Source organism: Salvelinus fontinalis, chromosome 9 (assembly GCF_029448725.1).
Source record: "Salvelinus fontinalis isolate EN_2023a chromosome 9, ASM2944872v1, whole genome shotgun sequence".
In the NCBI taxonomy this organism is placed as follows: Eukaryota; Metazoa; Chordata; class Actinopteri; order Salmoniformes; family Salmonidae; genus Salvelinus; species Salvelinus fontinalis.
Window position 1 is genome coordinate 887,130 of NC_074673.1, and position 144,179 is coordinate 1,031,308.

Consider the following 144,179-nt stretch of genomic DNA (forward strand, 5'->3'; position numbering starts at 1 on the left):
GTCTCTGTCATGGAAAGAGCAGGTGTTCTTAATGTTTTGTCCAGTGTGTTTATATCTACATCAGTCAGTACATCACGTGGTACTGCACTATAAATGAACTAGCCCTTCCCATGCCGGCCAACTCATTTTAAAATAGATTATTCATTTGAACTCGCAGGGGAATGGTTTGCTAAGAACTGGATAGACTCGACCCCTGTATACAGATTAACAGTCAACCCCTGTATACAGATTAACAGTCAACCCCTGGATACAGACTAACAGTCGACCCCTGGATACAGACAGACAGTTGACCCCTGGATACAGACAGACAGTCGACCCCTGGATACAGATTAACAGTCAACCCCTGGATACAGATTAACAGTCAACCCCTGTATACAGATTAACAGTCAACCCCTGGATACAGATTAACAGTCGACCCCTGGATACAGATTAACAGTCGACCCCTGGATACAGACAGAGTCAACCCCTGGATACAGACAGACAGTCGACCCCTGGATACAGACAGACAGTCGACCCCTGGATACAGATTAACAGTCGACCCCTGGATACAGACTAACAGTCGACCCCTGGATACAGATTAACAGTCGACCCCTGGATACAGACAGACAGTCGACCCCTGGATACAGATTAACAGTCAACCCCTGGATACAGATTAACAGTCAACCCCTGGATACAGACTAACAGTCAACCCCTGGATACAGACTAACAGTCAACCCCTGGATACAGACAGAGTCAACCCCTGGATACAGATGAACAGTCAACCCCTGGATACAGACTAACAGTCAACCCCTGGATACAGACTAACAGTCAACCCCTGGATACAGATTAACAGTCGACCCCTGGATACAGATGAACAGTCAACCCCTGGATACAGACAGTCAACCCCTGGATACAGACAGTCAACCCCTGGATACAGACAGTCAACCCCTGGATACAGACAGTCAACCCCTGGATACAGACACACAGTCAACCCCTGGATACAGATTAACAGTCAACCCCTGGATACAGACAGTCAACCCCTGGATACAGACAGTCAACCCCTGGATACAGACAGACAGTCAACCCCTGGATACAGACAGAGAATGAAGTCAACCCCTGGAGACAGACTAACAGTCAACCCCTGGATACAGACAGACAGTCAACCCCTGGATACAGACAGACAGTCAACCCCTAGATACAGACAGACAGTCAACCCCTAGATACAGACAGACAGTCAACCCCTGGATACAGACAGACAGTCAACCCCTGGATACAGACAGACAGTCAACCCCTGGATACAGACAGACAGTCAACCCCTGGATACAGACAGACAGTCAACCCCTGGATACAGACACAGTCAACCCCTGGATACAGACAGACAGTCAACCCCTGGATACAGACAGAGTCAACCCCTGGATACAGACAGACAGTCAACCCCTGGATACAGACAGACAGTCAACCCCTGGATACAGATTAACAGTCAACCCCTGGATACAGATTAACAGTCAACCCCTGGATACAGATTAACAGTCAACCCCTGGATACAGATTAACAGTCAACCCCTGGATACAGATTAACAGTCAACCCCTGGATACAGACAGACAGACAACCCCTGGATACAGACAGACAGTCAACCCCTGGATACAGATTAACAGTCAACCCCTGGATACAGACAGACAGTCAACCCCTGGATACAGACTAACAGTCAACCCCTGGATACAGACAGACAGTCAACCCCTGGATACAGACACAGTCAACCCTTGGATACAGACAGTCAACCCCTGGATACAGACAGACAGTCAACCCCTGGATACAGACAGACAGTCAACCCCTGGATACAGACTAACAGTCAACCCCTGGATACAGACTAACAGTCAACCCCTGGATACAGACTAACAGTCAACCCCTGGATACAGACAGACAGTCAACCCCTGGATACAGACAGACAGTCAACCCCTGGATACAGACAGTCAACCCCTGGATACAGACAGACAGTCAACCCCTGGATACAGACAGACAGTCAACCCCTGGATACAGACTAACAGTCAACCCCTGGATACAGATTAAGAGTCAACCCCTGGTTACAGACACAGTCAACCCCTGGATACAGATTAAGAGTCAACCCCTGGTTACAGACACAGTCAACCCCTGGATACAGATTAAGAGTCAACCCCTGGTTACAGACACAGTCAACCCCTGGATACAGACTAACAGTCAACCCCTGGATACAGATTAAGAGTCAACCCCTGGTTACAGACACAGTCAACCCCTGGTTACAGACACAGTCAACCCCTGGATACAGACTAACAGTCAACCCCTGGATACAGATTAACAGTCAACCCCTGGTTACAGACACAGTCAACCCCTGGATACAGACTAACAGTCAACCCCTGGATACATACTAACAGTCAACCCCCTGGATACAGACACACAGTCAACCCCTGGATACAGATTAACAGTCAACCCCCTGGATACAGATTAACAGTCAACCCCTGGATACAGATTAACAGTCAACCCCTGGATACAGATTAACAGTCAACCCCCTGGATACAGACACACAGTCAACCCCTGGAGACAGACAGACAGTCAACCCCTGGAGACAGACAGACAGTCAACCCCTGGAGACAGACAGACAGTCAACCCCTGGATACAGACAGACAGTCAACCCCTGGAGACAGATTAACAGTCAACCCCTGGATACAGACAGACAGTCAACCCCTGGAGACAGACCTACAGTCAACCCCTGGATACAGATTAACAGTCAACCCCTGGAGACAGACAGACAGTCAACCCCTGGAGACAGACAGACAGTCAACCCCTGGAGACAGACAGACAGTCAACCCCTGGAGACAGACAGACAGTCAACCCCTGGAGACAGACTAACAGTCAACCCCTGTATACAGATTAACAGTCAACCCCTGGATACAGACAGACAGTCAACCCCTGGATACAGACAGACAGTCAACCCCTGGATACAGACAGGCAGTCAACCCCTGGATACAGACTAACAGTCAACCCCTGGATACAGACTAACAGTCAACCCCTGGATACAGACTAACAGTCAACCCCTGGATACAGACAGACAGTCAACCCCTGGATACAGACAGACGGTCAACCCCTGGATACAGACAGACAGTCAACCCCTGGATACAGACACAGTCAACCCCTGGATACAGACAGACAGTCAACCCCTGGATACAGACTAACAGTCAACCCCTGGATACAGACTAACAGTCAACCCCTGGATACAGATTAACAGTCAACCCCTGGATACAGACTAACAGTCAACCCCTGGACACAGACACAGAATGAAGTCAACCCCTGGATACAGACACACATCCTTTATTAGGTTTCGTCATCATTTAATATATTAGACCAACATGGTGGTGGGGAGAACACATGGAATTCACTTCTGAAGGTTATTATTATTCATTCACGACTAATATTATTTATACATGTGTAATATAATATAGATAACCAACAATTTGCCTCCCTTTCAAAGCGGGAGAGATTGACATCAGATAAATGTAAAAAATAATATTTTATCATGATAATAATAATAATAATGAAGAACAATGCATAGCATATAGGCTTTTCCAGAACAACACATCTCTATCATCAGGTCTGAGGTGGTAAACTAGCTATCTCCCTCCCCCCCTCCTTCCTAGCCAATAGAAACCTGAGGATCCCGGTACAGAGAACACGGTGAAGCCCACGCCTGCACCTATCCAATATTTGTACATTTGTGACGGAGTGCACGCGCCAGGAGAAAGGAGAGATTATCGGGACGCAGATTCCTATAGGAGAGGAGCGGTTTTGTATAGTATGACTCAGGATGGCGGAGAAGACTCACTGATCTGTGATCGCTTAGCTTTGCCTGGTGCTGCACTGATCTGTGATCGCTTAGCTTTGCCTGCCTGATTGTAAAGTAAAGTGCAGTGGTCAACAGACTGCTCTGTCAGTGGTCATTTAAAGGAGCATGGAGTGTGTCTGTGGTCTGGAAACATCCTCAAAAGGCACCCTATTCCCTATTTAGTGCACTACTTTTGACCAGAGCCCTAAAGTAATCCACTACATATAGGATATGATGGTCTTTGGGATGTAGTTTTAGTAGTGTGTGAGGAAGAGGAGTGGGTTCAAAACACATAGATGTGGAAACACACTACCAGATTAAGAGGTATGGTATAGATCCAGGGTATAGATCCAGGGTATGGTCTATGGATCCAGGGTATAGATCCAGGGTATGGTCTATGGTATGGATCCAGGGTATGGTCTATGGTATGGTCTACGGAATGGATCCAGGGTATAGATCCAGGGTATAGATCCAGGGTATGGTCTATGGTATGGATCCAGGGTATAGATCCAGGGTATGGTCTATGGTATGGATCCAGGGTATGGATCCAGGGTATGGTCTATGGTATGGTCTACGGAATGGATCCAGGGTATAGATCCAGGGTATAGATCCAGGGTATGGTCTATGGTATAGATCCAGGGTATAGATCCAGGGTATGGTCTATGGTATAGATCCAGGGTATAGATCCAGGGTATGGATCCAGGGTATAGATCCAGGGTATGGTCTATGGTATGGATCCAGGGTATAGATCCAGGGTATGGATCCAGGGTATAGATCTAGGGTATGGTCTATGGTATGGATCCAGGGTATAGATCCAGGGTATAGATCCAGGGTATAGATCCAGGGTATGGATCCAGGGTATGGATCCAGGGTATGGTCTATGGGTCCAGGGTATGGTCTATGGTATGGATCCAGGGTATAGATCCAGGGTATGGTCTATGGATCCAGGGTATAGATCCAGGGTATGGTCTATGGTATAGATCCAGGGTATGGATCCAGGGTATGGTCTATGGAATGGATCAAGAGTATGGTCTATGGTATAGATCCAGGGTATAGATCCAGGGTATGGATCCAGGGGTATGGTCTATGGTATAGATCCAGGGTATGGTCTATGGTATGGATCCAGGGTATAGATCCAGGGTATGGTCTATGGTATAGATCCAGGGTATGGATCCAGGGTATAGATCAAGGGTATGGATCCAGGGTATAGATCCAGGGTATAGATCCAGGGTATGGTCTATGGTATAGATCCAGGGTATGGTCTATGGTATAGATCCAGGGTATGGTCTATGGGTCCAGGGTATGGATCCAGGGTATGGTCTATGGAATGTATCCAGGGTATAGATCCAGGGTATGGTCTATGGAATGGATCCAGGGTATAGATCCAGGGTATGGTCTATGGTATAGATCCAGGGTATGGTCTATGGGTCCAGGGTATAGATCCAGGGTATAGATCCAGGGTATGGTCTATGGTATGGTCTACGGAATGGATCCAGGGTATGGTCTATGGTATGGTCTACGGAATGGATCCAGGGTATAGATCCAGGGTATGGATCCAGGGTATGGTCTATGGTATGGTCTATGGAATGGATCCAGGGTATGGATCCAGGGTATGGATCCAGGGTATGGTCTACGGAATGGATCCAGGGTATGGTCTATGGTATGGTCTACGGAATGGATCCAGGGTATGGTCTATGGTATGGTCTATGGTATGGTCTACGGAATGGATCCAGGGTATGGTCTATGGTATGGTCTACGGAATGGATCCAGGGTATAGATCCAGGGTATGGATCCAGGGTATGGTCTATGGTATGGTCTATGGTATGGATCCAGGGTATAGATCCAGGGTATGGATCCAGGGTATGGTCTATGGTATGGTCTATGGTATGGATCCAGGGTATAGATCCAGGGTATGGATCCAGGGTATGGTCTATGGTATGGTCTATGGTATGGATCCAGGGTATAGATCCAGGGTATAGATCCAGGGAATGGTCTATGGTATGGATCCAGGGTATAGATCCAGGGTATAGATCCAGGGTATGGATCCAGGGTATAGATCCAGGGTATGGATCCAGGGTATGGTCCAGGGTATGGTCTATGGTATGGATCCAGGGTATGGTCTATGGTATGGATCCAGGGTATAGATCCAGGGTATAGATCCAGGGTATGGATCCAGGGTATAGATCCAGGGTATAGATCCAGGGTATAGATCCAGGGTATGGATCCAGGGTATGGATCCAGGGTATAGATCCAGGGTATGGTCTACGGAATGGATCCAGGGTATGGGTCCAGGGTATTGGTCCAGGGTATGGATCCAGGGTATGGATCCAGGGTATGGATCCAGGGTATAGATCCAGGGTATGGTCTATGGATCCAGGGTATGGATCCAGGGTATGGATCCAGGGTATGGATCCAGGGTATGGATCCAGGGTATGGATCCAGGGTATAGATCCAGGGTATGGATCCAGGGTATGGATCCAGGGTATAGATCCAGGGTATGGATCCAGGGTATAGATCCAGGGTATAGATCCAGGGTATGGATCCAGGGTATAGATCCAGGGTATGGATCCAGGGTATGGATCCAGGGTATAGATCCAGGGTATGGATCCAGGGTATGGATCCAGGGCATGGTCTATGGTATGGATCCAGGGTATAGATCCAGGGTATGGATCCAGGGTATAGATCCAGGGTATAGATCCAGGGTATGGTCTATGGATCCAGGGTATAGATCCAGGGTATGGATCCAGGGTATAGATCCAGGGTATGGATCCAGGGTATGGTCTATGGATCCAGGGTATAGATCCAGGGTATGGATCCAGGGTATAGATCCAGGGTATAGATCCAGGGTATGGTCTATGGATCCAGGGAATGGATGGCGTTGATGTTAAAGAGTGTATTTGTGGGTAGCATAGTTTGAGTGGGAGGGACTGAGATCAGTAGTTAACAGTGGAGTAGGTCGGTGAAAAAGGTTGTGTGAATGTGGTCACAAAACAAATAAATACTAAGTGTGAGAGCTAAATAAAGGGAACAAGATGCATTGGACCGGTCCAATGTGCATGGAGGGGTGTGTGTGTGTGTGTGGGGGGGGGGGGGGGGGGACGCAAAGATATACATGTCTGTGTGCATATTGGTGTTTTTCCCCTAGTGCACATCGTCATGGGCATTTGGCTGTTGTCACGTCTCGTTGCTACTATGCGAGCTGTTGTCATGACCACAGTTGTCATGGCTGTCCTCAAAGCGGGCATAAGACACACACAACAAGCCACGGCGACCGGTCAGGAGGACGAAGGAAGAAGAGACGTCACAATCAAGTTGTTTAGATTGTCACATTCTCCTGCTGCTCTTCATCTGTTTCTCGTCTTCTCCCCCCCCACCTCTCTCTCTCTGTTCTTTGGCACTGGGAGGAGGGGATGGACAGGAGGGAGGAGTGGATGGACAGGAGGGAGGAGTGGATGGACAGGAGGGAGGGATGATGGACAGGAGGGAGGAGTGATGGACAGGAGGGAGGGATGATGGACAGGAGGGAGGAGTGGATGGACAGGAGGGAGGGATGATGGACAGGAGGGAGGGATGATGGACAGGAGGGAGGGATGATGGACAGGAGGGAGGAGTGGATGGACAGGAGGGAGGGATGATGGACAGGAGGGAGGAGTGGATGGACAGGAGGGAGGAGTGGATGGACAGGAGGGAGGGATGATGGACAGGAGGGAGGGATGATGGGAGGAGGGAGGGATGATGGACAGGAGGGAGGGGTGATGGACAGGAGGGAGGGATGATGACAGGAGGGAGGGATGATGACAGGAGGGAGGGATGATGGACAGGAGGGAGGAGTGGATGGACAGGAGGGAGGGGTGATGGACAGGAGGGAGGGATGATGGACAGGAGGGAGGGATGATGGACAGGAGGGAGGGATGATGGGAGGAGGGAGGGATGATGGACAGGAGGGAGGGGTGATGGACAGGAGGGAGGGATGATGACAGGAGGGAGGGATGATGACAGGAGGGAGGGATGATGGACAGGAGGGAGGAGTGGATGGACAGGAGGGAGGGATGATGGACAGGAGGGAGGAGTGATGGACAGGAGGGAGGAGTGATGGACAGGAGGGAGGAGTGGATGGACAGGAGGGAGGGATGATGGACAGGAGGGAGGAGTGGATGGACAGGAGGGAGGAGTGGATGGACAGGAGGGAGGGATGATGGACAGGAGGGAGGAGTGATGGACAGGAGGGAGGGATGATGGACAGGAGGGAGGAGTGGATGGACAGGAGGGAGGGATGATGGACAGGAGGGAGGAGTGGATGGACAGGAGGGAGGAGTGGATGGACAGGAGGGAGGGATGATGGACAGGAGGGAGGGATGATGGACAGGAGGGAGGGATGATGGGAGGAGGGAGGGATGATGGACAGGAGGGAGGGGTGATGGACAGGAGGGAGGGATGATGACAGGAGGGAGGGATGATGACAGGAGGGAGGGATGATGGACAGGAGGGAGGAGTGGATGGACAGGAGGGAGGGATGATGGACAGGAGGGAGGAGTGATGGACAGGAGGGAGGGATGATGGACAGGAGGGAGGGATGATGGACAGGAGGGAGGAGTGGATGGACAGGAGGGAGGGATGATGGACAGGAGGGAGGAGTGGATGGACAGGAGGGAGGAGTGGATGGACAGGAGGGAGGGATGATGGACAGGAGGGAGGAGTGATGGACAGGAGGGAGGGATGATGGACAGGAGGGAGGAGTGGATGGACAGGAGGGAGGGATGATGGACAGGAGGGAGGAGTGGATGGACAGGAGGGAGGAGTGGATGGACAGGAGGGAGGGATGATGGACAGGAGGGAGGGATGATGGACAGGAGGGAGGGATGATGGACAGGAGGGAGGGATGATGGGAGGAGGGAGGGATGATGGACAGGAGGGAGGGGTGATGGACAGGAGGGAGGGATGATGACAGGAGGGAGGGATGATGACAGGAGGGAGGGATGATGGACAGGAGGGAGGAGTGGATGGACAGGAGGGAGGGATGATGGACAGGAGGGAGGGATGATGGACAGGAGGGAGGAGTGGATGGACAGGAGGGAGGGATGATGGACAGGAGGGAGGAGTGGATGGACAGGAGGGAGGGATGATGGACAGGAGGGAGGAGTGGATGGACAGGAGGGAGGAGTGGATGGACAGGAGGGAGGGATGATGGACAGGAGGGAGGGATGATGGACAGGAGGGAGGAGTGGATGGACAGGAGGGAGGAGTGGATGGACAGGAGGGAGGAGTGGATGGACAGGAGGGAGGGATGATGGGAGGAGGGAGGGATGATGGGAGGAGGCGAGGGATGATGGGAGGAGGCGAGGGATGATGGGAGGAGGCGAGCGATGATGGACAGGAGGGAGGGATGATGGACAGGAGGGAGGGATGATGGCAGGAGGGAGGCATGATGGGAGGAGGGAGGAGTGGATGGACAGGAGGGAGGAGTGGATGGACAGGAGGGAGGGATGATGGACAGGAGGGAGGGATGATGGACAGGAGGGAGGGATGATGGACAGGAGGGAGGGATGATGGGAGGAGGGAGGGATGATGGGAGGAGGCGAGGGGGCATCCCTGTTGTCTCTCGTTCTCTCCGTCTATTTGGAGAGCTTACTGATGACTCTGATCAGCGCTCCGTTCTCGTCTTTCAGACGCTGGTTGTCAGCTCTCAGGTCACCGAGCACCTAGAGGAACAAAGATGTTTATTGGCTGAAAAACGAACAATACACGCGTCCTACACACTGAGTGGACAAAACATTAAGAACACCTGCTCTTTCCATGACACAGACTGACCAGGTGAATCCAGGTGAAAGCTATGATCCCTTATTGATTGATGTCACTTGTTAAATCCACTTCAATCGGTGTAGATGAAGGGGAGGAGACGGGTTAACACGAATTAACATGGACTTCCGCTGTTTGTTGGGCTGAAATTAATTTGAGAGGAAGGAGGAACGTTGGATAGCAGTACCAGTGATCTACACACCCTGGATTCCCAAAGTGTCTAAGTAGCAGGAGTACTGATCTAGGAATATTATATTTATATTATATATTATATATAAATATTAGTCACCTTTGTCCAGAGAGAGATTTACACGATTATCAAAACGTCACGGAACACAGCCCTTATTTTAAGTGTTTCTAAGATCCCTTATTGGGGGAAAATAAATGGTGGAAAAACAACTGGAACCATTTCCCTGTTTGACTGCTAGGTTTTATGGGTATTATGACTCATACTGTGGTACTCTATAGGGCCCTGGACAAAAGTAGTGCACTATATTAAGGAATAGGGTTCTATAGGGCCCTGGACAAAAGTAGTGCACTATATAGGGAATATGGTTCAATAGGGTTCTGGTCTAAAGTAGTGCACTATATAGGGAATAGGGTTCTATAGGGTTCTGGTCTAAAGTAGTGCACTATATTAGGGAATAGGGTTCTATAGGGCCCTGGACAAAAGTAGTGCACAATATTAGGGAATAGGGTTCTATAGGGCTCTGGTCTAAAGTAGTGCACTATAATAGGGAATAGAGTTCTATAGGGATCTGGTCTAAAGTAGTGCACTACAAAGGGAATAGGGTTCTATAGGGCTCTGGTCTAAAGTAGTGCACTACAAAGGGAATAGGGTGCCATTTCTGACATCAACGTACTGCTGCAACACTGGTGGTTTTCAGCTGTGGAAGAAGCAGCGAGCTGTAACCAGTGCATGCAGTGGTCTGTGTGGAATAAACCCTGGGTTCAAATACTATTTGTCATCTTTCAAATACTTTGAGCGTTTAGCAAACGGCTTCTCTATTGGTTCCATTGCAACAGGCAATCTCAATCAAGCCCAGATAATGGATTTGAAAGATTTCGGATACTATTTGAACCCAGGTGAGATGATTTGACCCAATTTACCTACCTCACCCCCCATACTGTTTTTATTTATTTACTTTTCTGCTCTTTTGCACACCAGTATCTCTACTTGCACATAATCATCTGATGATTTATCACTCCAGTGTTAATCTGCTAAATTGTAATTATTCGATTTATTGCCTACCTCATGCCTTTTGCACACATTGTATATAGATTCTCTTTTTTTCTACCATGTGATTGACTTGTTTATTTTTTACTCCATGTGTAACTCTGTGTTGTTGTCTGTTCACACTGCTATGCTTTATCTTGGCCAGGTCGCAGTTGCAAATGAGAACTTGTTCTCAACTGGCCTACCTGGTTAAATAAAGGTGAAATAAAACAATAAAATAAAAATATTTTCACCTTCAACTCTGCCTCCAGCTCAGCCACACGCCGCTCCAACATCCGACGCTCCTGATGAGAGACAGAGACAGATTGAGCGTGAGAGACACAGAGACAGACAGACAAGAGACAGACACCGGGAAAGAGAGACACAGAGAGCATGAGAGAGAGAGAGATACAGACAGAGAGAGAGAGAGAGAGAGACAGAGAGCATGAGAGAGAGAGAGATACAGACAGAGAGAGAGAGAGAGAGAGACAGAGAGCATGAGAGAGAGAGAGATACAGACAGAGAGAGAGAGAGAGAGACACCCGAGAGAGAGAGACACAGAGAGCATGAGAGAGAGAGATACAGACAGAGAGAGAGAGAGAGAAAGACAGAGAGCATGAGAGAGAGAGATACAGACAGAGAGAGAGAGAGAGAGAGAGAGAGAGAGAGAGAGAGAGAGAGAGAGAGAGAGAGAGAGAGATACAGACAGAGAGAGAGACAGAGAGCATGAGAGAGAGAGACACCGAGAGCATGAGAGAGAGAGCATGAGAGAGAGAGAGCATGAGAGAGAGACACAGAGACAGACAGACACAGACAGACAAGAGACAGACACCGAGAGAGAGACAGACACCGAGAGAGAGACACACCGAGAGAGAGACAGACACAGAGAGAGAGACAGACACAGAGAGAGACGCATAGAGAGAGACAGACACAGAGAGAGAGAGAGACACAGAGAGAGAGAGACACCGAGAGAGACAGACACCGAGAGAGAGACACACCGAGAGAGAGACAGACACAGAGAGAGATGCATAGAGAGAGACAGACACCGAGAGAGAGACACACCGAGAGAGAGACAGACACAGAGAGAGAGACACACCGAGAGAGAGACAGACACAGAGAGAGACGCATAGAGAGAGACAGACACAGAGAGAGAGAGAGACACAGAGAAAGAGACAGACACAGAGAGAGAGACACACCGAGAGAGAGACAGACAGAGAGAGACGCATAGAGAGAGACAGACACAGAGAGAGAGAGACACACCGAGAGAGAGACAGACACAGAGAGAGAGACACACCGAGAGAGAGACAGACACAGAGAGAGACGCATAGAGAGAGACAGACACAGAGAGAGAGAGAGACACCGAGAGAGAGACAGACACAGAGAGAGACACAGGGCGACAGCGACAGAGACAGAGGAACGTAGAGAGAGGTTCAGGCAGCAGCAGACGGTCGTGAGGCCAGGCTCAGCGTCAGGTGTTTGACACTAGTTACTGTACATATAACACAAAACACACGCGGCAGGAAGGAGAGACTTACCTTCTTCTCCATCTCTAGCATTGCTGAACAATCACTAAAGCGCTCCTGTCTCTGTAGGATACAACACACAGACCAGCAGAAACATTGTTCATGTCCATACATGTCATACAGTTCAATTGAAAGGCTGTAGAAGACTTTATCAGGGTCATTATGACATGTATAATGTTGTTAGTGTATGTTAGGTTTGAGCCACATTGTCACACCGGGATATTCTGTAATACCGCCACTGAACACAAGGGGCACTATTTTCTAACCTCACAGCTTTAGTACAGTCGTGGCCAAAAGTTTTGAGAATGACACAAATATTAATTTTCACGAAGTTTGCTGCCTCAGTGTCTTTAGATATTTTTGTCAGATGTTATTATGGAAAACTGAAGTATAATTACAAGCATTTCATAAGTGTCAAAGGCTTTTATTGACAATTACATGAAGTTGATGCAAAGAGTCAATATTTGCAGTGTTGACCCTTCTTCAAGACCTCTGCAATCCACCCTGGCATGCTGTCAATTAACTTCTGGGCCACATCCTGACTGATGGCAGCCCATTCTTGCATAATCAATGCTTGGTGTTTGTCAGAATTTGTGGGTTTTTGTTTGTCCACCTGCCTCTTGAGGATTGACCTCAAGTTCTCACTGGGATTAAGGTCTGGGGAGTTTCCTGGCCATGGACCCAAAATATCGATGTTTTGTTCTCCGAGCCACTTAGTTATCACTTTTGCCTTATGTCAAGGTGCTCCATCATGCTGGAAAAGGCATTGTTCATCACCAAACTGTTCCTGGATGGTTGGGAGAAGTTGCTCTCGGAGGATGTGTTGGTACCATTCTTTATTCATGGCTGTGTTCTTAGGCAAAATTGTGAGTGAGCCCACTCCCTTGGCTGAGAAGCAACCCCACACATGACTGGTCTCAGGATGCTTTACTGTTGGCATGACACAGGACTGATGGTGGCGCTTATCTTGTCTTCTAAGGACAAGATTTTTTCCGGATGCCCCAAACAATCGGAAAGGGGATTCATCAGAAAAAATGACTTTACCCCAGTCCTCAGCAGTCCAATCCCTGTAACCCTTTGCAGAATATCAATCTGTCCCTGATGTTTTTCCTGGAGAGAAGTGGCTTCTTTCCTGCCCTTCTTGACACCAGGACATCCTCCAAAAGCTCTGTACTGGTGGTGCCCCAATCCCGCAGCTGGATCACCTTTAGGAGACGGTCCTGGCGCTTGCTGGACTTTCTTGGGCGCCCTGAAGCCTTCTTCACAACAATTGAACCACTCTCCTTGAAGTTCTTGATGATCCGATAAATGGTTGATTTAGGTGCAATCTTACTGGCAGCAATATCCTTGCCTGTGAAGCCCTTTTTGTGCAAACCAATGATGACGACACGTGTTTCCTTGCAGGTAACCATGGTTGACAGAGGAAGAACAATGATTCCAAGCACCACCCTCCTTTGAATGCTTCCAGTCTGTTTTTCAAACTCAATCAGCATCTCCAGCCTTGTCCTCGTCAACACTCACACCTGTGTTAACGAGAGAATCACTGACATGATGTCAGCTGGTCCTTTTGTGGCAGGGCTGAAATGCAGTGGATTTTTTCTTCTTTCTGGATTCAGTTCATTTGCATGGCAAAGAGGGACTTTGCAATTAATTGCAATTCATCTGATCACTCTTCATAAGATTCTGGAGTATATGCAAATTGCCATCATACAAACTGAGGCAGCAGACTTATATTTGTGTCATTCTCAAAACTTTCGGCCACGACTGTACACCAAAAGATTAGCAATGCCAACAAGTACATGTAAAATCCCATAGGGAATGTGAACCAAATGCTAACGAGCACATTGCGAAGATTTTATACAGTCTCTGACCTAAACTACTTATCCGTACACCCTTCCTGTACTCAGTTCGCCCCAGGTCGACTCGAAGGTGACGTTGAGTCCAAATGCGACCAAACTTCTTTCAGCAACTAAACTACCTATCAGTTATTTTCAATAGAAGACACACAGCAATGTAACCTTAATGTATGACCTGGTTAGGCTTGTCCACTCTGGTGTGTGTGTGTGTGTGTGTATGACCTGGGTAGGCTTGTCCACTCTGGTGTGTGTGTGTGTGTGTGTGACCTGGGTAGGCTTGTCCACTCTGGTGTGTGTGTGTGACCTGGGTAGTCTTGTCCAGGTCCAGTCTGGTCTGAGAGATGGTCCTCTGGGTGTCCTGCAGCTGGGACTGGAGCTGACCATTCTCCCTGGACACTACCTCAAACAGCTGGGGACAGAAAGACTTTTCATTTATACAAATGTATATTTTTTTATCCACTCTACTATAACAAGCAATGTTTGTATTGGAATTCCATCCACTATATATAGCAAAAACAATGCCAATTCATTTTTGAGCGAGAGAGAGCGTGAAATGGAAACAGAGTGAGAGGGAGTTATAGAGAGCAGGAAACAGAGAGGGAAACAGAAACAGAGAGAGGGAGAGAGTTATAGAGAGCAGGAAACAGAGAGGGAAACAGAAACAGAGAGAGGGAGAGGGTTATAGAGAGCAGGAAACAGAGAGGGAAACAGAAACAGAGAGGGAGAGAGTTATAGAGAGCAGGAAACAGAAACAGAGAGAGGGAGAGGGTTATAGAGAGCAGGAAACAGAGAGGGAAACAGAAACAGAGAGAGGGAGAGAGTTATAGAGAGCAGGAAACAGAGACAGAGAGAGGGAGAGAGTTATAGAGAGCAGGAAACAGAAACAGAGAGAGGGAGAGAGTTATAGAGAGCAGGAAACAGAAACAGAGAGAGGGAGAGAGTTATAGAGAGCAGGAAACAGAAACAGAGAGAGGGAGAGAGTTATAGAGAGCAGGAAACAGAAACAGAGAGAGGGAGAGAGTTATAGAGAGCAGGAAACAGAGAGGGAAACAGAAACAGAGAGAGAGAGAGAGTTATAGAGAGCAGGAAACAGAGAGGGAAACAGAAACAGAGAGAGGGAGAGAGTTATAGAGAGCAGGAAACAGAAACAGAGAGAGGGAGAGGGTTATAGAGAGCAGGAAACAGAGAGGGAAACAGAAACAGAGAGAGGGAGAGAGTTATAGAGAGCAGGAAACAGAAACAGAGAGAGGGAGTTATAGAGAGCAGGAAACAGAGAGGGAAACAGAAACAGAGAGAGGGAGAGAGTTATAGAGAGCAGGAAACAGAAACAGAGAGAGGGAGAGGGTTATAGAGAGCAGGAAACAGAAACAGCGAGAGGGAGAGGGTTATAGAGAGCAGGAAACAGAGAGGGAAACAGAAACAGAGGGAGAGAGAGGATTATAGAGAGCAGGAAACAGAAACAGAGAGAGGGAGAGGGTTATAGAGAGCAGGAAACAGAGAGGGAAACAGAAACATAGAGAGGGAGAGGGTTATAGAGAGCAGGAAACAGAAACAGAGAGAGGGAAACAGAAATAGAGAGAGGGAGAGGGTTATAGAGAGCAGGAAACAGAGAGGGAAACAGAAACAGAGAGAGGGAGAGAGTTATAGAGAGCAGGAAACAGAGAGGGAAACAGAAACAGAGAGAGGGAGAGGGTTATAGAGAGCAGGAAACAGAAACAGAGAGAGGGAGAGGGTTATAGAGAGCAGGAAACAGAGAGAGGGAAACAGAAACAGAGAGAGGGAGAGAGTTATAGAGAGCAGGAAACAGAGAGGGAAACAGTTACAGAGAGTGAGAGTTATAGAGAGCAGGAAACAGAGAGGGAAACAGAAACAGAGAGAGGGAGAGAGTTATAGAGAGCAGGAAACAGAAACAGAGCGAGGGAGAGGGTTATAGAGAGCAGGAAACAGAGAGGGAAACAGTTACAGAGAGTGAGAGTTATAGAGAGCAGGAAACAGAAACAGAGCGAGGGAGAGAGTTATAGAGAGCAGGAAACAGAGAGGGAAACAGTTACAGAGAGTGAGAGTTATAGAGAGCAGGAAACAGAGAGGGAAACAGAAACAGAGAGAGGGAGAGAGTTATAGAGAGCAGGAAACAGAAACAGAGCGAGGGAGAGGGTTATAGAGAGCAGGAAACAGAAACAGAGAGAGGAAGAGAGTTATAGAGAGCAGGAAACAGAAACAGAGAGAGGGAGAGGGTTATAGAGAGCAGGAAACAGAGAGGGAAACAGTTACAGAGAGAGGAAGAGAGTTATAGAGAGCAGGAAACAGAGGGAGAGAGTTATAGAGAGCAGGAAACAGAGAGGGAAACAGAAACAGAGAGAGGGAGAGAGTTATAGAGAGCAGGAAACAGAAACAGAGAGAGGGAGAGGGTTATAGAGAGCAGGAAACAGAGAGAGGGAAACAGAAACAGAGAGAGGGAAACAGAAACAGAGAGAGGGAGAGGGTTATAGAGAGCAGGAAACAGAAACAGAGAGAGGGAGAGGGTTATAGAGAGCAGGAAACAGAAACAGAGAGAGGGAGAGGGTTATAGAGAGCAGGAAACAGAGAGAGGGAAACAGAAAGAGAGGGAGAGAGTTATAGAGAGCAGGAAACAGAAACAGAGAGAAGGAGAGAGTTATAGAGAGCAGGAAACAGAGAGCAGGAAACAGAAACAGAGAGAGGGAGAGGGTTATAGAGAGCAGGAAACAGAGAGAGGGAAACAGAAACAGAGAGGGAGAGAGTTATAGAGAGCAGGAAACAGAAACAGAGAGAAGGAGAGAGTTATAGAGAGCAGGAAACAGAGAGGGAAACAGAAACAGAGAGGGAGAGAGTTATAGAGAGCAGGAAACAGAAACAGAGAGAGGGAGAGGGTTATAGAGAGCAGGAAACAGAGAGGGAAACAGAAACAGAGAGAGGGAGAGAGTTATAGAGAGCAGGAAACAGAGAGGGAAACAGAAACAGAGAGAGGGAGAGAGTTATAGAGAGCAGGAAACAGAGAGGGAAACAGAAACAGAGAGGGAAAGAGTTATAGAGAGCAGGAAACAGAAACAGAGAGAGGGAGAGGGTTATAGAGAGCAGGAAACAGAGAGGGAAACAGGAACAGAGAGAGGGAGAGAGTTATAGAGAGCAGGAAACAGAGAGGGAAACAGAAACAGAGAGAGGGAGAGAGTTATAGAGAGCAGGAAACAGAGAGGGAAACAGAAACAGAGAGAGGGAGAGCGGGAGACATGGAGAGAGAAAGAGTCTGAAAACAGACAGGATGGGACTCCCAATATTGACTAGACCCTTCCAACCATTCAAACTTTATTCCATGTCCCTACCTTCTTGTAATCGTTGGTCTCAGAGCCTCCTCTGTCGATACAGTCATTACATGACACGTCAGACCTGGGTAAAGGACAGGTCAGAGATATTATAACGACAGTCAGGAAACAGGTCAGAGATATTATAACGGCAGTCAGGAAACAGGACAGAGATATTATTACGACAGTCAGGAAACAGGACAGAGATATTATTACGACAGTCAGGAAACAGGACAGAGATATTATTACGACAGTCAGGAAACAGGACAGAGATATTATTACGACAGTCAGGAAACAGGACAGAGATATTATAATGACAGTCAGGAAACAGGACAGAGATATTATTACGACAGTCAGGAAACAGGACAGAGATATTATTACGACAGTCAGGAAACAGGACAGAGATATTATTACGACAGTCAGGAAACAGGACAGAGATATTATTACGACAGTCAGGAAACAGGACAGAGATATTATTACGACAGTCAAGAAACAGGACAGAGATATTATTACGAGAGTCAGGAAACAGGACAGAGATATTATTACGACAGTCAGGAAACAGGACAGAGATATTATTACGACAGTCAAGAAACAGGTCAGAGATATTATAATTACTCACTACTATGACAGTCAGGAAACAGGTCAGCGATATTATAATTACTCACTACTATGACAGTCAGGAAACAGGTCAGAGATTATAATGGCAGTCTGGAAACAGGTCAGAGATATTATAATGACAGTCAGGAAACAGGACAGAGATATTATAATTACTCACTACTATGACAGTCATGAAACAGGTCAGAGATATTATAATGACTCACTACTATGACAGTCAGGAAACAGGTCAGAGATATTATAATGACAGTCAGGAAACAGGACAGAGACATTATAATGACTCACTACTATAACAGTCAGGAAACAGGTCAGAGATATTATAATGACAGTCAGGAAACAGGACAGAGATATTATAATTACTCACTACTATGACAGTCAGGAAACAGGACAAAGACATTATAATGACTCACTACTATGACAGTCAGGAAACAGGACAGAGATATTATAATTACTCACTACTATGACAGTCAGGAAACAGGTCAGAGATATTATAATGACAGTCAGGAAACAGGACAGAGATATTATAAGTACTCACTACTATGACAGTCAGGAAACAGGTCAGAGATATTATAAAGACAGTCAGGAAACAGGACAGAGACATTATAATGACTCACTACTATGACAGTCAGGAAACAGGTCAGAGATATTATAATGACAGTCAGGAAAAAGGTCAGAGATATTATAATGACAGTCAGGAAACAGGACAGTTATTATTACGACAGTCAGGAAACAGGACAGAGATATTATAATGACAGCCAGGAAACAGGTCAGAGATATTATTACGACAGTCAGGAAACAGGACAGAGATATTATTACGACAGTCAGGAAACAGGACAGAGATATTATTACGACAGTCAGGAAACAGATCAGAGATATTATTACGACAGACAGGAAACAGGACAGAGATATTATAACGACAGTCAGGAAACAGGTCAGAGATATTATTACGACAGTCAGGAAACAGGTCAGAGATATTATAATGACAGTCAGGAAACAGGACAGAGATATTATTACGACAGTCAGGAAACAGGTCAGAGATATTATTACGACAGTCAGGAAACAGAAGAGTTCAAAGTGTAAAGGTCAGATCCATACCTGCTGCTGGAGTGCCCACTGCCTCCAAACCCCTCCTCTCCTCTGGGCTCGTTGTCATCACTCTACAGGACCACAGAGATCACTAGGTCAATACATTATGGATGTCAATGTCCTCATTACGACAGGTTATTACCAGGATAAAAACCTAGTAACCTTATAACCACTCATTATGGATGTCAATGTCATCATTACGACAGGTTATTACCAGGATATAAACCTAGTAACCTTATAACCACTCATTATGGATGTCAATGTCATCCTTACGACAGGTTATTACCAGGATATAAACCTAGTAACCTTATAACCACTCATTATGGATGTCAATGTCATCTTAACGACAGGTTATTACCAGGATATAAACCTAGTGACCTTATAACCACTCATTATGGATGTCAATGTCATCATTACGACAGGTTATACCTTGTTCCTTTTTCAACCTGAAATCAACAGTTGTTTACATTTAGCTCATTAAATCACTTCACCAATCAGTGCAGATGGAAAAGGCCAGTTAGTTGTTTAGACCAATCAGTGCAGATGGAACCGGCCAGCTAGTTGTTTAGACCAATCAGTGCAGATGGAACCGGCCAGCTAGTTGTTTAGACCAATCAGTGCAGATGGAACCGGCAAGCTAGTTGTTTAGACCAATCAGTGCAGATGGAGCAGGCCAGCTAGTTGTTTAGACCAATCAGTGCAGATGGAGAAGGCCAGCTAGTTGTTTAGACCAATCAGTGCAGATGGAACCGGACAGCTAGTTGTTTAGACCAATCAGTGCAGATGGAGCCGGCCAGCTAGTTGTTTAGACCAATCAGTGCGGATGGAACAGGCCAGCTAGTTGTTTAGACCAATCAGTGCAGATGGAGCAGGCCAGCTAGTTGTTTAGACCAATCAGTGCAGATGGAGCAGGCCAGCTAGTTGTTTAGACCAATCAGTGCAGATGGAACAGGCCAGCTAGTTGTTTAGACCAATCAGTGCAGATGGAACCGGCCAGCTAGTTGTTTAGACCAATCAGTGCAGATGGAGAAGGCCAGCTAGTTGTTTAGACCAATCAGTGCAGATGGAACAGGCCAGCTAGTTGTTTAGACCAATCAGTGCAGATGGAGCAGGCCAGCTAGTTGTTTAGACCAATCAGTACAGATGGAACAGGCCAGCTAGTTGTTTAGACCAATCAGTGCAGATGGAGCAGGCCAGCTAGTTGTTTACACCAATCAGTGCAGATGGAGAAGGCCAGCTAGTTGTTTAGACCAATCAGTGCAGATGGAACCGGCCAGCTAGTTGTTTACACCAATCAGTGCAGATGGAGAAGGCCAGCTAGTTGTTTACACCAATCAGTGCAGATGGAGCTGGCCAGCTAGTTGTTTAGACCAATCAGTGCAGATGGAACCGGCCAGCTAGTTGTTTAGACCAATCAGTGCAGATGGAGAAGGCCAGCTAGTTGTTTACACCAATCAGTGCAGATGGAGAAGGCCAGCTAGTTGTTTAGACCAATCAGTGCAGATGGAACCGGACAGCTAGTTGTTTAGACCAATCAGTGCAGATGGAACCGGCCAGCTAGTTGTTTAGTCCAATCAGTGCAGATGGAGAAGGCCAGCTAGTTGTTTAGACCAATCAGTGCAGATTGAGCAGGCCAGCTAGTTGTTTAGACCAATCAGTGCAGATGGAGAAGGCCAGCTAGTTGTTTAGACCAATCAGTGCAGATGGAACAGGCCAGCTAGTTGTTTAGACCAATCAGTGCAGATGGAGAAGGCCAGCTAGTTGTTTAGACCAATCAGTGCAGATGGAACCGGCCAGCTAGTTGTTTAGACCAATCAGTGCAGATGGAACCGGCCAGCTAGTTGTTTAGACCAATCAGTGCAGATGGAACCGGCAAGCTAGTTGTTTAGACCAATCAGTGCAGATGGAGCAGGCCAGCTAGTTGTTTAGACCAATCAGTGCAGATGGAGAAGGCCAGCTAGTTGTTTAGACCAATCAGTGCAGATGGAACCGGACAGCTAGTTGTTTAGACCAATCAGTGCAGATGGAGCAGGCCAGCTAGTTGTTTAGACCAATCAGTGCAGATGGAAAAGGCCAGCTAGTTGTTTAGACCAATCAGTGCAGATGGAGAAGGCCAGCTACTTGTTTAGACCAATCAGTGCAGATGGAGAAGGCCAGCTAGTTGTTTAGACCAATCAGTGCAGATGGAGAAGGCCAGCTAGTTGTTTAGACCAATCAGTGCAGATGGAGAAGGCCAGCTAGTTGTTTAGACCAATCAGTGCAGATGGAACAGGCCAGCTAGTTGTTTAGACCAATCAGTGCAGATGGAACCGGCAAGCTAGTTGTTTAGACCAATCAGTGCGGATGGAACAGGCCAGCTAGTTGTTTAGACCAATCAGTGCAGATGGAGCAGGCCAGCTAGTTGTTTACACCAATCAGTGCAGATGGAACCGGCCAGCTAGTTTTTTAGACCAATCAGTGCAGATGGAGCAGGCCAGCTAGTTGTTTAGACCAATCAGTGCAGATGGAGCAGGCCAGCTAGTTGTTTACACCAATCAGTGCAGATGGAACAGGCCAGCTAGTTGTTTAGACCAATCAGTGCAGATGGAACAGGCCAGCTAGTTGTTTAGACCAATCAGTGCAGATGGAACAGGCCAGCTAGTTGTTTAGACCAATCAGTGCAGATGGAACAGGCCAGCTAGTTGTTTAGACCAATCAGTGCAGATGGAACCGGCCAGCTAGTTGTTTAGACCAATCAGTGCAGATGGAGGGGCCAGCTGGTTGTTTAGACCAATCAGTGCAGATGGAACAGGCCAGCTAGTTTGTTTAGATGCATGATGGACACACAAGTGTAGTCTATGGAGCAAGATGCAGCTGAACTTTTGTAGGTGAGGAGAGAGCAAGAAAGGGTTGAGGAGGAGGCTTGAAGCACGGGGCATCTTGTTTTGACATCATTATCTGAATTAAATCCACAGAATTATACCTAAGATGGAGCCTGTTTCAGAGAGGGGAGGGGCTACAGTAGCCTGTGCTTCAGAGAGGGGAGGGGCTACAGTAGCCTGTGCTTCAGAGGGGGGAGGGGCTACAGTAGCCTGTTTCAGAGGGGGGAGGGGCTACAGTAGCCTAGGATTTAGAGGGGGGAGGGGCTACAGTAGCCTGTTCTTCAGAGGGGGGAGGGGCTACAGTAGCCTGTTCTTCAGAGGGGGGAGGGGCTATAGTAGCCTGGACTCAGAGGGGGGAGCAGCAGGTAGCCTAAACAAGCACAGACACTGGAACAAGTTTCTGAGTGACAGAGGGGGTGTTTTGCATAGACACGTTGTTGCAATTTTTGTGGCACAATGCTTTTAAAATAACAGTTCTGTTCTGGAACAGTATAGATCACTTTCGTTCCTGGTTCCGTTTCTGTTCCCTGAACATTTGAGTTTTTTCCCTCCTGTTTTTGGTTCTGTTCCCTGAACCAGTTCTAACCCCTGGTTATAAAGCATGGCTATGACAGATTACAATGCACTCACCTCTCCAGCCCTCTGAGCTCTCCTCCTGGTCCTCCGTCTCTCCCTGGCGATACGGTCACTCTCACTTTCCCCTACACTAGTCTCCTGGCTGGAGGTTGGGGGGCGAGAGGTACCAGCCGGTTGAGTCAGCCCCAACAGGTCAGACTTCTGCAGGTTGGCGATACGGGATCTCCAGCTTACCTCCTGAAGACAATAATAAAACAATCATAACATAATACATAAACACAGATACTATCACAACCAACACAACTCAACACCGTCTAAACCCCTGACCAAGAAAACCCCAGGGTGGGCAACTATATTCAGCCGCGGGACGATATTTATCTGAGTGGATGACCACAAATAAGCCCCACGAAGAGATTGTATTTGAAAATAACAATAATTTCATACCTGGATTACATTGAGACCCGAGCACAACTCTTTTGTTCCTGGGAATACTTAGGAACAGATTTCCTAAATTAAACTCAAGTTATTTTTGTATATATTTTTGTAAACAACCTTGGGAGGCCAAGAAAAGCCATCCTCGGGACGGTTTTGGCCCCGGGGGCCGCCTGTTGCCTGCCCCTGGCCGAGGGCGACAGTAGGGTCCCGTGGTTGGTGACGTCACTTGCATGATGTTGTACACGCCTTCATAAGCCTTTGACATTACAATATATCAACACTGCTCTCACCCCCTCTTCTGCTCTCTTCTTATTGGCCGCCTCTTCCTCCTCCTCTTTCCTCGTCTTCTCTCTCCCTTCGTCCGTCTGGGCCGTCTTCATTGTCTTGTCAGCTTCCTGCAGGTCTGTGAGCGTCACGCCCTGATTGGACAACAGATAGAAGGTGCCGGTCATGTTACTTTCAAAATGTTAAATCAGTAACTTTTTGATTATTTAAAAATGTTTAAATGTAACCTTTATTTAACTAGGCAAGTCAGTTAAAAGAACAAATTCTTATTTTCAATGACGGCCTACCGGAGAACAGTGGGGTTAACTGCCTTGTTCAGCGGCAGAAGACAGATTTTTTTACCTTGTCATCTCGGGGATTCGATCCAACGATCTAACCACTAGGTTTCCTCCAGCATCTTCACAAGGTCCTTTACTGTTGTTCTGGGATTGATTTGCACTTTTCGCACCAAAATACGTTAATCTCTAGGAGACAGAACGCGTTTCCTTCCTGAGCGGTATGACGGCTGCGTGGTCCCATGGTGTTTATACTTGCGTACTATTGTTTGTACAGATGAACGTGGTACCTTCAGGCGTTTGGAAATTGCTCCCAAGGATGAACCAGAATTGTGGAGGTCTACAGTTTTTTCCTGAGGTCTTGGCTGATTTCTTTTGATTTTCCCATGATGTCAAGCAAAGAGGCACTGAGTTTGAAGGTAGGCCTTGAAATACATCCACAGGTACACCTCTAATTGACTCAAATGATATCAATTAGCCTATCAGAAGCTTCTAAAGCCATGACACCATTTTCTGGAATTTTCCAAGCTGTTTAAAGGCAATTTAGTGTATGTGAACTTCTGACCCACTGGAATTGTGATACAGTGAATTATAAGTGAAATAATCTGTCAGTAAATAATTGTTGGAAAAATTATGTGTCAAGCACAAAGTAGATGTCCTAACCAACTTGCCAAAACTATAGTTTGTTAACAAGACATTTGTGGAGTGGTTGAAAAACGAGTTTTAATGACTCCAACCTAAGTGTATGTAAACTTCCGACTTCAACTGTATATCTCCCTCTCTAACTTTAAGCATCAGCTGTCAGAGCAGCTTACCGATCACTGTACCTGTACACAGCCCATCTGTAAATAGCCCACCCAACTACCTCATCCCCATCTTGTTATTTATCTTCTTGCACCCCAGTATCTCTACTTGCACATCATCATCTGCCCATCTATCACTCCAGTGTAAATTGTAATTATTTTATCATTATTATTTTCGCACTGCTTTGCTTTATCTTGGCCAGGTCACTGTTGTAAATGAGAACTTGTTCTCAACTGGCCTACCTGGTTAAATAAAGGGGAAATAAACAAAATAAAACTGTCTGGCGAGCCTTAAATGTAGTTAAATGTATATGTCGAGGCAGGTGGGCCTACCTGAGTGGATCGTCGTGACTGTCTGGCATGTCTGGAGCGAGCCTTCCTCTGAGCCTCCGCCTCCTCATCACGAACCGGGGTCAAGTAGGATCTGGACCGGGGAACACAGACATTACCCACACCTTTCAGAAATCACACATCAGGATCAGAGCTGAGGGGTACACACAGAACACACATTCATCTACATTTATTAAGAACAAATTCTTATTTTCAATGACGCCCTTCCGGGGAACAGTGGGTTAACTGCCTTGTTCAGGGGCAGAACAACAGATTTGTACCTTGTCAGCTCGGGGATTCGAACTTGCAACCTTTCGGTTACTAGTCCAACGCTCTAACCACTAGGCTACCTGACACCTCATTTATACATCTATATTTATTTAGACAGTTAGACAGCTAAGAGGGTTTTATTTAGACAGAAAGGTGTTTTATTTAGACAGAAAGGTGTTTTATTCAGACAGAAAGGTGTTTTATTTAGACAGAAAGGTGTTTTATTTAGACAGAAAGGTATTTTATTTAGACAGAAAGGTGTTTTATTCAGACAGAAAGGTGTTTTATTCAGACAGAAAGGTGTTTTATTTAGACAGAAAGGTGTTTTATTTAGACAGAAAGGTGTTTTATTCAGACAGAAAGGTATTTTATTTAGACAGAAAGGTGTTTTATTTAGACAGAAAGGTGTTTTATTCAGACAGAAAGGTGTTTTATTCAGACAGAAAGGTGTTTTATTTAGACAGAAAGGTGTTTTATTTAGACAGAAAGGTGTTTTATTCAGACAGAAAGGTGTTTTATTCAGACAGAAAGGTGTTTTATTCAGACAGAAAGGTGTTTTATTTAGACAGAAAGGTGTTTTATTCAGACAGAAAGGTGTTTTATTTAGACAGAAAGGTGTTTTATTTAGACAGAAAGGTGTTTTATTTAGACAGAAAGGTGTTTTATTCAGACAGAAAGGTGTTTTATTTAGACAGAAAGGTGTTTTATTCAGACAGAAAGGTGTTTTATTTAGACAGAAAGGTGTTTTATTCAGACAGAAAGGTGTTTTATTTAGACAGAAAGGTAGGTGGGTTTTATTTAGACAGAAAGGTGTTTTATTTAGACAGAAAGGTATTTTATTTAGACAGAAAGGTATTTTATTTAGACAGAAAGGTATTTTATTTAGACAGAAAGGTATTTTATTTAGACAGAAAGGTATTTTATTTAGACAGAAAGGTAAGTGGGTTTTATTTAGACAGAAAGGTATTTTATTTAGACAGAAAGGTAAGTGGGAAACAGAAATGGACAGAATTGAAAACTTGCAGATCAGCGATTTGAACCCCATCACAGGTGACCGTGCATGGTCCAGAGTTGTCAGTCTACACTACTACACCAGACATTGGCAGATCACCTCAACTATATACCAATCAGCAACACCCAACTACAACTGCAGCCAAACACTCCCGGCACGGCAGCGGTTAAAAGTGACCGTTCAAACATCCATTAAACAGACGGTCTCCCTGTAAACGCTGGAACATCGCTGTCGTCAGGGCAAACAAACTCACTTGCGCCTCTGCTTTGTCTCCAAGTCACTGCCACCGCCGGTCGTCGTGGTGACGGAGTTGGAGGTGACAGAACCCTGCTCCTTCTTCTTCTCTGCCTGCTCCTGAGCCAGTCTGAGGGAGATAAAGGGTGTAGGGTTGCATAGCAGATCAATTGTTTTGGTACCTTTTTAACAGACACTACAAAAATCTGGCCTCTCCCCGTCTCCACCCCTCTGCGTCTCCTTCCCTGTCCTCCACTCCTACTCTCCTGTCCTCGCCTCCCCTGTCCTCGCCGCCCCCCCCTCCTCCCCTGTCCTCACCACCCCCTCCTCTCCTCCCCTCCCGTCCTCTTCCCCTCCTCTCCTGTCCTCGCCTCCCCTGTCCTCGCCGCCCCCCCCTCCTCTTCCCCTCCTCCCCTGTCCTCACCGCCCCCCCCCTCCTCCTCCTCTCCTCCCCTGTCCTCTTCCCCTCCTCCCCTGTCCTCGCCTCCCCTGTCCTTGCCTGTCCTCTCCTCCGCCCCATCTCCTCCATGGCCTCTCCTCGTCTCCTTCCCTTCATCAGCACCAATTGGAAAAGGCTTGAGGTGTAATATACAGTTCCTTCAGGAAGTACATTACATTTACATTTAAGTCATTTAGCAGACGCTCTTATCCAGAGCGACTTACACTCCTAGACTTAACACATTTTGTTATGTTACAGCTTGAATTTAAAATAAATTCAATTGTCATTGTCTTCATAAGTAGAAGAAAAATGTAAAAAAATAAATATATATAACTCAGCAAAAAAATTAAAGTCCTCTCACTGTCAACTGCGTTTATATTCAGCAAAGTTAACGTGTGTAAATATTTCAACAACTGAGACAAACTGAACAAGTTCCACAGACATTGAAAAATGTGCTAACAAACCTGCAGACAAGCTTCAATGCCATACAACTCTCAGAAAGAGGAGGAAGGGAACCGTTACTAAGGTAAACAATAGTACATGTTGGTAGATAGAAGGTGCTCTTTGGTAAAAGGGGTAAATTGATCATCAACAAGAAAGGAGGACCAAGGCACTCCTCATATAATTAATTAAAATGTCTTTATTAGTATGGCATGTTCAATAGAAACAAAGTTTGGCAAGTCGGTTAGGACATCTACTTTGTGCATGACCACAAGTCATTTTTCCAACAATTGTTTACAGCCAGATTATTTCACTGTATTACAATTCCAGTGGGTCAGAAGTTCACATACACTAAGTTGACTGTTCCTTTAAACAGCTTAGAAAATTCCAGAAAATGATGTCATGGCTTTAGAAGCTTCTGATAGGCTAATTGACATAAATTGAGTCAATTGGAGGTATACCTATAGATGTATTTCAAGGCCTACCTTCAAACTCAGTGCCTCTTTGTTGACATCATGGGAAAATCAAAAGAAATCAGCCAAGACCTCAGGAAAAAAATGTAGACCTCCACAGGTCTGATTCATCTTTGGGAGCAATTTCCAAATGCCTGAAGGTACAACATTCATCTGTACAAACAATAGTACGCAAGTATAAACATCATGGGACCACACAGCCATCATACCGCTCAGGAAGGAGATGCGTACTGTCTCCTAGAGATGAACGTACTTTGGTGCGAAAAGTGCAAATCAGTCCCAGAACAACAGCAAAGGACCCTGTGAAGATGCTGGAGGAAACAGGTACAAAAGTATCTATATCCACAGTAAAACAAGTCCTATATCGACATAACCTGAAAGGCCGCTCAGCAAGGAAGAAGCCACTGCTCCAAAACCGCCATAAAAAAGCCAGACTACGGTTTGCAACTGCACATGGGGACAAAGATCGTACTTTTTGGAGAAATGTTCTCTGGTCTGATGAAACAAAAATAGAACTGTTTGGCCATAATGACCATCGTTATGTTTGGAGGAAAAAGGGGGAGGCTTGCAAGCCGAAGAACACCATCCCAACCGTGAAGCACGGGGGTGGCAGGATCATGTTGTGGGTGTGCTTTGCTGCAGGAGGGTCTGGTGCACTTCACAAAATAGATGGCTTCATGAGGGAGGAAAATTATGTGGATATATTGAAGCAACATCTCAAGACATCAGTCAGGAAGTTTAAGCTTGGTCGCAAATGGGTCTTCCAAATGGACAATGACCTCAACCATACTTCCAAAGTTGTGGCAAAATGGCTTAAGGACAACAAAGTCAAGGTATTGGAGTGGCCTTCACAAAGCCCTGAACTCAATCCAATAGAAAATGTGTGGGCAAAACTGAAAAAGCGTGTGCGAGCAAGGAGGCCTACAAACCTGACTCAGTTACACCAGCTCTGTCAGGAGGAATGGGCCAAAATTCACCCAACTTATTGTGGGAGGCTTGTGGAAGGCTACCTGAAACATTTGACCCAAGTTAAAGGCAATGCTACCAAATACTAATTGAGTTTATGTAAACTTCTGACCCACTGGGAATGTGATGAAAGAAATAAAACCTGAAATAAATCATTCTCTCTACTATTATTCTGACATTTCACATTCTTAAAATAAAGTGGTGATCCTAACTGACCTAAGACAGGGAATTTTTACAAGGATTAAATGTCAGGAATTGTGAAAAACTGAGTTTTTGAATTTTTGATTGATTCATTTCTGAAGTTGGAGACTTATATCTCCCTCTCTAACTTTAAGCATCAGCTGTCAGAGCAGCTTACCGATCGCTGCAGCTGTACACAGCCCATCTGTAAATAGCCCCGCCAATCTACCTACCTCATCCCCATATTGTTTGTATTTACTTTTTTGCACACCAGTATTTCTAGTTGAACATCTATGACTCCAGTGTTCATTTGCTAAATTGTAATTATTTCGCTACTATGGCCTATTTATTGCCTTACCTCCCATATCTTACCTCATTTGTACACTCTGTATATAGACTTTTATTTTGTGTTGTTGACTGTATGTTTGTTTATGTGTAACTCTGTTGTTTGTGTCGAACTGCTTTGCTTTATCTTGACCAGGTCGCAGTTGTAAATGAGAACTTGTTCTCAACTGGCCTACCTGGTTAAATAAAGTAAAAAATAAAAAATGAAAGGTGAATTTTCTACCAGTGTCTGTTGGAAAGCAGACTGAACCAGGTTTTCCCGTAGGATTTTGCCTGCGCTTAGCTCTATTCCGTGTATTTTTATCCTGAAAAACTCCCTAGTCCTTGCCGATGACAAGCATACTCATAACATGATGCAGCCACCACTATGCTTGAAAATATGAAGAGTGGTACTCAGTAATGTGTTGTATTGGATTTGCCTCAAACATAACGCTTTGTATTGAGGACAACAAATGCATGTATTTGCATATTTTTTGTTGCAGTATTACTTTAGTGACTTATTGCAAACAGGATGCATGTTTTGGAATAGTTTTATTCTGTACAAGCTTCCTTCTTTTCACACTGTCATTTATATTCGTATTGTTTATGTTCAGGCTGTAACAACAAAATGTGGAAAAAGTAAAGGGGTCTGAATACTTTCTGTACATGATAGGAGCTGATCATCAGGCTTAGCGTTCACCTGGTCAGTTCTCTCAGATCAACGAAAGACGTGACAAAAGAGCCAATCACCCACCTCTGGGCCACTAGGATGTTGAGACGACTGAGTCCAGCAGAGAAGCTACTTCCAGTTCCTGTTGTAGAGGTCACTGTGGGGTCATCCAGCCTGCGTCCATAGGATGAGCTGGGAATACAACCAAACTTATTGACAGTAATAAATATAGCATCTTCCCTATAGCAGTGGTTCCCAAACCAGGGGTCGCTGCTATGAAAATGGGGTCACGGGAGAATTTGCAACCCCCTCCCCAAATATATATAAACACTAAAAAACATATTATAATATCTTCTTTGTATCTCAAAATAATGTTTATGTGGTTTACTTAAAACATCTAAAATGATTCAAATCTAAAAGATTAAATTTAACGGCCGTACTTGACTGTTGTACTTGAATCATCCCCCTGGTGAATCACTAGCTACACTATTGAATCATCCCCCTGGTGAATCACTAGCTACACTATTGAATCATTCCCCTGGTGAATCACTAGCTACACTATTGAATCATTCCCCTGGTGAATCACTAGCTACACTATTGAATCATCCCCCTGGTGAATCACTAGCTACACTATTGAATCATTCCCCTGGTGAATCACTAGCTACACTATTGAATCATTCCCCTGGTGAATCACTAGCTACACTTTTGAATCATCCCCCTGGTGAATCACTAGCTACACTATTGAATCATTCCCCTGGTGAATCACTAGCTACACTATTGAATCATTCCCCTGGTGAATCACTAGCTACACTATTGAATCATCCCCCTGGTGAATCACTAGCTACACTATTGAATCATTCCCCTGGTGAATCACTAGCTACACTATTGAATCATTCCCCTGGTGAATCACTAGCTACACTATTGAATCATTCCCCTGGTGAATCACTAGCTACGCTATTGAATCATCCCCCTGGTGAATCACTAGCTACACTATTGAATCATCCCCCTGGTGAATCACTAGCTACACTATTGAATCATTCCCCTGGTGAATCACTAGCTACACTATTGAATCATTCCCCTGGTGAATCACTAGCTACACTATTGAATCATTCCCCTGGTGAATCACTAGCTACACTATGAAACCACACACTATTGAATCATCCCCCTGGTGAATCACTAGCTACACTATTGAATCATTCCCCTGGTGAATCACTAGCTACACTATGAAACCACACACTATTGAATCATTCCCTGGTGAATCACTAGCTACACTATTGAATCATTCCCCTGTTGAATCACTAGCTACACTATGAAACCACACACTATTGAATCATTCCCCTGGTGAATCACTAGCTACACTATGAAACTACACACTATTGAATCATTCCCCAGGTGAATCACTAGCTACACTATGAAACAACACACTATTGAATCATTCCCCAGGTGAATCACTAGCTACACTATTGAATCATTCCCCTGGTGAATCACTAGCTACACTATGAAACCACACACTATTGAATCATTCCCCTGGTGAATCACTAGCTACACTATGAAACCATACACTATTGAATCATTCCCCAGGTGAATCACTAGCTACACTATTGAATCATTCCCCTGGTGAATCACTAGCTACACGATGAAACCACACACTATTGAATCATTCCCCTGGTGAATCACTAGCTACACTATGAAACCATACACTATTGAATCATTCCCCAGGTGAATCACTAGCTACACTATTGAATCATTCCCATGGTGAATCACTAGCTACACTATTGAATCATTCCCATGGTGAATCACTAGCTACACTATGAAACCTCACACTATTGCAGAGACTTTGATATTACCGGCTGCAACTGATATGGTGAAAACAATGAGTGGAGAGGCAGAGGAACAGAAACTAACAGCAATATCTTTGTCAGATAACACTGTTAAACAAATAATTTATACAATGTCTAGCAATCAAGAGGAAACTGACTCAAAAAACTCCCCAGCCTTTGCTCTCCAAATGGACGTTAGCTGTGATACTCAAGGTTAACGTCCGTTTGTAGAGAAGTAGTTAACGTTTTTCAATGACAGACAAAATCAACATCGGCTGTTAATGACATCATTTTTGTTCACATGGGGGGGGTGGGGTCACCAGAATTTACAAATGGGGTCGTGGGCCAAAAATGTTTGGGAACCCCTGATCTACGGCATATTCCCTGGCTATGTCCTGGTGTGTCCTGGCTATGTCCTGGTTATGTCCTGGTTATGTCCTGGCTATGTCCTGGTGTATCGTGGCTATGTCCTGGTGTGTCCTGGCTATGTCCTGGTGTCCTGGCTATGTCCTGGTTATGTCCTGGCTATGTCCTGGTGTATCGTGGCTATGTCCTGGTGTGTCCTGGCTATGTCCTGGTGTGTCCTGGCTATGTCCTGGTGTCCTGGCTATGTCCTGGCTATGTCCTGGTGTATCCTGGCTATGTCCTGGCTATGTCCTGGCTATGTCCTGGCTATGTCCTGGTGTATCCTGGTTATATCCTGGCATGTCCTGGCTATGTCCTGGTGTATCCTGGCTATGTCCTGGCTATGTCCAGGTGTATCGTGGCTATGTCCTGGTTATGTCCTGGCTATGTCCTGGCTATGTCCTGGCTATGTCCTGGCTATGTCCTGGTGTGTCCTGGCTATGTCCTGGTGTGTCCTGGTGTGTCCTGGCTATGTCCTGGTTATGTCCTGGCTATGTCCTGGCTATGTCCTGGTGTGTCCTGGCTATGTCCTGGTGTGTCCTGGCTATCCCCTGGTGTGTCCTGGCTATGTCCTGGCTATCCCCTGGCTATGTCCTGGTGTATCCTGGCTATGTCCTGGTGTGTCCTGGCTATGTCCTGGTGTGTCCTGGCTATGTCCTGGTGTGTCCTGGCTATGTCCTGGTGTATCCTGGCTATGTCCTGGTGTCCTGGCTATGTCCTGGTGTGTCCTGGCTATGTCCTGGTGTCCTGGCTATGTCCTGGTGTGTCCTGGCTATGTCCTGGTGTGTCCTGGCTATGTCCTGGCTATGTCCTGGTGACCTGGCTATGTCCTGGCTATGCCCTGGTGTATCCTGGCTATGTCCTGGTGTGTCCTGGCTATGTCCTGGCTATCCCCTGGTGTGTCCTGGCAATGTCCTGGTGTATCCTGGCTATGTCCTGGTGTATCCTGGCTATGTCCTGGTGTGTCCTGGCTATGTCCTGGTGTCCTGGCTATGTCCTGGCTATGCCCTGGTGTATCCTGGCTATGTCCTGGTGTGTCCTGGCTATGTCCTGGCTATCCCCTGGTGTGTCCTGGCTATGTCCTGGTGTGTCCTGGCTATGTCCTGGTGTATCCTGGCTATGTCCTGGTGTGTCCTGGCTATGTCCTGGTGTGTCCTGGCTATGTCCTGGTGTATCCTGGCTATGTCCTGGTGTATCCTGGCTATGTCCTGGTGTGTCCTGGCTATGTCCTGGTGTGTCCTGGCTATGTCCTGGTGTATCCTGGCTATGTCCTGGTGTGTCCTGGCTATGTCCTGGTGTATCCTGGCTATGTCCTGGCTATGTCCTGGTGTATCCTGGCTATGTCCTGGTGTATCCTGGCTATGTCCTGGTGTATCCTGGCTATGTCCTGGTGTATCCTGGCTATGTCCTGGTGTGTCCTGGCTATGTCCTGGCTATGTCCTGGTGTGTCCTGGCTATGTCCTGGCTATGTCCTGGTGTGTCCTGGCTATGTCCTGGTGTGTCCTGGCTATGTCCTGGTGTGTCCTGGCTATGTCCTGGTGTGTCCTGGCTATGTCCTGGTGTGTCCTGGCTATGTCCTGGTGTATCCTGACTATGTCCTGGTGTATCCTGACTATGTCCTGGTGTGTCTGGCTATGTCCTGGTGTGTCCTGGTGTCCTTGGTGACCTGCTATTGCTGTAACATACATGTCTGTTTCCTGCTTTGCCACCGTCCTGGAGGTTGGTACAGCACACCTTGGTCTCTGTCTGGATTTACTATCTTCATAACACACGATGCATGTTCTGGTAGTGAGAGAGCAGAGTCTACCGGCCAAGACTAACGTACTGCATCTATTTAAATATTTTCTAATAAATGGTTGAACCAACCAAGTGACGTTTCGTGTCTGAACCTGGTTAAAGAAAGGCTGAATGAACATAAAATAATATTCATGGGGACATCCAGCAATAATAGTGAACATACAAACACCACAGAACGGGAAAATCCCACTTCAACATGAAGCCCCAAGAGTGGGCAGACACACCAACGGATGGAGCCAAAGCTGTAGGACATACCTGAGAGGCAAGGAGGGGGTGGAGCTACTGAGATCACATCCTGTGCTATTGAGGCGGCGGGTGTAAGAGGAGCTACGACTCAGCCAGCTGAGAGAGAGGGGGAGAGAGGAGGGGTGGGGTGGTGTAAGAGAGCTACGACTCAGAGAGAGGGTGGGGATGTGAAAGAGATGGAGATAGAGGGGGGAGAAAGAAAAAGCGAAAGAGAGAGAGAGAGGTAGAGAGAGAGAAAGAGGGCGAGACAGAGAGAGATATAAGGAGGGGGGAGAGAGAGATAGTGAAAGAGAAAGATGGAGAGGGGGGAGGAAGAAAGAGGGAGGGGGTGATGCAGTGAAGCTCAAAACCTGTTTAGCTATTCACACGCACGCACGCACGCACGCACGCACGCACGCACACACACACACTGAAGCTGATGAGTAGCCTTTCACTGCCATTCCATACTGTGGTACGTGACAGCATCATGTGAGGCAAGCTGAGCCCACCTGCTAGTGCTGTCTGGGATGCTGTCTGGGATGCTGAAGAGACGTCTGGTTGGACTGGGGTTCACTAACCTGCTAGTGCTGTCTGGGATACTGTCTGGGATACTGAAGAGACGCCTGGTTGGACTGGGGTTCACAAACCTGCTAGTGCTGTCTGGGATGCTGTCTGGGATGCTGTCTGGGATGCTGTCTGGGATGCTGTCTGGGATGCTGTCTGGTATACTGAAGAGACGTCTGGTTGGACTGGGGTTCACTAACCTGCTAGTGCTGTCTGGGATGCTGTCTGGGATACTGTCTGGGATACTGAAGAGACGCCTGGTTGGACTGGGGTTCACAAACCTGCTAGTGCTGTCTGGGATGCTGTCTGGGATGCTGTCTGGGATGCTGTCTGGGATGCTGTCTGGGATACTGAAGAGACGTCTGGTTGGACTGGGGTTCACTAACCTGCTAGTGCTGTCTGGGATGCTGTCTGGGATGCTGTCTGGTATATTGAAGAGACGTCTGGTTGGACTGGGGTTCACTAACCTGCTAGTGCTGTCTGGGATGCTGTCTGGGATGCTGTCTGGTATACTGAAGAGACGTCTGGTTGGACTGGGGTTCACTAACCTGCTAGTGCTGTCTGGGATGCTGTCTGGGATGCTGTCTGGGATGCTGTCTGGGATACTGAAGAGACGTCTGGTTGGACTGGGGTTCACTAACCTGCTAGTGCTGTCTGGGATGCTGTCTGGGATACTGAAGAGACGTCTGGTTGGACTGGGGTTCACTAACCTGCTAGTGCTGTCTGGGATGCTGTCTGGGATGCTGTCTGGTATAGTGAAGAGACGTCTGGTTGGTCTGGGGTTCACTAACCTGCTAGTGCTGTCTGGGATGCTGTCTGGGATGCTGTCTGGGATGCTGTCTGGGATACTGAAGAGACGTCTGGTTGGACTGGGGTTCACTAACCTGCTAGTGCTGTCTGGGATGCTGTCTGGGATGCTGTCTGGTATATTGAAGAGACGTCTGGTTGGACTGGGGTTCACTAACCTGCTGGTGCTGTCTGGGATGCTGTCTGGGATGCTGAAGAGACGTCTGGTTGGACTGGGGTTCACAAACCTGCTAGTGCTGTCTGGGATGCTGTCTGGTATATTGAAGAGACGTCTGGTTGGACTGGGGTTCACTAACCTGCTAGTGCTGTCTGGGATGCTGTCTGGTATATTGAAGAGACGTCTGGTTGGACTGGGGTTCACTAACCTGCTAGTGCTGTCTGGGATGCTGTCTGGTATATTGAAGAGACGTCTGGTTGGACTGGGGTTCACTAACCTGCTAGTGCTGTCTGGGATGCTGTCTGGTATATTGAAGAGACGTCTGGTTGGACTGGGGTTCACTCTGGCAGTTCTGGGTTCCTGAAAGTACAAGGTCGTTTGATGATGTATCAATATCTAGCTTTGAATAGTTTCAAACATATCACTGCTAACTAGATGGTCCAGTCTAAGAGGACAGTAGTGATGTAGATGGTCCGGTCTAAGAGGACAGTAGTGATGTAGTTGGTCCAGTCTAAGAGGACAGTAGTGATGTAGATGGTCCGGTCTAAGAGGACAGTAGTGATGTAGATGGTCCAGTCTAAGAGGACAGTAGTGATGTAGATGGTCCAGTCTAAGAGGACAGTAGTGATGTAGATGGTCCAGTCTAAGAGGACAGTAGTGATGTAGATGGTCCGGTCTGAGAGGACAGTAGTGATGTAGATGGTCCAGTCTAAGAGGACAGTAGTGATGTAGATGGTCCAGTCTAAGAGGACAGTAGTGATGTAGATGGTCCAGTCTAAGAGGACAGTAGTGATCCGGTCCAGTCTAAGAGGACAGTAGTGATGTAGATGGTCCAGTCTAAGAGGACAGTAGTGATGTAGATGGTCCGGTCTGAGAGGACAGTAGTGATGTAGATGGTCCAGTCTAAGAGGACAGTAGTGATGTAGATGGTCCGGTCTAAGAGGACAGTAGTGATGTAGATGGTCCAGTCTAAGAGGACAGTAGTGATGTAGATGGTCCAGTCTAAGAGGACAGTAGTGATCCGGTCCAGTCTAAGAGGACAGTAGTGATGTAGATGGTCCAGTCTAAGAGGACAGTAGTGATGTAGATGGTCCAGTCTAAGAGGACAGTAGTGATGTAGATGGTCCGGTCTAAGAGGACAGTAGTGATCCGGTCCAGTCTAAGAGGACAGTAGTGATGTAGATGGTCCGGTCTAAGAGGACAGTAGTGATGTAGATGGTCCAGTCTAAGAGGACAGTAGTGATGTAGATGGTCCGGTCTGAGAGGACAGTAGTGATGTAGATGGTCCAGTCTAAGAGGACAGTAGTGATGTAGATGGTCCGGTCTAAGAGGACAGTAGTGATCCGGTCCAGTCTAAGAGGACAGTAGTGATGTAGATGGTCCAGTCTAAGAGGACAGTAGTGATGTAGATGGCCCAGTCTAAGAGGACAGTAGTGATGTAGATGGTCCAGTCTAAGAGGACAGTAGTGATGTAGATGACCCAGTCTAAGAGGACAGTAGTGATGTAGATGGGCCAGTCTAAGAGGACAGTAGTGATGTAGATGGTCCAGTCTAAGAGGACAGTAGTGATGTAGATGGCCCAGTCTAAGAGGACAGTAGTGATGTAGATGGTCCAGTCTAAGAGGACAGTAGTGATGTAGATGGTCCAGTCTAAGAGGACAGTAGTGATGTAGATGGTCCAGTCTAAGAGGACAGTAGTGATGTAGATGACCCAGTCTAAGAGGACAGTAGTGATGTAGATGGTCCAGTCTAAGAGGACAGTAGTGATGTAGATGGTCCAGTCTAAGAGGACAGTAGTGATGTAGATGGCCCAGTCTAAGAGGACAGTAGTGATGTAGATGGTCCGGTCTAAGAGGACAGTAGTGATGTAGATGGTCCAGTCTAAGAGGACAGTAGTGATGTAGATGGTGCACTCTAAGAGGACAGTAGTGATGTAGATGGTCCAGTCTAAGAGGACAGTAGTGATGTAGATGGTCCAGTCTAAGAGGACAGTAGTGATGTAGATGGTCCAGTCTAAGAGGACAGTAGTGATGTAGATGGTCCAGTCTAAGAGGACAGTAGTGATGTAGATGGGCCAGTCTAAGAGGACAGTAGTGATGTAGATGGTCCAGTCTAAGAGGACAGTAGTGATGTAGATGGTCCAGTCTAAGAGGACAGTAGTGATGTAGATGGTCCGGTCTAAGAGGACAGTAGTGATGTAGATGGTCCAGTCTAAGTTGCAGTTGTATTTCCTTGATTCCTCGTGTCCTCTCTCCTTGCCTACTTCTCTAAATAGATTGGAGGTTGTTTTGAGAAGGAAATGAGGAGAGGAATCAACGGAATACAAAGAGGAGAGGAATCAAGGGAATACAATGAGGAGAGGAATCAAGGGAATACAATGAGGAGGGGAATCAAGGGAATACAATGAGGAGAGGAATCAAGGGAATACAACTCAAATTCACCCTGTGATGCTCCTGTATTGTATTTGTAAGAGATCAACAGTTGTCACAAATAATTCTCAGCCTGTGACGCTCCTGTGACGCTCCGGTACATTTTAAAGGTGTGTTTTTACCATCGATGTGGTCTGGTTCCAGTACCTTGGTGTCTGTACTGGTGTCAGAGCTGAGGCGTGGGCTGGAGGCAGAGCGGATCATACCCAGGCCCGACTCAGGCACCCCGCGGGTGGACACCTGGCTCGGGTCGGTGGTACCCGAAGGCCCCAGGGTCACGGAGCTGCCTGCCTTACGAAGAGAGGTCCTCCAGGAGCCAGGGGCCACACCGGGGGCTGAGCTAGGTACCGCCTCTAGCGCTGGGGGCTTCCCTGGGTCCTGCTGCAGAAGGGAGAGATTTACGATTCACTGATCAAATCAACTCAGATTAATGACCTGCCAAACAGAGGTAATAAAAGGCAATTTACCAAATCACTTTAAATAGTCAATAGCAGAGTGCACAGGTTGTTCACCTGAGTTTCACCCCCAGGTCGTAGCTGACTCCATCACCAGGGAGATACCAAGTCATAGCTCCCCCATGGCAGCATTCTGACGTTCAAACACCAACAGAAACCGTGGCATACCTTTTTGACGGTGTTTCCTGAAGTGCTGGTTGCCGTGGAGAGGGCGTGGGGGGAGGAGCTGTTGCGTTTGTTGTTCAAGTTGTTGATGATCTCTCGGTTTTTAGCTTTCTCTGCAACAAACACCATCAGCCCATTAATGACATGATTCTCTACAACAAACACCATCAGCCTGTTAATGACATGATTCTCTACAACAAACACCATCAGCCCATTAATGACATGATTCTCTACAACAAACACCATCAGCCCATTAATGACATGATTCTCTGCAACAAACACCATCAGCCCATTAATGACATGATTCTCTACAAACACCATCAGCCCATTAATGACATGATTCTCTACAACAAACACCATCAGCCCATTAATGACATGATTCTCTACAACAAACACCATCAGCCCATTAATGACATGATTCTCTACAACAAACACCATCAGCCCATTAATGACATGATTCTCTACAACAAACACCATCAGCCCATTAATGACATGATTCTCTGCAACAAACACCATCAGCCCATTAATGACATGATCCTCTACAACAAACACCATCAGCCCATTAATGACATGATTCTCTGCAACAAACACCATCAGCCTGTTAATGACATGATCCTCTACAACAAACACCATCAGCCCATTAATGACATGATTCTCTACAAACACCATCAGCCTGTTAATGACATGATTCTCTACAACAAACACCATCAGCCCGTTAATGACATGATTCTCTACAAACACCATCAGCCCATTAATGACATGATTCTCTACAAACACCACCAGCCCATTAATGACATGATTCAAGTCATGTCAGAACAAGTCTACATGATTCTCTACAATAGAACAAGTCTACATGATTCTCTACAATAGAACAAGTCCACATGATTCTCTACAATAGAACAAGTCCACATGATTCTCTACAATAGAACAAGTCTAGATGATTCTCTACAATAGAACAAGTCCACATGATTCTCTACAATAGAACAAGTCCACATTGGGTTGCAGTCTTTCAGGCATGAGTCATAACAGGGTTTAGGTCCATTTCAATTCAGTAAACTCAAATTTTACTTTATGAATGGACTAGACTGAAAAGGACTTGACACCAAGGAATTTTCTCTCTCACCTGATTCTGCATCGCTCTCAGACTCGTCCTCCTCTTCTTCTGAACTGGAGCTGCTGGAGGCCTTGGCCTGTCCCTGTGTCTGTACCCCCTCCTCATCCTCATCCTCAGCAGGGCTGCTGGTCAGAGCGGGGGGAGGGTGCTTCTCTCTCTCGTGGAGGCAGATCTTCTCCCGGCTGCTCATACGAGAGATTGAGGTCCTGCAGGGGAGAGGGAGGGGGCGGGGACAGGATGACAGGTCGGCATGGAGGAACCAATCAGTGAGGGTGTGTGTAAACAAAAACAAACAAAACCAGGAGGAGGACTGTAACTGGATCCTGTGTGGGAGACTGAGGGACAGCTTCCAGGAGGAGACTGAGAGACAGCTTCCAGGAGGAGGACTGTAAATGGATCCTGTGTGGGAGACTGAGAGACAGCTTCCAGGAGGAGGACTGTAAATGGATCCTGTGTGGGAGACTGAGAGACAGCTTCCAGGAGGAGGACTGTAAATGGATCCTGTGTGGGAGACTGAGAGACAGCTTCCAGGAGGAGGACTGTAAATGGATCCTGTGTGGGAGACTGAGAGACAGCTTCCAGGAGGAGGACTGTAAATGGATCCTGTGTGGGAGACTGAGGGACAGCATCCAGGAAGAGGAGGAGACTGAGGGACAGCATCCAGGAAGAGGAGGAGACTGAGGGACAGCATCCAGGAAGAGGAGGAGACTGAGGGACAGCATCCAGGAAGAGGAGGAGACTGAGGGACAGCATCCAGGAAGAGGAGGAGACTGAGGGACAGCATCCAGGAAGAGGAGGAGACTGAGGGACAGCATCCAGGAAGAGGAGGAGACTGAGGGACAGCATCCAGGAAGAGGAGGAGACTGAGGGACAGCTTCCAGGAGGAGGAGGAGACTGAGGGACAGCTTCCAGGAAGAGGAGGAGACTGAGGGACAGCTTCCAGGAAGAGGAGGAGACTGAGGGACAGCTTCCAGGAAGAGGAGGAGACTGAGGGACAGCTTCCAGGAAGAGGAGGAGACTGAGGGACAGCATAACTACATGAATACTATTGGATGACCAGTGTAAATAACAACAGTGTCTGATTCTATTGGTAGAGAGGTGTCAGGTGGGTAACAGACAGTGTGATTCTATTGGTAGAGGTGTGTCAGGTGGGTAACAGACAGTGTGATTCTATTGGTCGAGGTGTGTCAGGTGGGTAACAGACAGTGTGATTCTATTGGTCGAGGTGTGTCAGGTGGGTAACAGACAGTGTGATTCTATTGGTAGAGAGGTGTCAGGTGGGTAACAGACAGTGTGATTCTATTGGTAGAGGTGTGTCAGGTGGGTAACAGACAGTGTGATTCTATTGGTAGAGGTGTGTCAGGTGGGTAACAGACAGTGTGATTCTATTGGTAGAGGTGTGTCAGGTGGGTAACAGACAGTGTCTGATTCTATTGGTCGAGGTGTGTCAGGTGGGTAACAGACAGTGTCTGATTCTATTGGTAGAGGTGTGTCAGGTGGGTAACAGACAGTGTGATTCTATTGGTCGAGGTGTGTCAGTTGGGTAACAGACAGTGTGATTCTATTGGTAGAGGTGTGTCAGGTGGGTAACAGACAGTGTGATTCTATTGGTCGAGGTGTGTCAGTTGGGTAACAGACAGTGTGATTCTATTGGTAGAGGTGTGTCAGGTGGGTAACAGACAGTGTGATTCTATTGGTCGAGGTGTGTCAGGTGGGTAACAGACAGTGTCTGATTCTATTGGTAGAGGTGTGTCAGGTGGGTAACAGACAGTGTCTGATTCTATTGGCTCATATCAGTAACACACGTCTGTATCAGTGATTCCTAGGTGGGTAACAGACTGGCACAGACAACAGACATGCTGGGGCACTGACTTGCGTGGTCGAACCGATGCCATATTGATAGGAGGGCTGGTCTCGATGACAGGCTGGGACAGCTTGGCTTTTTCTGTACGCAGCTAGAGAGAGAGAAATACAGAGTAAATATGCAGGAAGACATATACAGAAATACATATACAGGAAGACACAGAGATATATAGAGTAAATTTAAAGAGTAAAGATACAGGATGACATATACAGAGTAAATATACAGAAAGACATATACAGAGTAAATATACAGGAATATATATACAGAGATATATACAGGAAGATGTATACAGAGTAAATATACAAAGTAAATATACAGGAAGACATATACAGAGTAAATATACAGGAATATATATACAGAGTAAATATACAGGAAGACACATACAAAGCAAATATACAAAGTAAATATACAGGAACATATATACAGGAAGACATATACAGAGTAAATATACAGGAAGACATACACAGAGTAAATATACAGGAACACATATACAGAGATATATACAGGAAGACATATACAGAGTATATATACAAAGTAAATATACAGGAAGATATATACAGGAAGATGTATACAGAGTAAATATACAAAGTAAATATACAGGAAGACACATACAAAGTAAATATACAAAGTAAATATACAGGAACATATATACAGGAAGACATATACAGAGTAAATATACAGGAATATATATATACAGAGTAAATATACAGGAATATATATATACAGAGTAAATATACAGGAAGACATATACAGAGTAAATATACAAAGTAAATATACAGGAAGATATATATACAGAGTAAATATACAGGAAGACATATACAGAGTAAATATACAAAGTAAATATACAGGAAGATATATATACAGAGTATATATACAGGAAGACATATACAGAGTAAATATACAAAGTAAATATACAGGAAGATATATACAGGAAGACATATACAGAGTAAATATACAGGAATATATATACAGAGTAAATATGCAGGAAGACATACAGAGATATATACAGGAAGACATATGCAGAGTAAATATACAGGAAGACTTATACAGAGTAAATATACAGGAAGACATATACAGAGTAAATATACAGGAAGACATATACAGAGATATATACAGGAAGACATATAGTACCAGTGAAAAGTTTGGACACACCTACTCATTCAAGGGTTTTTCTTTATTTTTACTATTTTCTACATTGTAGAATAATAGTGAAGACATCAAAACTATGAAATAACACATACGGAATCATGTAGTAACCAAAAGAAAGTGTTAAATAAATCAAAAATATATTTTATATTAATAGTAGTGCACTTTATAGGGCATAGGATGCCATTAGGACGGCGACAGAGACTCACAGCATTTTGTTTCTTTGTTAGCTCCTCCAGAGTGTCCACTAGGGTGTCATCGGCTACTTCTAGAGGGGTTTGTCCCTGGAACAAGGACACACATGGATTAATGGGTTTAATGGGTCTGTTTGGCCCTGTCTGGGGGTATCGTTGGGTGGGGCCACATTGTCTCCCGACCCCTCTTGTCTCAGCCTCCAGTATTTATGCTGTAATAGTTTATGTGTCGGGGGGCTAGGGTCAGTCTGTTATATCTGGAGTATTTCTCCTGTCTTATCCGGTGTCCTGTGTGAATTTAAGTATGCTCTCTTTCTTTCCCTCTCTCGGAGGACCTGAGCCCTTGGACCATGCCTCAGGACTACCTGGCCTGATGACTCCTTGCTGTCCCCAGTCCACCTGGCCGTGCTGCTGCTCCAGTTTCAACTGTTCTGCCTGCGGCTATGGAACCCTGACCTGTTCACCGGACGTGCTACCTGTCCCAGACCTGCTGTTTTCAACTCTCTAGAGACAGCAGGAGCGGTAGAGATACTCTTAATGATCGGCTATGAAAAGCCAACTGACAATTACTCCTGAGTTGCTGACTTGCTGCACCCTCGACAACTACTGTGATTATTATTATTTGACCCTGCTGGTCATTTATGAACATTTGAACATCTTGGCCATGTTCTGTTATAATCTCCACCCGGCACAGCCAGAAGAGGACTGGCCACCCCTCATAGCCTGGTTCCTCTCTAGGTTTCTTCCTAGGTTCTGGCCTTTCTAGGGAGTTTTTCCTAGCCACCGTGCTTCTACACCTGCATTGCTTGCTGTTTGGGGTTTTAGGCTGGGTTTCTGTACAGCACTTTGAGATATCAGCTGATCTAAGAAGGACTTTATAAATACATTTGAAAGACTAATACAGCCCCAGAGTGGAGGAGTCTGGGTACATAGGGAGACTAATACAGCCCCCAGAGTGGAGGAGTCTGGGTACATAGGGAGACTAATACAGCCCCCAGAGTGGAGGAGTCTGGGTACATAGGGAGACTAATACAGCCCCCAGAGTGGAGGAGTCTAGGTACATAGGGAGACTAATACAGCCCCCAGAGTGGAGGAGTCTGGGTACATAGGGAGACTAATACAGCCCCCAGAGTGGAGGAGTCTGGGTACATAGGGAGACTAATACAGCCCCCAGAGTGGAGGAGTCTGGGTACATAGGGAGACTAATACAGCCCCCAGAGTGGAGGAGTCTGGGTACATAGGGAGACTAATACAGCCCCCAGAGTGGAGGAGTCTGGGTACATAGGGAGACTAATACAGCCCCAGAGTGGAGGAGTCTGGGTACATAGGGAGACTAATCAGGCCCAGAGTGGAGGAGTCTGGAGACTAATACAGCCCCCAGAGTGGAGGAGTCTGGGTACATAGGGAGACTAATACAGCCCCAGAGTGGAGGAGTCTGGGTACATAGGGAGACTAATACAGCCCCCAGAGTGGAGGAGTCTGGGTACATAGGGAGACCAATACAGCCCCAGAGTGGAGGAGTCTGGGTACATAGGGAGACTAATACAGCCCCCAGAGTGGAGGAGTCTGGGTACATAGGGAGACTAATACAGCCCCCAGAGTGGAGGAGTCTGGGTACATAGGGAGACTAATACAGCCCCAGAGTGGAGGAGTCTGGGTACATAGGGAGACTAATACAGCCCCCAGAGTGGAGGTGTCTGGGTACATAGGGAGACTAATACAGCCCCCAGAGTGGAGGAGTCTGGGTACATAGGGAGACTAATACAGCCCCCAGAGTGGAGGAGTCTGGGTACATAGGGAGACTAATACAGCCCCAGAGTGGAGGAGTCTGGGTACATAGGGAGACTAATACAGCCCCCAGAGTGGAGGAGTCTGGGTACATAGGGAGACTAATACAGCCCCCAGAGTGGAGGAGTCTGGGTACATAGGGAGACTAATACAGCCCCCAGAGTGGAGGAGTCTGGGTACATAGGGAGACTAATACAGCCCCCAGAGTGGAGGAGTCTGGGTACATAGGGAGACTAATACAGCCCCCAGAGTGGAGGAGTCTGGGTACATAGGGAGACTAATACAGCCCCAGAGTGGAGGAGTCTGGGTACATAGGGAGACTAATACAGCCCCCAGAGTGGAGGAGTCTGGGTACATAGGGAGACTAATACAGCCCCCAGAGTGGAGGAGTCTGGGTACATAGGGAGACTAATACAGCCCCAGAGTGGAGGAGTCTGGGTACATAGGGAGACTAATACAGCCCCCAGAGTGGAGGAGTCTGGGTACATAGGGAGACTAACACAGCCCCCAGAGTGGAGATGTCATAATACCCATAAAACCTAGCGGTCAAACAGGGAAACGGTTCCAATCGTTTTTCCACCATTCATTTTTCCCAATAGGGGATTTTAAAAACACCTAAAATAAGGGCTGTGTTTCCTGTAGGCGTGACATTTCGATAACCGTGTAAATCTCTCTCGGACAATGTGACTTTTATCAATATATTGAACTCTATTTCCTCTCGGATTAGAGCATGCGGGGGGGGGGGGGGGGGGTTCTTAATGTTTTGTACACTCAGTGTATATGTGTATCCTCTCCCACTCACCACGTTGTTGAGAGCAGCCATGTGACACATGTTGTCAGCCAGTAGAGAACACATCTCCTGCTGCCCCCAGTGAGCCGCAGCGTGCAGGGCGGTCCAGCCATCCACATCACCACTGTCTACATCCAGACCACACTGGAGCAGGACCCTGTGGGAGGGGAGATGAACAGGGTGAGGGAGGGAGACAGAGAGGAGGGGGAGAGAGAGAAGAAGAGGGTGAGGGAGAGAGACAGGAGGGGAAGAGAGAGAGAGACAGGAGGGGGAGAGAGAGATGAAGAGGGTGAGGGAGAAAGAGAGAGAGAGAGACAGGAAGGGGAGAGAGAGATGAACAGGGTGAGGGAGGGAGACAGAGAGGAGGGGGAGAGAGAGATGAAGAGGGTGAGGGAGAAAGAGAGAGAGAGAGACAGGAAGGGGAGAGAGAGATGAAGAGGGTGAGGGAGAGAGAGAGACAGGAGGGGGAGAGAGAAAGAGAGATGAAGAGGGTGAGGGAGAGAGAGAGACAGGAGGGGGAGAGAGAAAGAGAGAGAGAGATGAAGAGGGTGATGGAGATGAAGAGGGGGAGCGAGACGAAGAGGAGGGGAATAAGCAGACAAGCTAGACAGAGGAGGAGGTTGAGGTGGTGGTTGTGGTGAGGATGACTAACAATCGGAGAAACGTTTAGTATGTTTAACTTAATCTGGAATGTTGCAGAGAGAAGTGTCATGAACAGAGTCAACATGATTCCCTGACCGGCACCTGACTAGCACCCGACCCGCTGACTAGCACCCGCCCGACCCGCTGACTAGCACCCGCAAGACCCGCTGACTAGCACCCGACCGACCCGCTGACTAGCACCCGACCGACCCGCTGACTAGCAAACGACCGACCCGCTGACTAGCACCCGACCGACCAACTGACTAGCACCCGACCGACCCGCTGACTAGCAAACGACCGACCCGCTGACTAGCACCCGACCGACCCGCTGACTAGCACCCGACCGACCCGCTGACTAGCACCCGACCGACCCGCTGACTAGCAAACGCCCGACCCGCTGACTAGCACCCGCCCGACCCGCTGACTAGCACCCGACCGACCCGCTGACTAGCACCCGACCGACCCGCTGACTAGCACCCGACCGACCCGCTGACTAGCACCCGACCGACCCGCTGACTAGCACCCGACCCGCTGACTAGCACCCGACCGACTGACTAGCAGCTGACCCACTGACTAGCACCCGACCCACTGACTAGCACCCGACCCACTGACTAGCAGCTGACTAGCACCTGACCCACTGACTAGCACCTGACTAGCACCTGACTAGCACCTGACCCACTGACTAGCACCTGACCCACTGACTAGCACCTGACCCACTGACTAGCACCTGACCCACTGACTAGCACCTGACCCACTGACTAGCACCTGACCCACTGACTAGCACCTGACCCACTGACTAGCACCTGACCCACTGACTAGCACCTGACTAGCACCTGACCCACTGACTAGCACCTGACTAGCACCTGGCCCACTGACTAGCAGCTGACCCACTGACTAGCACCTGACCCACTGACTAGCACCTGACCTACTGACTAGCACCTGACCCACTGACTAGCACCTGACTAGCACCTGACCCACTGACTATCACCTGACCCACTGACTAGCACCTGACCCACTGACTAGCACCTGACCCACTGACTAGCACCTGACTAGCACCTGACCCACTGACTAGCACCTGACCCACTGACTAGCACCTGACTAGCACCTGACTCACTGACTAGCAGCTGACCCACTGACTAGCACCTGACTAGCAGCTGACTAGCACCTGACTAGCAGCTGACCCACTGACTAGCACCTGACCCACTGACTAGCACCTGACCCACTGACTAGCACCTGACCCACTGACTAGCACCTGACCCACTGACTAGCACCTGACTAGCACCTGACTATCACCCGATCCACTGACTAGCACCTGACCCACTGACTAGCACCTGACTAACAGCAGACTAGCACCTGACCCAATGACTAGCACCTGACTAACAGCAGACTAGCACCTGACTAGCAGCTGACCCACTGACTAGCACCTGACCCACTGACTAGCACCTGACCTACTGACTAGCACCTGACCTACTGACTAGCACCTGACCCACTGACTAGCACCTGACTAGCACCTGACCCACTGACTAGCACCTGACTAGCACCTGACCCACTGACTAGCACCTGACTAGCACCTGACCCACTGACTAGCACCTGACCCACTGACTAGCACCTGACTAGCACCTGACCCACTGACTAGCACCTGACCTACTGACTAGCACCTGACCCACTGACTAGCACCTGACCCACTGACTAGCACCTGACCCACTGACTAGCACCTGACCCACTGACTAGCACCTAACCCACTGACTAGCACCTGACCCACTGACTAGCACCTGACCTACTGACTAGCACCTGACCCACTGACTAGCACCTGACCTACTGACTAGCACCTGACCCACTGACTAGCACCTGACCCACTGACTAGCACCTGACTAGCACCTGACCCACTGACTAGCACCTGACCCACTGACTATCACCTGACCCACTGACTAGCACCTGACTAGCACCTGACCCACTGACTAGCACCTGACCCACTGACTAGCACCTGACCCACTGACTAGCACCTGACCCACTGACTAGCACCTGACCCACTGACTAGCACCTGACCCACTGACTAGCACCTGACCCACTGACTAGCACCTGACCCACTGACTAGCACCTGACCTACTGACTAGCACCTGACCCACTGACTAGCACCTGACCCACTGACTAGCACCTGACTAGCACCTGACCCACTGACTAGCACCTGACCCACTGACTAGCACCTGAGTAGCACCTGACCCACTGACTAGCACCTGAGTAGCACCTGACCCACTGACTAGCACCTGAGTAGCACCTGACCCACTGACTAGCACCTGAGTAGCACCTGACCCACTGACTAGCACCTGAGTAGCACCTGACCCACTGACTAGCACCTGACTAGCACCTGACCCACTGACTAGCACCTGACCCACTGACTAGCATCTGACCTACTGACTAGCACCTGACTAGCACCTGAGTAGCACCTGACCCACTGACTAGCACCTGAGTAGCACCCGACCCACTGACTAGCACCTGACCCACTGACTAGCACCTGACTAGCACCCGACCCACTGACTGGCACCTGACTAGCACCTGACCCGCTGACTAGCACCCGACCCACTGACTAGCACCTGACTAGCACCTGACCCACTGACTAGCACCTGACTAGCACCCGACCCACTGACTAGCACCTGACCCACTGACTAGCACCTGACCCACTGACTAGCACCTGACCCACTGACTAGCACCTGACTAGCACCCGACCCACTGACTAGCACCTGACCCACTGACTAGCACCTGACTAGCACCCGACCCACTGACTAGCACCTGACTCACTCACTTCATGACTTCTATGTAGCCCTTGGCAGCGGCCACGTGTAATGCTGTGGCCTTGGTGTTAGGGTGAGGTGTCAGCGTGCCACTTCCTGCCAGCACCGCGTTGGCATCCGCCAGCATCACCCGCTCCTCTTCCCGCCGTGCCATGTCCACGTCAACCCCTAAGAGAGAGGAAGAAGGACACATGCAAAAGATGGGTAACCAGACTACATAATAATCCCTAGTTACCCTGCTTCTAGTATTATAGAACACCCAGACTACATAATAATCCCTAGTTACCCTGCTTCTAGTATTATAGAACACCCAGACTACATAATAATCCCTAGTTACCCAGCTTCTAGTATTATAGAACACCCAGACTACATAATAATCCCTAGTTACCCTGCTTCTAGTATTATAGAACACCCAGACTACATAATAATCCCTAGATACCCTGCTTCTAGTATTATAGAACACCCAGACTACATAATAATCCCTAGTTACCCTGCTTCTAGTATTATAGAACACCCAGACTACATAATAATCCCTAGTTACCCTGCTTCTAGTATTATAGAACACCCAGACTACATAATAATCCCTAGTTACCCTGCTTCTAGTATTATAGAACACCCAGACTACATAATAATCCCTAGTTATCTTGCTTCTAGTATTACAGAACACCCAGACTACATAATAATCCCTAGTTACCCTGCTTCTAGTATTATAGAACACCCAGACGACATAATAATCCCTAGTTACCCTGATTCTAGTATTATAGAACACCCAGACTACATAATAATCCCTAGTTACCCTGCTTCTAGTATTATAGAACACCCAGACTACATAATAATCCCTAGTTACCCTGCTTCTAGTAATATAGAACATCCAGACTACATAATAATCCCTAGTTACCCTGCTTCTAGTATTATAGAAAACCCAGACGACATAATAATCCCTAGTTACACTGATTATAGTATTATAGAACACCCAGACTACATAATAATCCCTAGTTACCCTGCTTCTAGTATTATAGAACACCCAGACTACATAATAATCCCTAGTTACCCTGCTTCTAGTATTATAGAACACCCAGACTACATAATAATCCCTAGTTACCCTGCTTCTAGTATTATAGAACACCCAGACTACATAATAATCCCTAGTTACCCTGCTTCTAGTATTATAGAACACCCAGACTACATAATAATCTCTAGTTACCCTGATCCTAGTATTATAGAACACCCAGACTACATAATAATCCCTAGTTACCCTACTTCTAGTATTATAGAACACCCAGACTACATAATAATCCCTAGTTACCCTGCTTCTAGTATTATAGAACACCCAGACTACATATTAATCCCTAGTTACCCTGCTTCTAGTATTATAGAACACCCAGACTACATAATAATCCCTAGTTACCCTGCTTCTAGTATTATAGAACACCCAGACTACATAATAATCCCTAGTTACACTGCTTCTAGTACTATAGAACACCCAGACTACATAATAATCCCTAGTTACACTGCTTCTAGTATTATAGAACACCCAGACTACATAATAATCCCTAGTTACCCTGCTTCTAGTATTATAGAACACCCAGACTACATAATAATCCCTAGCTACCCTGCTTCTAGTATTATAGAACACCCAGACTACATAATATTCCCTAGTTACCCTGCTTCTAGTATTATAGAACACCCAGACTACATAATAATCCCTAGTTACCCTGCTTCTAGTATTATAGAACACCCAGACGACATAATAATCCCTAGTTACCCTGTTTCTAGTATTATAGAACACCCAGACTACATAATAATCCCTAGTTACCCTGCTTCTAGTATTATAGAACACCCAGACTACATAATAATCCCTAGTTACCCTGCTTCTAGTATTATAGACCACCCAGACTACATAATAATCCCTAGTTACCATGCTTCTAGTATTATAGAACACCCAGACTACATAATAATCCCTAGTTACCTTGCTTCTAGTATTATAGAACACCCAGACTACATAATAATCCCTAGTTACCTTGCTTCTAGTATTATAGAACACCCAGACTACATAATAATCCCTAGTTACCCTGCTTCTAGTATTATAGAACACCCAGACTACATAATAATGCCTAGTTACCCTGCTTCTAGTATTATAGAACACCCAGACTACATAATAATCCCTAGTTACGCTGCTTCTAGTATTATAGAACACCCAGACTACATAATAATCCCTAGTTAGACTGATTATAGAACACCCAGACTACATAATAATCCCTAGTTACCCTGCTTCTAGTATTATAGAACACCCAGACTACATAATAATCCCTAGTTACCCTGCTTGTAGTATTATAGAACACCCAGACTACATAATAATCCCCATTTACCCTGCTTCTAGTATTATACAACACCCAGACTACATAATAATCCCAATTTACACTGCTTCTAGTATTATACAACACCCAGACTACATAATAATCCCTAGTTACCCTGCTTCTAGTATTATAGAACACCCAGACTACATAATAATCCCTAGTTACCCTGCTTCTAGTATTATAGAACACCCAGACTACATAATAATCCCTAGTTGCCCTGGTTCTAGTATTATAGAACACCCAGACTACATAATAATCCCTAGTTACCCTGCTTCTAGTATTATACAACACCCAGACTACATAATAATCCCTAGTTACCCTGCTTCTAGTATTATAGAACACCCAGTCTACATAATAATCCCTAGTTACCTTGCTTCTAGTATTATAGAACACCCAGACTACATAATAATCCCTAGTTACCCTGCTTCTAGTATTATAGAACATCCAGACTACATAATAATCCCTAGTTACCCTGCTTCTAGTATTATAGAACACCCAGACGACATAATAATCCCTAGTTAGACTGATTATAGTATTATAGAACACCCAGACTACATAATAATCCCTATTTACCCTGCTTCTAGTATTATAGAACACCCAGACTACATAATAATCCCTAGTTACCCTGCTTCTAGTATTATACAACACCCAGACTACATAATAATCCCTAGTTACCCTGCTTCTAGTATTATAGAACACCCAGACTACATAATAATCCCTAGTTACCCTGGTTCTAGTATTATAGAACACCCAGACGACATAATAAACCCTAGTTACCCTGATTCTAGTATTATAGAACACCCAGACTACATAATAATCCCTAGTTACCCTACTTCTAGTATTATAGAACACCCAGACTACATAATAATCCCTAGTTACCTTGCTTCTAGTATTATAGAACACCCAGACTACATAATAATCCCTAGTTACCCTGCTTCTAGTATTATAGAACACCCAGACTACATAATAATCCCTAGTTACCCTGCTTCTAGTATTATACAACACCCAGACTACATAATAATCCCTATTTACCCTGCTTCTAGTATTATAGAACACCCAGACGACATAATAATCCCTAGTTACACTGATTATAGTATTATAGAACACCCAGACTACATAATAATCCCTAGTTACCCTGCTTCTAGTATTATAGAACACCCAGACTACATAATAATCCCTAGTTACCCTGCTTCTAGTATTATAGAACACCCAGACTACATAATAATCCCTAGTTACCCTGCTTCTAGTATTATACAACACCCAGACTACATAATAATCCCTAGTTACCCTGGTTCTAGTATTATAGAACACCCAGACGACATAATAATCCCTAGTTACCCTGATTTTAGTATTATAGAACACCCAGACTACATAATAATCCCTAGTTACCCTGCTTCTAGTATTATAGAACACCCAGACTACATAATAATCTCTAGTTACCCTGCTTCTAGTATTATAGAACACCCAGACTACATAATAATCCCTAGTTACCCTGCTTCTAATATTATAGAACACCCAGACTTCATAATAATCCCTAGTTACCCTGCTTCTAGTATTATAGAACAACCAGACTACATAATAATCCCTAGTTACCCTGCTTCTAGTATTATAGAACACCCAAACTACATAATAATCCCTAGTTACCCTGCTTCTAGTATTATAGAACAGCCAGACTACATAATAATCCCTAGTTACCCTGGTTCTAGTATTATAGAACACCCAGACTACATAATAATCTCTAGTTACCCTGCTTCTAGTATTATAGAACACCCAGACTACATAATAATCCCTAGTTACCCATCTTCTAGTATTATAGAACACCCAGACTACATAATAATCCCTAGTTACCCTGCTTCTAGTATTATAGAACACCCAGACTACATAATAATCCCCATTTACCCTGCTTCTAGTATTATAGAACACCCACACTACATAATAATCCCTAGTTACCCTGCTTCTAGTATTATAGAACACCCAGACTACATAATAATCCCCATTTACCCTGCTTCTAGTATTATAGAACACCCAGACTACATAATAATCCCTAGTTACCCTGCTTCTAGTATTATAGAACACCCAGACTACATAATAATCCCTAGTTACCATGCTTCTAGTATTATAGAACACCCAGACTACATAATAATCCCTAGTTACCCTGCTTCTAGTATTATAGAACACCCAGACTACATAATAATCCCTAGTTACCCTGCTTCTAGTATTATAGAACATCCAGACTACATAATAATCCCTAGTTACACTGCTTCTAGTATTATAGAACACCCAGACTACATAATAATCCCTAGTTACACTGCTTCTAGTATTATAGAACACCCAGACTACATAATAATCTCTAGTTACCCTGCTTCTAGTATTATAGAACACCCAGACTACATAATAATCTCTAGTTACCCTGCTTCTAGTATTATAGAACACCCAGACTACATAATAATCTCTAGTTACCCTGGTTCTAGTATTATAGAACACCCAGACTACATAATAATCTCTAGTTACCCTGCTTCTAGTATTATAGAACACCCAGACTACATAATAATCCCTAGTTACCCTGCTTCTAGTATTATAGAACACCCAGACTACATAATAATCCCTAGTTACCCTGCTTCTAGTATTATAGAACATCCAGACTACATAATAATCCCTAGTTACCCTGCTTCTAGTATTATAGAACACCCAGACTACATAATAATCCCTAGTTACCCTGCTTCTAGTATTATAGAACACCCAGACTACATAATAATCCCTAGTTACCCTGCTTCTAGTATTATAGAACACCCAGACTACATAATATTCCATAGTTACCCTGCTTCTAGTATTATAGAACACCCAGACTACATAATAATCCCTAGTTACCCTGCTTCTAGTATTATAGAACACCCAGACTACATAATAATCTCTAGTTACCCTGCTTCTAGTATTATAGAACACCCAGACTACATAATAATCTCTAGTTACCCTGCTTCTAGTATTATAGAACACCCAGACTACATAATAATCCCTAGTTACCCTGCTTCTAGTATTATAGAACACCCAGACTACATAATAATCCCTAGTTACCCTGGTTCTAGTATTATAGAACACCCAGACTACATAATAATCTCTAGTTACCCTGCTTCTAGTATTATAGAACACCTAGACTACATAATAATCCCTAGTTACCCTGCTTCTAGTATTATAGAACACCCAGACTACATAATAATCCCTAGTTACCCTGCTTCTAGTATTATAGAACATCCAGACTACATAATAATCCCTAGTTACCATGCTTCTAGTATTATAGAACACCCAGACTACATAATAATCTCTAGTTACCCTGCTTCTAGTATTATAGAACACCCAGACTACATAATAATCCCTAGTTACCCTGCTTCTAGTATTATAGAACACCCAGACTACATAATAATCTCTAGTTACCCTGCTTCTAGTATTATAGAACACCCAGACTACATAATAATCCCTAGTTACCCTGCTTCTAGTATTATAGAACACCCAGACTACATAATAATCCCTAGTTACCCTGCTTCTAGTATTATAGAACATCCAGACTACATAATAATCCCTAGTTACCATGCTTCTAGTATTATAGAACACCCAGACTACATAATAATCCCTAGTTACACTGCTTCTAGTATTATAGAACACCCAGACTACATAATAATCCCTAGTTACCCTGCTTCTAGTATTATAGAACACCCAGACTACATAATAATCCCTAGTTACCCTGCTTCTAGTATTATAGAACACCCAGACTACATAATAATCCCTAGTTACCCTGCTTCTAGTATTATAGAACATCCAGACTACATAATAATCCCTAGTTACACTGCTTCTAGTATTATAGAACACCCAGACTACATAATAATCCCTAGTTACACTGCTTCTAGTATTATAGAACACCCAGACTACATAATAATCCCTAGTTACCCTGCTTCTAGGTCTCTCCCTACGTTAATATGGGTCATTGTGTTAATACCCTGTTTCCTGATCTCTCCCTTCAGCAGTCTCTCCATAGCATCCTCAGTGGCCACATCCAGAGGAAGCTGTCCTTCACTGTTCACCGCCCCCACACGTGCACCGTGCTCTATCAGATACCTGCAACATAGACACACATGTAATGGTTCCTACACACACAACATAATGGTTCCTACACACACAACATAATGGTTCCTACACACACACACACAACATAATGGTTCCTACACACACACACACACACACACACACACACACACACACACACACACACACACAACATAATGGTGCCTACACACACACACACACAACATAATGGTGCCTATACACACACACACACACACACACACACACACACACACACACACACACACAACATAATGGTGCCTACACACACACACACACACACACACACAACATAATGGTGCCTACACACACACACAACATAATGGTGCCTATACACACACACACACACACAACATAATGGTGCCTACACACACACACACACACACACACACACACACACACACACACACACACACACACACACACACACACACACACACACACACACACAATGGTGCCTACACACACACACAACATAATGGTGCCTACACACACACACACACACACACACACACACACACACACACACACACACACACACACACACACACACACACAACATAATGGTGCCTACACACACACACACAACATAATGGTGCCTACACACACAACATAATGGTGCCTACACACACACACACAACATAATGGTGCCTACACACACAACATAATGGTGCCTACACACACACACACAACATAATGGTGCCTACACACACACACACACACACACACACACACACACACACACACAATGGTGCCTACACACACACACAACATAATGGTGCCTACACACACACACACACACACACACACACACACACACACACACACACACACAACATAATGGTGCCTACACACACACACACACAACATAATGGTGCCTACACACACACACACACACACACACACACACACACACACACACACACACAACATAATGGTGCCTACACACACACACACAACATAATGGTGCCTACACACACAACATAATGGTTCCTACACACACAACATAATGGTTCCTACACACACACACACAACATAATGGTGCCTACACACACACACACACACAACATAATGGTGCCTACACACACACACACACACACACAACATAATGGTGCCTACACACACACACACACACACAACATAATGGTGCCTACACACACACACACACACACACACACAACATAATGGTGCCTACACACACACACACACACACAACATAATGGTGCCTACACACACACACACACACACAACATAATGGTGCCTACACACACACACACACAACATAATGGTGCCTACACACACACACACACAACATAATGGTGCCTACACACACACACACACAACATAATGGTGCCTACACACACACACAACATAATGGTGCCTACACACACACACAACATAATGGTGCCTACACACACACACACACAACATAATGGTTCCTACACACAACATAACGGTTCCTACACACACACACACACACAACATAATGGTTCCTACACACACCACATCAATATAAATGTATTGTACAGTGCAGTGGTTCATCCTGGTCCCAAGGAGTGCACATTTACCACGACACACCTGATTCCACTGATCATGGCTTGTTTATCGTTTACTCCATGTGTAACTCTGTGTTGTTGTTTACTCCATGTGTAACTCTGTGTTGTTGTCTGTTCACACTGCTTTGCTTTATCTTGGCCAGGTCGCAGTTATAAATGAGAACTTGTTCTCAACTAACCTACCTGGTTAAATAAAGGTGAAATAAACAATAAATAAATAGAATTCAAAGGTTTGATGATGAGTTGATTAGTTGAATCAGGTGTGCAACCCCTTTGGGGTCCTCAGGACCAGGATGTAGAACCAGTAGTATAGTGGAACAGTGTAATATTAAATAGACAGAGGACCCACTTGGTGATCTGTATGAACCCACAGGAGGCAGCAGCGTGGAGGGGGGTCCACCCCTCGTTATCCCCCCGGTTCACATCACTCCCACTCTCCACCAGGAACTGGACCATCTCTGCATTCTCATCTATACACGCCTGGAGACCACAGGAAACACATTGGAAGGTGAGAGGCGTGAGAGAGAGAGAACAGGAAACACAATGGAAGGTGAGAGATGTGAGAGAGGACAGGAAACACATTGGAAGGTGAGAGATGTGAGAGAGAGGACAGGAAACACATTAGAAGGTGAGAGATGAGAGAGAGGACAGGAAACACATTGGAAGGTGAGAGATGTGAGAGAGAGGACAGGAAACACATTGGAAGGTGAGAGATGTGAGAGAGAGAGGACAGGAAACACATTAGAAGGTGAGAGATGTGAGAGAGAGGACAGGAAACACATTAGAAGGTGAGAGATGTGAGAGAGAGGACAGGAAACACATTGGAAGGTGAGAGATGTGAGAGAGAGGACAGGAAACACATTGGAAGGTGAGAGATGTGAGAGAGAGGACAGGAAACACATTGGAAGGTGAGAGATGTGAGAGAGAGAGGACAGGAAACACATTAGAAGGTGAGAGATGTGAGAGAGAGGACAGGAAACACATTGGAAGGTGAGAGATGTGAGAGAGAGAGGACAGGAAACACATTAGAAGGTGAGAGATGTGAGAGAGAGGACAGGAAACACATTAGAAGGTGAGAGATGTGAGAGAGAGGACAGGAAACACATTGGAAGGTGAGAGATGTGAGAGAGAGAGGACAGGAAACACATTAGAAGGTGAGAGATGTGAGAGAGAGAGGACAGGAAACACATTAGAAGGTGAGAGATGTGAGAGAGAGAACAGGAAACACATTAGAAGGTGAGAGATGTGAGAGAGAGGACAGGAAACACATTGGAAGGTGAGAGATGTGAGAGAGAGGACAGGAAACACATTAGAAGGTGAGAGATGTGAGAGAGAGAACAGGAAACACATTAGAAGGTGAGAGATGTGAGAGAGAGATCAGGAAACACATTAGAAGGTGAGAGATGTGAGAGAGAGGACAGGAAACACATTGGAAGGTGAGAGATGTGAGAGAGAGAACAGGAAACACATTAGAAGGTGAGAGATGTGAGAGAGAGAACAGGAAACACATTGGAAGGTGAGAGATGTGAGAGAGAGGACAGGAAACACATTAGAAGGTGAGAGATGTGAGAGAGAGAACAGGAAACACATTAGAAGGTGAGAGATGTGAGAGAGAGGACAGGAAACACATTGGAAGGTGAGAGATGTGAGAGAGGGGACAGGAAACACATTAGAAGGTGAGAGATGTGAGAGAGAGAACAGGAAACACATTAGAAGGTGAGAGATGTGAGAGAGAGGACAGGAAACACATTAGAAGGTGAGAGATGTGAGAGAGAGAGGACAGGAAACACATTAGAAGGTGAGAGATGTGAGAGAGAGAACAGGAAACACATTAGAAGGTGAGAGATGTGAGAGAGAGGACAGGAAACACATTGGAAGGTGAGAGATGTGAGAGAGAGGACAGGAAACACATTAGAAGGTGAGAGATGTGAGAGAGAGAACAGGAAACACATTAGAAGGTGAGAGATGTGAGAGAGAGATCAGGAAACACATTAGAAGGTGAGAGATGTGAGAGAGAGGACAGGAAACACATTGGAAGGTGAGAGATGTGAGAGAGAGAACAGGAAACACATTAGAAGGTGAGAGATGTGAGAGAGAGGACAGGAAACACATTGGAAGGTGAGAGATGTGAGAGAGAGGACAGGAAACACATTAGAAGGTGAGAGATGTGAGAGAGAGAACAGGAAACACATTAGAAGGTGAGAGATGTGAGAGAGAGGACAGGAAACACATTGGAAGGTGAGAGATGTGAGAGAGGGGACAGGAAACACATTAGAAGGTGAGAGATGTGAGAGAGAGAACAGGAAACACATTAGAAGGTGAGAGATGTGAGAGAGAGGACAGGAAACACATTAGAAGGTGAGAGGTGAGAGAGAGAGGACAGGAAACACATTGGAAGGTGAGAGATGTGAGAGAGAGGACAGGAAACACATTGGAAGGTGAGAGATGTGAGAGAGAACAGGAAACACATTAGAAGGTGAGAGATGTGAGAGAGAGGACAGGAAACACATTAGAAGGTGAGAGATGTGAGAGAGAGGACAGGAAACACATTGGAAGGTGAGAGATGTGAGAGAGAGAGAACAGGAAACACATTAGAAGGTGAGAGATGTGAGTGAGAGAACAGGAAACACATTAGAAGGTGAGAGATGTGAGAGAGAGGACAGGAAACACATTGGAAGGTGAGAGATGTGAGAGAGAGGACAGGAAACACATTAGAAGGTGAGAGATGTGAGAGAGAGAACAGGAAACACATTAGAAGGTGAGAGATGTGAGAGAGAGAGGACAGGAAACACATTAGAAGGTGAGAGATGTGAGAGAGAGGACAGGAAACACATTAGAAGGTGAGAGATGTGAGAGAGAGGACAGGAAACACATTAGAAGGTGAGAGGTGTGAGAGAGGACAGGAAACACATTGGAAGGTGAGAGATGAGAGAGAGGACAGGAAACACATTGGAAGGTGAGAGATGTGAGAACAGGAAACACATTGGAAGGTGAGAGATGTGAGAGAGAGAGGACAGGAAACACCTTGGAAGGTGAGAGATGTGAGAGAGAGGACAGGAAACACATTGGAAGGTGAGATGTGAGAGAGAGAGGACAGGAAACACATTGAAAGGTGAGAGATGTGAGAGAGAGAACAGGAAACACATTGGAAGGTGAGAGATGTGAGAGAGAGGACAGGAAACACATTGGAAGGTGAGAGATGTGAGAGAGAGAGGACAGGAAACACATTAGAAGGTGAGAGATGAGAGAGAGAGGACAGGAAACACATTGGAAGGTGAGAGATGTGAGAGAGAGAACAGGAAACACATTGGAAGGTGAGAGATGTGAGAGAGAGGACAGGAAACACATTGGAAGGTGAGAGATGAGAGAGAGAGGACAGGAAACACATTAGAAGGTGAGAGATGAGAGAGAGAGGACAGGAAACACATTGGAAGGTGAGAGATGTGAGAGAGAGGACAGGAAACACATTGGAAGGTGAGAGATGAGAGAGAGGACAGGAAACACATTGAAAGGTGAGAGATGTGAGAGAGAGAACAGGAAACACATTGGAAGGTGAGAGATGTGAGAGTGTGGACAGGAAACACATTGGAAGGTGAGAGATGTGAGAGAGAGAGGACAGGAAACACATTGAAAGGTGAGAGATGTGAGAGAGAGAACAGGAAACACATTGGAAGGTGAGAGATGTGAGAGAGAGGACAGGAAACACATTGGAAGGTGAGAGATGTGAGAGAGAGAGGACAGGAAACACATTAGAAGGTGAGAGATGAGAGAGAGAGGACAGGAAACACATTGGAAGGTGAGAGATGTGAGAGAGAGGACAGGAAACACATTGGAAGGTGAGAGGCGTGAGAGAGAGAGGACAGGAAACACATTAGAAGGTGAGAGATGAGAGAGAGGACAGGAAACACATTGGAAGGTGAGAGATGTGAGAGAGAGGACAGGAAACACATTAGAAGGTGAGAGATGAGAGAGAGGACAGGAAACACATTGGAAGGTGAGAGATGTGAGAGAGAGGACAGGAAACACATTGGAAGGTGAGAGGCGTGAGAGAGAGAGGACAGGAAACACATTGGAAGGTGAGAGATGTGAGAGAGAGAGAACAGGAAACACATTGGAAGGTGAGAGATGTGAGAGAGAGGACAGGAAACACATTAGAAGGTGAGATGTGAGAGAGAGGACAGGAAACACATTAGAAGGTGAGAGGTGTGAGAGAGAGAGGACAGGAAACACATTGGAAGGTGAGATGTGAGAGAGAGGACAGGAAACACATTGGAAGGTGAGAGATGTGAGAGAGAGGACAGGAAACACATTGGAAGGTGAGAGATGTGAGAGAGAGGACAGGAAACACATTAGAAGGTGAGAGATGTGAGAGAGAGGACAGGAAACACATTAGAAGGTGAGATGTGAGAGAGAGGACAGGAAACACATTAGAAGGTGAGATGTGAGAGAGAGGACAGGAAACACATTAGAAGGTGAGAGATGTGAGAGAGAGGACAGGAAACACATTGGAAGGTGAGAGATGTGAGAGAGAGGACAGGAAACACATTAGAAGGTGAGAGATGTGATAGAGAGGACAGGAAACACATTAGAAGGTGAGAGATGTGAGAGAGAGAACAGGAAACACATTAGAAGGTGAGAGATGTGAGAGAGAGAACAGGAAACACATTAGAAGGTGAGAGATGTGAGAGAGAGGACAGGAAACACATTGGAAGGTGAGAGATGTGAGAGAGAGAGGACAGGAAACACATTAGAAGGTGAGAGATGTGAGAGAGAGAACAGGAAACACATTAGAAGGTGAGAGATGTGAGAGAGAGATCAGGAAACACATTAGAAGGTGAGAGATGTGAGAGAGAGGACAGGAAACACATTGGAAGGTGAGAGATGTGAGAGAGAGAACAGGAAACACATTAGAAGGTGAGAGATGTGAGAGAGAGGACAGGAAACACATTGGAAGGTGAGAGATGTGAGAGAGAGGACAGGAAACACATTAGAAGGTGAGAGATGTGAGAGAGAGAACAGGAAACACATTAGAAGGTGAGAGATGTGAGAGAGAGGACAGGAAACACATTGGAAGGTGAGAGATGTGAGAGAGAGGACAGGAAACACATTAGAAGGTGAGAGATGTGAGAGAGAGAACAGGAAACACATTAGAAGGTGAGAGATGTGAGAGAGAGGACAGGAAACACATTAGAAGGTGAGAGGTGAGAGAGAGAGGACAGGAAACACATTGGAAGGTGAGAGATGTGAGAGAGAGGACAGGAAACACATTGGAAGGTGAGAGATGTGAGAGAGAACAGGAAACACATTAGAAGGTGAGAGATGTGAGAGAGAGGACAGGAAACACATTAGAAGGTGAGAGATGTGAGAGAGAGGACAGGAAACACATTGGAAGGTGAGAGATGTGAGAGAGAGAGAACAGGAAACACATTAGAAGGTGAGAGATGTGAGTGAGAGAACAGGAAACACATTAGAAGGTGAGAGATGTGAGAGAGAGGACAGGAAACACATTGGAAGGTGAGAGATGTGAGAGAGAGAACAGGAAACACATTAGAAGGTGAGAGATGTGAGAGAGAGAACAGGAAACACATTAGAAGGTGAGAGATGTGAGAGAGAGAGGACAGGAAACACATTAGAAGGTGAGAGATGTGAGAGAGAGGACAGGAAACACATTAGAAGGTGAGAGATGTGAGAGAGAGGACAGGAAACACATTAGAAGGTGAGAGGTGTGAGAGAGGACAGGAAACACATTGGAAGGTGAGAGATGAGAGAGAGGACAGGAAACACATTGGAAGGTGAGAGATGTGAGAACAGGAAACACATTGGAAGGTGAGAGATGTGAGAGAGAGAGGACAGGAAACACATTGGAAGGTGAGAGATGTGAGAGAGAGGACAGGAAACACATTGGAAGGTGAGATGTGAGAGAGAGAGGACAGGAAACACATTGGAAGGTGAGAGATGTGAGAGAGAGAACAGGAAACACATTGGAAGGTGAGAGATGTGAGAGAGAGGACAGGAAACACATTGGAAGGTGAGAGATGTGAGAGAGAGAGGACAGGAAACACATTAGAAGGTGAGAGATGAGAGAGAGAGGACAGGAAACACATTGGAAGGTGAGAGATGTGAGAGAGAGGACAGGAAACACATTGGAAGGTGAGAGATGAGAGAGAGGACAGGAAACACATTGAAAGGTGAGAGATGTGAGAGAGAGAACAGGAAACACATTGGAAGGTGAGAGATGTGAGAGAGAGGACAGGAAACACATTGGAAGGTGAGAGATGTGAGAGAGAGAGGACAGGAAACACATTGAAAGGTGAGAGATGTGAGAGAGAGAACAGGAAACACATTGGAAGGTGAGAGATGTGAGAGAGAGGACAGGAAACACATTGGAAGGTGAGAGATGTGAGAGAGAGAGGACAGGAAACACATTAGAAGGTGAGAGATGAGAGAGAGAGGACAGGAAACACATTGGAATGTGAGAGATGTGAGAGAGAGGACAGGAAACACATTGGAAGGTGAGAGGCGTGAGAGAGAGAGGACAGGAAACACATTAGAAGGTGAGAGATGAGAGAGAGGACAGGAAACACATTGGAAGGTGAGAGATGTGAGAGAGAGGACAGGAAACACATTAGAAGGTGAGAGATGAGAGAGAGGACAGGAAACACATTGGAAGGTGAGAGATGTGAGAGAGAGGACAGGAAACACATTGGAAGGTGAGAGGCGTGAGAGAGAGAGGACAGGAAACACATTGGAAGGTGAGAGATGTGAGAGAGAGAGAACAGGAAACACATTGGAAGGTGAGAGATGTGAGAGAGAGGACAGGAAACACATTAGAAGGTGAGATGTGAGAGAGAGGACAGGAAACACATTAGAAGGTGAGAGGTGTGAGAGAGAGAGGACAGGAAACACATTGGAAGGTGAGATGTGAGAGAGAGGACAGGAAACACATTGGAAGGTGAGAGATGTGAGAGAGAGGACAGGAAACACATTGGAAGGTGAGAGATGTGAGAGAGAGGACAGGAAACACATTAGAAGGTGAGAGATGTGAGAGAGAGGACAGGAAACACATTAGAAGGTGAGATGTGAGAGAGAGGACAGGAAACACATTAGAAGGTGAGATGTGAGAGAGAGGACAGGAAACACATTAGAAGGTGAGAGATGTGAGAGAGAGGACAGGAAACACATTGGAAGGTGAGAGATGTGAGAGAGAACAGGAAACACATTGGAAGGTGAGATGTGAGAGAGAGAGGACAGGAAACACATTGGAAGGTGAGAGATGTGAGAGAGAGGACAGGAAACACATTGGAAGGTGAGAGATGTGAGAGAGAGGACAGGAAACACATTGGAAGGTGAGAGATGTGAGAGAGAGAGGACAGGAAACACATTGGAAGGTGAGAGATGTGAGAGAGAGAGAACAGGAAACACATTGGAAGGTGAGAGATGTGAGAGAGAGGACAGGAAACACATTAGAAGGTGAGATGTGAGAGAGAGAGGACAGGAAACACATTGGAAGGTGAGATGTGAGAGAGAGAGAACAGGAAACACATTGGAAGGTGAGAGATGTGAGAGAGAGGACAGGAAACACATTGGAAGGTGAGAGATGTGAGAGAGAGGACAGGAAACACATTGGAAGGTGAGAGATGTGAGAGAGAGGACAGGAAACACATTAGAAGGTGAGAGATGTGAGAGAGGACAGGAAACACATTGGAAGGTGAGAGATGTGAGAGAGAGAGGACAGGAAACACATTAGAAGGTGAGAGATGTGAGAGAGAGGACAGGAAACACATTAGAAGGTGAGAGATGTGAGAGAGAGGACAGGAAACACATTGGAAGGTGAGAGATGTGAGAGAGAGGACAGGAAACACATTGGAAGGTGAGAGGCGTGAGAGAGAGAGGACAGGAAACACATTGGAAGGTGAGAGATGTGAGAGAGAGGACAGGAAACACATTAGAAGGTGAGATGTGAGAGAGAGGACAGGAAACACATTAGAAGGTGAGAGGTGTGAGAGAGAGAGGACAGGAAACACATTGGAAGGTGAGATGTGAGAGAGAGGACAGGAAACACATTGGAAGGTGAGAGATGTGAGAGAGAGGACAGGAAACACATTGGAAGGTGAGAGATGTGAGAGAGAGGACAGGAAACACATTAGAAGGTGAGAGATGTGAGAGAGAGGACAGGAAACACATTAGAAGGTGAGATGTGAGAGAGAGGACAGGAAACACATTAGAAGGTGAGATGTGAGAGAGAGGACAGGAAACACATTAGAAGGTGAGAGATGTGAGAGAGAGGACAGGAAACACATTGGAAGGTGAGAGATGTGAGAGAGAGAACAGGAAACACATTGGAAGGTGAGATGTGAGAGAGAGAGGACAGGAAACACATTGGAAGGTGAGAGATGTGAGAGAGAGGACAGGAAACACATTGGAAGGTGAGAGATGTGAGAGAGAGGACAGGAAACACATTGGAAGGTGAGAGATGTGAGAGAGAGAGGACAGGAAACACATTGGAAGGTGAGAGATGTGAGAGAGAGAGAACAGGAAACACATTGGAAGGTGAGAGATGTGAGAGAGAGGACAGGAAACACATTAGAAGGTGAGATGTGAGAGAGAGAGGACAGGAAACACATTGGAAGGTGAGATGTGAGAGAGAGAGAACAGGAAACACATTGGAAGGTGAGAGATGTGAGAGAGAGGACAGGAAACACATTGGAAGGTGAGAGATGTGAGAGAGAGGACAGGAAACACATTGGAAGGTGAGAGATGTGAGAGAGAGAGGACAGGAAACACATTAGAAGGTGAGAGATGTGAGAGAGAGGACAGGAAACACATTGGAAGGTGAGAGATGTGAGAGAGAGAGGACAGGAAACACATTAGAAGGTGAGAGATGTGAGAGAGGACAGGAAACACATTGGAAGGTGAGAGATGTGAGAGAGAGAGGACAGGAAACACATTAGAAGGTGAGAGATGTGAGAGAGAGGACAGGAAACACATTAGAAGGTGAGAGATGTGAGAGAGAGGACAGGAAACACATTGGAAGGTGAGAGATGTGAGAGAGAGGACAGGAAACACATTGGAAGGTGAGAGATGTGAGAGAGAGGACAGGAAACACATTGGAAGGTGAGAGATGTGAGAGAGAGAGGACAGGAAACACATTAGAAGGTGAGAGATGTGAGAGAGAGGACAGGAAACACATTGGAAGGTGAGAGATGTGAGAGAGAGAGGACAGGAAACACATTAGAAGGTGAGAGATGTGAGAGAGAGGACAGGAAACACATTAGAAGGTGAGAGATGTGAGAGAGAGGACAGGAAACACATTGGAAGGTGAGAGATGTGAGAGAGAGGACAGGAAACACATTAGAAGGTGAGAGATGTGAGAGAGAGGACAGGAAACACATTAGAAGGTGAGAGATGTGAGAGAGAGAACAGGAAACACATTAGAAGGTGAGAGATGTGAGAGAGAGGACAGGAAACACATTAGAAGGTGAGAGATGTGAGAGAGAGAACAGGAAACACATTAGAAGGTGAGAGATGTGAGAGAGAGGACAGGAAACACATTAGAAGGTGAGAGATGTGAGAGAGAGAACAGGAAACACATTAGAAGGTGAGAGATGTGAGAGAGAGAACAGGAAACACATTAGAATGTGAGAGATGTGAGAGAGAGGACAGGAAACACATTAGAAGGTGAGAGATGTGAGAGAGAGAACAGGAAACACATTAGAAGGTGAGAGATGTGAGAGAGAGAACAGGAAACACATTAGAAGGTGAGAGATGTGAGAGAGAGAACAGGAAACACATTAGAAGGTGAGAGATGTGAGAGAGAGAACAGGAAACACATTAGAAGGTGAGAGATGTGAGAGAGAGGACAGGAAACACATTGGAAGGTGAGAGATGTGAGAGAGAGAACAGGAAACACATTAGAAGGTGAGAGATGTGAGAGAGAGAGGACAGGAAACACATTGGAAGGTGAGAGATGAGAGAGAGAGGACAGGAAACACATTGGAAGGTGAGAGATGTGAGAGAGAGAGGACAGGAAACACATTGGAAGGTGAGAGATGTGAGAGAGAGGACAGGAAACACATTAGAAGGTGAGAGATGTGAGAGAGAGAACAGGAAACACATTAGAAGGTGAGAGATGTGAGAGAGAGGACAGGAAACACATTGGAAGGTGAGAGATGTGAGAGAGAGAACAGGAAACACATTAGAAGGTGAGAGATGTGAGAGAGAGAACAGGAAACACATTAGAAGGTGAGAGATGTGAGAGAGAGGACAGGAAACACATTGGAAGGTGAGAGATGTGAGAGAGAGGACAGGAAACACATTAGAAGGTGAGAGATGTGAGAGAGAGAACAGGAAACACATTAGAAGGTGAGAGATGTGAGAGAGAGAGGACAGGAAACACATTGGAAGGTGAGAGATGTGAGAGAGAGAGAACAGGAAACACATTAGAAGGTGAGAGATGTGAGTGAGAGAACAGGAAACACATTAGAAGGTGAGAGATGTGAGAGAGAGGACAGGAAACACATTGGAAGGTGAGAGATGTGAGAGAGAGGACAGGAAACACATTAGAAGGTGAGAGATGTGAGAGAGAGAACAGGAAACACATTAGAAGGTGAGAGATGTGAGAGAGAGAGGACAGGAAACACATTAGAAGGTGAGAGATGTGAGAGAGAGGACAGGAAACACATTGGAAGGTGAGAGATGTGAGAGAGAGGACAGGAAACACATTGGAAGGTGAGAGATGTGAGAGAGAGGACAGGAAACACATTAGAAGGTGAGAGATGTGAGAGAGAGGACAGGAAACACATTGGAAGGTGAGAGATGTGAGAGAGAGGACAGGAAACACATTAGAAGGTGAGAGATGTGAGAGAGAGGACAGGAAACACATTGGAAGGTGAGATGTGAGAGAGAGGACAGGAAACACATTAGAAGGTGAGAGATGTGAGAGAGAGAACAGGAAACACATTAGAAGGTGAGAGATGTGAGAGAGAGAGGACAGGAAACACATTAGAAGGTGAGAGATGTGAGAGAGAGGACAGGAAACACATTGGAAGGTGAGAGATGTGAGAGAGAGAACAGGAAACACATTGGAAGGTGAGAGATGTGAGAGAGAGGACAGGAAACACATTAGAAGGTGAGAGATGTGAGAGAGAGAACAGGAAACACATTAGAAGGTGAGAGATGTGAGAGAGAGAACAGGAAACACATTAGAAGGTGAGAGATGTGAGGACAGGAAACACATTGGAAGGTGAGAGATGAGAGAGAGAGGACAGGAAACACATTGGAAGGTGAGAGATGTGAGAGAGAGAGGACAGGAAACACATTGGAAGGTGAGAGATGTGAGAGAGAGGACAGGAAACACATTAGAAGGTGAGAGGCGTGAGAGAGAGAGGACAGGAAACACATTGGAAGGTGAGAGATGTGAGAGAGAGAGGACAGGAAACACATTGGAAGGTGAGAGATGTGAGTGACCTTGATCATAAATCAAGTTTTAAAAGCGATGAGTTTTGGGTCTAATGAGACCTTCATCAGACGACACGTGATCAAACGGCGAATCTTTACACATTGATTAAAACATTTGAACTCGACCTAGAGAACAGAGACGAGTCAGAGATGAGGTTGTGGTTTCAATGGCTAGATGGATTACACGGTGCCAGCAACACCGGGCTTTTGGGTTTAATTACCCATATGGACCATAGAATAAATACAGTCACTGTCAATGTTGACTGTTCCGTCCAACATAAAAGCATCTGCTAAATAACCATATTTGTTATTCTGGACAACTTTGGACGATGTAAGGCAACAAGAGGTGTTTATGTTCTATTTACAACTCAATTCTGCCCACTTGATTAGTAACACACTCCTTAATAATTAACTTTGGGTTGGGAGCTAATAAAAATCTAGATGCTTCTAAAACCTGGGGTATCTGTCTGTCTCTAAAGGGCCTGGAGTGTCTGTCTGTCTGTCTGTCTGTCTGTCTGTCTGTCTGTCTGTCTGTCTGTCTGTCTGTCTGTCTGTCTGTCTGTCTGTCTGTCTGTCTGTCTGTCTGTCTAAGGGCCTGTGATTAGTAGGTAGACAAAAGAGTATGTTTAGGTACTAGTTTAGGATTTGATTTAGGGGTTGCAGGGTACTAGGTTAGGATTTGATTTAGGGGTTGCAGGGTACTAGGTTAGGATTTGATTTAGGGGTTGCAGGGTACTAGGTTAGGATTTGATTTAGGGGTTGCAGGGTACTAGGTTAGGATTTGATTTAGGGGTTGCAGGGTACTAGGTTAGGATTTGATTTAGGGGTTGCAGGGTACTAGTTTAGGATTTGATTTAGGGGTTGCAGGGTACTAGTTTAGGATTTGATTTAGGGGTTGCAGGGTACTAGGTTAGGATTTGATTTAGGGGTTGCAGGGTACTAGTTTAGGATTTGATTTAGGGGTTGCAGGGTACTAGTTTAGGATTTGATTTAGGGGTTGCAGGGTACTAGGTTAGGATTTGATTTAGGGGTTGCAGGGTACTAGGTTAGGATTTGATTTAGGGGTTGCAGGGTACTAGGTTAGGATTTGATTTAGGGGTTGCAGGGTACTAGGTTAGGATTTGATTTAGGGGTTGCAGGGTACTAGCTTAGGATTTGATTTAGGGGTTGCAGGGTACTAGCTTAGGATTTGATTTAGGGGTTGCAGGGTACTAGCTTAGGATTTGATTTAGGGGTTGCGAAGGTACTAGCTTAGGATTTGATTTAGGGGTTGCAGGGTACTAGCTTAGGATTTGATTTAGGGGTTGCAGGGTACTAGGTTAGGATTTGATTTAGGGGTTGCAGGGTACTAGTTTAGGATTTGATTTAGGGGTTGCAGGGTACTAGCTTAGGATTTGATTTAGGGGTTGCAGGGTACTAGCTTAGGATTTGATTTAGGGGTTGCAGGGTACTAGCTTAGGATTTGATTTAGGGGTTGCAGGGTACTAGCTTAGGATTTGATTTAGGGGTTGCAGGGTACTAGGTTAGGATTTGATTTAGGGGTTGCAGGGTACTAGCTTAGGATTTGATTTAGGGGTTGCAGGGTACTAGCTTAGGATTTGATTTAGGGGTTGCAGGGTACTAGCTTAGGATTTGATTTAGGGGTTGCAGGGTACTAGCTTAGGATTTGATTTAGGGGTTGCAGGGTACTAGTTTAGGATTTGATTTAGGGGTTGCAGGGTACTAGCTTAGGATTTGACTCCAGACCTCACGCTAAACCAATAAACGACTCCGGACCTCACGCTAAACTAATAAACGACTCCAGACCTCACGCTAAACTAATAAATGACTCCAGACCTCACGCTAAACGAATAAACGACTCCAGACCTCACGCTAAACTAATAAACGACTCCAGACCTCACGCTAAACGAATAAATGACTCCAGACCTCACGCTAAACGAATAAATGACTCCAGACCTCACGCTAAACGAATAAACGACTCCAGACCTCACGCTAAACGAATAAATGACTCCAGACCTCACGCTAAATGAATAAATGACTCCAGACCTCACGCTAAACGAATAAATGACTCCAGACCTCACGCTAAACGAATAAATGACTCCAGACCTCACGCTAAATGAATAAATGACTCCAGACCTCACGCTAAATGAATAAATGACTCCAGACCTCACGCTAAACGAATAAACGACTCCAGACCTCACGCTAAACGAATAAACGACTCCAGACATACTCCACATACTCCAGTTTCCAGTCTCTGCCATTTACTCAGACTGGGAAGGCCAACCGTCAATAAGCAATTCTCTAAGAGGCTTTCCTTTTAAAATGAACCAATTACAAAGCTATTTTAGGTCCACTTCCTGGTTCATAAAGTGAGATAATTGGTTGACTGGAACAATAAAAGTAAACTTACCGAGACACTACATTAACATAGACTAGAGCTTTGTAAAACCTACAGCTAATTTACTGTAGAGAGAATTTACTGTAGAGAGAGAAACCCACAACCCATATCTATGCTTACTTATTTTAACTTGTGTGCTTTAACCATTTGTACATTGTTACAACACTGTATATATTTAATATGACACTCGTAATGTCTTTATTGTTTTGAAACTTCTGTATGTGTAATGTTTACTGTTAATTTGTTTTGTTTGTTTCACTTTTGTGTATTGTCTACCTCATTTGCTTTGGCAATGTTAACACATGTTTCCCATGCCAATAAAGCCCCTTGAATCGAATTGAATTGAATTGAAACAGGGAGACCCCCTCCAGACTAATTCTTTACTCCTCTCCCCAGCGCCAACAAGCACCCTATTCCCCATAGAGCCCTGGTCTAAAGTAGTGCACTATATAGGGAATAGGGTTCTATAGGGCCCCGGCCTAAAGTAGTGCACTATATAGGGAATAGGGTTCTATAGGGCCCCGGCCTAAAGTAGTGCACTATATAGGGAATAGGATTCTATTTGGGACTCAGCCTACTCCCCTCCACGGGCCAACTAGCTGAATGAACAGAGGACATTTCTCGTCTCTTTCTCCTTTTTTGTGAATGTGGCTGTGCATAGTTTTCTACCAGTGGTTCCGCGGCTCCTTCACTGGGTCATCAAGTGACTCGGTCATTGAGGAAATGGCCTTCAGACAGCAGCAGCAGTTAGAAGGAGAATGTTTTCCATTTCTTCATCTGAAATCCCCAAAGTCCCCACCATCGGGATTTGAAAGGGAGAAACAGCGGGAGACTGAGGGAGAGAGAGAGAAGAGGAAGAGGGAGAGAGAAGAGGAAGGGGGAGAGAGAGACAGAGAGAGGGAAGAGGGGAGGAAGGGGGAGAGAGAGACAGAGAGAGGGAAGAGGGGAGGAAGGGGGAGAGAGAGACAGAGAGAGGGAAGAGGGGAGGAAGGGGGAGAGAGAGACAGAGAGAGGGAAGAGGGAAACGAGGGGGCAGAGGAGAGAGAGAGAGAGAGAGGGGAGGAAGGAGGAGAGAGAGAGAGGGGAGGAAGGGGGAGAGAGAAACAGAGAGAGGGAAGAGGGAAACGAGGGGGCAGAGGAGAGAGAGAGAAGAGGGGAGGAAGGGGGAGAGAGAGACAGAGAGAGGGAAGAGGGAAATGAGGGGGCAGAGGAGAGAGAGAGAGAAGAGGGGAGGAAGGGGGAGAGAGAAACAGAGAGAGGGAAGAGGGGAGGAAGGGGGAGAGAGAGAGAGACAGAGAGAGGGAAAAGGGGAGGAAGGGGGAGAGAGAGAGAGACAGAGAGAGGGAAAAGGGAAACGAGGGGGCAGAGGAGAGAGAGAGAAGAGGGGAGGAAGGAGGAGAGAGAGACAGAGAGAGGGAAGAGGGAAACGAGGGGGGAGAGGAGAGAGAGAGAAGAGGGGAGGAAGGGGGAGAGAGAGAGAGAGAGAGAAGAGGGGAGGAAGGGGGAGAGAGAGAGAGAGAGAAGAGGGGAGGAAGGGGGAGAGAGAGACAGAGAGAGGGAAGAGGGAAACGAGGGGGGAGAGGAGAGAGAGAGAAGAGGGGAGGAAGGGGGAGAGAGAGACAGAGAGAGGGAAAAGGGAAACGAGGGGGAAGAGGAGAGAGAGAGAAGAGGGGAGGAAGGAGGAGAGAGACAGAGAGAGGGAAGAGGGGAGGAAGGGGGAGAGAGAGAGAGAGAGAGAAGAGGGGAGGAAGGGGGAGAGAGAGACAGAGAGAGGGAAGAGGGAAACGAGGGGGCAGAGGAGAGAGAGGGAGAGAAGAGGGGAGGAAGGGGGAGAGAGAGACAGAGAGAGGGAAGAGGGGAGGAAGGGGGAGAGAGAGAGAGAGAGAGAAGAGGGGAGGAAGGGGGAGAGAGAGACAGAGAGAGGGAAGAGGGAAACGAGGGGGCAGAGAGAGACAGAGAGAGGGAAGAGGGAAATGAGGAGGAGGAGGAGAGAGAGAGAGAAGAGGGGAGGAAGGGGGAGAGAGAGACAGAGAGAGAGAGAGAAGAGGGAAACGAGGGGGCGGAGAGAGAGAGAGAGAGAGGGGAGGAAGGGGGAGAGAGAGACAGAGAGAGGGAAGAGGGAAACGAGGGGGCAGAGAGAGAGAGAAGAGGGGAGGAAGGGGGAGAGAGAGACAGAGAGAGAGAGGGAAGAGGGAAACGAGGGGGCGGAGAGAGAGAGAGAGAGAGGGGAGGAAGGGGGAGAGAGAGACAGAGAGAGGGAAGAGGGAAACGAGGGGGCGGAGAGAGAGAGAGAGAGAGGGGAGGAAGGAGGAGAGAGAGGGAGAAGACAGAGGCTTTAGATGGAAAGTGGGAGGAAAGTTTGGAGTGAGGGCCTATATTTAATAATCGTTGCCAGGCAACTAGTGAGCAACAGAGGAGAAAGGGATGGCACTGGGTGACAGCAGGACCAGACCAATGTATAGTCTGCGTCCCAACTTGACACCATGTTCCCTACACAGTCAAAAGAAGTGTACTACGTAGGGTATACGGTGCCATTTGGACCGTAAATCTAGAGCAGAGAGCAGTTCCCGACACGTGCAAAGGACCGCATCCTCACATAGACACGTTCTCATCATTAGAAACCAACAGGCCACAGGAAAGTGAATTAGAGATAAAATAGTCTGGCTTCAGATGGTAAACCCACGTTGCTGTGAAAGGATGAGAGAATTCTACTATCTGATCATGATGATTGTGACACGGAAGGGGGGGGGGGGGGGGACAAATGGCCGACACAGAAACAACGTCAGAAGATGTTTGAGATAAAATGGTGCGATTGCTCCAGAATGATCGTTTTCAGTAGATGGTACAGGATGTACTGGTCTTAAGTCGTCCTCTAGATTCATTAGGCCAGCATAGATGAGATGTGTTTTTACCATTTTTAAAGACAGTTTCCAAGAGAGTCAAACGAAACTCTAATCCATCGTTATATTATCCTCCCACTGGACTGAGAGGGGGGCGTCGTAGGCCCATCCTCCCACTGGACTGAGGGGGGCCGTCGTAGGCCCATCCTCCCACTGGACTGAGGGGGGCCGTCGTAGGCCCATCCACTGGACTGAGGGGGGCCGTCGTAGGCCCATCCTCCCACTGGACTGAGGGGGGCCGTCGTAGACCCATCCTCCCACTGGACTGAGGGGGATCGTCGTAGGCCCATCCTCCCACTGGACTGAGGGGGGCCGTCGTAGGCCCATCCACTGGACTGAGGGGGGCCGTCGTAGGCCCATCCACTGGACTGAGGGGGGCCGTCGTAGGCCCATCCTCCCACTGGACTGAGGGGGCCGTCGTAGGCCCATCCTCCCACTGGACTGAGGGGGCCGTCGTAGGCCCATCCTCCCACTGGACTGAGGGGATCGTCACAGGCCCATCCTCCCACTGGACTGAGGGGATCGTCGTAGGCCCATCCTCCAACTGGACTGAGGGGATCGTCGTAGGCCCATCCACTGGACTGAGGGGGGCCGTCGTAGGCCCATCCACTGGACTGAGGGGGGCCGTCGTAGGCCCATCCACTGGACTGAGGGGGGCCGTCGTAGGCCCATCCACTGGACTGAGGGGGCCGTCGTAGGCCCATCCTCCCACTGGACTGAGGGGGGCCGTCGTAGGCCCATCCACTGGACTGAGGGGGGCCGTCGTAGGCCCATCCTCCAACTGGACTGAGGGGATCGTCGTAGGCCCATCCTCCCATTGGACTGAGGGGATCGTCGTAGGCCCATCCTCCAACTGGACTGAGGGGATCGTCGTAGGCCCATCCCCCCACTGGACTGAGGGGGGCCGGCGTAGGCCCATCCTCCCACTGGACTGAGGGGGCCGTCGTAGGCCCATCCTCCCACTGGACTGAGGGGGGCCGTCGTAGGCCCATCCTCCAACTGGACTGAGGGGATCGTCGTAGGCCCATCCTCCCATTGGACTGAGGGGGGCCGTCGTAGGCCCATCCTCCCACTGGACTGAGGGGATCGTCGTAGGCCCATCCTCCCATTGGACTGAGGGGATCGTCGTAGGCCCATCCTCCCACTGGACTGAGCTTGCTAGCTAACGTTACGTGTATGATCTGTGTAGTAATATTATTTGTATCTCAGAAAGCGTTTTGCATTGTTAGTTATAGCCTAATATCAGCTAGCTAGCTAACATTGAACCTAGTTGGTTACATTTAGCTACCTGCAGATTCATGCATGGTAGTAACGTTAAGAGTTGGGATTGAGGTTCATTGTTTAGCTAGTTAGCTAGCTACATGTCTAAACAAAAGACTCCCCAACGCAAGTAAACATTTCACTGTACCGTTTACACCTTCTGTATCCAGTGCATGTGACAAATAAACTGATTTTATTTGATATAGTGTGTGTTTACCAGAGACGGTAATGTGAAGAACATGACCTGTACCAAAGTCAAATTAGGATATAACGTTAGGCCAACTAGAGAATGCCCTGCTTTCATTTCGTCACACTCACAAACCGTAAGATTTTTTTTGTAATTAGCTCACCATTTAACTTGTAAATAATGATTTTGTTGTGAGTTTATTTTCCTGTAATAATGTATAAGAATTTGCTAAAGTGAAGACGTTGTCAGCTTTATGACTGGCTAGCCAGCTAACTTAACGCTAGGTAGCTAACAAGATAGAAACGAACCAAAACATCGTTTCGAAAGTTGCTTGTCGGATGACAGTAACATGTTCATGATGTCACCGCGACAACTGGCGATAGACATAGTATATAAACCAGCCTTCAGCCTTGAAATCTTTGGTTGTTGAGTATATTTAAAAAATATATATATTTATTTCACCTTTATTTAACCAGGTAGGCCAGTTGAGAACAAGTTCTCATTTACAACTGCGACCTGGCCAAGATAAAGCAAAGCAGTGCGACACAAACAACGACACAGAGTTACACATGGAATAAACAAACGTACAGTCAATAACACAATAGAAAAAAAGAAAGTCTATATACAGTGTGTGCAAATGGAGGCAATAGGCTGTAGTGGCGAAGTAATTACAATTTAGCAATTAACACTGGATTGATAGATGTGCAGATGAGGATGTGCAAGTAGAAATATTGGTGTGCAAAAGAGCAGAAAAACAAAAACAGATATGGGGATGAGGTAGGTAGTTGATTGGATGGGCTATTTACAGATGGGCTGTGTACAGCTGCAGCGATCGGTAAGCTGATGTTTAAAGTTAGAGAAGGAGATATAAGTCTCCAACTTCAGTGATTTTTGCAATTCGTTCCAGTCATTGGCAGCAGAAAACTGGAAATAAAGGCGGCCAAAGGAGGTGTTGGCTTTGGGGAAGACAAGTGAAATATACCTGCTGGAGCGCGTGCTGTGGGTGGGTGTTGCTATGGTGACCAGTGAGTTGAGATAAAGCAGAGTTTTACCTAGCAAAGACTTATAGATGACCTGGAGCCAGTGGGTTTGGCGACGAATATGTGGCGAGGACCAGCCAGCGAGAGCATACAGGTCGCAGTGGTGGATAGTATATGGGGCTTTAGTGACAAAACGGATGGCACTGTGATAGACTGCATCCAGTTTGTTGAGTAGAGTGTTGGAGGCTATTTTGTAAATGACATCGCCGAAGTCGATGGATCGGTAGGATGGTCAGTTTTACGAGGGTGTGTTTGGCAACGTGAGTGACGGACGCACATAGTTGCCTCACGTGTGAATCCTTAAAGAGATGGGTGGAGCTAAAGCTTTAAGAGGGTGTGAACGATGCTGAATGGGTGTCGACAAAGAAGAGCTCTCATCATTACGACTGACTGACTAGTCGCTGATGCTACGTGTCAATCATTTCCCCCCTTTTCAGGGGTATAACTTTACGATTGTATAGCTAATAGGCTAATATGTTTGTAGATCGACTGAGGTGAAGGAACAACAGTGGTGATACTGGCTGTTTGTTGTTGTTGTTGTTGTTCTCCAAATAACATTTTTTGTTGTTTGTATAGAAATGCAGTAAATTAACTTCAAAAAAACAATTTCCAAAACAAAAAAATGTCCCAACTGTTTTGGATAGGAAGCATGCAGAAAGAAGCCTTCGTGGCCCTGATCCCATCCCTGCAATGAGGTACGTTTTCCTACTCATATCCCTAGCCTGTTCTGCGGCGTCTTAATATAGCCATGATTGCGTTCCGACCCCAGTGCAGCTCAGTGTAAACAAGCGTAATGGCAGGGTAGGAATCATCTGACTAGCAGCCGCTTTTTCCAGTCTTGTGTCGAGTTCATCCGAGAGAGAGAACACACACACTTGGAAGGCAACAGTTCGGATGAACCAATCTACTTTAGCGCGCACACACACACACACACACACACACAACGGAATTATCATGACAATGTTCCCACATCACGACTAACAAGTTGTGTAGTTTTATAAACATATTCAAACCACTGATTTGAACGTGATTAAAAGTTGAGTGGCTAACTTAATGTTACTTGTCGATGTTAAATTTCACCAACGGGTTACTTTGTTACAGTAGCTATGTTGACATTTTTGTTTCGCGGTAGGATACAACACAGATCGTTACATTATTTCAACCCGCTCATACCACTAGGTTACCCAAACAACAACCTGCAACAATTTAACTACTTTATAACCAAAAACATAGCTAGTTAAATACCTGGTGAAGCGCTGTCAGTCCGTCTATATTGGCGTGGTTGATGTCAGCGCCCTGTCGTAGGAGCGCCGCTACCTCCTCTCTGTCCCCGGCCGAACAGGCTGCCATGAACACGGCTCCCTGAGCGAACCGAACCCGGGCCCGCCGCGTCCCGGTTCCCATTGACCCATCCCGTGTCCCCGGTCCCGTCTGATCGGTTTCCGATCCCAGCCATCGCTGCAACTGATCCTGCCGTCGTTGCTTTGCAGCTTCAGACCGGGAACGGTCAGTGGCCGCCATCTTCTTCGGTGTCTCCCGGGTAGAGTCAGTTCATGACGCGGGGAGAGCCAAAGAGGAGCTGCATTAGCTCCTATCCGAGAGACTGCGCCCCCTGGTCGTAGCGACACGACACGACACCAACCGAACTTTGGAAGGACTGGGCATTCTCCGGTCGACCGATTGTGATTGCAGGACAGTAAAAAAAAGCAGAGGTGTATTCATTACAGAAACCGTTTACCGTTTAAGAACCAAACGGAAGCTAACAAAGCAAAACGAGTTACTATTGGACATATTCATTTAGGTCACTCCCGTTTCGTTCAGTTTGCTTCCGTTTAAGAAACGTTTTGCAATAGAATCGGCGGAATGAATACACCCCAGGTATGACTATGCGTTGCAGAACTCCCACGCAGGCTATTACCCCAACATGGATAAGCTGTCCTGTGTGTAATGCAAATATTATAAAGCTCCAATATTAGCCTAGGCAAAACAGAAACAAACTTTAGCCTGCACCATGCGAAACTGTATTCACTGCACAGAACATGTACTGTAACTTCAACAGTTGGCCCTTGAGAACCTATAATTGGAACATATTGAGAGGTCATGGGAGGTCATTTTTTTTTACAAACACATGATTCTCTGCCATATATAAAATACAAAATACAAAAGTCCAACTGATTTAGCATTTTATTGAAAGTAATTAAAGACACAGAAATTCCAAAAATTAGTAAACATTGTAAGCGTTTATATTTATTTTAAATCCAGACCATAATTTACTTAATTTCATCTACAGTTAAAGCATATACTGTATGCAGTGAACCATCCATATCATTCACTGGCACTTTCTTTGATTTCAGTATTGACCAACGTGTGTAATAATAATAAAAAAACACATTCATACTAGGCTAATAACAAAAAAACATGTCTATTTTCAATATTTATCCCATCTGTTCATTCATGTAAAGTATTTTATTTTATTGCAGTCAGGTGCAGTAATAACTGGTGACATGTGATATGTATTCCCGTTGAATCTCATTGTATATTTCAGAGTCATGCTGATTGTTTGCTAGTAAGACAGAATGAAGTGTCCGTGGTACATTTTAAATACTGTAATAGCAAGGTATTGTCATGTTATTAATAAATATTAGCAAAACAAGTTGACCTATAGAAAGAGGTACAAAGAAATAGTACAATTGGTTCAGAATGAATACTGCATTGGTTGGCACATGCATTGCATAGAGTCTCTTATAGTCACTAGTCATACCGAGCTCTAATAGAGCCCAGGTATTGCATAGAGTCTCTTATAGTCACTAGTCATACCGAGCTCTAATAGAGCCCAGGTATTGCATAGAGTCTCTTATAGTCACTAGTCATACCGAGCTCTAATAGAGCCCAGGTACTGCAAAGAGTCTCTTATAGTCACTAGTCACACCGAGCTCTAATAGAGCCCAGGTACTGCATAGAGTCTCTTATAGTCACTAGTCATACCGAGCTCTAATAGAGCCCAGGTATTGCATAGAGTCTCTTATAGTCACTAGTCATACCGAGCTCTAATAGAGCCCAGGTATTGCATAGAGTCTCTTATAGTCACTAGTCATACCGAGCTCTAATAGAGCCCAGGTACTGCAAAGAGTCTCTTATAGTCACTAGTCACACCGAGCTCTAATAGAGCCCAGGTACTGCATAGAGTCTCTTATAGTCACTAGTCATACCGAGCTCTAATAGAGCCCAGGTACTGCATAGAGTCTCTTATAGTCACTAGTCATACCGAGCTCTAATAGAGCCCAGGTACTGCATAGAGTCTCTTATAGTCATACCGAGCTCTAATAGAGCCCAGGTACTGCATAGAGTCTCTTATAGTCACTAGTCATACCGAGCTCTAATAGAGCCCAGGTACTGCATAGAGTCTCTTATAGTCATTAGTCATACCGAGCTCTAATAGAGCCCAGGTACTGCATAGAGTCTCTTATAGTCACTAGTCATACCGAGCTCTAATAGAGCCCAGGTACTGCATAGAGTCTCTTATAGTCACTAGTCATACCGAGCTCTAATAGAGCCCAGGTATTGCATAGAGTCTCTTATAGTCATTAGTCATACCGAGCTCTAATAGAGCCCAGGTACTGCATAGAGTCTCTTATAGTCACTAGTCATACCGAGCTCTAATAGAGCCCAGGTATTGCATAGAGTCTCTTATAGTCATTAGTTATATCGAACTCTTTTCCCTTATTGTGTCCTTGGTCTTTTCTCAGGTCTGTTGGCGCCTTCTGTCCAAACAGCAGAGCTGCTGGGTCGTTCACTTGGCACCTAACATTAGATAATACTCTGAAACAGAGTGAAACGTCCAACAAAAAAAACATGCTTTTTTTGTTTTCGTTGTCCGTTTGAAAAAGGTTTGCGTCGGTGTGCCCTGCCGAACACAGTCCTGTGTTTGAGTAGAGACAGTGTGCTGACTGGTGTAACTACATTCCATCAGTTTGGGTCATACCCCCTTCGTCTAACTCCTGCTATAATCTGGAACGGATCAGTTTGGGTCATACCCCCTTCGTCTAACTCCAGTTCTAATCTGAAACGGTTCAGTTTGGGTCATACCCCCTTCGTCTAACTCCTGTTATAATCTGAAACGGATCAGTTTGGTTCATACCCCCTTCGTCTAACTCCTGTTATAATCTGAAACGGTTCAGTTTGGGTCATACCCCCTTCGTCTAACTCCTGTTCTAATCTGAAACGGTTCAGTTTGGGTCATACCCCCTTCGTCTAACTCCAGTTCTAATCTGAAACGGTTCAGTTTGGGTCATACCCCCTTCGTCTAACTCCTGTTATAATCTGAAACGGATCAGTTTGGTTCATACCCCCTTCGTCTAACTCCTGTTATAATCTGAAACGGTTCAGTTTGGGTCATACCCCCTTCGTCTAACTCCTGTTCTAATCTGGAACGGATCAGTTTGGGTCATACCCCCTTCGTCTAACTCCAGTTCTAATCTGAAACGGTTCAGTTTGGGTCATACCCCCTTCGTCTAACTCCTGTTCTAATCTGGAACGGATCAGTTTGGGTCATACCCCCTTCGTCTAACTCCTGTTCTAATCTGGAACGGATCAGTTTGGGTCATCAAAGTAGGGTCATCATCCTGACTGGCCCATTTCTTTTAAACTCCATGTAAAGGCAAAGGTCTTAAACAAGTGATGTTGTCATCATCGCGACTCAATAAAAATAAGTAAGAGGGATATCCCTCCTTATTGACTTTAGATCATTCTTTGTTTAACTAGGCAAGTCAGTTAAGAACAAATTCTTATTTTCAATGACGGCCTAGGAACAGGCCGTGCCTTGTTCAGGGGGCAGAACAACAGATTTTTACCTTGTCTGCTCAGGGATTCGATCTTACATTTACATTTACATTTAAGTCATTTAGCATACGCTCTTATCCAGAGCGACTTACAAGTTGGTGCATTCACCTAATGACATCCAGTGGAACAACCACTTTACAATAGTGCATCTAAATCTTTTAAGGGGGGGGGGGGGGGGTTAGAAGGATTACTGTATCCTATCCTAGGTATTCATTAAAGAGGTGGTGTTTCAGGTGTTTCCGGAAGGTGGTGATTGACTCCGCTGACCTCCGCTGACCTTTCGGTTACAAGTCCAACGCTCTAACCACTAGGCTACCTGCTGGTTACTAGTCCAACGCTCTAACCACTAGGCTACCTGCTGGTTACTAGTCCAACGCTCTAACCACTAGGCTACCTGCTGGTTACTAGTCCAACGCTCTAACCACTAGGCTACCTGCTGGTTACTAGTCCAACGCTCTAACCACTAGGCTACCTGCTGGTTACTAGTCCAACGCTCTAACCACTAGGCTCCCTGCTGGTTACTAGTCCAACACTCTAACCACTAGGCTACCTGCTGGTTACAAGTCCAACGCTCTAACCACTAGGCTACCTGCTGGTTACTAGTCCAACGCTCTAACCACTAGGCTACCTGCTGGTTACTAGTCCAACGCTCTAACCACTAGGCTACCTGCTGGTTACTAGTCCAACGCTCTAACCACTAGGCTACCTGCTGGTTACAAGTCTAACGCTCTAACCACTAGGCTACCTGCTGGTTACTAGTCCAACACTCTAACCACTAGGCTACCTGCTGGTTACTAGTCCAACACTCTAACCACTAGGCTACCTGCTGGTTACTAGTCCCAACGCTCTAACCACTAGGCTACCTGCTGGTTACTAGTCCAACGCTCTAACCACTAGGCTACCTGCTGGTTACTAGTCCAACGCTCTAACCACTAGGCTACCTGCTGGTTACTAGTCCACTGCTCTAACCACTAGGCTACCTGCTGGTTACAAGTCCAACGCTCTAACCACTAGGCTACCTGCTGGTTACAAGTCCAACGCTCTAACCACTAGGCTACCTGCTGGTTACTAGTCCAACGCTCTAACCACTAGGCTACCTGCCGCCCCTCCACTCTAACCACTAGGCTACCTGCCGCCTCTACGCTCTAACCACTAGACTACCTGCCGTCCCTACCATCTAACCACTAGGCTACCTGCCGCCCCTCCCATCTAACCACTAGGCTACCTGCCGCCCCTACCATCTAACCACTAGGCTACCTACCGCCCCTACCATCTAACCACTAGGCTACCTACCGCCCCTACCATCTAACCACTAGGCTACCTGCCGTCCCTACCATCTAACCACTAGGCTACCTGACACCCTAATAATAATAACAAGTAGTACATGTCAATATAAGACACGGTGTAAAATAGATCAGATGAGATCAGATCAGATGAGATGAGATCAGATGAGATGAGATCAGATCAGATGAGATGAGATGAGATCAGATCAGATCAGATGAGATGAGATGAGATGAGATGAGATCAGATCAGATCAGATGAGATCGGATGAGATCAGATCAGATCAGATCAGATGAGATCAGATCAGATGAGATCAGATGAGATGAGATCAGATGAGATCAGATCAGATCAGATGAGATCGGATGAGATCAGATCAGATCAGATCAGATCAGATCGGATGAGATGAGATCAGATGAGATCAGATGAGATCAGATGAGATCAGATGAGATCAGATGAGATCGGATGAGATCAGATCAGATCAGATCGGATGAGATCAGATCAGATCAGATCGGATGAGATCAGATCAGATTTTGCTGTCAACTAACTGATCCTCATTAACTGACACACTTTCCAAACATTAAAATGACGTGACCAACAGCAAAAACAATCAGAGATCTGTATATACATGACCGGATGCTTATCGTCTTACAGTCAAAAGGATATATTGAACAACTCCTGGAATTAAACAGATAATAAAAACCTAATTTTCAAACATTTACCAGAATGCAATTCACTGGGGAACCACAATTCTAATCAGCACACCTGACGGGAGAGATTCCAGACGTGACAGAGATAAACATCTCCATTAGAAACTTAGAAAGGGGAGGAATCTAATAGCAACAACTAGGATGGGTTGTTAATACGACCAGGATGGGTTGGATGGGTTGATAATATGACCAGGATGGGTTGATAATACGACCAGGATGGGTTGGATGGGTTGATAATATGACCAGGATGGGTTGGATGGGTTGATAATATGACCAGGATGGGTTGTTAATATGACCAGGATGGGTTGATAATATGACCAGGATGGGTTGATAATACGACCAGGATGGGTTGGATGGGTTGATAATATGACCAGGATGGGTTGGATGGGTTGATAATATGACCAGGATGGGTTGTTAATATGACCAGGATGGGTTGATAATATGACCAGGATGGGTTGATAATATGACCAGGATGGGTTGATAATATGACCAGGATGGGTTGTTAATACGACCAGGATGGGTTGGATGGGTTGATAATATGACCAGGATGGGTTGATAATATGACCAGGATGGGTTGGATGGGTTGATAATATGACCAGGATGGGTTGGATGGGTTGATAATATGACCAGGATGGGTTGGATGGGTTGATAATATGACCAGGATGGGTTGGATGGGTTGATAATATGACCAGGATGGGTTGTTAATATGACCAGGATGGGTTAATGATATGACCAGGATGGGTTGTGATAATATGACCAGGATGGGTTGGATGGGTTGTTAATATGACCAGGATGGGTTGATGATGACTAGGATGGGTTGATAATATGACCAGGATGGGTTGTGATAATATGACCAGGATGGGTTGTTAATATGACCAGGATGGGTTGATAATATGACCAGGATGGGTTGTGATAATATGACCAGGATGGGTTGTGATAATATGACCAGGATGGGTTGTTAATATGACCAGGATGGGTTGATGATGACTAGGATGGGTTGATAATATGACCAGGATGGGTTGTGATAATATGACCAGGATGGGTTGGATGGGTTGTTAATACGACCAGGATGGGTTGTTAATACGACCAGGATGGGTTGTGATAATATGACCAGGATGGGTTGATAATATGACCTGGATGGGTTGTGATAATATGACCAGGATGGGTTGTGATAATATGACCAGGATGGGTTGTTAATACGACCAGGATGGGTTGATAATATGACCAGGATGGGTTGTGATAATATGACCAGGATGGGTTGTGATAATATGACCAGGATGGGTTGATGATGACTAGGATGGGTTGATAATATGACCAGGATGGGTTGATGATGACTAGGATGGGTTGATAATATGACCAGGATGGGTTGATAATATGACCAGGATGGGTTGATAATATGACCAGGATGGGTTGATAATATGACCAGGATGGGTTGATAATATGACCAGGATGGGTTGTTAATATGACCAGGATGGGTTGATAATATGACCAGGATGGGTTGTTAATATGACCAGGATGGGATGATATTATGACCAGGATGGGTTGATAATATGACCAGGATGGGTTGATGGTTGATAATATGACCAGGATGGGTTGTTAATATGACCAGGATGGGTTGATGGTTGATAATATGACCAGGATGGGTTGATAATATGACCAGGATGGGTTGTTAATATGACCAGGATGGGTTGATAATATGACCAGGATGGGATGATAATATGACCAGGATGGGTTGATAATATGACCAGGATGGGTTGTTAATATGACCAGGATGGGTTGATGGTTGATAATATGACCAGGATGGGTTGATAATATGACCAGGATGGGTTGATAATATAACCAGGATGGGTTGATAATATGACCAGGATGGGTTGATATTATGACCAGGATGGGTTGATAATATAACCAGGATGGTCATTATACTGCCCCCAGCACACGTTACGTTATACTGCCTCCAGCTCACGTTACATTATACCGCCTCCAGCTCACGTTATACCGTCTCCAGCTCACGTTACGTTATACTGCCTCCAGCACACGTTACGTTATACCGTCTCCAGCTCACGTTACATTATACCGTCTCCAGCTCACATTACGTTATACTGCCTCCAGCTCACGTTACATTATACTGCCTCCAGCTCACGTTACGTTATACTGCCTCCAGCTCACATTACGTTATACTGCCTCCAGCTCACGTTACATTATACCGCCTCCAGCTCACGTTACGTTATACTGCCTCCAGCTCACGTTACGTTATACTGCCTCCAGCTCACGTTACGTTATACTGCCTCCAGCTCACGTTACGTTATACTGCCTCCAGCTCACGTTACGTTATACTGCCTCCAGCTCACGTTACGTTATACTGCCTCCAGCTCACGTTACATTATACTGCCTCCAGCTCACATTACGTTATACTGCCTCCAGCTCACATTATACTGCCTCCAGCTCACATTATACTGCCTCCAGCTCACATTACGTTATACTGCCTCCAGCTCACATTACATTATACTGCCTCCAGCTCACATTACGTTATACTGCCTCCAGCTCACATTATACTGCCTCCAGCTCACGTTACGTTATACTGCCTCCAGCTCACATTATACTGCCTCCAGCTCACATTACGTTATACTGCCTCCAGCTCACATTACATTATACTGCCTCCAGCTCACATTACATTATACTGCCTCCACATTACATTATACTGCCTCCAGCTCACATTACGTTATACTGCCTCCAGCTCACATTACATTATACTGCCTCCAGCTCACGTTACATTATACTGCCTCCAGCTCACGTTACATTATACCGTCTCCAGCTCACGTTACATTATACTGCCTCCAGCTCACATTATACTGCCTCCAGCTCACGTTACGTTATACTGCCTCCACGTTACGTTATACTGCCTCCAGCTCACATTACGTTATACTGCCTCCAGCTCACGTTACGTTATACTGCCTCCAGCTCACGTTACATTATACTGCCTCCAGCTCACGTTACATTATACTGCCTCCAGCTCACGTTACATTATACTGCCTCCAGCTCACGTTACATTATACTGCCTCCAGCTCACGTTACGTTATACTGCCTCCAGCTCACGTTATACTGCCTCCAGCTCACGTTATGCCGCCTCCAGCTCACGTTACGTTATACTGTCTCCAGCTCACGTTACATTATACTGCCTCCAGCTCACGTTACGTTATACTGTCTCCAGCTCACGTTACGTTATACTGTCTCCAGCTCACATTACGTTATACTGCCTCCAGCTCACATTACGTTATACTGTCTCCAGCTCACGTTACGTTATACTGTCTCCAGCTCACATTACATTATACTGCCTCCAGCTCACGTTACGTTATACTGCCTCCAGCTCACGTTACATTATACTGCCTCCAGCTCACGTTACGTTATACTGCCTCCAGCTCACGTTACATTATACTGCCTCCAGCTCACGTTACGTTATACTGCCTCCAGCTCACGTTACGTTATACTGCCTCCAGCTCACATTACGTTATACTGCCTCCAGCTCACGTTACGTTATACTGCCTCCAGCTCACGTTACGTTATACTGCCTCCAGCTCACGTTACGTTATACTGCCTCCAGCTCACGTTACGTTATACTGCCTCCAGCTCACGTTACATTATACTGCCTCCAGCTCACATTACGTTATACCGCCTCCAGCTCACATTATACTGCCTCCAGCTCACATTATACTGCCTCCAGCTCACATTACGTTATACTGCCTCCAGCTCACATTATACTGCCTCCAGCTCACGTTACGTTATACTGCCTCCAGCTCACGTTACGTTATACTGCCTCCAGCTCACGTTACATTATACTGCCTCCAGCTCACGTTACATTATACCGTCTCCAGCTCACGTTACATTATACCGTCTCCAGCTCACGTTACATTATACTGCCTCCAGCTCACGTTACGTTATACTGCCTCCAGCTCACGTTACGTTATACTGCCTCCAGCTCACGTTACATTATACTGCCTCCAGCTAACGTTACGTTATACTGCCTCCAGCTCACGTTACGTTATACTGCCTCCAGCTCACATTATACTGCCTCCAGCTCACATTATACTGCCTCCAGCTCACATTACATTATACTGCCTCCAGCTCACGTTACGTTATACTGCCTCCAGCTCACATTATACTGCCTCCAGCTCACATTATACTGCCTCCAGCTCACATTACATTATACTGTCTCCAGCTCACGTTACGTTATACCGTCTCCAGCTCACGTTACGTTATACCGTCTCCAGCTCACATTACCTTATACTGCCTCCAGCTCACGTTACAATGTACTGCCTCCAGCTGGTAGGCAGACTATAGCCTGTGCATTTGAATGGCGAATGGGAGGCGCTTTATGAGTTGAGATTGATCTTGATTCATTGATTAATCTCCTCTAACTAGTCTCTGTCTGACAGGTGATATTCCTCTCCTCTAACTAGTCTCTGTCTGACAGGTGATATTCCTCTCCTCTAACTAGTCTGTCTGACAGGTGGTATTCATCTAACTAGTCTGTCTGATAGGTGATATTCCTCTAACTAGTCTCTGTCTGACAGGTGATATTCCTCTCCTCTAACTAGTCTCTGTCTGACAGGTGATATTCCTCTCCTCTAACTAGTCTCTGTCTGACAGGTGGTATTAATCTAACTAGTCTGTCTGACAGGTGATATTCCTCTAACTAGTCTCTGTCTGACAGGTGATATTCCTCTCCTCTAACTAGTCTCTGTCTGACAGGTGGTATTCATCTAACTAGTCTCTGTCTGACAGGTGATATTCCTCTCCTCTAACTAGTCTCTGTCTGACAGGTGATATTCCTCTCCTCTAACTAGTCTCTGTCTGACAGGTGATATACATCTAACTAGTCTCTGTCTGACAGGTGATATTCCTCTCCTCTAACTAGTCTCTGTCTGACAGGTGATATTCATCTAACTAGTCTCTGTATGCTGTCTGACAGGTGATATTCCTCTAACTAGTCTCTGTCTGACAGGTGGTATTCATCTAACTAGTCTCTGTCTGACAGGTGATATTCCTCTAACTAGTCTCTGTCTGACAGGTGATATTCATCTAACTAGTCTCTGTCTGACAGGTGATATTCCTCTAACTAGTCTCTGTCTGACAGGTGATATTCCTCTAACTAGTCTCTGTCTGACAGGTGATATTCCTCTCCTCTAACTAGTCTCTGTCTGACAGGTGATATTCCTCTCCTCTAACTAGTCTCTGTCTGACAGGTGGCATTCATCTAACTAGTCTCTGTCTGACAGGTGATATTCATCTAACTAGTCTCTGTCTGACAGGTGATATTCATCTAACTAGTCTCTGTCTGACAGGTGATATTCATCTAACTAGTCTCTGTCTGACAGGTGATATTCATCTAACTAGTCTCTGTCTGACAGGTGATATTCATCTAACTAGTCTCTGTCTGACAGGTGATATTCATCTAACTAGTCTCTGTCTGACAGGTGATATTAATCTAACTAGTCTCTGTCTGACAGGTGATATTCCTCTCCTCTAACTAGTCTCTGTCTGACAGGTGATATTCCTCTAACTAGTCTCTGTCTGACAGGTGATATTCATCTAACTAGTCTCTGTCTGACAGGTGATATTCATCTAACTAGTCTCTGTCTGACAGGTGATATTAATCTAACTAGTCTCTGTCTGACAGGTGATATTCATCTAACTAGTCTCTGTCTGACAGGTGGTATTCATCTAACTAGTCTCTGTCTGACAGGTGATATTCCTCTCCTCTAACTAGTCTCTGTCTGACAGGTGATATACATCTAACTAGTCTCTGTCTGACAGGTGATATTCCTCTAACTAGTCTCTGTCTGACAGGTGATATTCCTCTCCTCTAACTAGTCTCTGTCTGACAGGTGATATTCATCTAACTAGTCTCTGTCTGACAGGTGGTATTCCTCTAACTAGTCTCTGTCTGACAGGTGATATTAATCTAACTAGTCTCTGTCTGACAGGTGATATTCCTCTAACTAGTCTCTGTCTGACAGGTGATATTCCTCTCCTCTAACTAGTCTCTGTCTGACAGGTGATATTCATCTAACTAGTCTCTGTCTGACAGGTGGTATTCATCTAACTAGTCTCTGTCTGACAGGTGATATTCCTCTAACTAGTCTCTGTCTGACAGGTGATATTCCTCTAACTAGTCTCTGTCTGACAGGTGATATTCCTCTAACTAGTCTCTGTCTGACAGGTGATATTCCTCTAACTAGTCTCTGTCTGACAGGTGATATTCCTCTAACTAGTCTCTGTCTGACAGGTGATAGTCCTCTAACTAGTCTCTGTATGATGTGCACATGTGACAAATAAAATGCACGATGACTAACTGAAATACACACGTGGCAATTTTAATTCCACAAAATGATTGAAATGAACCTAATAGAACGATAAGCATGACCCAGGTGAAATGTATTTTCGGTGCGAGCTAATCGGTTAAACGGTTCATCGGTAACATCCCTAGTTCTTGAACATGATTGGTATCAACAGTCATCTTAATGACTTTAATATATAAGTTGTTTTTAAATGTCTTGTAAGTCACATTGACACGATGCAGATCAACGGTTTCCTGTAGGTTCCATGGTATCCTCGGCATCCCAATGAGGAAGTGAGTGAATAAAATGTTCGAACAAGGCACTGTGTCATCGATGATGAGACAAGACATGTTGGTATACTGTCCCTTTTTATTTGAAGGTGTCTACCTGGCTCTTATACCTGTTATACCTGTCTACCTGGCTTGTTATTAGAATCTGTCTGTAATACTAAATGGGGCCCTCAGTGTCTCCTGAATGACATTATATTACTATAGTGAGGCGGGAAGAGCCACAGTAGAGTTGTGGTTTTCACTCAGCCTCCTCATCATCAGCCCCATCCCCTCTACCTCCTCTGGGTTTATGATGGGGGATGTAAGGGCCAGGGCTGGTCCTCCTTCCCCAGGTCTGGTGGACCCTCCTGGGACTGGGCTCCTTCCCGTGGGCCCCCCGGTGTAGAAGGAACCCTGGAGGTCCAGGTTAACACAGAAGAATCCCGGCAGCAGCTGCCTCTGGTACTGGTCCAAACGACTGATAACATCCAGGATAGAGGAGCTGCCTCCACTCACCCATCTTGGGAGCAGGCTGGAAGGGATGAGCTGGGCAGGCAGCGACTGGCAGTGACGCAGCTCGAATTGGTAGGAAAACCTAGAGAGAGAGAGAGGCATAGAGAGAGACTCAATACATCATGAGGGCATAAGGGCTTAAAGTGAGAATGTGGAAAAGTGTCTGTAGGAAAACCTAGAGGGATACGAGGGACATAACATTTACGATACCAAATTTCAATATATAAAAATAAGTTTTCGTCTTTTGAGCTTCTAGTCATGAAATCTATGCAGCCTACTCAATCACTTTTTATAGCTACTGTTTACAGGCCTCCTGGGCCGAATACAGCGTTCCTCACTGAGTTCCCTGAATTCCTATCAGACGTTTTAGTCATGGTGTATAATATAAAACATTTTGGTGACTTTAATATTCACATGTAAAAGTTCACAGACCCACTCCAAAAGGCTTTCGGTGCGATCATCGACTAAGTGAGTTTTGTCCAACATGTCTCTGGACCTACTCACTGCCACAGTCATACCCTGGATCTAGTTTTGTCCCGTGGAATAAATGTTGTGGATCTTAATGTTTTTCCTCATAATCCTGGACTATTGGACCACCATTTTATTACGTTTGCAAACTCAACAAATAATCTGCTCAGACCCCAACCAAGGATCATCGAAAGCCGTGCTATAAATTCTCAGAAAACACAAAAATTCCTAGATGCCCTTCCAGACTCCCTCCGCCTACCCAAGGAAATCAGAGTACCAAAATCAGTTAACCACCTAACTGAGGAACTCAATTTAACCTTGCGTAATACTGAAGATATAGTTGCACACCTAAAAACAAAAAAAAATTGTCATAAGAAACTAGCTCCCTGGTATACAGAAAATACCCGAGCTCTGAAGCAAGCTTCCAGAAAATTGGAACGGAAATGGCGCCACACCAAACTGGAAGTCTTCCCGACTAGCTTGGAAAGACAGTACCGTGCAGTATCGAAGAGCCCTCACTGCTGCTCGATCATCCTATTTTTCCAACTTAATTGAGCAGAATATTTTTGATACTGTCGCAAAGCTAACTATAAAGCAGCATTCCCCAAGAGAGGATGGCTTTCACTTAAGCAGTAATAAATGAATGAACTTCTTTGATGAAAAGATCATGATCATTAGAAAGCAAATTACGGACTCCTCTTTAAATCTGCGTATTTCTCCAAAGCTCAGTTGTCCTGAGCTTTGGAGACTCATCTCTTCAGTAGGTCCTATGATTGAGTATGAAGGTGAACGGAAAGGCTCTGGAGCAACGAACCGCCCTTGCTGTCTCTGCCTGGCCGGTTCCCCTCTCTCCACAGGGATTCTCTACCTCTAACCCTATTACGGGGGCTGAGTCACTGGCTTACTGGTGCTCTTTCATGCCGTCCCTGGGAGGGGTGCGTCACTTGAGTGGGTTGAGTCACTGGCGTGATCTTCCTGTCCTGACATTTACTCCTGAGGTGCTGACCTGTTGCACCCTCTACAACCACTGTGATTATTATTATTTGACCATGCTGGTCATTTATGAACATTTGAACATCTTGGCCATGTTCTGTTATAATCTCCACCCGGCACAGCCAGAAGAGGACTGGCCACCGCTCATAGCCTGGTTCCTCTCTAGGTTTCTTCCTAGGTTTTGGCCTTTCTAGTGAGTTTTTCCTAGCCACCGTGCTTCTACACCTGCATTGCTTGCTGTTTTGGGTTTTAGGCTGGGTTTCTGTACAGCACTTTGAGATATCAGCTGATGTAAGAAGGACTTTATAAATACATTTGATTTGATGGAGGATTATTAAGTGTCTGTAGGAAAACCTGGAGGGATACAAGGGACACGGAAGATTATTTTGAGGACATACAGAAAGTGAGTTTTTTTTTTGTGTTTGTGAAAATCTAGACAAGATGAGTAGGAGAGCGTCTTGCAGGCTCCCACTCCATTCCATTCTACTCCATTCCACTCCACTCCTCCATTCCACTCCACTCTATTCCACTCCACTCCACTCCACTCTATTCCACTCCACTCCATTTCACTCCATTTCACTCCATTCCACTCCATTCCACTCCTCCACTCCATTTCACTCCATTCCACTCCATTCCTCCACTCCATTCCACTCCTCCACTCTATTCCACTCCACTCCTCCACTCCACTCCATTCCACTCCACTCCTCCACTCTATTCCACTCCACTCCTCCACTCCACTCTATTCCACTCTATTCCACTCTATTCCACTCCACTCCATTCCACTCCACTCCACTCCATTCCACTCCACTCCATTCCACTCCACTCCACTCCATTCCACTCTTCCACTCCACTCTTCCACTCCACTCTTCCACTCCACTCTTCCACTCCACTCTATTCCACTCCACTCTATTCCACTCCACTCTATTCCACTCCACTCTATTCCACTCCATTCCACTCCATTCCACTCCACTCCATTCCACTCCTCCACTCTATTCCACTCCATTCCACTCCATTCCACTCCATTCCACTCCACTCTATTCCACTCTATTCCACTCCATTCCACTCCACTCCTCTCCTCCACTCTATTCCACTCCACTCTATTCCACTCCACTCCACTCCTCCACTCTATTCCACTCCACTCCTCCACTCTATTCCACTCCTCCACTCTATTCCACTCCTCCACTCTATTCCACTCCACTCCACTCCATTCCACTCCACTCCTCCACTCTATTCCACTCCATTCCACTCCACTCCACTCCACTCCATTCCACTCCACTCCACTCTATTCCACTCCATTCCACTCCACTCTATTCCACTCTATTCCACTCCACTCTATTCCACTCTATTCCACTCCACTCTATTCCACTCTATTCCACTCCACTCTATTCCACTCTATTCCACTCCACTCTATTCCACTCTATTCCACTCCACTCTATTCCACTCCACTCTATTCCACTCCACTCTATTCCACTCCACTCCACTCTATTCCACTCCACTCCACTCTATTCCACTCTATTCCACTCCACTCTATTCCACTCCACTCCACTCTATTCCACTCCACTCCACTCTATTCCACTCTATTCCACTCCACTCTATTCCACTCCACTCCACTCTATTCCACTCCACTCCACTCCACTCCACTCCGCTTGTTTTGGTGTATTAGTTTTTTTTTTTTTTACTTTGTTTGCTCAAAATGTTCTATTTTAGCTACAATTGTATCATATTTTATTAATTGAGCTTTTATTTTCTTTATACCATTTTATCCACTTAATTACTTTCCTTTTGTTGCTACGTTGTCGCGAGGGTTCTATTGTTGCTACGTTGTCGTGAGTGTTCTACTATTGCTACGTTGTCGCGAGTGTTCTATTGTTGCTACGTTGTCGCGAGTGTTCTATTGTTGCTACGTTGTCGCGAGTGTTCTATTGTTGCTACGTTGTCGCGAGTGTTCTATTGTTGCTACGTTGTCGCGAGTGTTCTATTGTTGCTACGTTGTCGCAAGTGTTCTATTGTTGCTACGTTGTCGCGAGTGTTCTATTATTGCTACGTTGTCGCGAGTGTTCTATTGTTGCTACGTTGTCGCGAGTGTTCTATTATTGCTACGTTGTCGCGAGTGTTCTATTGTTGCTACGTTGTCGCGAGTGTTCTATTGTTCCTACGTTGTCGCGAGTGTTCTATTGTTGCTACGTTGTCGCGAGTGTTCTATTGTTGCTACGTTGTCGCGAGTGTTCTATTGTTGCTACGTTGTCGCGAGTGTTCTATTGTTGCTACGTTGTCGCGAGTGTTCTATTGTTGCTACGTTGTCGCGAGTGTTCTATTGTTGCTACGTTGTCGTGAGTGTTCTATTGTTGCTACGTTGTCGTGAGGTTAACCTGCAAGGAAGCATTTCACTGCACTGTGTACTCCACCTACATCAGGTGTATATGACTAAGAAACAAACTTGAACAAACTTGTGTACAAACTGTAAGTCTGTCGGTGTGTGTGTGTGTGCGGTTGGCTTCTCACTTTGCAGAGACCCTGTTGGACACAGTCTTGGTGGCCCGTGCCACAGCACACTGTAGCATCTTCATCGTTTGTTCTCCAATCCATCCTACGTCCTCCTGCACATCAGGCAGCCATTCTAACAGTCTGGGAGGAGAGACCGGGCATTAGTAATATATAACAGTCTGGGAGGAGAGACGGGGTATTAGTAATATATAATAATATATAACAGTCTGGGAGGAGAGACGGGGCATTAGTAATATATAATAATATATAACAGTCTGGGAGGAGAGACGGGGCATTAGTAATATATAACAATACAGAGGAGACTATATATAATATTGTTATATAACAGTTTAGGAAAACAGGACATGTCAACAGTCAACAGTCATGAGAGTCAATAACACTGCATGGTCAGGATGAGATTCATCAAAACTGTAGACCAACATAGCAACACTTTTTGCAATGGTTTGTTATTGGCTGTCCTGACCTGGTCACATGATGAACGCGACCTGGTCACATGATGAACCTGACCTGGTCACTGGTCACATGATGAACCTGACCTGGTCACTGGTCACATGATGAACCTGACCTGGTCACATGATGAACCTGACCTGGTCACTGGTCACATGATGAACCTGACCTGGTCACATGATGAACCTGACCTGGTCACATGATGAACCTGACCCAGTCACTGGTCACATGATGAACCTGACCCAGTCACTGGTCACATGATGAACCTGACCCAGTCACTGGTCACATGATGAACCTGACCTGGTCACATGATGAACCTGACCCGGTCACATGATGAACCTGACCCAGTCACATGATGAACCTGACCCAGTCACTGGTCACATGATGAACCTGACCCAGTCACTGGTCACATGATGAACCTGACCCAGTCACTGGTCACATGATGAACCTGACCCAGTCACTGGTCACATGATGAACCTGACCCAGTCACTGGTATATTTACCTAACAGTAACAGCTAACAGTAACAGACAGAGCAGACTCCGGGGGGAGGGTATAGGGTCTAGTCCTACCTAACAGTCATGGACAGAGCAGACTCCAGGGGGAGGGTATAGGGTCTAGTCCTACCTAACAGTCATGGACAGAGCAGACTCCAGGAGGAGGGTATAGGGTCTAGTCCTACCTAACAGTAACAGACAGAGCAGACTCCAGGGGGAGGGTATAGGGTCTAGTCCTACCTAACAGTCATGGACAGAGCAGACTCCAGGGGGAGGGTATAGGGTCTAGACCTACCTAACAGTAACAGACAGAGCAGACTCCAGGGGGAGGGTATAGGGTCTAGTCCTACCTAACAGTAACAGACAGAGCAGACTCCAGGGGGAGGGTATAGGGTCTAGTCCTACCTAACAGTCATGGACAGAGCAGACTCCAGGGGGAGGGTGTAGGGAAGCATCATAGTCGTCATCATCCTGACTGGCAGCAGGTTGCTTAGCGACTGGACCAGACTGTATCTCTCCTTGCAGGCTTCCACCAAAGCTACAGAGAGAGAGAGAGAGAGAGAGACAGAGAGACAGAGACAGAGAGACAGAGAGAGAGAGACAGAGAGAGAGAGACAGAGAGAACAATTCACTCGCTGAAAACATTACCTAAATACATGAGTTACAGAGAGAGATACAAAGAGAGCTACAGAGAGAAGAAGAGAGAGCTACAGAGAGAAGAAGAGAGAACTACAGAGAGAATAAGAGAGAGCTACAGAGAGAAGAAGAGAGAGCTACAGAGAGAAGAAGAGAGAGCTACAGAGAGAATAAGAGAGAGCTACAGAGAGAATAAGAGAGAGCTACAGAGAGAAGAAGAGAGAGCTACAGAGAGAATAAGAGAGAGCTACAGAGAGAATAAGAGAGAGCTACAGAGAAAAGAAGAGAGAGCTACAGAGAGAATAAGAGAGAGCTACAGAGAGAAGAAGAGAGAGCTACAGAGAGAAGAAGAGAGCTACAGAGAAAAGAAGAGAGAGCTACAGAGAGAAGAAGAGAGAGCTACAGAGAGAAGAAGAGAGAGCTACAGAGAGAATAAGAGAGAGCTACAGAGAAAAGAAGAGAGAGCTACAGAGAGAATAAGAGAGAGCTACAGAGAGAAGAAGAGAGATATAGAGGGAGATACAGAGAGAAGAAGAGAGATACAGAGAGAAGAAGAGAGAGTTACAGAGAGAGATACAGAGAGAGCTACAGAGAGAAGAAGAGAGAACTACAGAGAGAATAAGAGAGAGTTACAGAGAGAAGAAGAGAGATATAGAGGGAGATACAGAGAGAAGAAGAGAGAGCTACAGAGGGAGATACAGAGAGAGCTACAGAGAGAAGAAGAGAGAACTACAGAGAGAATAAGAGAGAGTTACAGAGAGAAGAAGAGAGATATAGAGGGAGATACAGAGAGAAGAAGAGAGATAGAGAGAAGAAGAGAGAGTTACAGAGAGAGATACAGAGAGAAGAAGAGAGATACAGAGAGAAGAAGAGAGAGTTACAGAGAGAGATACAGAGAGAGCTACAGAGAGAAGAAGAGAGAGTTACAGAGAGAGATACAGAGAGAGCTACAGAGAGAAGAAGAGAGAACTACAGAGAGAATAAGAGAGAGTTACAGAGAGAAGAGAGATATAGAGGGAGATACAGAGAGAAGAAGAGAGATAGAGAGAAGAAGAGAGAGTTACAGAGAGAGATACAGAGAGAAGAAGAGAGATACAGAGAGAAGAAGAGAGAGTTACAGAGAGAGTTACAGAGAGAGATACAGAGGGAGATACAGAGAGAAGAAGAGAGATACAGAGAGAAGAAGAGAGAGTTACAGAGAGAAGAAGAGAGATATAGAGGAAGATACAGAGAGAAGAAGAGAGATACAGAGTGAGATAGAGAGGGAGATAGAGAGGGAGGCATGGGGAACAATACATATCTACAGAGGGATCTACAGAGGGAGCTACAGAGAGAAGAAGAGAGAGTTACAGAGAGAAGAAGAGAGATATAGAGGGAGATACAGAGAGAAGAAGAGAGAGCTACAGAGGGAGCTACAGAGAGATACAGAGAGAAGAAGAGAGAGTTACAGAGAGAAGAAGAGAGACAGAGTGAGATACAGAGGGAGATAGAGAGGGAGGCATGGGGAACAATACATATCTACAGAGGGATCTACAGAGGGAGCTACAGAGAGAAGAAGAGAGAGTTACAGAGAGAAGAAGAGAGAGTTACAGAGAGAGATACAGAGAGAGCTACAGAGGGAGCTACAGAGAGATACAGAGAGAAGAAGAGAGAGTTACAGAGAGAAGAAGAGAGATACAGAGAGAGATACAGAGAGAAGAAGAGAGATACAGAGAGAAGAAGAGAGAGTTACAGAGAGAAGAAGAGAGATACAGAGGGAGATGAAGAGAGATACAGAGAGAAGAAGAGAGAGTTACAAAGAGAAGAAGAGAGATATAGAGGAAGATACAGAGAGAAGAAGAGAGATACAGAGTGAGATACAGAGGGAGATAGAGAGGGAGGCATGGGGAACAATACATATCTACAGAGGGATCTACAGAGGGAGTTACAGAGAGAAGAAGAGAGATACAGAGTGAGATACAGAGGGAGATAGAGAGGGAGGCATGGGGAACAATACATAGCTTTTATTTAGCTGGTGCTGTTCTTCTCTCTGCCTACAGGGAGCGGCAGAGAGAAGAAGAGACACTCCCTCACTCAAAACATGTCCTGAATACAGGGCAGAACAGACTGTACCAAAGGTCAGCAGCACTAAACACTGGATCAGTTGGAGCTACATGGGGAGGTGTTCAGCACAAGGCCTTTCTACTTAAACATCCAGCTGCCTCACTACAGTAACAGGAGATAGACTAGTGTCCTGTCCAGGGGGTGTCCTGGTACATCAAGCTGTCTTACTACAGTAACAGGAGACTAGTGTCCTGTACATCAAGCTGTCTCACTACAGTAACAGGAGATAGACTAGTGTCCTGTACATCAAGCTGTCTCACTACAGTAACAGGAGATAGACTAGTGTACTGGTACATCAAGCTGTCTCACTACAGTAACAGGAGATAGACTAGTGTCCTGTCCATGGGGGTGTCCTGGTACATCAAGCTGTCTCACTACAGAAATAGGAGATAGACTAGTGTCCTGTCCAGGGGGTGTCCTGGTACATCAAGCTGTCTCACTACAGTAACAGGAGATAGACTAGTGTCCTGTCCAGGGGGTGTCCTGGTACATCAAGCTGTCTCACTACAGTAACAGGAGATAGACTAGTGTCCTGTACATCAAGCTGTCTCACTACAGTAACAGGAGATAGACTAGTGCCCTATCCAGGGGGTGTCCTGGTACATCAAGCTGTCTCACTACAGTAACAGGAGATAGACTAGTGTCCTGTCCAGGGGGTGTCCTGTATATCAAGCTGTCTCACTACAGTAACAGGAGATAGACTAGTGTCCTGTCCAGGGGGTGTCCTGGTACATCAAGCTGTCTCACTACAGTAACAGGAGATAGACTAGTGTCCTGTCCAGGGGGTGTCCTGGTACATCAAGCTGTCTCACTACAGTAACAGGAGATAGACTAGTGTCCTGTCCAGAGGGTGTCCTGGTACATCAAGCTGTCTCACTACAGAAACAGGAGATAGACTAGTGTCCTGTACATCAAGCTGTCTCACTACAGTAACAGGAGATAGACTAGTGTCCTGTCCAGGGGGTGTCCTGGTACATCAAGCTGTCTTACTACAGTAACAGGAGACTAGTGTCCTGTACATCAAGCTGTCTCACTACAGAAACAGGAGATAGACTAGTGTCCTGTACATCAAGCTGTCTCACTACAGTAACAGGAGATAGACTAGTGTCCTGTCCAGGGGGTGTCCTGTACATCAAGCTGTCTCACTACAGTAACAGGAGATAGACTAGTGTCCTGTCCAGGGGGTGTCCTGTACATCAAGCTGTCTCACTACAGTAACAGGAGATAGACTAGTGTCCTGTCCAGGGGGTGTCCTGTACATCAAGCTGTCTCACTACAGTAACAGGAGACTAGTGTCCTGTACATCAAGCTGTCTCACTACAGTAACAGGAGATAGACTAGTGTCCTGTCCAGGGGGTGTCCTGTACATCAAGCTGTCTCACTACAGTAACAGGAGACTAGTGTCCTGTACATCAAGCTGTCTCACTACAGTAACAGGAGATAGAATAGTGTCCTGTACATCAAGCTGTCTCACTACAGTAACAGGAGATAGAATAGTGTCCTGTACATCAAGCTGTCTCACTACAGTAACAGGAGATAGAATAGTGTCCTGTACATCAAGCTGTCTCACTACAGTAACAGGAGATAGAATAGTGTCCTGTACATCAAGCTGTCTCACTACAGTAACAGGAGATAGACTAGTGTCCTGTCCAGGGGGTGTCCTGTACATCAAGCTGTCTCACTACAGTAACAGGAGACTAGTGTCCTGTACATCAAGCTGTCTCACTACAGTAACAGGAGATAGAATAGTGTCCTGTACATCAAGCTGTCTCACTACAGTAACAGGAGATAGAATAGTGTCCTGTACATCAAGCTGTCTCACTACAGGAACAGGAGACAGACTCCTGTCCTATGGGCCGTTCTGGCTCAGACAAGGCTTACTTCCAAGGCCTTTCTCAAGGCCAGTCTCGTTGATTGGATATTTGTCAGTAGTCTCGTGTCTTTCTGAGACTATGTTCTGGAGACGGGTCTTGAGCAAGGCCTTGTGTTGAAATGTTGACATCCCCTATTCATGTTGCTTCTAAATGGGCAACGATACACCCCCCTTATTTAACCATCCCTACAAGCAAAAGACGTTGAAAATACGTCTTTTTATTTGAAAGGAACATCTTTTCAACCAATTTTGCTGACTGGGATTACGTTCTATACGTTCTATGTTCTATAATCTTACCTTTGTGTAGTCTGGGTGGCAGATGCTCGAAGATGTGATCCTCAACGGCGGATTTGGATTGGGAGGGGTTTACCACTACCCCATCCTCGCTGGGTCTGATCTCGTTCTCTACATGATGCTCCTCGTGCTCTTCGTCATCATCATCATCATCATTCATGATGTCATCTTCCTCATCCTCACCGTCAGCTATCAGAGGTCTGTGGGGTCCTGGGTGATTCAGAAGTCCTGAAACGTAGACAAACAACATAGTTAAAAACCTGCAGTCTGTCTGGGTGGTCATCGGTGTGTCTGGTTGGTCATCGGTCTGTCTGGTTGGTCATCGGTCTGTCTGGGTGGTCGTCGGTCTGTCTGGGTGGTCATCGGTCTGTCTGGTTGGTCATCGGTCTGTCTGGTTGGTCAACGGTCTGTCTGGTTGGTCAACGGTCTGTCTGGTAGGTCATCGGTCTGTCTGGTTGGTCATCGGTCTGTCTGGGTGGTCATCGGTGTGTCTGGTTGGTCATCGGTCTGTCATCGGTCTGTCTGGTTGGTCATCGGTCTGTCTGGTTGGTCATCGGTCTGTCTGGTTGGTCATCGGTCTGTCTGGGTGGTCGTCGGTGTGTCTGGTTGGTCATCGGTCTGTCTGGGTGGTCGTCGGTCTGTCTGGTTGGTCATCGGTCTGTCTGGTTGGTCATCGGTCTGTCTGGTTGGTCATCGGTCTGTCTGGTTGGTCATCGGTCTGTCTGGTTGGTCATCGGTCTGTCTGGGTGGTCGTCGGTCTGTCTGGGTGGTCGTCGGTCTGTCTGGTTGGTCGTCGGTCTGTCTGGTTGGTCGTCAGTCTGTCTGGTTGGTCATCGGCCTGTCTGGTTGGTCATCGGTCTGTCTGGTTGGTCATCGGTCTGTCTGGTAGGTCATCGGTCTGTCTGGTTGGTCATCGGTCTGTCTGGTTGGTCGTCAGTCTGTCTGGTTGGTCGTCGCTGTGTCTGGTTAGTCATCGGTCTGTCTGGTTGGTCATCGGTGTGTCTGGTTGGTCATCGGTCTGTCATCGGTCTGTCTGGTTGGTCATCGGTCTGTCTGGTTGGTCGTCAGTCTGTCTGGTTGGTCATCGGCCTGTCTGGTTGGTCATCGGTCTGTCTGGTTGGTCATCGGTCTGTCTGGTTGGTCATCGGTCTGTCTGGTTGGTCATCGGTCTGTCTGGTTGGTCATCGGTCTGTCTGGTTGGTCATCGGTCTGTCTGGTTGGTCATCGGTCTGTCTGGTTGGTCGTCAGTCTGTCTGGTTACATATCAAACGTTGGGACGTTGGGACTAAACGGTGTAATATCACAGACAGACTGTAATATACAGTAAGCATTAACTACAGCCTCAGAAAGGTCACATACCGTTCTTCTTCAGGAAGTGGAGAGCGTCTTTATACCCCTGTTTACACATGGTCTTCATAACCTGAAACAAAGAAACGCAGACACAGGTAAGTATTCTCATTCAGAGAGTTTGTCTCCGTCTGTCTCCTTGTAAACAAACAGTGTGTAATGTCCTGTGTGGCCCGGGTTGGTAAGAATGTGTGGTGGTAGCAATGCCAAGCTCGTGGTTTCACTTCCTGACCCGGATCATACCACACGTACTAAAACAAACACACAATGTACTGTCGCTTCGGATACAAATGGCTGATAAATGGCATATATTATCATATCATTAGTATATTATGTAAATACATATAGTATCATATTATTAGTACATTATGTAAATACATATGTTATCATATCATTAGTACATTATGTAAATACATATATTATCATATCATTAGTACATTATGTAAATACATATATTATCATATCATTAGTACATTATGTAAATACATATATTATCATATCATTAGTACATTATGTAAATACATATAGTATCATATCATTAGTACATTATGTAAATACATGTATATATAAATTCATGTGAGTTGCTACAGTACCTGTGTGTGTGTGTGTGTGTGTGTGTGTGTGTGTGTGTGTGTGTGTGTGTGTGTGTGTGTGTATACCTGTGGCTCAGGGGTGTTTGTGTGTGTGTGTGTGTGTGTGTGTGTGTGTGTGTGTGTGTGTGTGTGTGTGTGTGTGTGTGTGTGTGTATACCTGTGGCTCAGGGGTGTGTGTGTGTGTGTGTGTGTGTGTGTGTGTGTGTGTGTGTGTGTGTGTGTGTGTGTGTGTGTGTGTGTGTGTGTATACCTGTGGCTCAGGGGTGTTTGTGTGTGTGTGTGTGTGTGTGTGTGTGTGTGTGTGTGTGTATACCTGTGGCTCAGGGGTGTTTGTGTGTGTGTGTGTGTGTGTGTGTGTGTGTGTGTGTGTGTGTGTGTATACCTGTGTCTCAGGGGTGTTTGTGTGTGTGTGTGTGTGTGTGTGTGTGTGTGTGTGTGTGTGTGTGTGTGTGTGTGTGTGTGTGTATACCTGTGGCTCAGGGGTGTGTGTGTGTGTGTGTGTGTACCTGTGGCTCAGGGGGGAACAGAGCTCTGGACACTCTGTAGAGGTTGGTGAGTGTAAACTGGATGGAGGTGTTGGTGAATCGTAGTTCATGCATGTTGGTGGATCTATCTCTAGGACAGATGTCACTCTCTCCAGAGAACGGAGACACAGTGATGGTGTTCTTTAGCTCATACTGAGGCAGATTATCACTGATACCACCGTCCACGTAACGCTGGAGGGGGAGGGAGAGGGGGAGAGGGAGACAGAGATAGAGAGAGAACGTCAGGCAAAGAGATACTAAACTAAAATAGCAACCATTTAGAGTCAGTTAAAACGTTGCGACATGGACACTATCTGGTCTGGTGCTGATAGTATGACAGTATATATATAATTCACTGTATCACAATTCCAGTGGGTCAGAAGTTTACATACACTAAGTTGACTGTGCCTTTAAACAGCTTGGAAAATTCCAGAAAATGATGTCACGGCTTTAGAAGATTCTGATAGGCTAATTGACATAAATTGAGTCAATTGGAGGTGTACCTGTAGATGCATTTCAAGGCCTACCTTCAAACTCAGTACCTCTTTGCTTGACAACATGGGAAAATCAAAAGAAATCAGCCAAGACCTCAGAAAAAAAATTGTAGACCTCCACAAGTCTGGTTCATTCTTGGGAGCAATTTCCAAATGCCTGAAGGTACAACGTTCATCTGTACAAACAATAGTACGCAAGTATAAACACCATGGGACCAGACAGCCATCATACCGCTCAGGAAGGAGACATGTTCTGTCTCCTTGAGATGAACGTACTTTGGTGCGAAAAGTGCAAATCAATCCCATAACAACAGCAAAGGACCTTGTGAAGATGCTGGAGGAAACAGGTACAAAAGCATATCCACAGTAAAACGAGTCCTATATCGACATAACCTGAAAGGCCGCTCAGCAAGGAAGAAGCCACTGCTCCAAAACCGCCATAAAAAGCCAGACTACGGTTTGAAACTACACACGAGGACAAAGATTGTACTTTTTGGAGAAATTTCCTCTGGTCTGATGAAACAAAAATAGAACTGTTTGGCCATAATGACCATCGTTATGTGAGAGGAAAAATGGGGGAGGCTTACAAGCCGAAGAACACCATCCCAACCGTGAAGCACGGGAGTGGCAGCATCATGTTGTGGGGGTGCTTTGCTGCAGGAGGGACTGGTGCACTTCACAAAATAGATGGCATCATGAGGCAGGACAATTATGTGGATATATTGAAGCAACATCTCAAGACATCAGTCAGGAAGTTAAAGCTTGGTCGCAAATGGGTCTTCCAAATGAACAATGACCCCAAGCATACTTCCAAAGTCGTGGCAAAATGGCTTAAGGACAACAAAGTCAAGGTATTGGAGTGGCCATCACAAAGCCCTGACCTCAATCCCATAGAAGATTTGTGGGCAGAACTGAAAAAGCGTGTGCGAGCAAGGAGGCCTATAAACCTGACTCAGTTACACCAGCTCTGTCAGGAGGAATGGGACAAAATTCACCCAACTTATTGTGGGAAGCTTGTGGAAGGCTACCCAAAACATTTGACCCAAGTTAAACAATTTAAAGGCAATGTCACCAAATACTAATTGAGTGTATGTAAACTTCTGACCCACTGGGAATGTGATGAAAGAAATAAAAGCAGAAAAAAATCATTCTCTCCGCTATTATTCTGACATTTCACATTGTTGGGTGTATATGGTAAAAGTAACTATCTACTAGAGTGTATACGGTAAAAGTAACAACATACTAGAGTGTATATAGTAAAAGTTACAATCTACTAGGGTGTATACGGTAAAAGTAACAACATACTAGAGTGTATACGGTAAAAGTTACAACATACTAGTGTGTATACGGTAAAAGTAACAACATACTAGGGTGTATACGGTAAAAGTTACAACATACTAGAGTGTATACGGTAAAAGTAACAATCTACTAGGGTGTATACGGTAAAAGTAACAACATACTAGAGTGTATACGGTAAAAGTAACAACATACTAGGGTGTATACGGTAAAAGTTACAACATACTAGAGTGTATACGGTAAAAGTAACAGCATACTAGAGTGTGGTAAAAGTTACAATCTACTAGGGTGTATACGGTAAAAGTAACAACATACTAGGGTGTATACGGTAAAAGTAACAACATACTAGGGTGTATATAGTAAAAGTTACAATCTACTAGGGTGTATACGGTAAAAGTAACAACATACTAGAGTGTATACGGTAAAAGTTACAACATACTAGAGTGTGGTAAAAGTAACAACATACTAGAGTGTATACAGTAAAAGTAACAACATACTAGAGTGTGGTAAAAGTTACAATCTACTAGGGTGTATACGGTAAAAGTAACAACATACTAGGGTGTATATGGTAAAAGTAACAACATACTAGAGTGTATATAGTAAAAGTAACAACATACTAGAGTGTATACGGTAAAAGTAACAACATACTAGAGTGTGGTAAAAGTTACAATCTACTAGGGTGTATACGGTAAAAGTAACAACATACTAGAGTGTATACGGTAAAAGTAACAACATACTAGAGTGAATACGGTAAAAGTAACAACATACTAGGGTGTATACGGTAAAAGTAACAACATACTAGAGTGTATACGGTAAAAGTAACAACATACTAGAGTGTATACGGTAAAAGTTACAATCTACTAGGGTGTATACGGTAACAGTAACAACATACTAGAGTGAATATGGTTAAAGTGCGTGTGGGAGGCATGTGATGTCAGTTGATAGTGTCTATAGTGACGTCAGGCCCAGCCAGCACGGGGACAGCAGAGGAGAGGACAACCTTGGCCCTGTCACGTTGGTGCGCCGGACACGGACACGGACACGGACACGGACACGGACACACACACACACACACACACACACACACACACACACACACACACACACACACATGTAATCTAATCCTTGTTAGAAAGTTAGCTAGAGTACTGGCCAAAACATTACTGTGTGAAACTGTGCCTTTATGACTTTAGTGTAAATTGACAATGATTGAGCTGTATAGTCAAAGCCAAATCACATGTGTGTCACTCAAGAGTCAGAGCAGATGGAGAGAATGCTAACATTACAAAAATAGAGCAAGAAGCCCAGAGAGAGAGAGACAGGAGAGGGAGGGTATAGGAGGAGAAGAGACAGACAGGAGAGAGGATAGAGGAGGAGGAGAGACAGACAGGAGAGGGAGGGTAGAGGAGGAGAAGAGACAGACAGGAGAGGGAGGGTAGAGGAGGAGAAGAGACAGACAGGAGAGAGTAGAGGAGGAGAAGGGACAGACAGGAGAGAGTAGAGTAGAGGAGGAGAAGAGACAGACAGGAGAGAGGGAGGATAGAGGAGGAGAAGAGACAGACAGGAGAGGGAGGGTAGAGGAGGAGAAGAGACAGACAGGAGAGAGGGAGGATAGAGGAGGAGAAGAGACAGACAGGAGAGGGAGGATAGAGGAGGAGAAGAGACAGACAGGAGAGGGAGGGTAGAGGAGGAGAAGAGACAAACAGGAGAGGGAGGGTAGAGGAGGAGAAGAGACAGACAGGAGAGAGAGGGTAGAGGAGGAGAAGAGACAGACAGGAGAGGGAGGGTAGAGGAGGAGAAGAGACAGACAGGAGAGAGTAGTGTAGAGGAGGAGAAGAGACAGACAGGAGAGGGAGGGTAGAGGAGGAGAAGAGACAGACAGGAGAGAGTAGAGGAGGAGAAGAGACAGACAGGAGAGAGTAGAGGAGGAGAAGAGACAGACAGGAGAGTGAGGGTAGAGGAGGAGGAGAGACAGACAGGAGAGTGAGGGTAGAGGAGGAGAAGAGACAGACAGGAGAGAGTAGAGGAGGAGAAGAGACAGACAGGAGAGGGAGGGTAGAGGAGGAGAAGAGACAGACAGGAGAGTGAGGGTAGAGGAGGAGAAGAGACAGACAGGAGAGAGAGGGTAGAGGAGGAGAAGAGACAGACAGGAGAGAGTAGAGTAGAGGAGGAGAAGAGACAGACAGGAGAGAGGGAGGGTAGAGGAGGAGAAGAGACAGACAGGAGAGAGTAGAGGAGGAGAAGAGACAGACAGGAGAGAGTAGAGGAGGAGAAGAGACAGACAGGAGAGGGAGGATAGAGGAGGAGAAGAGACAGACAGGAGAGAGTAGAGGAGGAGAAGAGACAGACAGGAGAGGGAGGATAGAGGAGGAAAAGAGACAGACAGGAGAGGGAGGGTAGAGGAGGAGAGGAGACAGACAGGAGAGAGGGAGGGTAGAGGAGGAGAAGAGACAGACAGGAGAGGGAGGGTAGAGGAGGAGAAGAGACAGACAGGAGAGAGAGGGTAGAGGAGGAGAAGAGACAGACAGGAGAGGGAGGGTAGAGGAGGAGAAGAGACAGACAGGAGAGAGAGGGTAGAGGAGGAGAAGAGACAGACAGGAGAGAGTAGAGTAGAGGAGGAGAAGAGACAGACAGGAGAGAGGGAGGGTAGAGGAGGAGAAGAGACAGACAGGAGAAGGAGGGTAGAGGAGGAGAAGAGACAGACAGGAGAAGGAGGGTAGAGGAGGAGAAGAGACAGACAGGAGAGAGGGTAGAGGAGGAGAAGAGACAGACAGGAGAGAGTAGAGTAGAGGAGGAGAAGAGACAGACAGGAGAGAGGGAGGGTAGAGGAGGAGAAGAGACAGACAGGAGAGAGTAGAGGAGGAGAAGAGACAGACAGGAGAGGGAGGGTAGAGGAGGAGAAGAGACAGACAGGAGAGGGAGGGTAGAGGAGGAGAAGAGACAGACAGGAGAGAGGGAGGGTAGAGGAGGAGAAGAGACAGGCAGGAGAGAGGGAGGATAGAGGAGGAGGAGAGACAGACAGGAGAGGGAGGGTAGAGGAGGAGAAGAGACAGACAGGAGAGTGAGGGTAGAGGAGGAGAAGAGACAGACAGGAGAGAGAGGATGAGAAGAGACAGACAGGGTAGAGGAGGAGAAGAGACAGACAGGAGAGAGGGAGGATAGAGGAGGAGGAGAGACAGACAGGAGAGGGAGGGTAGAGGAGGAGAAGAGACAGACAGGAGAGGGAGGGTAGAGGAGGAGAAGAGACAGACAGGAGAGAGAGGGTAGAGGAGGAGAAGAGACAGACAGGAGAGGATAGAGACAGACAGGAGAGGGGGAGGGTAGAGGAGGAGAGTGGGGGAGATTGAAGAGTAGAGAACTGTCTCTCCCTGAGCCGAGAAGAAGGACAACAACAATACAAGGAAACCATAGTCAGGGAACGGGATTAAAGGTCAATAGGCTGGACAAACTTTAAGCTTGACCAATCACAGTGAGGAAAAGGGAGAGCTTGACCAATAAGAGTCAAAGAGAGGGGAGAGCCAACAATTCATTTTGAAAACGATCACATCTCTTCTAAAACGGTCACTACTGACAACAGCTGTGCTTTCTCAAAACGCATTTTTGCATCATACGTGTGGTTAGTTTGGAAACCAGAAAAGTATCTGTTTTGAAATGGTCCTCAGTATGTTTGTGTTGTGTAGAATCCACTTGATGAATGATAAGAAGAGATACCACTATATGGCCAAGATGGAAAACCAGAATGGCCTATATCGTAAACATCAAATATATAATATACTTTTCTGGGATTAATTTAAAGGTTATGATTTAGGCATAAGGTTCGCAGTGTGGTTAGGGTTAGGGTTTAACATCAGATTCTAAGAAGAGAAATTGAAGAACTTTGCCCTTGTACATTGGCCAGATCGTGACAACCAATAAGAAGAGAGTTGTACTCACCACACCCTGTAGTGTAGGGGGGATCAGTCCACAGTACACAGGGATGTAGGCACTGCAGACACAGGCCTGGATCAGAACACACACACACACACACACACACACACACACACACACACACACACACACACACACACACACACACACACACACACACACACACACACACACACACACACACACACACACACACACACACACACACACACACACACACACACACATTATTATTGTTAGACAACATCACAAAAACACAAATGTGTGTGTGTGTGTGTGTGTGTGTGTGTGTGTGTGTGTGTGTGTGTGTGTGTGTGTGTGTGTGTGTGTGTGTGTGTGTGTGTGTGTGTGTGTGACTGAGTAATACACCCTCTCAAACACCAACTGTTCATGTAGAGTAACTGTGACAGTGTGATATCAAGTTCTGATTTATAATTAATTCAGTGAACCTCAATATGATTCTGCCATGAGTTGGTTAGCTAACGTGTGTGTGTGTGTGTGTGTGTGTGTGTGTGTGTGTGTGTGTGTGTGTGTGTGTGTGTGTGTGTGTGTGTGTGTGTGTGTGTGTGTGTGTGTGTGTGTGTGTGTGTGTGTGTGTGTGTGTGTTACATTTTCATGGTCTTGTGTGTCAATGTCTCGATCGGTGACGTTGTAATTGAACGTCTCAGTGTTTAAAGCCTATTAGTTATTAGTTATATTATATTAGTTTCAGTTCAGAAGGTACTTTGGCTCCAGGTGAGTAGTTGAGACAGGTCAAATGAGTCAATGGGAGTGTTTGTATCACTATCTGGGTTTTATGGCTATAACGATGTTTAATGATCCGTGTCTGTCTCGATATGCCCTACGATAATCAGTATTTATGCAAATCAGCGTCAAGATAGTTTTACAGCAAGTCAGTGTTTTTAAAACTCTCACCTGCACTTAGCATTATGATTATGAGATGTTTCGTGTCAGTCTCAAAACGAGCTCTCGATGGGCCACTTTTCCCCCAGAACAGAAGTTAAACCGAGTCTGGACTGAAAATTCCTTCCAATAGTAATCTCTCAGACAGAGAAGTTACCATAGAACTGTCTTGACTAGTGGCGGTCACGAAATGTCATCAGGACGGTGATTGTCAAGCCAATAACTGGTCGGTGTCACACGGTAATTGACCGTTAATTAACATAAACACATTTAGCATCACCTGGACTCCACACACAGAGACTACAAGCTATTTTATGAAGTCTAATAATTCCATGTAATATAGCCTACATCTTCACAATAAATCCATTATTTATTTTAGACAGGTCTAAAGAAGCATTATGATATGAAGAAAATGTAGTCTATTTCAGAAGAACAGAATAGCATACTCTGAATTATCCTTATGTTAGTGGTATGTTAATGGCTGTGGGCTACACAAGTTAATTTAGTTTAATTCCGAGACATTATTTTATATTATTTTACATTATTTTACATTATTTTACATTATTTTCTATTATTTTCTATTATTTTCTATTATTTTCTATTATTTTACATTATTTTACATTATTTTATATTATTTTATAGAATGAAGAATACAATTGAACAAAGCTGAATAAAATCTTAATATTTTCTCCAGCGGATTTGAGGGAGTGAGAACACATGCGGCTATTCTGTGTTGAGCGGGTAACAACGAAACAGGTCCTCCTATGTGCTTCGTTTAGAGTTATTCATGTAACTGTAGTAGTGATATAAACGTTGGGCTGATATGTTTTGATGTTTAATACGTTGTAAGGCTGCATGATGCGACTCTAATGATGATTTGAAAAAAGTCGCTTGAAAGGCGTGACCTCTGCTTTGTTTTTTTGCGCAGGCTGTACACACTTCATTAGTCACTCATTCACACTTTGACAAACCCTTGATAATGCCTGGAATTTCACGGCGGCTTCCCCTTTGTGGCCGTAATGCCCCCTAAAAAAACATTCCTGTTGTGGCCTGGAGAGCTGCGTTGTGGCCTTCTCCCTTTGAGTGTTTAGCAAATCCGAAGTGTCACTAACGCGGCTCTCCATCATGTGATCGGGTCTTTCTGACAGGCTACAACTGCGCGCATCCTTATCTCATTCCGTAATGCATATTGAGGATGTATTTTCTCGTCAGCCATCAAGATGAACAGCAAAAGCACTAGCCTGTGTCAATCTACTATCCCCCACAGGACAAAAGTCGACCTCTTCAATTCTGTGCGAGAAATAAATATTCAGAACATATTCTGGGACAATGGTGGGATGCGATTGACCCCAAATTAATACAAACCTTTTTTTTAATGAAATGTTTCTGACGCAACAGATCACAACGTTTAACTTAAAATGTTGATAAACGACGAGGCTATTTCTTCACATTAGTAGCGCAGCGGTAGTGGGAGATAAGCGCGAATGTTGCATCAGCGGAAAACACCATTATCAAAAGTGATTATGCATCTAATACATTTATTATAAAGTTGTATTTTTGTTTTAATGGTGAAAATGATCTTCCCCAAACTTGAAACTGTATTAAATAAAGGTTCAATAAAAAATAAATTAAATGTTAAATTAGTCTCTACACTCATTGTAAAGCAGATTAATGTTCTTAATTTTAAGAAGTTATTTGGCCACTTTAGGTGTGATACTAACCTTAATAAAACATATAGGACTATGGGCTAGGCTACATGAGGTGTGATACTAACCTTATTAAAACATATAGGACTATGGGCTAGGCTACATGAGGTGTGATACTAACCTTATTAAAACATATAGGACTATGGGCTAGGTTACATGAGGTGTGATACTAACCTTATTAAAACATATAGGACTATGGGCTACATGAGGTGTGATACTAACCTTATTAAAACATATAGGACTATGGGCTAGGATACATGAGGTGTGATACTAACCTTATTAAAACATATAGGACTATGGGCTAGGCTACATGAGGTGTGATACTAACCTTATTAAAACATATAGGACTATGGGCTAGGCTACATGAGGTGTGATACTAACCTTATTAAAACATATAGGACTATGGGCTAGGCTACATGAGGTGTGATACTAACCTTATTAAAACATATAGGACTATGGGCTAGGCTACATGAGGTGTGATACTAACCTTATTAAAACATATAGGACTATGGGCTACATGAGGTGTGATACTAACCTTATTAAAACATATAGGACTATGGGCTAGGATACATGAGGTGTGGTACTAACCTTATTAAAACATATAGGACTATGGGCTAGGCTACATGAGGTGTGATACTAACCTTATTAAAACATATAGGACTATGGGCTACATGAGGTGTGATACTAACCTTATTAAAACATATAGGACTATGGGCTACATGAGGTGTGATACTAACCTTATTAAAACATATAGGACTATGGGCTAGGCTACATGAGGTGTGATACTAACCTTATTAAAACATATAGGACTATGGGCTAGGTTACATGAGGTGTGATACTAACCTTATTAAAACATATAGGACTATGGGCTACATGAGGTGTGATACTAACCTTATTAAAACATATAGGACTATGGGCTAGGCTACATGAGGTGTGATACTAACCTTATTAAAACATATAGGACTATGGGCTAGGCTACATGAGGTGTGATACTAACCTTATTAAAACATATAGGACTATGGGCTAGGCTACATGAGGTGTGATACTAACCTTATTAAAACATATAGGACTATGGGCTAGGCTACATGAGGTGTGATACTAACCTTATTAAAACATATAGGACTATGGGCTACATGAGGTGTGATACTAACCTTATTAAAACATATAGGACTATGGGCTAGGCTACATGAGGTGTGATACTAACCTTATTAAAACATACAGGACTATGGGCTACATGAGGTGTGATACTAACCTTATTAAAACATATAGGACTATGGGCTAGGCTACATGAGGTGTGATACTAACCTTATTAAAACATATAGGACTATGGGCTAGGCTACATGAGGTGTGATACTAACCTTATTAAAACATATACGACTATGGACTAGGCTACATGAGGTGTGATACTAACCTTATTAAAACATATAGGACTATGGGCTAGGCTACATGAGGTGTGATACTAACCTTATTAAAACATATAGGACTAGGCTACATGAGGTGTGATACTAACCTTATTAAAACATATAGGACTATGGGCTAGGCTACATGAGGTGTGATACTAACCTTATTAAAACATATAGGACTATGGGCTAGGCTACATGAGGTGTGATACTAACCTTATTAAAACATATACGACTATGGACTAGGCTACATGAGGTGTGATACTAACCTTATTAAAACATATAGGACTATGGGCTAGGCTACATGAGGTGTGATACTAACCTTATTAAAACATATAGGACTATGGGTTAGGCATTGTTTCTTATGCTGGGCATCATTCACAAGTGATAATATATAATTCACACACATCAGACTATTCTTGATTTGATCGTGTCTTTACATATTCTAAATAATATACAGTTTAAGTCGGAAGTTTACATACACCTTAGCCAAATACATTTAAACTCAGTTTTTAACAATTCCTGATATTTAATCCTAGTAAAAATTCCCTGTTTTAAGAGAGTTAGGATCACCACTTTATTTTAAGAATGTGAAATGTCAGAACAATAGTAGAGAGAATTATTTATTTCAGCTTTTATATCTTTCATCACATTCCCAGTTGGTCAGAAGTTTACATAAACTCAATTAGTATTTGGTAGCATTGCCTTTAAATTATTTAACTTGTGTCAAATGTTTCGGGTAGCCTTCCACAAGCTTCCCACAATAAGTTGGGTGAATTTTGGCCCGTTCCTCCTGACAGAGCTGGTGTAACTGCGTCAGGTTTGTAGGCCTCCTTGCTCGCACACACTTTTTCAGTTCTGCCTACATATTTTCTGTAGGATTGAGGTCAGGGCTTTGTGATGGCCACTCCAATACCTTGACTTTGTTGTCCTTAAGGCAGTTTGCCACAACTTTGGAAGTATGCTGGGGTCATTGTCCATTTGTGAAGTGCACCAGTCCCTCCTGCAGCAAAGCACCCCACAACATGATGCTGCCACCCCCGTGCTTCACGGTTGGGATGGTGTTCTCCGGCTTGCAAACATCCCCCTTTTTCCTCCAAACATAACGATGGTCATTATAGCCAAACAGTTCTATTTTTGTTTCATCAGACCAGAGGACATTTCTCCAAAAAGTCTGATCTTTGTCCCCATGTGCAGTTGTAAACCGTAGTCTGGCTTTTTATGGCGGTTTTGGAGCAGTGGCTTCTTCCTTGCTGAGGGCCTTTCAGTTTATGTCGATATGGGACTCGTTTTACTGTGGATACAGATACTTTGTACCTGTTTCTTAAAGCATCTTCACAAGGTCCTTTGCTGTTGTTCTGGGACTGATTTGCACTTTTCGCACAAGTACATTCATCTCTAGGAGACAGAACGCGTCTCCTTCCTGAGCGGTATGATGGCTGCGTGGTCCCATGATGTTTATACTTGCGTACTATTGTTTGTACAGATGAACGTGGTACCTTCAGGTGTTTAGAAATTGCTCCCAAGGATGAACCAGACTTGTGGAGATCTACAATTAGTTTTCTGAGGTCTTGGCTGATTTCTTTTGATTTTCCCATGATGTCAAGCAAAGAGGCACTGAGTTTGACGGTAGGCCTTGAAATACATCCACAGGTACACCTCCAATTGACTCAAATGATGTCAATTAGCCTATCAGAAGCCATGGCATAATTTTCTGTAATTTCCAAAGCTGTTTAAAGGCACAGTCAACTTAGTGTATGTAAACCTCTGACCCACTGGATTTGTGATACAGTGAATTATAACTGAAATAATCTGTCTGTAAACAATTGTGAGAAAAATGACTTGTGTCATGCACAAAGTAGGTATCCTAACCAACTTGCCAAAACTATAGTTTGTTAACAAGAAATTTGTGGAGTGGTTGAAAAACGAGTTTTAATGACTCCAACCTAAGTGTATGTAAACTTCCGACTTCAACTGTACGTGTGACATTTGTTTTAATTTAGAATGGACCCTTATCATGCACCTGTATCGAAACAGGGGCCGTGGAAAAGATACAGAGAATGGAGGACGCTTTCAATTGTTCATTTTCATGCCAGCCAGGTAGGCTATATTCCTGTTGTAAAAAGAAGCAATGTGCTTAATATTAGTAATGGTGAGAAATAAATATAGAATATGTATCTGTCCTCCTCTTTTTATTAGAAGCCATCACTCTGTTTTCTGTTGCGCAACATGAGCTCATGGGTTCTCATGAAATGTTTGATTAGATTTTTGATTACATTTGCAGTGACGTCAGAGTAATTAGAGGGACAATAGAGTGCTGAGGTCCAGGCAGGTAGCACGTTTGGCAGGCTACTAATGACCATCAGCAGCATCAGAGCTTGGAGAAGCCTAATTAAAGTGACTAAACGGTCACGTGGAATTTGACTGCCTTCATGACTCGTGACCTATTGATATGATACGACGGGATGTGTCAAATAACAAGCGGCATTCGTTCAGGTGCTTCGGAAAAAAATCACGATTTCACAACTGTTAGCATCTTTCCAATTCTGCAAGGGGAGGAGACATTTAGAATTGCAAAGAGAGAGGGTGGAGCTCCCTTGTTCCGGTTCCAATCTCTTCTCAACACATACAGTGGGGAGAACAAGTCTTTGATACACTGCCAATTTTGCAGGTTTTCCTACTTACAAAGCATGTAGAGGTCTGTAATTTTTATCATAGGTACACTTCAACTGTGAGAGACGGAATCGAAAACAAAAATCCAGAAAATCACATTGTATGATTTTTAAGTAATTAATATGCATTTTAATGCATGACATAAGTATTTGATACATCAGAAAAGCAGAACTTAATATTTGGTACAGAAACCTTTGTTTGCAATTACAGAGATCATACGTTTCCTGTAGTTCTTGACCAGGTTTGCACACACTGCAGCAGGGATTTTGGCCCACTCCTCCATACAGACCTTCTCCAGATCCTTCAGGTTTCGGGGCTGTCGCTGGGCAATACGGACTTTCAGCTCCCTCCAAAGATTTTCTATTGGGTTCAGGTCTGGAGACTGGCTAGGCCACTCCAGGACCTTGAGATGCTTCTTACGGAGCCACTCCTTAGTTGCCCTGGCTGTGTGTTTCGGGACGTTGTCATGCTGGAAGACCCAGCCACGACCATCTTCAATGCTCTTACTGAGGGAAGGAGGTTGTTGGCCAAGATCTCGCGATATATGGCCCCATCCATCCTCCCCTCAATACGGTGCAGTCGTCCTGTCCCCTTTGCAGAAAAGCATCCCCAAAGAATGATGTTTCCACCTCCATGCTTCACGGTTGGGATGGTGATCTTGGGGTTGTACTCATCCTTCTTCTTCCTCCAAACACGGCGAGTGGAGTTTAGACCAAAAAGCTCTATTTTTGTCTCATCAGACCACATGACCTTCTCCCATTCCTCCTCTGGATCATCCAGATGGTCATTGGCAAACTTCAGACGGGCCTGGACATGCGCTGGCTTGAGCAGGGAGACCTTGCGTGCGCTGCAGGATTTTAATCCATGACGGCGTAGTGTGTTACTAATGGTTTTCTTTGAGACTATGGTCCCAGCTCTCTTCAGGTCATTGACCAGGTCCTGCCGTGTAGTTCTGGGCTGATCCCTCACCTTCCTCATGATCATTGATGCCCCATGAGGTGACATCTTGCATGGAGCCCCAGACCGAGGGTGATTGACCATCATCTTGAACTTCTTCCATTTTCTAATAATTGCGCCAACAGTTGTTGCCTTCTCACCAAGCTGCTTGCCTATTGTCCTGTAGCCCATCCCAGCCTTGTGCAGGTCTACAATTTTACCCCTGATGTCCTTACACAGCTCTCTGGTCTTGGCCATTGTGGAGCGGTTGGAGTCTGTTTGATTAAGTGTGTGAACAGGTGTCTTTTATACAGGTAACGAGTTCAAACAGGTGCAGTTAATACAGGTAATGAGTGGAGAACAGGAGGGCTTCTTAAAGAAAAACTAACAGGTCTGTGAGAGCCGGAATTCTTACTGGTTGGTAGGTGATCAAATACTTATGTCATGCAATAAAATACAAATTAATTACTTAAAAATCATACAATGTGATTTTCTGGATTTTTGTTTTCGATTCCGTCTCTCACAGTTAAAATGTACCTATGATAAAAATTACAGACCTCTACATGCTTTGTAAGTAGGAAAACCTGCAAAATCGGCAGTGTATCAAATACTTGTTCTCCCCACTGTATGGACCCAGAACTTAATCAACCATCTGACAAATTACGCAAAATGTTTGTTCTGGGTTAACCTGAGATTATTTCAATAGAATAGAATCTCCATGGAGAATGTTTTTTTTTTTTTTTTAAAGTCCAGGATCAGGCTTAATCTGCGTCTGGGAAACCAGTCCTATGTGTCTCAATGGTCCTTTATTCCAGTCAGAACATGTTTTGAGACCCCTCACCTGCACCAGCTCCTCCTTGCTATTGAAGTGGGACACCAAGACGTTCTCTCCGTCGGTCACCCTGGTCAGTGAAATGCCCAGCCTTCCCGTGGCACTGTGGTGGGCATCGGGTGGCAAGGTTTTATACAGCATGTTACGCATGATCTTGACCAGGTTGAAGGATGGGTGCATGGGTCCTAGGAAACGCTTCCGGGCATCCTTAGCCACATCAATGATGTTGGCACCTGCCTCACCTGATGAGGAATCAAGATAATGTCAGAATCTTGTTATTATACAGTTTGTATACAGATCATTAGGCCCATGTCGTGGTAACATTATGTTGTGACATGACGAAGGGGGCGTTTCTATGGCAACTGGAAAAAACATGAATGTGTATCATTTTCACAAGGTTGACATCAAGCAACACAGGGTGAGTAACAATAACAATGGTAGACAATCAACATACAGACAGGGCACAGACAGGGCAGACAGCAAAGTAAGGCACGAAACTCACACACACACACACACACACACACACACACACACACACACACACAAATGATTATGTAATAATTAGAGTAAAGTTCATCACTGCCTACCTAAACACGCTCCGGTGACCAGCGCAGATGCGGTGAGCGCCCCTGCCGATGCGCCGTAGATGTGGCGGGCGTTGTGGACTAGAAAAGGACATTGTTCCAGTAGACAACTCGCTACACCGATATGATAGATCCCCAAGAAACCGCAACCTGCAAAGGAAATGTTCCACGTAGAATCTAGAGGAAACATAGCTAGCTGCTATCTGAGAGACAGCCGACTTAAGTCCGAAAGCTCTGCAAAAGTTCACAACTAGTTATCTAAAATGCTCGTAATACCACAGTATTTGAATGTTCAAAATGTGTGGGAAATGTTATTGGTAGTTGTTGTCTCCTTGTCGTTCTCTGAGCGATCTGTCTGTTTTCATATAGTTCAACACTCGACTGACTGTCAACAAGTTGATTGTCTTTCTGTTCTTGAGGACATCTTCACCATTCCCTTCCTCACACGTTTATTCTTTTTGTAAGACAATTGCCTGTTAGAAATAGTAACGTATTTGTCCAAAAACAATCACTTTATCCAGGCGAAACTGTTCAACATCTGTCATTGAAAGCTGTGTTCCTTCTCTGGCACTTTCGTTCCTCTCTGTCGCATTTGTGTACACAGCGAGGAGGAAGGGCGTGATGTTGAATCGCAATGTCCAATCAGAATCGTTATCCCTGAAACACCCGTCCTATCAGTGGCTGAGTTCTGACGGCCTCCTCAACCCCCCCATCTGACCGTCACTCAGAATTTCTTGGTTTTTCTGAGAGGGGCTTTTCGGTGTCCCGGTTTGTCACCTGTCCCTGTCGCATTTTGCCTACATCTCCTCTTACTCTTAACCGTCAGCAGATTACCTACATCATTTTATTTTAACTTGAGACAATAATACGTTCATACTCTCGTCATACTCAGGAATCTAATTGCTGTGTAGCTAATAAACTGTCTGTTAAAAGACTGGGCCGTCATTGTAAATAATATTTTATTCTTTAACTGACTTGCCTAGATAAATAAAGGGTACATTTTTTTAACGTTTTTTTTTTTTTAACATTGTCAACAAAGACCTCTAGGGACAAAAACAAATCTATTCCACCTCAGTAGGAATGTGTTTACATAGTTTAGAGACGCAATTGACAATAATATTGTTGTTTATAGCCATTGCCCTACATTAAAAGGAGCTGATGGGACTTTGTGTTTATCAAGTGCAGAGAGAGAGAGAAGAGAGAGAGAAGAGAGAGATCAGAGAGAGAGAAGAGAGAGATCAGAGAGAGAGAAGAGAAGAGAGAGAGAAGAGAGAGAGAAGCGAGAGAGAAGCGAGAGAGAAGAGAGAGAGAAGAGAGAGAGAAGAGAGAGAAGAGAGAGAAGAGAGAGAAGAGAGAGATCAGAGAGAGATCAAAGAGAGATCAAAGAGAGATCAGAGAGAGAGAGAGAGAGAGAGAGAGAGATCAGAGAGAGATCAGAGAGAGATCAGAGAGAGATCAGAGAGAGAGAGAGATCAGAGAGAGAGATCAGAGAGAGAGAGAGAGATCAGAGAGAGATCAGAGAGAGATCAGAGAGAGATCAGAGAGAGATCAGAGAGAGATCAGAGAGAGATCAGAGAGAGATCAGAGAGAGAGAGAGAGAGAGAGAGAGAGAGAGATCAGAGAGAGATCAGAGAGAGATCCGAGAGAGATCCGAGAGAGAGAAGAGAAGAGAGAGAGAGAGAGAGAGAGAGATCAGAGAGAGATCCGAGAGAGATCCGAGAGAGAGAAGAGAAGAGAGAGAGAGAGAGAGAGAGAGATCAGAGAGAGATCAGAGAGAGAGAGAGAGAGAGAGAGATCCGAGAGAGATCAGAGAAGAGAAGAGAAGAGAGAGAGAGAGAGAGAGAGAGATCAGAGAGAGATCAGAGAGAGAGAGAGGAGAGAGAGAGAGAGAGATCAGAGAGAGATCAGAGAGAGAGAGAGAGATCAGAGAGAGAGAAGAGAAGAGAGAGATTTATACACTTATTTTATGCTTCCTTTTGTTTACGTTTAGTTTTTTTATACTTCCAAACAACAACAACAACAATACAGAGAGATTCTGCTACCCAGATGAACAATACAGAGATTCTGCTACCCAGATGAACAATACAGAGATTCTGCTACCCAGATGAACAATACAGAGATTCTGCTACCCAGATGAACAATACAGAGATTCTGCTACCCAGATGGACAATACAGAGAGTGTCTGCTACCCAGATGAACAATACAGAGAGTCTGTTACCCAGATGAACAATACAGAGAGTCTGTTACCCAGATGAACAATACAGAGAGTCTGTTACCCAGATGAACAATACAGAGAGTCTGTTACCCAGATGAACAATACAGAGAGTCTGTTACCCAGATGAACAATACAGAGAGTCTGCTACCCAGATGAACAATACAGAGAGTCTGCTACCCAGATGAACAATACAGAGAGTCTGTTACCCAGATGAACAATACAGAGAGTCTGCTACCCAGATGAACAATACAGAGAGTCTGCTACCCAGATGAACAATACAGAGAGTGTAGGAGAATACAGAGTGTCTGCTACCCAGATGAACAATACAGAGAGTCTGTTACCCAGATGATCAATACAGAGAGTGTAGGAGAATACAGAGTGTCTGCTACCCAGATGAACAATACAGAGAGTGTAGGAGAATGCAGAGTGTCTGCTACCCAGATGGACAATACAGAGAGTCTGTTACCCAGATGATCAATACAGAGTGTCTGCTACCCAGATGAACAATACAGAGAGTGTAGGAGAATGCAGAGTGTCTGCTACCCAGATGGACAATACAGAGAGTCTGTTACCCAGATGATCAATACAGAGTGTCTGCTACCCAGATTAACAATACAGAGAGTGTAGGAGAATACAGAGAGTCTGTTACCCAGATGATCAATACAGAGAGTGTAGGAGAATACAGAGTGTCTGCTACCCAGATGAACAATACAGAGAGTGTAGGAGAATGCAGAGTGTCTGTTACCCAGATGAACAATACAGAGAGTCTGCTACCCAGATGAACAATACAGAGAGTCTGTTACCCAGATGGACAATACAGAGAGTCTGCTACCCAGATGAACAATACAGAGAGTCTGCTACCCAGATGAACAATACAGAGAGTCTGCTACCCAGATGAACAATACAGAGAGTCTGTTACCCAGATGAACAATACAGAGAGTCTGCTACCCAGATGAACAATACAGAGAGTCTGGTACCCAGATGAACAATACAGAGAGTCTGCTACCCAGATGAACAATACAGAGAGTCTGCTACCCAGATGAACAATACAGAGAGTCTGCTACCCAGATGAACAATACAGAGAGTCTGCTACCCAGATGAACAATACAGAGAGTCTGCTACCCAGATGAACAATACAGAGAGTCTGCTACCCAGATGAACAATACAGAGAGTCTGCTACCCAGATGAACAATACAGAGAGTCTGTTACCCAGATGAACAATACAGAGAGTCTGTTACCCAGATGAACAATACAGAGAGTCTGCTACCCAGATGAACAATACAGAGAGTCTGTTACCCAGATGAACAATACAGAGAGTCTGCTACCCAGATGAACAATACAGAGAGTCTGCTACCCAGATGAACAATACAGAGAGTCTGCTACCCAGATGAACAATACAGAGAGTCTGTTACCCAGATGAACAATACAGAGAGTCTGTTACCCAGATGAACAATACAGAGAGTCTGTTACCCAGATGAACAATACAGAGAGTCTGCTACCCAGATGGTCTCAGAATAACATGAAACAAACAGAAACCACTGTTGTTTGATTTCAACCTTCCTCCATGACACATTTACCAGAATCTAAAACGGCGTAGTGACTTACTTATAGTGCAATAACGTCTGTGATATATGGGTCCAATATCACTACACTTTGCATTATGTATTTATCAGTTTATATCCTGTGTTTTTGTATATTTTGCGTGTTATTCACGACAGGAAAAGAACAGAGTGTATGGACGATATTCGTATCTTGTGAAACAATAAGGGCACTGAACAACTGGGGAAACATGACCACATAATGAAGTAACGTGGCTGCAATTCTCCAATGGATTATTTTAGGACATTCACGGAATACATTCCTGCCAAGGATAACAACATATTATATCATAACATCTGTTTGTTTCTCCTTCTGCCAGACTGGCATATGTATTTGTTAAAGTAAAGTGTGTGTGTGTGTGTGTGTGTGTGTGTGTGTGTGTGTGTGTGTGTGTGTGTGTGTGTGTGTGTGTGTGTGTGTGTGTGTGTGTGTGTGTGTGTGTGTGTGTGTGTGTGTGTAGTAGTAGTAGTAGAATATAAATATGTACTATAATGATATCGTATGTGTGTACTATAATGATATCGTATGTATACACTGAGTATATCATATTGTGAAACTAAACTTCTGAGACACACACACACACACACACACACACACACACACACACACACACACACACACACACACACACAGATAGATTAGGACCTAATGCATTTATTTCAATGGACTGATTTCCTCATATGAACTGTAACTCAGTGAAATCTTAGAAATTGCATGTTTCATGTAGCATTTATATTTTTGTTCATTATAGAAATATGAGTGTCCATAATCCTAATCTTGGCAAACTAGAACCAAATCTTGCGTTTGGCACACACACACATAAATGTTTTCGTCTTTCAGTAGTGTAACGCTCGTCGTCGGTGGAAGGAAGACTGGACCAAAGCGCAGCGTGGAAAGTGTTCATGATATTTATTTACAAGAATCACTCAAACAAAAATAACAAATCCAAAAACGAAAAGTTCCTTCAGACACTGAACAGAAAATAACACACCACAAAACTCAAACGGAAAAATCACAACTTATATGTGATCCCCAGTCAGAGACAACGATAGACAGCTGCCTCTGATTGGGAACCACACTCGGCAAAACAACAAAGAAATAGACAACATAGATTTTCCCACCCGAGTCACACCCTGACCCAACCAAACATAGAGGATAAATAAGGATCTCTAAGGTCAGGGCGTGACAACGAGAGACTATCATAATAAATATCTCTCTGTTGTTGGTTTTTAACTCTGTCAAAGGGTCATCCGAGACAGTGATTACGCTGGAAGAGAGGAGGAAAGGAGGAGAGGAGGGAGCTACTTTTTCTTCTTCTATGGTCCTCAAATTCAACTCTGGACCTGGAAGTCAGATCCACTCCTTATTTTCATTGTTTCATTGTTCCCCTCTAATCAGGGCCTGATTAGACCTGGGACACCAGGTGGGTGATTCCCCTCTAATCAGGGACTGATTTAGACCTGGGACACCAGGTGGGTGATTCCCCTCTAATCAGGGACTGGTTTAGACCTGGGACACCAGGTGGGTGATTCCCTTCTAATCAGGGACTGATTTAGACCTGGGACACCAGGTGGGTGATTCCCCTCTAATCAGGGACTGAGTTAGACCTGGGACACCAGGTGGGTGATTCCCCTCTAATCAGGGACTGATTTAGACCTGGGACACCAGGTGGGTGATTCCCCTCTAATCAGGGCCTGATTTAGACCTGGGACACCAGGTGGGTGATTCCCCTCTAATCAGGGCCTGATTTAGACCTGGGACACCAGGTGGGTGATTCCCCTCTAATCAGGGACTGATTTAGACCTGGGACACCAGGTGGGCGATTCCCCTCTAATCAGGGACTGATTTAGACCTGGGACACCAGGTGGGTGATTCCCCTCTAATCAGGGACTGATTTAGACCTGGGACACCAGGTGGGTGATTCCCCTCTCAACAGGGACTGATTTAGACCTGGGACACCAGGTGGGTGATTCCCCTCTAATCAGGGGCTGATTTAGACCTGGGACACCAGGTGGGTGATTCCCCTCTAATCAGGGACTGATTTAGACCTGGGACACCAGGTGGGTGATTCCCCTCTAATCAGGGACTGATTTAGACCTGGGACACCAGGTGGGTGATTCCCCTCTAATCAGGGCCTGATTTAGACCTGGGACACCAGGTGGGTGATTCCCCTCTAATCAGGGCCTGATTTAGACCTGGGACACCAGGTGGGTGATTCCCCTCTAATCAGGGACTGATTTAGACCTGGGACACCAGGTGGGTGATTCCCCTCTAATCAGGGACTGATTTAGACCTGGGACACCAGGTGGGTGATTCCCCTCTAATCAGGGACTGATTTAGACCTGGGACACCAGGTGGGTGATTCCCCTCTAATCAGGGACTGATTTAGACCTGGGACACCAGGTGGGTGATTCCCCTCTAATCAGGGACTGATTTAGACCTGGGACACCAGGTGGGTGATTCCCTTCTAATCAGGGACTGATTTAGACCTGGGACACCAGGTGGGTGATTCCCCTCTAATCAGGGACTGAGTTAGACCTGGGACACCAGGTGGGTGATTCCCCTCTAATCAGGGACTGATTTAGACCTGGGACACCAGGTGGGTGATTCCCCTCTAATCAGGGACTGATTTAGACCTGGGACACCAGGTGGGTGATTCCCCTCTAATCAGGGACTGATTTAGACCTGGGACACTAGGTGGGTGATTCCCCCTCTAATCAGGGCCTGATTTAGACCTGGGACACCAGGTGGGTGATTCACCTCTAATCAGGGACTGATTTAGACATGGGATACCAGGTGGGTGTTTCCCCACTAATCAGGGACTGATTTAGACCTGGGACACCAGGTGGGTGATTCCCCTCTAATCAGGGACTGATTTAGACCTGGGACACCAGGTGGGTGAATCCCCTCTAATCAGGGCCTGATTTAGACCTGGGACACCAGGTGGGTGATTCCCCTCTAATCAGGGACTGATTTAGACCTGGGACACCAGGTGGGTGATTCCCCTCTAATCAGGGACTGATTTAGACCTGGGACACCAGGTGGGTGATTCCCCTCTAATCAGGGACTGATTTAGACCTGGGACACCAGGTGGGCGATTCCCCTCTAATCAGGGACTGATTTAGACCTGGGACACCAGGTGGGCGATTCCCCTCTAATCAGGGACTGATTTAGACCTGGGATACCAGGTGGGCGATTCCCCTCTAATCAGGGACTGATTTAGACCTGGGACACCAGGTGGGCGATTCCCCTCTAATCATGGACTGATTTAGACCTGGGACACCAGGTGGGTGATTCCCCTCTAATCAGGGCCTGATTTAGACCTGGGACAACAGGTGGGTGATTCCCCTCTAATCAGGGACTGATTTAGACCTGGGACACCAGGTGGGTGATTCCCCTCTAATCAGGGACTGATTTAGACCTGGGACACCAGGTGGGTGATTCCCCTCTAATCAGGGACTGATTTAGACCTGGGACACCAGGTGGGTGATTCCCCTCTAATCAGGGCCTGATTTAGACCTGGGACACCAGGTGGGTGATTCCCCTCTAATCAGGGCCTGATTTAGACCTGGGATACCAGGTGGGTGATTCCCCTCTAATCAGGGACTGATTTAGACCTGGGACACCAGGTGGGTGATTCCCCTCTAATCAGGGACTGATTTAGACCTGGGACACCAGGTGGGTGATTCCCCTCTAATCAGGGACTGATTTAGACCTGGGACGCCAGGTGGGTGATTCCTCTCTAATCAGGGACTGATTTAGACCTGGGACACCAGGTGGGTGATTCCCCTCTAATCAGGGACTGATTTAGACCTGGGACGCCAGGTGGGTGATTCACCTCTAATCAGGGATGGATTTAGACCTGGGACACCAGGTGGGTGATTCCCCTCTCAACAGGGACTGATTTAGACCTGGGACACCAGGGGGGGATTCCTGGTATGTTTTGTGTTGGGGTTTGTGGGTGGTTGTTTCGTGTCTTTGTGTTTCTCTGCACCAGCTAGGACTGTTTCGGTTTTCACATTTATTTGTTTTAAAGTTTGTAAGTGTTCACGTTATTATTCTTTATTAAACATGTTGAACACTAGCCGCGCTGCGTTTTGGTCCTCTCCTTCATCCCAGGAAGAAACCCGTTACAGGCAGTCCCAACTCAACTACAACATGGGACTGAAACACGCCCAAACGAGGTCGACACACACACAGGGAAATAAACGCTACACAGAGGAAAAAACTCTACTACTTAACCTACTACCAAACGGCACACCGAGAGAAAAGAAACCCGGTGGTGCCCCTAAACCCCTGACGTAACCACAGAAAACAATCCCGCAGGCTAGCAGGCAGCGGAGGTAAATATACCCACCGAAATCAACTAACAAGACACAGGTGTAAACAATACAGATAGACACAAACGAAAAGGAAAACTGGATCGGTGGCAGCTAGTAGACCGGCGACGACGACCCGAACAGGGAGAGGAGACACCTTCGGTGGAAGTCGTGACACCAACCCAAGCCAAGCCAGAAGAGGACTGGCCACCCCTCAGAGCCTGGTTCCTCTATAGGTTTCTTCCTAGGTTCTGGCCTTTTCTAGGGAGTTTTTCCTAGCCACCATGCTTCTACACCTGCATTGCTTGCTGTTTGGGGTTTTAGGCTGGGTTTCTGTACAGCACTTTGAGACATCAGCTGATGTAAGAAGGGCTATATAAAATACACTTGATTGAATTTGACAACAGCTAATGGCTAAAGACCTCAAACTTCCTGTAAGAAGTTATTTCTTTGCCTCTGATAGTAACATGTTTAAATCCTTTGCATAAACTTATTTCAGAAATCACAGGGATTACTAATTCGTATAAACATATTGTTCACACAATACTGTAGTCTGAAATCTGATGTTCCTACAGCAATACGATAGTTATTTAGGGGGGATAAGCAACAGGAATGGAGTACCCAGTACTGTCTGAGGGAATGTCTCCATCTAGTGGTCAGAACTGGTAATATCTCCTCCTCTACTAAAACTCTCCTTATCCTCTCCTCCTCCTACTCCTTATCCTCTCCTCCTCTCCCCCTCCTCTTCTCCTCCCCCTCCTCTCCTCCTCCTCCTCTCCTTCTCCTCTACTCTCCTTCTCCTCTCCTCCTCCTACTCCTCCTCCTCTCCTCTCCCCCTCCTCTTCTCCTCCCCCTCCTCTCCTCCTCCCCCTCCTCTCCTCCTCCTCTCCTCTCCCCCTCCTCTCCTCTCCCCCTCCTCTCCTCCTCCCCCTCCTCTCCTCCTCCTCTCCTCTCCCCCTCCTCTTCTCCTCCCCCTCCTCTCCTCCTCCTCCTCTCCTTCTCCTCTACTCTCCTTCTCCTCTCCTCCTCCTACTCCTCCTCCTCTCCTCTCCCCCTCTTCTTCTCCTCCCCCTCCTCTCCTTATCCTCTCCTCCTCTCCTCCTCCTCCTCTCCTTATCCTCTCCTTCTCCTCTACTCTCCTTCTCCTCTCCTCATCACTCTTTTCTTTCTCCTTCTATCCAGGCTGGCAACTCAGAGAACAGTGGTATGGACTGGGAGCAGCCCCAGTACCCTCCGCGGAACCTGGGCGACCCAGAGATCGGGTACCTGACAGAGGCGAAACCATCTCCTTGTAGATCTTACCGGAGGTCAATCGGTATCAACCTGGGAATCAGCTACTAGGAGCTGGACCACATATAGTACAAATACAGGTGGGCACTGGGCACCTACATAAGAACTTCATAGCACATTCATAACCCATAGAGGCACCATGACAATGTTCAACTCTATCCTCTAGAACCCAACAGTTACTCTTTATCAAATCCTCTTTAATGATAAACCAAGGGGCGTGTTCATTAGGCACCAAACGGAAGAAAACAAAGTGAAACGGGGAGGGATACGAACATATGTGACGACGGCCATATGTCACAGCTGCACATTATATCCCGGTAACTGCCAGAATAAAGGAAACACCAACGTCATGTGTCTTAAGAAGGGCCGTTGGACAGGTACGATCCACAACAGTTTCAATGCTGCTTTCCAAGTGTCTGGAACTCTACCAGAGGGATGTGACTCCATTTCTTCCATCAAAAATTACATCATTGTTGTTTTGTTGATGATGGAAAATAGGTATATGGCCCGGGAACTAACAACGGATCTCATTGCTTTAACCATCCGGATCGATGGTCGGCTACGAGAACGTAGGAGGGAGAAGAGGTCTGATTGCAGTCCCAATCGCTCACTCAAGGATCCTACCCTTGCATCTGATGAACTCCGGAAGTCCCCGGCGTCTTCGTCCACCGAGAGGATCCAAGCTTACCCAAGTTCCTCCAAGAGCCTCTGAAGACTGCCGATTTACCTCTTCCCGAGCCGACGCAGCTCGGCTAGGCTGTCTCCAGCCGACTGCGCACGCAGACTTGTCTGTATTGCGGTACTGCCGGTCATTATGTGGCCACTTGTCCCTTCAAGAGACCTAGCTCGTTGGTAGGAATGAGTACTCAGGTGGGTCTGAAGGATAATGTTGCTTCTCCCCTTACTCGCCTCCATCTCCATGCCCCACCATGCTGTGGGGCGACCAGTCCATGTCTCTCCAGATACTCATCAACTCGGGCGCTGATATGAGTCTAATGGACGTTAACCTGGCGTCCGAGCTGGGCATCCCCACTCAACCCCTCTCCATTACCATGGATGTTAGAGCGCTGGACGGGCGATGGATATGATATTTGACTAAAACATAATCCTTTCAAACCTCACTTACATTTGTATACGTCACGGTCACATAAATCTCTCTATTATGAGTGGGAATATTTTGAAACAGATTTCCAAATTCAATCACTTGGAGCTGATTTGTTAATACTGTCTCTTATGCCCAGACAACTTGGAGGGCTAAACAAAATGACCAGATGGGGAACCCTGATTTAAACATTAAAACGTTTATAGAAGTTGGGATCTTTAACGTAAGAAAAATCCCTAACTGAAAAATTATGCTTTTTTGTTTTTGTAGTAGACGAAGAGGAAGATTGGCCTACAACAGTGTGTTGGAGGAAGAGGAGGAGACCACCTCCATGCCTACAGACTGAACCAACACACTGGGGAGGAGGAAGAGGAGGAGACCACCTCCATGTCTACAGACTGAACCAACACACTGGGGAGGAGGAAGAGGAGGAGACCACCTCCATGTCTACAGACTGAACCAACACACTGGGGAGGAGGAAGAGGAGGAGACCACCTCCATGTCTACAGACTGAACCAACACACTGGGGAGGAGGAAGAGGAGGAGACCACCTCCATGTCTACAGACTGAACCAACACACTGGGGAGGAGGAAGAGGAGGAGACCACCTCCATGTCTACAGACTGAACCAACACACTGAGGAGGAGGAAGAGGAGGAGACCACCTCCATGACTACAGACTGAACCAACACACTGAGGAGGAGGAAGAGGAGGAGACCACCTCCATGTCTACAGACTGAACCAACACACTGGGGAGGAGGAAGAGGAGGAGACCACCTCCATGTCTACAGACTGAACCAACACACTGGGGAGGAGGAAGAGGAGGAGACCACCTCCATGTCTACAGACTGAACCAACACACTGGGGAGGAGGAAGAGGAGGAGACCACCTCCATGTCTACAGACTGAACCAACACACTGAGGAGGAGGAAGAGGAGGAGACCACCTCCATGACTACAGACTGAACCAACACACTGAGGAGGAGGAAGAGGAGGAGACCACCTCCATGTCTACAGACTGAACCAACACACTGGGGAGGAGGAAGAGGAGGAGACCACCTCCATGTCTACAGACTGAACCAACACACTGGGGAGGAGGAAGAGGAGGAGACCACCTCCATGTCTACAGACTGAACCAACACACTGGGGAGGAGGAAGAGGAGGAAGAGGAGGAGACCACCTCCATGTCTACAGACTGAACCAACACACTGGGGAGGAGGAAGAGGAGGAGACCACCTCCATGTCTACAGACTGAACCAACACACTGGGGAGGAGGAAGAGGAGGAGACCACCTCCATGTCTACAGGAGGAAGAGGAGGAGACCACCTCCATGTCTACAGACTGAACCAACACACTGGGGAGGAGGAAGAGGAGGAGTCCACCTCCATGTCTACAGACTGAACCAACACACTGGGGAGGAGGAAGAGGAGGAGACTACCTCCATGTCTACAGGAGGAAGAGGAGGAGACCACCTCCACGTCTACAGGAGGAAGAGGAGGAGACCACCTCCATGTCTACAGACTGAACCAACACACTGGGGAGGAGGAAGAGGAGGAGACCACCTCCATGTCTACAGACTGAACCAACACACTGGGGAGGAGGAAGAGGAGGAGACCACCTCCACGTCTACAGACTGAACCAACACACTGGGGAGGAGGAAGAGGAGGAGACCACCTCCATGTCTACAGACTGAACCAACACACTGGGGAGGAGGAAGAGGAGGAGACCACCTCCATGTCTACAGACTGAACCAACACACTGGGGAGGAGGAAGAGGAGGAGACCACCTCCATGTCTACAGACTGAACCAACACACTGGGGAGGAGGAAGAGGAGGAGACCACCTCCATGTCTACAGACTGAACCAACACACTGGGGAGGAGGAAGAGGAGGAGACCACCTCCATGTCTACAGACTGAACCAACACACTGGGGAGGAGGAAGAGGAGGAGTCCACTTCCATGTCTACAGACTGAACCAACACACTGGGGAGGAGGAAGAGGAGGAGACCACCTCCATGTCTACAGACTGAACCAACACACTGGGGAGGAGGAAGAGGAGGAGACCACCTCCACGTCTACAGGAGGAAGAGGAGGAGACCACCTCCATGTCTACAGACTGAACCAACACACTGGGGAGGAGGAAGAGGAGGAGACCACCTCCATGTCTACAGACTGAACCAACACACTGGGGAGGAGGAAGAGGAGGAGACTACCTCCATGTCTACAGACTGAACCAACACACTGGGGAGGAGGAAGAGGAGGAAGAGGAGGAGACCACCTCCATGTCTACAGACTGAACCAACACACTGGGGAGGAGGAAGAGGAGGAGACCACCTCCATGTCTACAGACTGAACCAACACACTGGGGAGGAGGAAGAGGAGGAGACCACCTCCATGTCTACAGGAGGAAGAGGAGGAGACCACCTCCATGTCTACAGGAGGAAGAGGAGGAGACCACCTCCAAGTCTATAGGAGGAAGAGGAGGAGACTACCTCCATGTCTACAGGAGGAAGAGGAGGAGACCACCTCCATGTCTACAGACTGAACCAACACACTGGGGAGGAGGAAGAGGAGGAGACCACCTCCATGTCTACAGGAGGAAGAGGAGGAGACCACCTCCATGTCTACAGGAGGAAGAGGAGGAGGAGACCACCTCCATGTCTACAGACTGAACCAACACACTGGGGAGGAGGAAGAGGAGGAGACCACCTCCATGTCTACAGACTGAACCAACACACTGGGGAGGAGGAAGAGGAGGAGACCACCTCCATGTCTACAGACTGAACCAACACACTGGGGAGGAGGAAGAGGAGGAGACCACCTCCATGTCTACAGACTGAACCAACACACTGGGGAGGAGGAAGAGGAGGAGACCACCTCCACGTCTACAGGAGGAAGAGGAGGAGACCACCTCCATGTCTACAGACTGAACCAACACACTGGGGAGGAGGAAGAGGAGGAGACCACCTCCATGTCTACAGACTGAACCAACACACTGGGGAGGAGGAAGAGGAGGAAGAGGAGGAGACCACCTCCATGTCTACAGACTGAACCAACACACTGGGGAGGAGGAAGAGGAGGAGACCACCTCCACGTCTACAGGAGGAAGAGGAGGAGACCACCTCCATGTCTACAGACTGAACCAACACACTGGGGAGGAGGAAGAGGAGGAGACCACCTCCATGTCTACAGACTGAACCAACACACTGGGGAGGAGGAAGAGGAGGAAGAGGAGGAGACCACCTCCATGTCTACAGACTGAACCAACACACTGGGGAGGAGGAAGAGGAGGAGACCACCTCCATGTCTACAGACTGAACCAACACACTGGGGAGGAGGAAGAGGAGGAGACCACCTCCATGTCTACAGACTGAACCAACACACTGGGGAGGAGGAAGAGGAGGAGACCACCTCCATGCCTACAGACTGAACCAACACACTGGGGAGGAGGAAGAGGAGGAGACCACCTCCATGTCTACAGACTGAACCAACACACTGGGGAGGAGGAAGAGGAGGAGACCACCTCCATGTCTACAGACTGAACCAACACACTGGGGAGGAGGAAGAGGAGGAGACCACCTCCATGTCTACAGACTGAACCAACACACTGGGGAGGAGGAAGAGGAGGAGACAACCTCCATGTCTACAGGAGGAAGAGGAGGAGACCACCTCCATGCCTACAGGAGGAAGAGGAGGAGACCACCTCCATGTCTACAGACTGAACCAACACACTGGGGAGGAGGAAGAGGAGGAGACCACCTCCATGTCTACAGACTGAACCAACACACTGGGGAGGAGGAAGAGGAGGAGACCACCTCCATGACTACAGACTGAACCAACACACTGGGGAGGAGGAAGAGGAGGAGACCACCTCCATGTCTACAGACTGAACCAACACACTGGGGAGGAGGAAGAGGAGGAGACCACCTCCATGTCTACAGGAGGAAGAGGAGGAGGAGACCACCTCCATGTCTACAGACTGAACCAACACACTGGGGAGGAGGAAGAGGAGGAGACCACCTCCATGTCTACAGACTGAACCAACACACTGGGGAGGAGGAAGAGGAGGAGACCACCTCCATGTCTACAGACTGAACCAACACACTGAGGAGGAGGAAGAGGAGGAGACCACCTCCATGTCTACAGACTGAACCAACACACTGGGGAGGAGGAAGAGGAGGAGACTACCTCCATGTCTACAGACTGAACCAACACACTGGGGAGGAGGAAGAGGAGGAGACCACCTCCATGTCTACAGACTGAACCAACACACTGAGGAGGAGGAAGAGGAGGAGACCACCTCCATGTCTACAGACTGAACCAACACACTGGGGAGGAGGAAGAGGAGGAGACTACCTCCATGTCTACAGACTGAACCAACACACTGGGGAGGAGGAAGAGGAGGAGACTACCTCCATGTCTACAGACTGAACCAACACACTGGGGAGGAGGAAGAGGAGGAGACTACCTCCATGTCTACAGACTGAACCAACACACTGGGGAGGAGGAAGAGGAGGAAGAGGAGGAGACCACCTCCATGTCTACAGACTGAACCAACACACTGGGGAGGAGGAAGAGGAGGAGACCACCTCCATGTCTACAGACTGAACCAACACACTGGGGAGGAGGAAGAGGAGGAGACCACCTCCATGTCTACAGACTGAACCAACACACTGGGGAGGAGGAAGAGGAGGAGACCACCTCCATGCCTACAGGAGGAAGAGGAGGAGACCACCTCCATGCCTACAGACTGAACCAACACACTGGGGAGGAGGAAGAGGAGGAGACCACCTCCATGTCTACAGACTGAACCAACACACTGGGGAGGAGGAAGAGGAGGAGACCACCTCCATGTCTACAGACTGAACCAACACACTGGGGAGGAGGAAGAGGAGGAGACCACCTCCATGTCTACAGACTGAACCAACACACTGGGGAGGAGGAAGAGGCGGAGACCACCTCCATGTCTACAGACTGAACCAACACACTGGGGAGGAGGAAGAGGAGGAGACCACCTCCATGTCTACAGACTGAACCAACACACTGGGGAGGAGGAAGAGGAGGAGACCACCTCCATGTCTACAGACTGAACCAACACACTGGGGAGGAGGAAGAGGAGGAAGAGGAGGAGGCCACCTCCATGTCTACAGACTGAACCAACACACTGGGGTGGAGGAAGAGGAGGAGACCACCTCCATGTCTACAGACTGAACCAACACACTGAGGAGGAGGAAGAGGAGGAGACCACCTCCATGTCTACAGACTGAACCAACACACTGGGGAGGAGGAAGAGGAGGAAGAGGAGGAGACCACCTCCATGTCTACAGGAGGAAGAGGAGGAGACCACCTCCATGTCTACAGACTGAACCAACACACTGGGGAGGAGGAAGAGGAGGAGACCACCTCCATGTCTACAGACTGAACCAACACACTGGGGAGGAGGAAGAGGAGGAGACCACCTCCATGACTACAGACTGAACCAACACACTGGGGAGGAGGAAGAGGAGGAGACCACCTCCATGTCTACAGACTGAACCAACACACTGGGGAGGAGGAAGAGGAGGAGACCACCTCCATGTCTACAGACTGAACCAAAACACTGGGGAGGAGGAAGAGGAGGAAGAGGAGGAGACCACCTCCATGTCTACAGACTGAACCAACACACTGGGGAGGAGGAAGAGGAGGAGACCACCTCCATGTCTACAGACTGAACCAACACACTGGGGAGGAGGAAGAGGAGGAGACCACCTCCACGTCTACAGGAGGAAGAGGAGGAGACCACCTCCATGTCTACAGGAGGAAGAGGAGGAGACCACCTCCATGTCTACAGGAGGAAGAGGAGGAGACTACCTCCATGTCTACAGGAGGAAGAGGAGGAGACCACCTCCATGTCTACAGGAGGAAGAGGAGGAGACTACCTCCATGTCTACAGGAGGAAGAGGAGGAGACCACCTCCATGTCTACAGACTGAACCAACACACTGGGGAGGAGGAAGAGGAGGAAGAGGAGGAGACCACCTCCATGCCTACAGACTGAACCAACACACTGGGGAGGAGGAAGAGGAGGAGACCACCTCCATGTCTACAGACTGAACCAACACACTGGGGAGGAGGAAGAGGAGGAAGAGGAGGAGACCACCTCCATGTCTACAGACTGAACCAACACACTGGGGAGGAGGAAGAGGAGGAGACCACCTCCATGTCTACAGGAGGAAGAGGAGGAGACCACCTCCACGTCTACAGGAGGAAGAGGAGGAGACCACCTCCATGTCTACAGGAGGAAGAGGAGGAGACCACCTCCATGTCTACAGACTGAACCAACACACTGGGGAGGAGGAAGAGGAGGAGACTACCTCCATGTCTACAGACTGAACCAACACACTGGGGAGGAGGAAGAGGAGGAGACCACCTCCATGTCTACAGACTGAACCAACACACTGGGGAGGAGGAAGAGGAGGAGACCACCTCCATGTCTACAGACTGAACCAACACACTGGGGAGGAGGAAGAGGAGGAGACCACCTCCATGTCTACAGACTGAACCAACACACTGGGGAGGAGGAAGAGGAGGAGACCACCTCCATGTCTACAGACTGAACCAACACACTGGGGAGGAGGAAGAGGAGGAGACCACCTCCATGTCTACAGACTGAACCAACACACTGGGGAGGAGGAAGAGGAGGAGACCACCTCCATGTCTACAGACTGAACCAACACACTGGGGAGGAGGAAGAGGAGGAGTCCACCTCCATGTCTACAGGAGGAAGAGGAGACCACCTCCATGTCTACAGGAGGAAGAGGAGGAGACCACCTCCATGTCTACAGACTGAACCAACACACTGGGGAGGAGGAAGAGGAGGAGACCACCTCCACGTCTACAGGAGGAAGAGGAGGAGACCACCTCCATGTCTACAGACTGAACCAACACACTGGGGAGGAGGAAGAGGAGGAGACCACCTCCATGTCTACAGACTGAACCAACACACTGGGGAGGAGGAAGAGGAGGAGACCACCTCCATGTCTACAGGAGGAAGAGGAGGAGACCACCTCCATGTCTACAGACTGAACCAACACACTGGGGAGGAGGAAGAGGAGGAGAACACCTCCATGTCTACAGACTGAACCAACACACTGGGGAGGAGGAAGAGGAGGAGACCACCTCCATGTCTACAGGAGGAAGAGGAGGAGACCACCTCCATGTCTACAGACTGAACCAACACACTGGGGAGGAGGAAGAGGAGGAGACCACCTCCATGTCTACAGGAGGAAGAGGAGGAGACCACCTCCATGTCTACAGACTGAACCAACACACTGGGGAGGAGGAAGAGGAGGAGACCACCTCCATGTCTACAGACTGAACCAACACACTGGGGAGGAGGAAGAGGAGGAGACCACCTCCATGTCTACAGACTGAACCAACACACTGGGGAGGAGGAAGAGGAGGAGACCACCTCCATGTCTACAGACTGAACCAACACACTGGGGAGGAGGAAGAGGAGGAGACCACCTCCATGTCTACAGACTGAACCAACACACTGGGGAGGAGGAAGAGGAGGAGACCACCTCCATGTCTACAGACTGAACCAACACACTGGGGAGGAGGAAGAGGAGGAGACCACCTCCATGTCTACAGACTGAACCAACACACTGGGGAGGAGGAAGAGGAGGAGACCACCTCCATGTCTACAGGAGGAAGAGGAGGAGACCACCTCCATGTCTACAGGAGGAAGAGGAGGAGACCACCTCCATGTCTACAGACTGAACCAACACACTGGGGAGGAGGAAGAGGAGGAGACCACCTCCATGTCTACAGACTGAACCAACACACTGGGGAGGAGGAAGAGGAGGAGACCACCTCCATGTCTACAGGAGGAAGAGGAGGAGACCACCTCCATGCCTACAGGAGGAAGAGGAGGAGACCACCTCCATGTCTACAGACTGAACCAACACACTGGGGAGGAGGAAGAGGAGGAGACCACCTCCATGTCTACAGACTGAACCAACACACTGGGGAGGAGGAAGAGGAGGAAGAGGAGGAGACCACCTCCATGTCTACAGACTGAACCAACACACTGGGGAGGAGGAAGAGGAGGAAGAGGAGGAGACCACCTCCATGTCTACAGACTGAACCAACACACTGGGGAGGAGGAAGAGGAGGAGACCACCTCCATGTCTACAGACTGAACCAACACACTGGGGAGGAGGAAGAGGAGGAGTCCACCTCCATGTCTACAGACTGAACCAACACACTGGGGAGGAGGAAGAGGAGGAGACCACCTCCATGTCTACAGACTGAACCAACACACTGGGGAGGAGGAAGAGGAGGAAGAGGAGGAGACCACCTCCATGTCTACAGACTGAACCAACACACTGGGGAGGAGGAAGAGGAGGAGACCACCTCCATGTCTACAGGAGGAAGAGGAGGAGACCACCTCCATGTCTACAGGAGGAAGAGGAGGAGACCACCTCCATGTCTACAGGAGGAAGAGGAGGAGACTACCTCCATGTCTACAGGAGGAAGAGGAGGAGACCACCTCCATGTCTACAGACTGAACCAACACACTGGGGAGGAGGAAGAGGAGGAGACCACCTCCATGTCTACAGACTGAACCAACACACTGGGGAGGAGGAAGAGGAGGAGACCACCTCCATGTCTACAGACTGAACCAACACACTGGGGAGGAGGAAGAGGAGGAAGAGGAGGAGACCACCTCCATGTCTACAGACTGAACCAACACACTGGGGAGGAGGAAGAGGAGGAGACCACCTCCATGTCTACAGGAGGAAGAGGAGGAGACCACCTCCATGTCTACAGACTGAACCAACACACTGGGGAGGAGGAAGAGGAGGAGACCACCTCCATGTCTACAGGAGGAAGAGGAGGAGACCACCTTCATGACTACAGACTGAACCAACACACTGGGGAGGAGGAAGAGGAGGAAGAGGAGGAGACCACCTCCATGTCTACAGACTGAACCAACACACTGGGGAGGAGGAAGAGGAGGAGACCACCTCCATGTCTACAGGAGGAAGAGGAGGAGACCACCTCCATGTCTACAGACTGAACCAACACACTGGGGAGGAGGAAGAGGAGGAGACCACCTCCATGTCTACAGACTGAACCAACACACTGGGGAGGAGGAAGAGGAGGAGACCACCTCCATGTCTACAGGAGGAAGAGGAGGAGACCACCTCCATGTCTACAGGAGGAAGAGGAGGAGACCACCTCCATGTCTACAGACTGAACCAACACACTGGGGAGGAGGAAGAGGAGGAGACCACCTCCATGTCTACAGGAGGAAGAGGAGGAGGAGACCACCTCCATGTCTACAGACTGAACCAACACACTGGGGAGGAGGAAGAGGAGGAGACCACCTCCATGTCTACAGACTGAACCAAAACACTGGGGAGGAGGAAGAGGAGGAAGAGGAGGAGACCACCTCCATGTCTACAGACTGAACCAACACACTGGGGAGGAGGAAGAGGAGGAGACCACCTCCATGTCTACAGACTGAACCAACACACTGGGGAGGAGGAAGAGGAGGAGACCACCTCCACGTCTACAGACTGAACCAACACACTGGGGAGGAGGAAGAGGAGGAAGAGGAGGAGACCACCTCCATGTCTACAGACTGAACCAACACACTGGGGAGGAGGAAGAGGAGGAGACCACCTCCATGTCTACAGACTGAACCAACACACTGGGGAGGAGGAAGAGGAGGAAGAGGAGGAGAACACCTCCATGTCTACAGACTGAACCAACACACTGGGGAGGAGGAAGAGGCGGAGACCACCTCCATGACTACAGACTGAACCAACACACTGGGGAGGAGGAAGAGGAGGAGACCACCTCCATGTCTACAGACTGAACCAACACACTGGGGAGGAGGAAGAGGAGGAGACCACCTCCATGCCTACAGGAGGAAGAGGAGGAGACCACCTCCATGACTACAGACTGAACCAACACACTGGGGAGGAGGAAGAGGAGGAGACCACCTCCATGTCTACAGACTGAACCAACACACTGGGGAGGAGGAAGAGGAGGAGACCACCTCCATGTCTACAGACTGAACCAACACACTGGGGAGGAGGAAGAGGAGGAGACTACCTCCATGTCTACAGACTGAACCAACACACTGGGGAGGAGGAAGAGGAGGAGACCACCTCCATGTCTACAGACTGAACCAACACACTGGGGAGGAGGAAGAGGAGGAGACCACCTCCATGTCTACAGACTGAACCAACACACTGGGGAGGAGGAAGAGGAGGAGACCACCTCCATGTCTACAGACTGAACCAACACACTGGGGAGGAGGAAGAGGAGGAGACCACCTCCATGTCTACAGACTGAACCAACACACTGGGGAGGAGGAAGAGGAGGAGACCACCTCCATGTCTACAGACTGAACCAACACACTGGGGAGGAGGAAGAGGAGGAGACCACCTCCATGTCTACAGGAGGAAGAGGAGGAGACCACCTCCATGTCTACAGACTGAACCAACACACTGGGGAGGAGGAAGAGGAGGAGACACAACCCTGCCAAGCCGCACTGCTTCTTTACACACTGTTCGCTTAACCAGGAAGAGATTAACCCGGACGAGATTAACCCAGAAGAGTTTAACCAGGAAGAGATTAACCCGGAAGAGCTTAACCCGGACGAGATTAACCCGGAAGATCTTAACCCGGACGAGATTAACCCGGAAGATCTTAACCCGGACGAGATTAACCCGGAAGATCTTAACCCGGACGAGATTAACCCGGACGAGATTAACCCGGAAGAGCTTAACCCGGAAGAGATTAACCCGGAAGAGCTTAACCCGGAAGCCAACGTGACGGAGCAAACACCTAACCTGGACCAAACCCTCTCCTAACCCGGACGACGCTGGGCCAAACCCTCCCCTAACCCGGACGACGCTGGGCCAAATCCTCCCCTAACCCGGACGACGCTGGGCCAAACCCTCCCCTAACCCGGACGACGCTGGGCCAATTGTGCACCACCTCATGGGTCTTCCGGTCGCGGCCGGCTGCGACACAGCCCAGGGATCGAACCCGGGTCTGTAATGATGCCTCTAGCACTGTGATGCAGTGTTTTAGACCACTGCGCCACTCGGGATGCCTCCAGTTATTTCAGTTGTAGTTCCAGCCAAGTTAAAGTGTAATACGGTCTGGATATCACTAGAACCCACCAGCCAAGTGTAATACGGTCTGGATACCACTAGAACCCACCAGCCAAGTGTAATACGGTCTGGATACCACTAGAACCCACCAGCCAAGTGTAATAGGGTCTGGATACCACTAGAACCCACCAGCCAAGTGTAATACGGTCTGGATACCACTAGAACCCACCAGCCAAGTGTAATACGGTCTGGATACCACTAGAACCCACCAGCCAAGTGTAATACGGTCTGGATACCACTAGAACCCACCAGCCAAGTGTAATACGGTCTGGATACCACTAGAACCCACCAGCCAAGTGTAATACGGTCTGGATACCACTAGAACCCACCAGCCAAGTGTAATACGGTCTGGATACCACTAGAACCCACCAGCCAAGTGTAATACGGTCTGGATACCACTAGAACCCACCAGCCAAGTGTAATACGGTCTGGATACCACTAGAACCCACCAGCCAAGTGTAATACGGTCTGGATACCACTAGAACCCACCAGCCAAGTGTAATACGGTCTGGATACCACTAGAACCCACCAGCCAAGTGTAATACGGTCTGGATACCACTAGAACCCACCAGCCAAGTGTAATACGGTCTGGATACCACTAGAACCCACCAGCCAAGTGTAATACGGTCTGGATACCACTAGAACCCACCAGCCAAGTGTAATACGGTCTGGATACCACTAGAACCCACCAGCCAAGTGTAATACGGTCTGGATACCACTAGAACCCACCAGCCAAGTGTAATACGGTCTGGATACCACTAGAACCCACCAGCCAAGTCTATCACGGTCTGGATACCACTAGAACCCACCAGCCAAATGTAATACGGTCTGGATACCACTAGAACCCACCAGCCAAGTGTAATACGGTCTGGATACCACTAGAACCCACCAGCCAAGTGTAATACGGTCTGGATACCACTAGAACCCACCAGCCAAGTGTAATACGGTCTGGATACCACTAGAACCCACCAGCCAAGTGTAATACGGTCTGGATACCACTAGAACCCACCAGCCAAGTGTAATACGGTCTGCATACCACTAGAACCCACCAGCCAAGTGTAATACGGTCTGGATACCACTAGAACCCACCAGCCAAGTGTAATACGGTCTGGATACCACTAGAACCCACCAGCCAAGTGTAATACGGTCTGGATACCACTAGAACCCACCAGCCAAGTGTAATACGGTCTGGATACCACTAGAACCCACCAGCCAAGTGTAATACGGTCTGGATACCACTAGAACCCACCAGCCAAGTGTAATACGGTCTGCATACCACTAGAACCCACCAGCCAAGTGTAATACGGTCTGGATACCGCTAGAACCCACCAGCCAAGTGTAATACGGTCTGGATACCGCTAGAACCCACCAGCCAAGTGTAATACGGTCTGGATACCGCTAGAACCCACCAGCCAAGTGTAATACGGTCTGGATACCGCTAGAACCCACCAGCCAAGTGTAATACGGTCTGGATACCACTAGAACCCACCAGCCAAGTGTAATACGGTCTGGATACCACTAGAACCCACCAGCCAAGTGTAATACGGTCTGGATACCACTAGAACCCACCAGCCAAGTGTAATACGGTCTGGATACCGCTAGAACCCACCAGCCAAGTGTAATACGGTCTGGATACCACTAGAACCCACCAGCCAAGTGTAATACGGTCTGGATACCGCTAGAACCCACCAGCCAAGTGTAATACGGTCTGGATACCACTAGAACCCACCAGCCAAGTGTAATAGGGTCTGGATACCACTAGAACCCACCAGCCAAGTGTAATACGGTCTGGATACCACTAGAACCCACCAGCCAAGTGTAATACGGTCTGGATACCACTAGAACCCACCAGCCAAGTGTAATACGGTCTGGATACCACTAGAACCCACCAGCCAAGTGTAATAGGGTCTGGATACCACTAGAACCCACCAGCCAAGTGTAATACGGTCTGGATACCACTAGAACCCACCAGCCAAGTGTAATACGGTCTGGATACCACTAGAACCCACCAGCCAAGTGTAATACGGTCTGGATACCACTAGAACCCACCAGCCAAGTGTAATACGGTCTGGATACCACTAGAACCCACCAGCCAAGTGTAATACGGTCTGGATACCACTAGAACCCACCAGCCAAGTGTAATACGGTCTGGATACCACTAGAACCCACCAGCCAAGTGTAATACGGTCTGGATACCACTAGAACCCACCAGCCAAGTGTAATACGGTCTGGATACCACTAGAACCCACCAGCCAAGTGTAATACGGTCTGGATACCACTAGAACCCACCAGCCAAGTGTAATACGGTCTGGATACCACTAGAACCCACCAGCCAAGTGTAATACGGTCTGGATACCACTAGAACCCACCAGCCAAGTGTAATACGGTCTGGATACCACTAGAACCCACCAGCCAAGTCTATCACGGTCTGGATACCACTAGAACCCACCAGCCAAATGTAATACGGTCTGGATACCACTAGAACCCACCAGCCAAGTGTAATACGGTCTGGATACCACTAGAACCCACCAGCCAAGTGTAATACGGTCTGGATACCACTAGAACCCACCAGCCAAGTGTAATACGGTCTGGATACCACTAGAACCCACCAGCCAAGTGTAATACGGTCTGGATACCACTAGAACCCACCAGCCAAGTGTAATACGGTCTGCATACCACTAGAACCCACCAGCCAAGTGTAATACGGTCTGGATACCACTAGAACCCACCAGCCAAGTGTAATACGGTCTGGATACCACTAGAACCCACCAGCCAAGTGTAATACGGTCTGGATACCACTAGAACCCACCAGCCAAGTGTAATACGGTCTGGATACCACTAGAACCCACCAGCCAAGTGTAATACGGTCTGGATACCACTAGAACCCACCAGCCAAGTGTAATACGGTCTGCATACCACTAGAACCCACCAGCCAAGTGTAATACGGTCTGGATACCGCTAGAACCCACCAGCCAAGTGTAATACGGTCTGGATACCGCTAGAACCCACCAGCCAAGTGTAATACGGTCTGGATACCGCTAGAACCCACCAGCCAAGTGTAATACGGTCTGGATACCGCTAGAACCCACCAGCCAAGTGTAATACGGTCTGGATACCACTAGAACCCACCAGCCAAGTGTAATACGGTCTGGATACCACTAGAACCCACCAGCCAAGTGTAATACGGTCTGGATACCACTAGAACCCACCAGCCAAGTGTAATACGGTCTGGATACCGCTAGAACCCACCAGCCAAGTGTAATACGGTCTGGATACCACTAGAACCCACCAGCCAAGTGTAATACGGTCTGGATACCGCTAGAACCCACCAGCCAAGTGTAATACGGTCTGGATACCACTAGAACCCACCAGCCAAGTGTAATACGGTCTGGATACCACTAGAACCCACCAGCCAAGTGTAATACGGTCTGGATACCACTAGAACCCACCAGCCAAGTGTAATAGGGTCTGGATACCACTAGAACCCACCAGCCAAGTGTAATACGGTCTGGATACCACTAGAACCCACCAGCCAAGTGTAATAGGGTCTGGATACCACTAGAACCCACCAGCCAAGTGTAATACGGTCTGGATACCACTAGAACCCACCAGCCAAGTGTAATACGGTCTGGATACCACTAGAACCCACCAGCCAAGTGTAATACGGTCTGGATACCACTAGAACCCACCAGCCAAGTGTAATACGGTCTGGATACCACTAGAACCCACCAGCCAAGTGTAATACGGTCTGGATACCACTAGAACCCACCAGCCAAGTGTAATACGGTCTGGATACCACTAGAACCCACCAGCCAAGTGTAATACGGTCTGGATACCACTAGAACCCACCAGCCAAGTGTAATACGGTCTGGATACCACTAGAACCCACCAGCCAAGTGTAATACGGTCTGGATACCACTAGAACCCACCAGCCAAGTGTAATACGGTCTGGATACCACTAGAACCCACCAGCCAAGTGTAATACGGTCTGGATACCACTAGAACCCACCAGCCAAGTGTAATACGGTCTGGATACCACTAGAACCCACCAGCCAAGTGTAATACGGTCTGGATACCACTAGAACCCACCAGCCAAGTGTAATACGGTCTGGATACCACTAGAACCCACCAGCCAAGTGTAATACGGTCTGGATACCACTAGAACCCACCAGCCAAGTGTAATACGGTCTGGATACCACTAGAACCCACCAGCCAAGTGTAATACGGTCTGGATACCACTAGAACCCACCAGCCAAGTGTAATACGGTCTGGATACCACTAGAACCCACCAGCCAAGTGTAATACGGTCTGGATACCACTAGAACCCACCAGCCAAGTGTAATACGGTCTGGATACCACTAGAACCCACCAGCCAAGTGTAATACGGTCTGGATACCACTAGAACCCACCAGCCAAGTGTAATACGGTCTGGATACCACTAGAACCCACCAGCCAAGTGTAATACGGTCTGGATACCACTAGAACCCACCAGCCAAGTGTAATACGGTCTGGATACCACTAGAACCCACCAGCCAAGTGTAATACGGTCTGGATACCACTAGAACCCACCAGCCAAGTGTAATACGGTCTGGATACCACTAGAACCCACCAGCCAAGTGTAATACGGTCTGCATACCACTAGAACCCACCAGCCAAGTGTAATACGGTCTGGATACCGCTAGAACCCACCAGCCAAGTGTAATACGGTCTGGATACCGCTAGAACCCACCAGCCAAGTGTAATACGGTCTGGATACCGCTAGAACCCACCAGCCAAGTGTAATACGGTCTGGATACCGCTAGAACCCACCAGCCAAGTGTAATACGGTCTGGATACCGCTAGAACCCACCAGCCAAGTGTAATACGGTCTGGATACCGCTAGAACCCACCAGCCAAGTGTAATACGGTCTGGATACCACTAGAACCCACCAGCCAAGTGTAATACGGTCTGGATACCACTAGAACCCACCAGCCAAGTGTAATACGGTCTGGATACCACTAGAACCCACCAGCCAAGTGTAATACGGTCTGGATACCACTAGAACCCACCAGCCAAGTGTAATACGGTCTGGATACCACTAGAACCCACCAGCCAAGTGTAATACGGTCTGGATACCACTAGAACCCACCAGCCAAGTGTAATAGGGTCTGGATACCACTAGAACCCACCAGCCAAGTGTAATACGGTCTGGATACCACTAGAACCCACCAGCCAAGTGTAATAGGGTCTGGATACCACTAGAACCCACCAGCCAAGTGTAATACGGTCTGGATAC

General features: G+C 46.5%; 2 protein-coding genes across 8 annotated transcripts; both read right to left on the minus strand.

The window, feature by feature from the left end:
- Nucleotides 1-9,358: 9,358 nt before the first annotated feature.
- Nucleotides 9,359-77,914, minus strand: zmp:0000001167 (protein phosphatase 1 regulatory subunit 12A). Of its 2 annotated transcripts, XM_055933024.1 has the most exons (24): nucleotides 77,480-77,567; nucleotides 71,517-71,679; nucleotides 57,342-57,472; nucleotides 55,312-55,430; nucleotides 48,978-49,134; nucleotides 45,548-45,692; nucleotides 42,973-43,047; nucleotides 41,626-41,708; nucleotides 39,763-39,959; nucleotides 38,643-38,752; nucleotides 38,167-38,400; nucleotides 35,661-35,950; nucleotides 34,093-34,179; nucleotides 29,900-30,007; nucleotides 26,342-26,452; nucleotides 24,810-24,900; nucleotides 23,404-23,532; nucleotides 22,733-22,915; nucleotides 19,251-19,312; nucleotides 17,562-17,625; nucleotides 14,528-14,632; nucleotides 12,380-12,430; nucleotides 11,099-11,149; nucleotides 9,359-9,531 (listed from the first exon to the last, which is right to left on the minus strand). In XM_055933024.1, the coding sequence occupies exons 3-24, from the start codon at nucleotides 57,446-57,448 to the stop codon at nucleotides 9,445-9,447; spliced, it is 2,646 nt and encodes an 881-aa protein (XP_055788999.1). In that variant the 5' UTR covers nucleotides 57,449-57,472; nucleotides 71,517-71,679; nucleotides 77,480-77,567; the 3' UTR covers nucleotides 9,359-9,444. The 2 variants fall into 2 exon arrangements, with proteins under 2 accessions (XP_055788999.1, XP_055788998.1); XM_055933023.1 differs by lacking the exon at nucleotides 71,517-71,679 and having other exon boundaries at nucleotides 77,480-77,914.
- A 486-nt stretch (nucleotides 77,915-78,400) lies between these two features.
- On the minus strand, nucleotides 78,401-117,793 carry LOC129861867 (patatin-like phospholipase domain-containing protein 2). 6 transcript variants are annotated; one of them, XR_008760678.1, is made up of 10 exons: nucleotides 117,211-117,793; nucleotides 116,633-116,865; nucleotides 108,180-108,245; nucleotides 102,439-102,648; nucleotides 101,352-101,412; nucleotides 99,996-100,220; nucleotides 95,492-95,624; nucleotides 94,142-94,264; nucleotides 88,849-90,260; nucleotides 78,401-88,810 (listed from the first exon to the last, which is right to left on the minus strand). XR_008760678.1 is itself a non-coding variant. In XM_055933025.1 (9 exons), exons 1-9 carry the CDS (start codon nucleotides 117,395-117,397, stop codon nucleotides 89,885-89,887), a joined length of 1,614 nt encoding a protein of 537 aa, XP_055789000.1. In that variant the 5' UTR covers nucleotides 117,398-117,793; the 3' UTR covers nucleotides 78,401-89,884. The 6 variants fall into 6 exon arrangements, 1 of the variants encoding a protein (XP_055789000.1); XR_008760679.1 differs by having other exon boundaries at nucleotides 78,401-87,849; nucleotides 87,926-90,260; XR_008760680.1 differs by having other exon boundaries at nucleotides 78,401-86,097; nucleotides 86,301-90,260.
- Nucleotides 117,794-144,179: the final 26,386 nt, after the last annotated feature.

What these genes read in the sequence shown, in the direction of transcription:
- zmp:0000001167 (XM_055933023.1), bottom strand. Translation starts at nt 77,755, where the DNA reads ATGGCGGCCACTGACCGTTCCCGGTCTGAAGCTGCAAAGCAACGACGG. An exon ending in AGACCAACGATTACAAGAAG is followed by an intron (nt 14,633 to 17,561) that starts GTAGGGACATGG and finishes TTCTGTCCCCAG; the next exon opens with CTGTTTGAGGTAGTGTCCAG. An exon ending in AGCTGGAGGCAGAGTTGAAG is followed by an intron (nt 9,532 to 11,098) that starts GTGAAAATATTT and finishes TTGTTCCTCTAG; the next exon opens with GTGCTCGGTGACCTGAGAGC.
- LOC129861867 (XM_055933025.1), bottom strand. Translation starts at nt 117,397, where the DNA reads ATGTTTCCTCTAGATTCTACGTGGAACATTTCCTTTGCAGGTTGCGGT. An exon ending in TGTTCCCCCCTGAGCCACAG is followed by an intron (nt 101,413 to 102,438) that starts GTACACACACAC and finishes TCTTTGTTTCAG; the next exon opens with GTTATGAAGACCATGTGTAA. An exon ending in GCCACCCAGACTACACAAAG is followed by an intron (nt 95,625 to 99,995) that starts GTAAGATTATAG and finishes CTCTCTCTGTAG; the next exon opens with CTTTGGTGGAAGCCTGCAAG.